The 144,179-nt window shown below is 35.4% G+C and overlaps 2 protein-coding genes across 9 annotated transcripts; one reads left to right on the top strand and one right to left on the bottom strand.

The window, feature by feature from the left end:
• Nucleotides 1-24,600: 24,600 nt before the first annotated feature.
• LOC142336148 (uncharacterized) lies at nucleotides 24,601-79,969 on the bottom strand. Of its 8 annotated transcripts, none has more exons than XM_075384740.1 (18): nucleotides 79,761-79,969; nucleotides 76,511-76,851; nucleotides 75,095-75,272; nucleotides 70,587-70,674; nucleotides 70,068-70,174; nucleotides 69,421-69,671; nucleotides 68,831-69,103; nucleotides 68,092-68,145; nucleotides 67,126-67,464; nucleotides 57,617-57,661; nucleotides 56,651-56,744; nucleotides 56,112-56,240; nucleotides 50,354-50,457; nucleotides 49,679-49,819; nucleotides 26,810-27,029; nucleotides 26,092-26,301; nucleotides 25,222-25,650; nucleotides 24,601-24,942 (listed from the first exon to the last, which is right to left on the bottom strand). In XM_075384740.1, the coding sequence occupies exons 2-18, from the start codon at nucleotides 76,615-76,617 to the stop codon at nucleotides 24,829-24,831; spliced, it is 2,883 nt and encodes a 960-aa protein (XP_075240855.1). In that variant the 5' UTR covers nucleotides 76,618-76,851; nucleotides 79,761-79,969; the 3' UTR covers nucleotides 24,601-24,828. The 8 variants fall into 8 exon arrangements, with proteins under 8 accessions (XP_075240855.1, XP_075240854.1, XP_075240857.1 ...); XM_075384739.1 differs by lacking the exon at nucleotides 79,761-79,969 and adding an exon at nucleotides 79,532-79,740; XM_075384742.1 differs by lacking the exon at nucleotides 79,761-79,969 and adding an exon at nucleotides 79,532-79,739 and having other exon boundaries at nucleotides 67,222-67,464.
• A 62,584-nt stretch (nucleotides 79,970-142,553) lies between these two features.
• LOC142336994 (uncharacterized) lies at nucleotides 142,554-143,526 on the top strand. Its single transcript, XM_075386002.1, has one exon. The coding sequence runs from the start codon at nucleotides 142,607-142,609 to the stop codon at nucleotides 143,246-143,248; it is 642 nt and encodes a 213-aa protein (XP_075242117.1). The 5' UTR covers nucleotides 142,554-142,606; the 3' UTR covers nucleotides 143,249-143,526.
• The last annotated feature ends 653 nt before the right edge of the window (nucleotides 143,527-144,179 follow it).

Here is a 144,179-nt window from a genome sequence, read left to right on the forward strand (position 1 = left end):
ATATATACATCTTGGCAAAATTGTACCAAAAAATTAGGTTAATAAACAGAATCTCAACAATCACAATTGCCATATATTTTTACTTGAGGTCTGAAATCTCTAAACATTCCTTGCGATTAATTCGAGTGCACATACTAAAGTTGCATATCACTGATATTGCTTTAGTTCAAATATTGTTGTTCCGATCCCACTTGTGGGGGGAGGAACTATATACTCAAATGGGTTTTTTTTGTTCAGACAATTTTGGCCGGTCGATATATTCATCGTAGAGAAATGTGAGTGGTATCATTAAAAAGCACGTCGAACGTAGAATTCTAAACTAAAAAGAGTTTTTTTTATTTCGTTTTTTTGAGCAGTTATCGAGGATTGAAGTTTTGTGTGAACACGGGATATTTGGCATGTTTTGTTCACTTTTAGTGTAATTTTTCTTCAAATTCAGATCTTTTTATAAAAAATATTATTTCAAAATTACATTTCACGCCACCAAAATTTAACATTTTTGAGTAACTAATAGAGAAAAGGCGATAAAAAAGACTAGTTCTGGTCTCATAGGGAATTTTAATATCAAAAAAATTCGAATTCTATTTGGGAGCTCTTTTTTTAGAAAACTTTTTATTTTTTCTTTTCTTAAGTTACCTAGAGACTAGCCAATTTTCTAATCCAGGTTCTATTAATGACAAACGTGATATACAGTCAAAAGAAACACAATGTGCGAAAAAGTTGTTCTCAAGGAATCGCTCGTGTTTTTTTTGCGTCGAGCCTGATTTCTCGTAATTTTAAATGAAATTTTCATTTTCTTTCAAAGGTTCTACTAAATTAACGGAGTCCTATGGATGAAATTGTTGACTAAAATTGCAATAGGTTTCGTAATGAGCATAAAGTGAACCTATCTAGTGCTTTGAGTGGACAGCTAATGGCTGTTAAGACTTTAGTAATGATTTTTCGAAAAAAATTAACATTAACAGATCATATTTTTTTAAAGAATTTTGAGTCAGTCTCAGTAATGACAGGACCCCTCCATTTCTACTGCAACCAAAATTATTCCGTTAAGTGGTTTTATCTTCTAAATATTGGTTATTTGACTTTAATGACACAAGATTTCAAACTTTTTTTAAGTATTATCGGTTCATCTTGAAATCTTATCGCATCATCCTGATATTGATAGCTCCCATTGGTTTAGAGAAGACGTTCAATGGATCTTAGATAGACTTTTCAGAGGACCACTTATGGTTTAAATGGCTTCGAAAAATTATTCGCGCACTTTTCTAGTGAATTTTTGATTTTTGCCTGTGTTTGCTCTTGTTTCTCTAGACATAGGACTCATTTTGATATCTTATTGATTGCATAAGCTTGCAAAATGTCCATGTCCTCACATTGGGGCATAATTCAGCTTTTTTAATTCCATTGAAATTTATTGAAGTTCATGGCTTTTAAGTCTTTAAAAATAATTTTTCGAACTAATTTTTGAAAATCAACCCATCTTAAACCTATTTTCGTAAAATGCAATTCAGTAATTACATGACCCCTCTTTTCTAATTCAACCAATTTCAATCTCGTTAGCAGATTTATTTTCTGACTATTAGTTTTTTTGACTTCGATGCAGTTTGCATATTTTATCTTAATTTATTGGATATTTCTTTACCTGATTTTGGTTCGGTTTGATATCTTTACACATTATCCTAAAAATGATAATTCCCATTGACCTATAGAAGACATTTTTTGGATCATAGATGAAGTTTGTGGTGAAAAGTTTATGGTTTAAACGGCTTCGACAGTTTCTTCTTGCACTTTTATACTGAGTTTTCGGACTTTGCTTGAATTTGTGGTTTTCATAGCCAGTGATTTATTGTAATGACTTGTGATGACTTGTGAAGGTCAAACATTGATGACTTATGAAGGTCAAACATTCTTGACGTTTGTCTAATCTAGGCTAATCTAGGCGTAATCTAGGTATTTATTAGTTTCGTGTTGGACAAAAAGCGTTTTCAAAAACAGATTTGTGAGTGGAATTTTTTTGTTTCTTTTTCTATCCCTTTAGCACTTTTGCGTAATTACAGATCCCAATGATTGTCAAAATTGAAATTATTAATTGTTTCAGTATAGTTTAACCTGATTTATTGTAAATAGATATTGAAATAAAAATACATAATATTTATATAACAGCTAAGGATTTAAAATCATTAGCTATTATCTGAAAATTATGTATTTTTATTTCAATTTCTATTAACTAATTCTGCTGAAACTATCCTGAAAGAATAAATAGGTTCAATTGGACCACATTTGAAAGTCTTTGGGATCTTTTATTATCTGTTGCTAAAGGAAGAGAAAAAGAAACAGTAATATACCACTCTCAAATTTTTTCATGAAAACGCATATTGTCCAACAAACAAAACGTCAGTTTTCGCAATGTTGGTAATTTCTTGTTCGTAATATTTTTGAGTTTTTCTGCATCTTTAGTTCGTTCCTTTGTCTTAACCTAGCCAAAGACATGTCCTATTGGTTTCATAATAACTTTATATTAAATATATCAAGAATCATTCCGTTAAAAGCTAATGATTTTTGAAATCATTTTGAGTTTTTTTATTCCGTTAAAAGCTAAGACTTTTGAAATTATTTGGTTTAAAAAATGTTGATTGATTTTTGAATTTTGCTTTGTTATTTCTTCTTTTTGTCGATTTGTTACCCTGTCTCATTAAGGAAAAATATCATCTGCTGTGTAGTTAGGAAAAAGTAAAATTTGTGTGGTTAGGGTTTTGTCTGATTGTAATTTGACGTTGTTACTAGGTGCTTGTAAATTTAGATTTTAAGTTTTTGCCGTAAACTTTTTGTTTTTGTATTTTGTTGTTGTTTTTCTCGTATTTTTTCTTGTTAGTGGCAGATCTCGCTGTAATGAGACATGGCATCAGGTAATTCAATTATTAGTTTTATTTTGTAACGATTTCTTTAGTTTTATTTTGTAACGATTTCTTTAAACTCAAACATCTGTTTTTGATTATCTCTTCATTTGGTTGACAGTTAAGTCAAAAATGTAGATGAGCGCGTGTCGGAACATCATGTGCGAACGCACATTAACGAGCCCCCTGGTTTGCTTTTCATTTTGTAGTGTTTAAAGGTTCATGGTTTGGAAAACAATAAAGTGTCTAAGGATACGGGAGAGCTGAAGAAAATTTTTGGTTTCTCTTTTTTTATCGCCCGCTTTCTCGCTATGGTTCGTTTTTTTCACAAAGAAAATTAATCAAATATCTCAGCAATCTGATAAAATGGACTCACTATTTTTTCGAATTGTTATCTTATCCAATTCCTGCAAAATCTCCCAAGACCATAAGAGAAGTCGTACGGCAACCACTCATTATGTGTTATAAATTATGTTCTAGTTTGTTTGGTTTCCTCCTTTGGTTGCTATAGTTGCGACTTCTTGGCAATTCTTTTTTAACCCATCGTTTTGTTGGGTTTTTTTCATCATCATCATGATTTCCTCTCTTAAATTCCCAAGGTTTTTTCCAAGGTTGTAAGTCATTCAAACATGCAAATTGTCCAAACACGTGGGAGCATTATCGGCATATGACGAGAGGGCTGTTTCCATCAAATTTTGTTCCTTATGTCAAGATGACTAATTTTTGCAAGATAGCCATCCGGTCTTGCCCGGAGGATTCTTGGAGAGTGGTATACTTATGAGTTTGAGTTTAAATTTCTGCTGCATATATATTCAACCTTTATGCAAAATATTTCAATTCCCGTGATACTAATCGGTCCACCAAAACTTGATGTCGTGTTTTGAAGATTTTTACTACGAATTTTCTTGTTAAAATTTTTCAGGACAATATACCTGACAATGTATCCATTTTGTTGAGTGCTATCAAAACATGTGTCACCTTAAAAAACACAGCCATCTTTAGCTTTTAAAAATTTCATGAGACTTTTTTTCCCGAAAATTATGGGTAACACGTATACGAGCGTAATGTAGAAAACGTAATAATCACCAATCTTTCTTGTTTTTCAACCCTCAATAAAATGTTGATCTGCACTGTTCATTTTTAATATATCGAGTTACCTGGCTATCTTTTTTGCACAGCCAATTTTAAATAAATTGAAATACATAAATGGTTTCAAACTTCATATAGTGCAATACTTCATAGTTATATTTATATTCCTACCTTTTTGAGTCATTGCTGATGTCAATGTGTTGTCCAATCTTTTCCGTTTGTGCGAACCTCCCTCCCCCCAATCCCCATTTTAACGTTATACTGTATAGTGCTTCATGATATAGTGCTTCATTCTCCATAATGTACTAAGGCTGTGGGGGGGGGGGGTGGAGGGGGTGGGGTTGGGGTTGCACAAATGGAAAAAGGAAAAGATCCTTGTTTTCACTGTACAATTATTCTTACATCAACGGGACTGTCATGCTAGTATTTCGTAAATTGTAGAATTGGGAAAGACCATCTTCATTGTAACTTCCAACCACTTTTCGCGGTTTCAAAACCTGTGTTCAATTTTAGAATCCTTATAGAAGTAAAACTCTATCTCTGTTTTTGTTGACAGATTTTCTCCATTCAACGATATTGCCACAGGACGTAGAATTTCAACATACCCTGTGGGGCTGGTGGAGCTAAAGAGTTCAATTTTATGCGCATTGCACTGCCAGTCAACACCTACGTGCAAATCGTACAATTTCTGCAATGGACGAACATGTCAATTAAACAAAATTGATGTTCTTCAAACCGAATGGCCTCAAAGCCTAATTGCAGTTAAATCATGCAAATATGTGGGCATGAAAAGGACATCTAGACCACGATGTTTTGTGGGAGCTGTTAAGAAAAACATAAATGATGACAGCGATCCGGGAACCTGTAGCATAAACGAGAAACGAACCGACGAGAAGTGGAAAGCTGTTCAACTCGATATATACGTGGGGGGCATCGAAACATTCAATTGCGTTGGAAACAATTCAGCACACGGGGGTTCAGTTTTATTGCAAATAGGGAAAATTAGAATGCCTGCAATAGAGGTACCGTATTTCTCGCCAGAGCCCCAAAACTATCCACGAGCTTCTCAAATCTGCCAAGGGTTTCCCGGTGGTAAGATTTTCGATGACGTTCAACAGAGAAAATTTGCACTGAAAGACATTTGGCGTGGTTTAATACCTTGCATGGCGAAACATCAGAGTGCTAAATTTTTGATGGGTATTACTGATGAGGATAAGGACGGCAAATGGATCGATTGCATTGGTAAAAATGTCACTTCATTTCTGGAGTGGCACACAAAATGGACTGAAGCGGGGGCAATGGCCTTAGGAGTTACCGGTGAAGTTGCAGCATGTGATTGCAGTACAGGCGACAAATGTCTTTTCCATAAAATAGAACCCGCGCAGTTGGAATGTTTCGCATGCTGGTATGAAACTGAATTAATCACAGAATACGCACATTTGCGCACCATTGCCCAATTTGCAAGTAACATTCTAAATTAATTCAAAATTAATTCAAAAATCTATTCAAAATTATAGATGATGAGAAACACTCTATCGCAATCTTTATTCAAGATATTCAAGATATAAGCAGCGAAACATCGTTTTCAAAGGCAAAAAGCACAGCAAAAAGACTCAGTAAATCTATCTGTATTTGTTAGCAGGTCTCAGTCTGGGTCACTAATCTAAACCAATCCGTTCAAAAAACCGAATTTGTTAGGCTAAGCGAACTCTTTTGAGGCATTTTGGGAGTTACTCTTAAAGGGAATTCGGCTTTGGTTTTTCTGAAAACAATACGTTTAGTTCATTTAGAACGGAAAATCTAAGCGAAAGTTTTGGCGTAATACGCAAAAAAATTCTCTATCTAATGATATAATTTAATATTTTCAATTTACTTGGTGACATCCTCCGGCCCGGAAGCTACTGGGAGGACTGGTAAAAGCTTAACGAGCGGTTGGACGAGCGATCCGGACAACGTGCGTACGACGGCAAAGATAGGGACGCTGTCGGAGCCGTATCGGAGTTCTCCAATCCGAGCAGCTCGATAGTAACCCTTAGGGTTGCTCTCTTCAACGATCTAAACTAAATCACCGACCTTGAGGTGCTGCTCGGCAAGCGTCTGCCACTTAGATCTACGGCTCAGAGCGGGTACGTACTCCTTGAGCCAACGTGCCCAAATTGCATTGGCGTAAGACTGCGCACGAGCGTACCGCTTACAATGATTGAACTCGTCAACGCCAACGATGGACGGAAATCCGGTTGGTTGCTTACCAAGTAGAAAATAATTGGGTGTTATTGAGCCTAGGTCGGACGGGTCGGCGCTTACGGGCGTTGAGGGACGTGAGTTTAGTGCGTATTCAACCAGACAAAAAGTAGTTTTCAACACCTCATCTGTGAGGCGACGTGTGCAGAGGATGTTGTACAGTACACTCTAAAAACAACGGACCAACCTCTCCCAGACGCCACCTTAGTGTGGCGCACTTGGCGGATTGAACCTCCACTTAATGCCCTTGCGTGCAAGTTCCACAGGGATGTTGAGCGTGTTCCACTTTTCAATAGATTCACGGAGCTCTTTCTCTTTCTCCGCTCCAATAAAGTTTGTACCATTATCCGACCAAATCATAGCAGGCGTACCCCCGACGGGAGACGAACCGACCGCTCCACTCCCATTACACAGCAACTACTGTCCATAGACGGAACGACTTTAACATGGACAGCACGAGTAGTCAGACAAGTGAAGAGAAATCCCCACCACTTCTCGGTAGTCTGACGACCGGTGACGTAGAATGGGCCGAACTAATCAACCCCGGTGTTGGTAAAGGGAGGAAACTGGTATGCGAGTCTCTCCTTTGGGAGGTCTGCCATGATCGGTTGAATGGTTGCGGCACGGAACTTTCTACAAAAGACGCAGTTTGATTTGATGGAATGCATTGTGAAACTTAGTTTAATGATGGCATAGCGTTCCCATACCTTTGACCGTAAGTAATCGAAGCCCTGATGATGGTTCTCCAAATGAGTACGCTGCAGGAACAATTTAACAAAAGTATGTCGCGCGTCCAAAACGATAGGATGCATTGTGTTAGAGTCAACTTCCACCAGCCGTCGTAGTTGACCAGAAGAACAGATGAGACAATGAGGCCCAATAAACGGAGTAAACTGTGCAATGCGGCTGCTCCTCTTAACAAATTTGTTGTCAAGAAGATCCTTTCTTTCGGTAATAAAGGACTCTACTTGAACCAAGTACTGGAGATCAAGCTCGGCTTCGTCAAGCTCAACAAGGTCCACTATGCTGCCGTCTACGGTACGGTAGCTTTCATGAGATGGTAACAGACGGAGCATATATGCCGTGACACGAAGTAGTTTTTGATAAGAACCGAACTGATCAAACGGGATTAGATTAATGCTTGTTCCTTAAGTGGCTTGGTTACGGATGCGGCTAAAGATGAGATGGAGTCATCATTTTGTTCCTTGGTTACAGCGCCGAGCTTGATGTTATCAACGACGTCAGTATTTGGTAAAAAAGGGAATTAATTAGTTTTCAAGAAGTCAGGACCCCTCACCCAGCTACTTGATTGCAAAACTTCAGCGGACATACCACGCGTGCCAGCATCTGCCGGATTATCACAATTGGCGACGTGGTTCCATTGGTCATTGCTGGTGTTCTCTAGGATTTCGCAAACACATTTCGCAATGAATGATAGGGTGTTTAATTGTTCAGTTTATCCACTGCAAGACAATGGTACTATCTGACCACATAAATACTTTATACACGTTAAACGTTAATGCTCTACGGATTTCCTTTTTTAAAGGGCAGCGAGGAGAACGGCCTGTAATTCCAACTTAGGAACTGTCATTACCTTCATAAGTGCAATACGGGCCCTGCCAAGGAGAAACGCCAGCTCTGTTGTAATCTCACCAAAAATTTAATTGAGCCCGAACAAAACCTACTGCACGAAATACGTCTTGCGAGCTAACTGCACGAAATACGTTTTTTAGGTAACTCGTCATCCCAAATTTGTCCAATGACACGCCAAATGTCTTTCAAGATTAACCGAGCACCAACAGTAAACGGTGCGACAAGACCAATCGGGTCGTAGACCTTTGACATAAGACCAAGCGCTAAGTTAAACTTTTCGTAATGGTGCTGTTAGTACCCCCTGCTCATAACCAGAGTACCGTTGTTGTGACCCCAAGCACGTGCATTGATTCCTCTGTGTATGAAACGATGACTTTCCGTTTGGTGGCTTGAGCAGACCCATCAATTCCGTCAGCCAGATCTGGTACATTGTTTACAAATTTAGTAAGCTTGAACACACCTATATGGAAAAGATGTACCCATTCCTTCGACCTAATGAGGGCTCTCTCGGGGGATTCTACTGAGTCTAAGTAATCGTCCATGTAGAATTTCTTAAGGACGGCGTTGGCGGCTTCCGGATACTCCTTAGTGCATCCGCGATGGATCGTGCCTTTACTTGCTTAAGTGCGCCGTACGATTCCATGCCGTACCAAGATTTTAACTGACAAGCTACTTCAAAATCCTGCTCCATATTTCCTTTACAAAAAGTCGAGACTAAACTTGAAGACGACGGTAGAGGGCCCCTTAGAGCCCAACCTATGGGCAAGCGAACAGCGAAGGGCGAGCACTTCTCTTCGACAGTGACTTACTCTAACGAGCGGATGGCCTGATACACATCCTGTCCAAGTATCATCTCGATGCTTCCATAGCAGTATGTAACCGGTTCTAGAACTGCTAGGTACGGGTAGGTCTCTTGTAGTGCTTTAATGTTGATCACATCTATACCGTTAGATCTCGTCAACAGTAGTTCAGTCACCTAAAGGAGGCCTTCCACATTACTCACCGATGACAAAGTAGTGGTCTTACTTGATGATTGGACACTAGAAGGCTTACTTTGACTTACGCCTGCATTAGAATTACTATTGTTGTTGGATGGAGAAGATATTGATGGATAAACACTCTCAGCTCCATGAAGAAGTAGACTGTGGGAGCTGTTGCAACGGTCCTTCCTTCATTTCCTAGGATTTGGGCATTGCCTGAACACATGCTTTTCTCTCGAACATGAGAAGCACAGTTTTGTTTCCGCCACTACCTTTGCCTGCTGAGCGGAAGACTTTTCTTTAAATACCCGACGCTCCCAGATGCGGTAGTTACTTTTACATACAATGCAGCGAGGGGTCGGAGACGTTGCCGATGTTGAGGATGGTCTCAGAGTGCCCATAGCTTGCGTTTTAGCAGCAAAGTCTTGAGGAAATTTTGGGCTGGACTACTGAGTTGGTGTTATCCACAGTTTTTGATTTTCATGATGTTTGTTTCATAAAATCATGCGCCTCGATTTTTTTTTGCGTCAACCAGTCATTGAAGTCAGGGAGTGCAGGCTTTACTCAATGTTTTTGGACCGTGAAAAGTGACCAATACTCTTTCATATTGGGCGGCGATTTTTACACTAACCTATTAAGACGCGAGGTGAGCTTCAGGTCCGAGTCATATGAAATTGATTTAAAGACCCCAACGAGACTTGAAATTGTTGCAGACTAGTTTATGATTTTATCACAAGTGTGCATCTTTAGTCGTAGAAAAGAGCTGATTTTGTCTAAGTGAGCCTGACAACAGCCTGGGGTTGGCCAAATATACGTTCAAGTGTCTTAAGTGCATCCTTATACATTACACCACAGTATGCGAACTCAGCGATGGCGGTTTTAGCTTTTCCAGTTACAAGATTTTTCAAGGACTGTGGGTCTATGGCGCTTTTAAATTTTCCGAACCATTCATGCCACTGCATGGGATCAGCATTGTTTTGTGACAACTTCCACTGGGGCAACGGATCGTTGTTCTTACAATTGATTGCGTTCTCTAACTGCTTTATCAAATCCGCAGAGCCTAAAATAGGAGCCAAGTGTGTGGGAAGCGGTTGGCCACCCCACTCTAACGACTTCGGAATGGTAGCTCCATGCGTTGGCGGAATGATAGGAGTGACAAAGGTGGGGGCGGTACCTGTAGAAGAACTAAATGGATTCGCTTGCATGAAGTCTGATGTTAATTAATTTTGGGACCCTGCTGCTGCTGGGACCCTGCTGAGCGGAGCGATGGATAGGAACCTGAGGGTTGGTTAAGGGGGCGGGCTGTACGGTGTTTATGTTAACAGATGTACCTACGAGTGGTACTGCATTAGACGGGACTGCTGCCGCAAAACGCCAGACGTTTGTATCTGGAGGCGCTGGAGCTGCGTGGGTTATGGGGACAAATTTTTGGGGCTGGCACCTCTTTGGGGGGGGGGGGGGCGGTGGATGAATTAACTGTGGTACAAAAAGGTTTGCGGAAATGAATTGTGCAGACGCAGAAAGGGGTAATGGATTGACATTATCCGCCAGGGGGTTATTGGTGTGTAGTTAGTGGGAGTACTTGTGGCGGCGAATGAGCAAAACGGAATGCTCGTGGAATTAACGGGAAAAGCGGTGGTACGGGTTTTAAAACGGGGGATGGGAGGGCAGATACATTTATGTGTACTTGCAATAACGAGTGCATTTAATGATGGTGACGCGGAGGGCTGACTAAATTCATCTGTCCCGGCATGCTTGACCCGTGAGGGAATTGATTATCTAACTGTAAACCATCGAACTGCATTGTTGCTTGAGACAGTTGTCGGGCTGTTTTGGGGGCGCCTAATTGAGTTGGCATGTCAAAAATTATTCGTGGTAATGAAAGCCTATATTGAGGCTCTTGCTGCTCTCTCATAATGTTGTTTGGAATATGTGCATTATTGGTTACATTGGTTCTTCTTCTCGGTTTTTGTGGCTCATGGACAGGGAGGTTGATGTTAGCCTCAACTTGACTATGTAAATTGATATCATAGTGTGAGTTTAGAGGTTGAGTTGAAGAAGGATGTGGGACAATTGCTTGGTTGGATTGGGCCATGGAACCAAAAAAGTGCACACTCGGTTCATTTGCAACATCTGCCATGTTCCCGGCCGTTGACGAATAGATCAAATCTGGAACTTCTCTCAGTAAAGAGCTCGCTCGTTTTGCCTGTACTAAGACAGTCTGATGATGATTTTGTCATCAACTTAATTTCCTCAAGGGCTGCAGCAGCTATCTGCTTGCGATGTTCTTCCTCAAGCTGCTGTTTTTCTAATTTTCGCAATTGCGTCAGTGTTTCAATTTCAAGACGCTGTCTAGCAATTCGCAGCTCTGCCTCATGTCCTCATGTTGTCTCTCACGTTCCTCGCTTTTAAGTCTTGATATTTCTAAGTCTCGTTGACGCTGAGTTGATCTTTTTGAGGAAGTCATATGTGAACCTGATCTTGTATGGTGAGAGGTATACTGCGCTGCTGTCTGTTTGTCTTTGACCGAATTGATGTGCCCTCGAGCAGCAGCAATGAACTCGTCAGTTTTCTTAGTTGCAGTATCTAACCATTTTTCAAGGTTCTTACAGGCAGCATCTGGATCTTCATTCTTTTGTGCCAGATCGAAGAGCTCTCCATTCTTATCAACTACTCTGGTAAAAGCATCCTCACACTTCGCAATCAGACGTTCGATCTTAACTTTCCTGTCTTGCTGATCCAAAGCATTGTTAATTTCATCATAGATGTTTTTAAGTTCAGCCTCTAATTCTGCCCTCGCACTATACTGTTGAATTTGTCCAGCAATGTTGTCATGATATTATCAAAACAGGAACAGAAAGTTCAATTCGGTACTATTACAAGGTTACACTCGCTTACATGCACAACAACACAACACGAATGGGTTAGAACGAACCCTAGTGTGACGGTTGGCCTAGCAAACCGCCAAAGAGCGAAGGTTTTTGTCGAGTACAGAAGTACCCGGCGAATGAAAAGGAACGGTGAGCGCTTAAAGCGCGACACCGAACAGAACGGTAGACAGGAAGAGACGCCGAAAGAGCAATGCACGACCCAACGGAAACATGACGGACGAACGGGAACGTCGGGTGAATAGGGCACAACTTAGCGGGAAAACAGTACGGGCGGGCCAGAAACGTCAGGCGGACGGCGCGTGACGAAGCGGGAAAATAATTCGAGCGGGATGGAAACGTCGGGCGGGTAGAGCGCAACGAAACGGAAAGCCGGGATAGCACGAGCGTGAGACGGTAAGACATGAGCGAGAAGGCGCAAAGAACAATGATAGGGGACCGCAGCAACAAACTCAACCAATCAAACTAGCCGTAACTCCAGAACAAACTTAAGTCACACCCTAGAAGGATGGAGAGAAGCTACTGCCAGGCAAACTAGCACAAGTCATTATGGTGCTTCATCTACCAATATCAAAACAATTTACGGCAACGAAGTAGTATAACCTAAAGTGGAAAAGGTCAGGAAAGTTAATAGCCGTAACTCCAGAACAAACTTAAGTCACACCCTAGCAAACTACCATACCCAGACAACAAAAGTTTATACTAACAAAATTAAGAAAGCTACAAAAATTTGCTATCAAACGAATGTGTTGAAAGTCTTGAAACAAACAAGCCGTAACTTCAGAGAGAACTTAAGTCACACCCTAGCGAGGAACGACACTAAACAACCGACCAGCATACTAGCAGAACAATATTAATAAAGCAAAAACTCAACATACTACATCATACAACAGATAAACGGGGAACAGAAAAAAAATACGGCGAAACGGAAGCAAAAAAAATCGAAATGGAAAAACGAAACCAGATAGCCTGCGGAAAACAGACGGTAGTGAATAACCCGAAAAATGGGGAGAGCGAAACGTTTAGTAAAGCGCTATTGGAGAGAAACAACCTTAAACTAACCCGTAACTCGCAAGTAAACTAAATCACACTGTCAGTCAGCGGGAAGACTCCCACAACAACGCAAGACTAAGAAACATTCAGGTTATCAAAGGCTTGAGTGAGTTCCGTCTCTTCGAACGCATGACGGGAAGGTGTTAAAGTCTTATTGGCTTATTGTTGTTGCTTCAATGACGTGAAAGCGAATTGTTCACTACATCATGCCATATAACTAGCCTATTTTTATCACGAAAGAAGTGGCACAATTGAAACTGCGCGGTTTTTTGGAATTTCAGAGCGTTTGGATTGAAACTCAGCCCCGGTAATGCATAAATCCCTTGTGGACTTGTCATAATGGTCTTGTAACGCTTGAGGCAAAGTTTTTATGGCGTGATGCAGTGAACTTGCGGCCAGCATGAAAACCGTAAGTTTCTCTACGACATTAATGGTGTAAGCTTGGCTCAAACTGCGAATCTTAATGAAATTCTGTCTGATTGTCCAGAGAAAAAAAATACAAACAAGATTGAGCTCTTATTTGCGAAAAAAATCAGTTACTTGATTATTTGATGAAGTTTGAAAAACTTGACCATACTTGTTTTTTACAACGTTTTAAGCTGTCTAACTACTATATAAATCGGAAATTTTTGCTAGATTGGTCGGATAGATTTTCTACCAAGTTTTCAATTTAGGTCAATTTTCTCAAACTTTTTTTTGCTTCGCGCAATTTAAGACTTTCATAGCTTTCTTAAACCAAATTCATTAAGATATAACGCAAAAATACAATTATAGCATTTTTTGCCGAAAATTTTCAAAATTGATGTTTTTAAACTCGAAAAAGAAAAACTATAAGGGATAGGTTATCGGTGACCATGGGAATTGAAAATACCGGATTAGAGGAAATGAAACCAAAAAATAGGGGGTTACTAGATTTGCCGGCTAAATAATAATATAGTTCGTCAAGAAAACAGTTCTAGATTTCTTTTCGGATGAGTCTTACAGTTTTTTCCGTCGAAAATTATCTCTTGTCCCCTGGTTTGCTCCTGTGACTCTTGAGTTCCGTTGCACTTGAGTAACTGATTCCTGCGTTTAGGTTTCTGTCCAAATCGCGGTTCGGGCAATGACTCAAGGACCGCCTTTTGTCACTATTTCTGTCAACTGACTGCAAAAAATACCAGTACTGGCCGGCCGTGTTTGGAATAACTGACGTCTGTGGGTGGTCGCGGAGTACCGTTTCAATGATACTATTCATTGTGCCAATCTTGATAAAGGTCTTAACTGCGTCAAGGTTTTTTCGTAAATTCTCATCAGACCACTTCAAGTCACATGACTGCGAATTCACCTTATTTGAACTTGAGTTGAAATTATGCGAGGAAAAAATTGGTCGATCGAATTTAGGAAAGCCCTAAAATGAGGTCAAATCAGAGCCTTGTAGTAATCTATTAACTCTTCACAATTGAATTCGTCTAAAGTTGTAATTGGGGGCTTTGTTAGTGTGTTATCTTTTGAGCTGTCCTCACTAGTTAAATAATCATAAGTCTGATTTGATATTGGTTTGTCGAGAAATTTGTTGTCATTTCGGCTGTTTTCAACAGTTGCATCGACTGAAATTTCTAGCGGTGCCAAAATATAGGTGATGAGAAACACTATCGCAATCTTTATTCATGATATTCAAGATATAAGAAACGTAACATCGTGCCGTTCAAAAGCAAAAAGCACATCATAAATGCTCGGCCAATCTATCTGTATTTGTTAGCATGTCTTAGTTTGGGTCACCAATCTAAACCAATCCGTTCAAAAAACCGAATTTGTTAGGCTAAGCAAACTCTTTTGAGCCATTTTGGCAGCTATTTTTTGTGGAAAATCGGCTTTGGTTTTTCTGAGAAATAATACGTTTAGTGAACTTAGAATGGAAAATCTAAGCAAAAGTTTTGGTGTAAAACGCACAAAAGTTCTCTATCTAATTATGTAATTTAAAATTTTCAATTTACTCGGTAACAAAAATTCTATTCAAAAATTAATTCAAAATTAATCCTAAATTAATTCAAAAGATGGATTTAAAAGGATAGAAAGTTTAAAACCCACGGATTAAATGAATATCAAGCTGACAAAGAGCCGATTAAAACACAGTATAAAGTTTTATTGTTTCTAGCGAAATAACGTTATCCACGGGGCATGGGTCTTACTTCCTTTCGGCCTTTTACGTTTGATTAGCTTTAGGCCGGAGTAAATGGCAGTTTTTTGGTTTGATTTCTCTGTAAATTGACGAAAACTGTTTTTTTTTGCTGTCGAGTTGAGTTGGAGAAAACAAGAAATCATTTCACAACTATTTGAAATGATCATTACATGGCCAATGTTGGACTTCTCAAATAATTTGTTGTACACTATTTTAATGCGTCCGTCTCTTGCGGATTTGTTAGCTGAATTTGTTTACAATGCGATTCGCGGAGCGAAATCCAAAGTTGATCTATATTAGTTTACTTGCGGCGCGAGATACAAAGAGAGAATTGTCAACTGAATTTGCATTAAGAAAGTGAACTTAAGAAACGCAAATGCTTTTAATCAACTGAATAAGGTGTGATCAGACATGTCTGATCACGAAGCGGGAAACCAAGAAAGGATGAAGATGAACAAATTAAGTCAAGGAATGAACAAACATAAAATGATAATCAAGGGAAAATGAAATTGAACTAAAATAAATGCATCGTATAAAATTTTACTGCATCAAATTAATAAATGAAAAATGATATTTTTGGGTATCACATACCCCTTTTTTCGACAAAAAAAATTGTGACAATACCATTTTTTCGTATTCATAAAATAACAACAATATTTACAAATTAATACTTGGTCCCCGGTTAAAAACATAATAGCAATATATGCACTGGTTATCATAGCTAAAATTAAAATATTACTAAATTAAAATTATTTAAATCTATGCAGTTTTGAACCACAATTTTACTCATCCAACGTTCCTTGATTTCTGGCTTCAAAAACCTTCATAGACCGTACCAACGTCAGGATGTCTTGTTCCAGAAGTCAAGGAGCATGCGGGGCGGGTTGCAAGACTGCTCCGATTATCGGGGACATGTTAATCTCATCCGGTTGTTGTTCGGCAATGTTTTGGACAGTTTAAACAACTGATGCATGCGGGGGTTGAAACTTCTCTACGTCTCCCGCTTGGCGTGGACGTATCGGTGGGGCAGCAATTGTCGAGTCCGATGACGAATTATCGAAGCCATTGTAAGAGGGGCTACGGCGGTTCCTGTCCGAAGAACTTTTCGCCTGTATAGTCGGATTTGCCATAGTGGAAAATGTAGGTTGAAGAAATGCTTTCGTCCTGCTGTTGATTGCGTAGAGCAAGAAAATTTGGAATTATTAGAATTCTTCCTTGCATCGCGTGTGAAGTGTTTGATTTTGTGGATGAAACTCCGCTGCCCGGTTCACGTTTACGATGTTTCATCTTTCCTTCGCCTTTGATTCTCCTTGTAAACTAATTAATGTGGCTTCGGATATTTTCTTCCAACAAACTTTTAACCATTTTTGGTCCTCGACGTTCTGCATATACTATCAGCGGAGTCTGTCTCTCTTGCAACCTTCCAAATTTTGCAATGTCGCCTTTTCGTACTATGAGAATTGGTTTTCCAGGCTTTTTGATAGTGGATGTAGTGGCGCTCACTTTCAAAATATTTGAGCCTGGGGCAAACACGTCATATAGTCCTTCCAAATTTTTCTTGGAACGCCGCTTGCCGTGTAGCATCCTGGCCAATTCACTTCAACAGCCCGTTCTTTGAGTGGAAGTGGTCGGCAGGCGGTCGTTTGAAGAAAGCGAGATTCGCCGTCCGTGCTCGCTCGTTCTCTGTTATGAGCCTCCTGTGCAACCCAAGTTTTTCCAGCTTCCACCTCAATGTCACTTCGATAACTATTTATTCACTTCTTGTCCGGTAGGATTTCTTCTGTCATTACTGTGTCTTCAAAATAGTGGTTTACAATGTTTTCATACGAGAAGTTCGATCATTTAGGCATAGTCGATATTACGCTTAGCGGGTTATTAGGCTTTCTGCTAAAATGTGATTCGGAAGGCGAGATCTTTGTTGTTTTCTGCTTACATCTCTGCAATTTGTGAATGACAATCTTTAATGCATGCTTTACGTGGAATGCGTTATTAGCCGATTTTACTTATTTGATACATGCAAGTCTACTCTAAATCGTTTGAGTGAGTCTTTCTACTAAACCAATAGCACGATGCTCGTTTACCGGGGCTTCGATAATTTCAATATTGTTTTTATTACAGAAATTCTTTACTTGATGACCCACCAAACATTTCGCTTGATCCAATCGAATAGATCGAAGATTTCCGTGATTTTCGATGTACATGTCCAAAAATTTTAAAACATTTGGTCCATTAGCTTTGTCATATATACATGCAGTAGGGTATTTAGAAAAACGATTAAAAGCAGCTAGGAAATATACCTCATTACCCTTTTCATCGAAAAAGAGACCTCCAAAATCAATTTGGTTTTCTTGATTTGATTCAACAAACGGTATATGGGTATATGAGGTCGAAATTGCTTAGCAGGAATTATAGGATTCAGATTCTTACCAATCGCTGTGCAAGGTTTGCACTCTGTCGCTTTTACGATATGCTCCCTGTTCATGCGTGGCCATGCAAATCAGACCCCAGGTAATTGGGTGGCTTGCGTGGAGATCATCTGTTAGCGCCTCGTGAAGTACGTTTGGAATTGCTACCTTTTTGTTGACACTTACACAGCCGGAATGTTTGTATAGATCTCTCGAATATGAGGGGATATACGCTTGAGGGCTTTTAAACAGCTTTCGTTGTTTGTAAGAATACCCTCCCGAACTTCTTTTAAGACTGCATCCTTGCGTGTTAGAGATGCAATGAGAGACTTACTAAAGATTTTATTCACAATACAATCAATTGTTAGGAGCTGTGGACTAGGCGTAAGTGGGGTACTGATGTTAGAAGAAAGGGCTCGGAATGTTGGTGTCGTTATATGGTTCGAACTTGCGGCGCGAGTTACTCGGAGAATTAGATCGTTGACTCGTGGAGCGAGATGTAGCTGGGGGAGTAGAGTGTTTATTCGCAGTGCGAGAGGCGTCATGGTAGCGAACTCTAGTGATACGCTTTCTAGAAAGCATGTTGTATTTATTTTTATCAATGAAATTAATTTCTAACTTGTTTTTGGTGTGAAAGTGATTATTTGAACAAGAAGTGAGCAGCTGTTTTTTAGGATGATTTAATGCAAAAAGCACTTGTTCTATTTTTTGGTGGCAACTTTTAGAGATATTTCTGGAATGTCTCCTAAATGGCGCGAATTTATATTGAGTGAATTGATTTTTTGCTCGTTGCGAGAGTTAATTCGTTCCGATTTTGTAATGATTGTTTACAATGAGTTGAATTTTGCATAGCGAGAGAAGTGGTAATTGGTATTTGAGACGCGGGATATGCATACATTAAATTGTCGAAATTAACACTTGTATTTGCAATGCAATTTCGCGGCGCGAGTGATAAGTGAGAATCATGCTTGTGTACGCAGTTTGGGTGTATGTGAATTAAATTTATCCTATTTTTTCTAGCCCTAAATTTGAATGTAAATTGATGGGCAAGGTCATGTGTTTGGATTATTTTGTTGAAAGGAACAGCAGATTCATTAGATTTTAAATTGAGGTAGTTAACTGATGCAGAGATAAGTTTTAACTTTGCTAAAATGAATTCTTCATCATAAGCAGAAACTTTTTTAGATTTTACTTTGGGTGCCGGGAGATGAGATGTAGTCTACTAGTCCCAATTTTGCACAAGGCAAGTGTTCAATATCGATTTGAAACGGGAGTAACCTATCAATCCAGCAAGTTAAACGACTATTGTATGATTTATTGGATCAATTTTCCTTTAATATGGAAAGAAGAGCTCTGTGATCCGTAATGACCGTAAATTATTTACCGTAGAGGTAATTCTTAAATATTCAATAAACCGAACTACCCCCAGAAGTTCGAGTTGATTCATGCTCTATAGCTCTTCACATGAATTTAGGAATCGGGATGTTCCTCAGTCCAGATAAATTTAGATGATTTTCTTAGAAAAGGTCGGAGTGGATGGCTAATTTGAGCTAAGTTGGGTATAAATTTACGGATATAATGGACTGAACCCAGAAAAAATGAGTTTTCAATGTCTTTGGGGCCTCAAGAGACAATATAGCTGAAATCTTACTCTCGATGGGCAAGATACCCAATTGTGAAATATGATACCCGAGCCAATCAATTTCTAGTTTTGAGAAATGACACTTTGGAAGGTTAATCCTAAAATTTTCATCATTTAAGCGTTTAAGACATTTCAAAACGTACTGTTTGTGTTCAGCTTCCGATCTTTTACTTACAATAAGAATATCGTCAATAAAACAGTAAGTATTTTTTTAAGCAAATGAGAGCATAGTCTATGGCTTTTTGAAATTCTGCCGGCTTGTCCGTTAAGCCATAAAATCACGTTTGAAATCTGTATGTGCCGGTCATGTCGCCACTTATTATATTAAATTTACAGTGATTTGCTGTGTTAGTTTCTAGATTTAATTGAGTGTACGCGTATTTCAAATTCAACGTAGAGTAATATGTTGTCTTGCGGTGCGGGAGCACTTATTTGTTGAGATATAGACTTGATGAGCGTATCGATATTAGGCATTTGATACTTGTTTTTAGGAATATCTTTACTTAATATATGGGAGTCCAGCGCCAATTTGATTGATTGGTCTTTGTTTACGGTAACCACAATGGGGGATATTAAATATTTGTCAGGACAACTAAAAAGTTTTATTATGTGTTTTTCATCTAACAATTTTTGAGTTCCGAGTTGACTTTATCTTGAATATTAATTGGTATGCGTCCCCCCTTTTGATGTCTAGGATGAAAGTCCTTATGAAAATCAGATTTAGCCACATGATTTTTTGATCTTCCGATACGCGAATTTAGGTTAGGAAATTTTTTAGCGATTTATTCCTTGAATTCTGATGACGAAGAAACTGTGTTGACCCGTTTACCTTGTAATGAAGAAGATTGTGTTACCGCTAGACCCAGATGATCAAACAGATCTCTGCCGATGAGAGATTTGAGACCATCTGCAACGACTGTCAAAGTTGCCAAATTCAATGTTCATCCGTTGCTTTTGATGGTAGTTTGTATCTTCGATATGAATCGGTTCGTTTGAAAATGTTATAAGTTGTGGGCTAATTTTATCATGAATCCCGACAGCGTGTGGACTACTTGTTACTACTTGCTTCGCGAGTGATCGATTAAGAATACTGCATGCGCTCCCAGAGTCCACGAGAAGGGTAGTTGAGATATTAAAAATTTTGATAGGCATATTGAGAGGCTCGATCTTTGTTATATCATTTTTGATTAATGCAACCGTATTATCTTCCCCAAGGCTGTAGTCAGACTCGTACAGTTTAGTTGATCAAAGGAAATTTACTGAAATTTCTGGGTGAGGTTCTTCATCTACTGTATTCACTGTTCTCTTCTTCGAATTTTTGGGTTTTGCATTCTTTTGTTTTCTACAAAATTTGGCGAAATGGTTCATTAGCCCGCAGTTGATGCAAAATTTTCCCTTCGCGATACTTTTATCGCGATGATTGGGAAGCCATTTCCCACCACAATTTGAACAATATAGAGGTGGTCTGCTATTTGGCTTCTGGAAATTATTTGAGTAGAACCAATTCGATGATCGAGAGTTACTCGGAAACTGAATTGCGTTCACGCTGCCGGGATCAGTGTTTTGTCATGCTGTTATATTTGATGCTGGTTTCGCATCCCGAGTTCCATATTGAGGGCCAACTCTAATGTTTTGCGGGGCTCCACTGTCTGTTTGAGGAGCTCTTTTTGAATCTCCGGATCAATCAAGTTAGTGATGAATACATCACGTATCAGGGTTTCCTCTTTATTCTCGAAATCACAATTCTCAGCTAGTTCTTTTAGCTTACCGTAGAAGTGTTCTTCTATTTCTCCTAGAAGGTGTTTTCTTATAAAAAAAACGTGTCTGTCGAAAATGATGTTTCGAGGACGAATGAATGCCGCTTCCACGATCTTCCAAAATTCGCAGTGGACAGTGTATCATGATGTGTGGGTTCTTACAGTTTAAAATTCGACGTCTTCCCCCCGATGCTCAAGTAGAGTAGAGACACTGTCTTTCGATCCGCAAGTGGCCATGACTTGTCTCCACACATTATGCCAATTTCGATTAGACTTTGGCACTTGTTTTGCCAATTCATCTTTTGATGAGCGTTGCGAGCTTTCCTTTCTCTTTATGGTTTCCTCATATATGGGCTCCAAAGGTAAGTCCACCATTTCAAGTTTTGGTCCAAGAAAAGTGTCTAAGTTTATATTCTACTTTGCTAGCAGTGCTAGATTATATTTCACTCTCCATTTTTCCCAGCGAAGAGGGGGGTCAGGTGTTGGTTTGTCCAAGAAAGCATCTATCCCGAGCGGTGTACGCTTGTTTGCTGACTGCGCCATGTCGTACACTCTTTAAATACGTCCGTCTCTTGCGGAGCGAGTCAGCTTAATTTGTTTAAAATGCGATTCGCGGAGCGAAATCCAAAGTTGATCTACTTTCGTTTACTTGTGGCGCGAGATACAAAGAGAGAATTGTCAACTGAATTTCAATTAAGAAAGTAAACTTATGAAACTCAAGTGCTTGTAATCAACTGAATAAGGTGTGATCAGACATGTCTGATCACGAAGCCGGAAACCAAGAAAGGATGAAGATGAACAACATAAGTCAAGGAATGAACTAACATAAAAATGATAATCAAGGGCAAATGAAATTGAACTAATTTAAATGCATCGTATAAAATTTTTCTGCGTCAAATAAATAAATGAAATATGATATCTTTGGGATCACATAAATGTACACGATTTTGTCTAATTGTCCTATTTTGTTTACTTTGGCTATGTCTCCTAACCAATGATTTAAGATTAGAGTTCTGAACTTGTGTGGAAACGAGTTACAGTAAGCGAATTTAGTTGAAGTTTGCTTCAAAAAAGGATATATCCGCAAATGAATTCCACTATGATTGTTTTTGGATATAGCGCAAAAAACAGCGACAATACTTTGTAACTAATTTCCACGCCTGAGTGACTAGTTTCCCACGCGTCACACTTGGAAGTATCGAATAAACGAGATATTGTCACTTGGAACGAAATTAAAGAATTGGTGATAAATTTAAAAATCCTTCCACTTGATACTAAATTTGCATTAAGAAGACGAGCAATTTCTCAATTACACATAGCACTGTTAAAAAGAACAACTAATTCTTTAAATGTGGTCTTAAATAATTATTAATGAAAGCCGGTCAATAAAATTTTAAGCTAACTACAGGCTCAAAATAGTGAAATTGAGTTATGTTTGTGCGTGAAGACTCGTTACTAAGCGTGAGCTTTTTTGTATGACATAAATAGTTTATTTCAATATTTTGATCAACTATATTCCATTGAGGAAAAAAATATTCAAAATTAAGAATGCTGACGAAATATGACACTAGTTTCCACAGAACGTAAATTTTACTGAAGTTTGCCTCTTCTGACAATGACCACGTAACAAACATATTGTTAACAAATATGATGTATTGTCTGTCCCTTAAAGTTGCATCGCATCATAACGTTTTAAAATCTCTCGACATGCAAATGAACATTGTAACGCTGACCCATTTTGATTCTGAACTTTGACCTTTGAGGCGTTGGATAGTGTTGCAACCTCAACTTTATGGGACTGACTATATACCTCACAAAAAGACTACTTCTATCAAAGACAATTGATGATGTTCCACTAAAACAACTGCTTTTAGCGATGAAAAAGGCTTCTACAGAGCGAGTTGATTGTATCAAAGAAGGAACGGCTTCTTACAAAAAAAGCTAAAACAAATATTACAATGGATATAGTTAGTGTGCATGTTCTATTGAAAACTGCAACTCACAACAAAATTTTCCTGAATGTCTGATCTCTTTGAGCTCACTCCACTGTAAGAGGTATAAAATCTTTGAAGCAGCCTATAAGGACAAAACACTGCCACAAAACTGGATAAATAAAAAATGTCACATTTTTCTTGTAGTTGTCTGTTCGTATAGCCCCATAACAAGCAAGTTACAAAAAATGCTATTCATATTACATGAAAAAGAAACTGGTAAATAGAAGTTTTTTTTCTAATCAAAGGCTATAAATGTCATCTTTTCGCTCTAAAGGATTACGCAAAAACTCAAAAAACGCTCGCAATTTCCATTCTGCAAGAAGTTTTCTGGAGCTTAATACCGATTCAATTGAGGAAATGCAAAATCAAAACAGAAGCAATTCAAATGAGACTTCTTTTGAGTTTTGACTTCGCAAAATTAAATTACAAATTAATTTAGATTGTGCTATGCGTCTGCCTCCAAAATTCAGTGCTACTTGATAAGTGAGATTTTTTCCAACACGGGATAAATAAAATTTCCGTTAACTGACACAAATTTGCTTCAATTTAAACTACATAAGTCAGACGTACAAGAAAGATTAAAAACTCAAAAGACTGAAACAATTATGAAGATTATGATTGCTAACTGCACAAACTCGGATATTGAGAATAAAAACATTTTCAGGTTGTTTTTTTAATTTTCGTTAATCTTTTGAACTTAAGTTTTTCTTGCTGCATTTTGTGATATTTTGATCTTTAAAAAATGTCTGTGTTAGTTCATTTCGACAGAACAGACCTTCCAATAAATAATATAAACCATTTTTCTATTTTTTAAGCAATCATTTAAAGTGTATGTTACTAATCAAAAACTGATACATTTTACGACGAAAAGGTCCAATACAATTGCCAAAATTAAGATGGCGAGTTTCGCTGTTTATGAAGAAGACGACAGTAGTCGGAAAAAAATACAACTTCTCACTGGGTTTTTTTTATTTACAAGAGCTTCAATGATCTTGCAAAAAAGGTAAATTGGAATAAATTTAAACTAACTAAATCAGACGTACAAAGAAGATTAAAAAACTCAAAAGACTGAAACAAATATGATTATTATGATTGCTAACTGCAAAAACTCGGATATTGAGAATACAAATATGTTCAGGTTGTTTTTCTAATTTGCGTTAGTTTGCGCGAATTTTTAGAGCACTGAAATTCTAGACTACTGTTTTTAAAATCTATTTCTGGTTTCGCGCTTTCAAACCAGAAAAACGTTTCTAAATTAAACTATTCTGTCTATTCTGTATAGAAAGGAAAGAAGGAAAACGAAGGAAATTTTTTTCGACGTTATCAAAACGTCAGCCAAAGATGATAAGTTGTCCTGAAAATGCGTTTATTTAAAATATCTTGATCAAATATGCTTTTTCAAGAGGAAGTTTCAAAATAATAAATTGGACAGAAAATAATTTTTGTTAAGATTAGCACGAGATCGCGTTTTTCTTTATTTTAAACTGTCTTGCGGCTTTTGAAGTTAAACGGGTGAATGAACAATTTTCAGGACATAAATCTGCGTCCATTTTTCTTTCTGACATTTTTGGAAAAGTTTAACAGATCTTTATGATAACTCATAAGTCGTTTTAATATCCAAATCGCCTATTTTAGCAGGAATTGCTGTTTTGTACAAACCCACTGGAAAAACTTGTGGAAAAATATGATTTGGAAGTCTTGGTAGACTATCATTATGATTAGAGATCATAGAATATCATAAATATTTTTGTACGGTCTTATACAAATCTCACAATATTCCATAATTCTTCATAAATCTTTTAAAACGAAGTCAGAGAGGGGGCAGTAATATTGCCTATTTTAGGGCACGCAAGAACTCAACTTTGATTAAGAACATTAAGACTGGTTCCAATTTGAGGAAAACAACTTTGGTGTTTTTTACGGCTAAATTCAGTTTAACTCTACGATAAACAAAGTGTTTACAGTTAAATACAATATCAGTCAGTTTTCAAACTATATGCTCGAGGGATATGTAACAATTGATAAATTATGGATAAGGAAAGTGAATGGGAAACAGAATAAAGCTCAGCTTAAACTTTGGCTTGTTTCTAGCAGATTATTAAGTTTTGCGTCATCGGAGGTCTGAGTTAATGTTTCACTTGACTTCGAGTATTTCAGGGTTTGACTCCATGATAAGTAGGAGAAGGCGGCTGAGGTAATTCTGAAGGTCGTCGTTTATTTGTTCCTGCTGCTTCAGCTCCATGCAGATCTAAGGCAACATTGATTTAAGTGTCTTTTTTTGTTATTTTAATTTAATATCATCAGCAATCGGATTACGAAAAGAAAAGATAGCGTGATCAGAGAAATTAATCTCTTAAACTGGTGAATCTTCATCATGTAAACACTTTTCGATCGCCAATTTTGGTCGAAGTCTTCTTAAAGCACAACGAGATCAAACAAAACGCCGACAAAAATTTTACGTCAGCTCGCACATGCTGTCCCAATTTCAAAAAATGCTCAATTGAAAACAGTAACACTGAAAACTTACATTTTCATAAGATTTGTTTTGCTCTAAGGCATCTTTCACGACTTCGCTCATGTCGAATTCCCTTGGCTTGTTTAGCACCTGAGCCAGTTCGGCTGCCAGAGATCTCGGCTTATCGCCCTCGTTACTCGTTGTCGGCTGACCGACAACCTGTTGACCTCCCGGATGATGAGGAGGGGGTGTTCTGTTGCATGTAGGCAGGGGTGAATTACTCGACTCGGGGTCCAGGGGTATCATATCGTCCAGGGAATCCAGAGATCCACCGGTAGTGTCTCGATGTCGGCTCTGGTCGCTGAGGATTCCAGTCCCGTTCTCGATTGAAACTCGACCAGAGAGTGGGAGACGACAGCTGTCACAGAGAGACTTGCGAGACTCCAGGTATCTGTAACTGGATTCCAGTTCGTGGATCTTCTCTATTAGCTTTGAGTTCTCCTGCAAATATAGATCACTTAATCGCAAATAGTCTCAGAAGGGAGTGATAGGTGCCAATAAGCTGTAGTGCTCATGAGTAGTCCGAAATGTGGAAATAATCACCAAAAGGGCTGCTGCTGAAGGCCGTTATTCTCATTATCCTTTTACACTACGATTATGCAGAAAACATGAAAATAAAATTAATACTTTTAATGATAAGAGGACAAAAGTTCGATAGGAATCAACTGAATGCCTGAATTTTAGAAGGATGGCTCAGTTTGATGTAGCTTTAAAAATTGCACATTTTTTTGACATTATTAAGCTTGGGCAAACTTCCCTATTCAGAGAAAGACATGATAGATTTCTAGTGTCACAATATACTACTCATTATCAAACTTTCCGTTCAGAACAAATGAAAGAACAAAATGAAATTTAAAATAAAAAACAATTGAAAACTTTTACATTTCTGAGTAAATTGCACTTGTGGATCATCTCAGCTAATTTTCCCGATGTCTCTCCTTCCTCCCCTTCCCCTTCGAGAACTCCCCCGTTTGAGATAATGTCTGCACCTCTCTTTGACCATGGCCCTGACGTTGAAGAGTAGTGTCCCTGTCTGCTGGGGGAGCGACTGAGCACTTTTGTTTCGTACTCATGCTGTAGCTGTTTGTGTTCCTGAATGGATTTTAAGTATTCAGTAGGTTTGTACACAATTTGACCGCGAAAAAACTAGAAAGGATCCGTTATATCCCGATATCAAAGAAAACCATGAATGATCTAGGAATTAATTTTTGGTAATGGTCTTGAAAACAGGTGCAGCTGTATTAAATATGAGCGCTATTTAACTATGATCAGAAGTTCACATTAAATCTATGCTGTTTTTGATTTGAGTTATCCTTATTCCACCTAGTCACTCCCCTAGATTCCGCAGTTATACGCGTTGAAGTTTTTGCCCATTTACACCACAAGAAATCTTTGGTTTTACGTTGCCAAAATCGATAAAAGAATTTTTTCATTGGTTTGAGCCTTTTTTGTTGTTTTTAAGCATGGGAAGATCAACTCCGGTTGGTTTCAATTTTAATCGTCAACTTTTTGCGTTTCCATGCCTAATAAGGCAAATTCTGGAACATTATCTGATTGCTCAAAAGTCGGGAAAATTTATACAAAAAGAGCTCTTACTTACCACTTGCAGGTTGTTCAGCTTCATCTGTAGGTTGTCCTCTACCCGCTCCTTTTCCTCCTCTAGCTTTGCCAATTTGACCTCTAGTTGGCTGATGGTGGCATCGCGTGTCTCCACTTTGTCCTCTAGACGCTGCTTGTCCTCTTTGAGCAACTCCAGCTGACCTGTCAGTCGAGGCACTTGAGACTTGAACTCGTGACTCGTCTGGTCCATTTCTCGCATTCTGAAAACAATGAGATTTTGTTTATTTTTACAGAAATCTATCAAGGAACAAATTCAAAACCGTAATTCTAACTCAGAGGAAAAAATGAAGAGAGACCAATTTTAATGCAAAGTTTTAGTATTTGAAAAATTTGTAGATTTTCGTCTATGATAAAAATTGATTGAGTTTTGTCGTCATTGATCAAAGTGTGACACTTTTGTAGGAATAAACGTATTAAAAAATACGTTTGTCAATATAAAAAATATGTAGTTTTTCATTGATGAAAATTGCAAACTACACGAAAAAAAATTTTACTCACGAGAAACTTGCAGATAAAATACAAGGAAACCAGCGGGCGGTTTTTGTAATTCAAAATTAGTTTATAAGTGATTCAAATTGTAGCAGCAACCCATTTGTGATCAAACATGTGAAAGTAGCGATCAAAATTTTCATCAGTATATTTGTTCCTTCACTATTGTGTTCTTCTTTCAGTACCATAAAAAAGCCACAGATCAAAGCTGAGAAGACCAAAAGCATCGTAAAATATCTGATTAAAATGCAATTTGTCAGCCCCGCAGCTGAGAGAGGGTAGATAAAATGCAAGGAACGGTTTTTATCATTATCTGATGGTTTCCTATCAAAGCACATGCATATTTTTGATTAAAATGAAAGCAATTTGATCGCGATGGATGTACACAAGGACGCTCGGTTATTTGCGCTTGCACAATGTTCTGACCCCATTCAACCACTATTTTCACTTAATTGACCACCCAATGAAGAAGAGATACAAAATTTTCATTAATTCGTATTTTGTTCGAATAAAATTGGTGTACCGAACTTAAAAAACTGCTTTAGGCTCCAACCACTAAACATTTTTATAAGAAAATGCCTCATGAGAAGGCTGATGGTGCCTGTCAATAAGGAGACGAGGAAACAAGAAAAACAACAAATAAAATAAAAACAAGCATTAATTATGACCAAAACTCAACGACTACCTTCATAAAAAACTTAAAGAAAAAGTCAAAGTAGCATCAGATTAAAACTTAACTCAACAAGTTGTTTTTAATTTTACTAGAAAAAATATGAGACCTGTCTTTATTGAGAACACTTAACAAGTAGAACAAAAACATAATGGGCAAAGTTGAGAAAAAACATTTATACGTTTTGAAAACAATTAAATTTGTAACGGCTGCTCTCCTATCAAAGTCAAGGAAAACTTTACACTGCCCAGTTCGTTTCAGCGGTTTCAAATCTGTCCGGATATTGTGTTTTTGCAGTTGACTTTTGTGATCTGTATATCCGCTATACTGTAGAAAACCGTTGCATTACTTGTTGTTCTAATAGGCTTGATAACTAATTGCACAGCTTTGCTGTTATAACAAACTTGTTTCTCTCAGAATAACGAAATAATTCAAATTGAAACAACCAAATTTCGCTTGAGTTTTGGTTAATAACTCATGTTATCAACCGAATATAGGAATTCCCGCTCCTACAAATTGTAGCCCTATAACTTGGCTATAACTATGCGAAGTCTCAACCTGCTGCAGTTAGCAGTTGTAAAACGGGCTGTCCTACCAGTTGCAAATCTGATAATAAAAATATTTTTCAAAATTCAAAGTTAGCAACACAAAGTTAGCTTTGCACAAAGTTTCTCTTACTTAGGAACTTCGTTCGTCAGAAAGAAAATTTTGAGAATATCAAAGTTAATTCTCTTTTCACAAGTCAAAGTAAAGTTAACACTGTACAATCACTAATATAATCTACAGAAACAAGACACGATAACAATTATTTTACAGCTCAGGAAAGAGTGCTTCAATACGCACTGTATGTCAGATTAAAATAACCAAAATTGCAGATTTCAACTGATTTTTGGCAGTTTTTCAAGCTCCTTTTATGCTGCTAGTCACGTGGATTTACATGTCAAATTCAACTGTTGATGGTTGTAGATAAAAATGTTGACAGAATGTGAACACTTTTCCATAACTTCACTTTTTCACTGTAAATTTGATGTCATGGGAAATTTGTTAACCATGTAGAAGTTTTGTCGAATATTCTGTATCAATAACAGGTTGATTCGAAATCCAATCGCAAAGAATCTGATGCAATATTGTTAAGTCGTAGTATTGTTTGCAGGTGGTTAAGGTAGTTCGAGTTTGAGTTTCACTTCATGTATGACAATTGTGTACTAATAATAGTTGTTAAATATAAATGTTGAACTAAGTGAACAAATCTGTAGGGCTTCGGTAGAATGTAGCATTAAATTTTGCTTGTCACGCTATTCTAGCTTTAATGCTCGAAATGACATTGAAACGCTATTCAAATTGGTCATTGAGTTAGTGAGCTCAGCCGCCACAAAATTCAAAGTCATGAAAAGTTTAACTATAAACTGAAAAAAAAACAAATGACTCAATTTATGCCTCCATACAACTCCAGTACGATTTGTCATTCTCAAGAATGTCACAAGACAAAAAAGAAAATAACAGACAGAAATCAAAAATTCGATTAACTTTTGCGAACAAAAGCCTTCGAATCCTATAAAGTCAAAATTTTTCGCTAAAATCATTTGCGTCTTCATTGAACACCATTAATGTGATGCAAGACTTGCAATTAATGTGTCATTAATTTTAGGAATCCCACTAAATAGCACAAAGAACACCAAAAATTGGAAAATGTCCAAGAAAAAAATCAAAACTTGTAGTATGAACGCCAGTAAACATTAATTTAATTGGTAAAACAGAGCTGAAGACTGCATTTGAATTCACTTGAAAGAAAATGTGGCCTTCCTCTTTGCTGCAGCTACGCTAAAGATTGTAGAGATAAGAGCAAGGGAGGCAATACTAAAAAAACATTTAATTTCTTTTGCAAACACTTTTCAAAGACATACTTAACAAGATCCAATGTCTCTTTTAAAAACATTAAATAGGTTTGTTTTTTGCTCAGAAATTCAATTGGCCTGTGTTCAATGTGACTGCGTCAAAGAGACTACCAAATAACAACGAAAAGATGCAGAACAAATTTAGGCAAGAGTGTACAAGCCAAAAAAGTGAAAGCTTTTCGTAGAAATCATCAACTAGTTTGTTACCTTCAGTTGCACGTGCGTTTCATCTGTTATGATGAGATTCTTTGATATCATTTTGGTCTGTAAAAAACGTACAAAATCACAACATTAAAAATGTCATGAAAATGACAGCGCTTCATTACAATCCGAATATTTTTCATCTTCAAAACTCCAAAATTACACTCAGGCTGGTGATGATATTGCTCCTTGTCCTTCATTAAAACAAAGAATTGATATAAATGTTACCCAAATAGCTAGTTTGCCAAAAAAGTTGAATGCATCATAAATAAATGATGAATTGTGAACACTTGTTGAGAACTGCTAGCGTATAGTTCATTAGTTATTAACTGAAAGCATTTGATAGTTTCTTTCACAGCCCACTATATAGCTAAATACAGCTTTAATTATTTAGATTCAGTCATAAAATTGCCGAAAGGACCTGAAATTCTGACAAAACTCAGGAAGTCGTTGAAAATTTACGAAACTGTTTTGTCGGAACGATAAAAACCGTGATTTTTACTCAAAATCTTAACCATTTTTACAGAGCCTTATATTAGTACAATAATAAATTAAAACTAATTGTTGTTTTTTTGTAAATATCGATCTAATTTAACGGAAAGCCGCTAATATTTTAGTTTCAGAACTTTTTCTGAAGAACCGGAGATATTAGCCATTAACCGGTCTGAAATTGGTTAATGACAGAGGCGTTAGATAAAAATACTCAGAGACATTCTTCATTCTCAGAGACGTTCTTAATTATCTTGATGAGTCAGGTTTATAGATTAAAACTTTCTTGTTTGATTGAAATCCAGTCAGTGTTCCCTTAGTAGCCACATTTGGGCAGTCATCAAAAGCTTCCGGTTAAAATTGAGACTGCATTTTATTTGTAAGATTTGATCTGATTTTAGCTTACAACTGCATAAAAGCGTTTTTGAACGATTAATTGTTAATTCAACGTCTGGGATATGGCCTACTTCTCATTGTTATCTCGAATACTATCGTACTTGCAGAAGGATCAGAAAATTTGTTGCACAAGTACTTTTGAACATAGGTTTTATTCTAAATATCTTTTTTGTTCTACTTTATCTGTATACCCGGGCTGACCATCATAAACCCATCTTAGATACCATATCAAAGTCATTTATGATGCGTATGGTATCTTAGATACCATATCAAAGACCATACAAAAACAAAAACAAGGTCTAAAATGACGTATTTTGGATCGAATATGAAGCACAAAATGTGCATAATTTCATTTTCTTTTGAATATAGCAAGAATTCTTTATGATATCTCATATACCATATCCAAAAGTATAAAATATTCGAACTTTGAGGAAGTTATCAAAAAAGTACTCCTCTGCAGAAACTACCTTTTATATGTAAAACCTTTCAACAAACGGAGATCATACATAGCTTCTTAGAAACCATAACAAGATTAGACAAGAAATTTTGCCTTGCCTTAGAGGGAACCATATATGGTCTTCGATATGTATCTAAAAAGAGTCAACCCGTGTAGGTTTAGGTGAAGTGCTCTTTTCTTCATCATGGTTGCAGTTATAATTATGCACAGAAGTTTCTAGTATTAAATGTTTAAATTTGAAGTTTCTAGTATCAAATGGTTAAATTTGATGTTTCTAGTATCAAAAGTTTAAATTTGAAGATAAATAGTAACCCAATCTATAGTACTATTACTTATTTAAATGCTTTTAGCTGACAGCGTCCGTTATGTCTTCTAACATTGCCAGCAGAAAAAAAATCTACAGGAAATGCGGTTTTGAAATGCGGCGTAAGATTTCAAGCGAAAACTCGATTAGGCAAACAAAATTTTTGTAGCCATTAGGCAAAAATTTTGAGCAAAAATTTTGTCGACATTAGGCGAATAACAATTAAAACTTTTGAAGAAGGTACTCCAAATTTCACTTGGCTCTTGAGTACTCAATTGCCCCTAACAATTGTCTTCTCCTATAAATGATTCCTCTGATCTCCTGCATGCCTTCCAATGCTTATTCCACTGCGCCAACTGTCACTTACTTGTTTGTTAATTCTTGTGAATTTAAATCAGATTGAGTAAACTTTGGAAACCATATGCGGTGAATTTTTGTAAGAAATGCGGTGAAATGTGGTGAATTTTTTTTTCTCACCGCATCTAGCGGTGAGAAAAAAAAATTCACCGCTTGAGAGAAAGCGGTGAATTATTTTTTTTCACCGCATTCACCGCATTCACCGCATTTCTTACATTATTTTGCCATAATAGTCTATGCGGTTAATTTTTGTAAGAAATGCGGTGAATTTGGTGGTGAATTTTTGTAAGAAATGCGGTAAAAAGCGGTGAATTATTATTTTTCACCGCATTCACCGCAATCAACGCATTTTTTACGAAAATTCACCGCATTCACCGCATTTCTTACGAAAATTTACCCAAAAACCTCGACTCGGGTTATGATAAAAATTGATTGAGTTTTGTCGTCATTGATCAAAGTGTGACACTTTTGTAGGAATAAACGTATTAAAAAATACGTTTGTCAATATAAAAAATATGTAGTTTTTCATTGATGAAAATTGCAAACTACACGAAAAAAAATTTTACTCACGAGAAACTTGCAGATAAAATACAAGGAAACCAGCGGGCGGTTTTTGTAATTCAAAATTAGTTTATAAGTGATTCAAATTGTAGCAGCAACCCATTTGTGATCAAACATGTGAAAGTAGCGATCAAAATTTTCATCAGTATATTTGTTCCTTCACTATTGTGTTCTTCTTTCAGTACCATAAAAAAGCCACAGATCAAAGCTGAGAAGACCAAAAGCATCGTAAAATATCTGATTAAAATGCAATTTGTCAGCCCCGCAGCTGAGAGAGGGTAGATAAAATGCAAGGAAAGGTTTTTATCATTATCTGATGGTTTCCTATCAAAGCGCATGCATATTTTTGATTTAAATGAAAGCAATTTGATCGCGATGGATGTACACAAGGACGCTCGGTTATTTGCGCTTGCACAATGTTCTGACCCCATTCAACCACTATTTTCACTTAATTGACCACCCAATGAAGAAGAGATACAAAATTTTCATTAATTCGTATTTTGTTCGAATAAAATTGGTGTACCGAACTTAAAAAACTGCTTTAGGCTCCAACCACTAAACATTTTTATAAGAAAATGCCTCATGAGAAGGCTGATGGTGCCTGTCAATAAGGAGACGAGGAAACAAGACAAACAACAAATAAAATAAAAACAAGCATTAATTATGACCAAAACTCAACGACTACCTTCATAAAAAACTTAAAGAAAAAGTCAAAGTAGCATCAGATTAAAACTTAACTCAACAAGTTGTTTTTAATTTTACTAGAAAAAATATGAGACCTGTCTTTATTGAGAACACTTAACAAGTAGAACAAAAACATAATGGGCAAAGTTGAGAAAAAACATTTATACGTTTTGAAAACAATTAAATTTGTAACGGCTGCTCTCCTATCAAAGTCAAGGAAAACTTTACACTGCCCAGTTCGTTTCAGCGGTTTCAAATCTGTCCGGATATTGTGTTTTTGCAGTTGACTTTTGTGATCTGTATATCCGCTATACTGTAGAAAACCGTTGCATTACTTGTTGTTCTAATAGGCTTGATAACTAATTGCACAGCTTTGCTGTTATAACAAACTTGTTTCTCTCAGAATAACAAAATAATTTAAATTGAAACAACCAAATTTCGCTTGAGTTTTGGTTAATAACTCATGTTATCAACCGAATATAGGAATTCCCGCTCCTACAAATTGTAGCCCTATAACTTGGCTATAACTATGCGAAGTCTCAACCTGCTGCAGTTAGCAGTTGTAAAACGGGCTGTCCTACCAGTTGCAAATCTGATAATAAAAATATTTTTCAAAATTCAAAGTTAGCAACACAAAGTTAGCTTTGCACAAAGTTTCTCTTACTTAGGAACTTCGTTCGTCAGAAAGAAAATTTTGAGAATATCAAAGTTAATTCTCTTTTCACAAGTCAAAGTAAAGTTAACACTGTACAATCACTAATATAATCTACAGAAACAAGACACGATAACAATTATTTTACAGCTCAAGAAAGAGTGCTTCAATACGCACTGTATGTCAGATTAAAATAACCAAAATTGCAGATTTCAACTGATTTTTGGCAGTTTTTCAAGCTCCTTTTATGCTGCTAGTCACGTGGATTTACATGTCAAATTCAACTGTTGATGGTTGTAGATAAAAATGTTGACAGAATGTGAACACTTTTCCATAACTTCACTTTTTCACTGTAAATTTGATGTCATGGGAAATTTGTTAACCATGTAGAAGTTTTGTCGAATATTCTGTATCAATAACAGGTTGATTCGAAATCCAATCGCAAAGAATCTGATGCAATATTGTTAAGTCGTAGTATTGTTTGCAGGTGGTTAAGGTAGTTCGAGTTTGAGTTTCACTTCATGTATGACAATTGTGTACTAATAATAGTTGTTAAATATAAATGTTGAACTAAGTGAACAAATCTGTAGGGCTTCGGTAGAATGTAGCATTAAATTTTGCTTGTCACGCTATTCTAGCTTTAATGCTCGAAATGACATTGAAACGCTATTCAAATTGGTCATTGAGTTAGTGAGCTCAGCCGCCACAAAATTCAAAGTCATGAAAAGTTTAACTATAAACTGAAAAAAAAACAAATGACTCAATTTATGCCTCCATACAACTCCAGTACGATTTGTCATTCTCAAGAATGTCACAAGACAAAAAAGAAAATAACAGACAGAAATCAAAAATTCGATTAACTTTTGCGAACAAAAGCCTTCGAATCCTATAAAGTCAAAATTTTTCGCTAAAATCATTTGCGTCTTCATTGAACACCATTAATGTGATGCAAGACTTGCAATTAATGTGTCATTAATTTTAGGAATCCCACTAAATAGCACAAAGAACACCAAAAATTGGAAAATGTCCAAGAAAAAAATCAAAACTTGTAGTATGAACGCCAGTAAACATTAATTTAATTGGTAAAACAGAGCTGAAGACTGCATTTGAATTCACTTGAAAGAAAATGTGGCCTTCCTCTTTGCTGCAGCTACGCTAAAGATTGTAGAGATAAGAGCAAGGGAGGCAATACTAAAAAAACATTTAATTTCTTTTGCAAACACTTTTCAAAGACATACTTAACAAGATCCAATGTCTCTTTTAAAAACATTAAATAGGTTTGCTTTTTGCTCAGAAATTCAATTGGCCTGTGTTCAATGTGACTGCGTCAAAGAGACTACCAAATAACAACGAAAAGATGCAGAACAAATTTAGGCAAGAGTGTACAAGCCAAAAAAATGAAAGCTTTTCGTAGAAATCATCAACTAGTTTGTTACCTTCAGTTGCACGTGCGTTTCATCTGTTATGATGAGATTCTTTGATATCATTTTGGTCTGTAAAAAACGTACAAAATCACAACATTAAAAATGTCATGAAAATGACAGCGCTTCATTACAATCCGAATATTTTTCGTCTTCAAAGCTCCAAAATTACACTCAGGCTGGTCATGATATTGCTCCTTGTCCTTCATTAAAACAAAGAATTGATATAAATGTTACCCAAATAGCTAGTTTGCCAAAAAAGTTGAATGCATCATAAATAAATGATGAGTTGTGAACACTTGTTGAGAACTGCTAGCGTATAGTTCATTAGTTATTAAATGAAAGCATTTGATAGTTTCTTTCACAGCCCACTATATAGCTAAATACAGCTTTAATTATTTAGATTCAGTCATAAAATTGCCGAAAGGACCTGAAATTCTGACAAAACTCAGGAAGTCGTTGAAAATTTACGAAACTGTTTTGTCGGAACGATAAAAACCGTGATTTTTACTCAAAATCTTAACCATTTTTACAGAGCCTTATATTAGTACAATAATAAATTAAAACTAATTGTTGTTTTTTTGTAAATATCGATCTAATTTAACGGAAAGCCGCTAATATTTTAGTTTCAGAACTTTTTCTGAAGAACCGGAGATATTAGCCATTAACCGGTCTGAAATTGGTTAATGACAGAGGCGTTAGATAAAAATACTCAGAGACATTCTTCATTCTCAGAGACGTTCTTAATTATCTCGATGAGTCAGGTTTATAGATTAAAACTTTCTTGTTTGATTGAAATCCAGTCAGTGTTCCCTTAGTAGCCACATTTGGGCAGTCATCAAAAGCTTCCGGTTAAAATTGAGACTGCATTTTATTTGTAAGATTTGATCTGATTTTAGCTTACAACTGCATAAAAGCGTTTTTGAACGATTAATTGTTAATTCAACGTCTGGGATATGGCCTACTTCTCATTGTTATCTCGAATACTATCGTACTTGCAGAAGGATCAGAAAATTTGTTGCACAAGTACTTTTGAACATAGGTTTTATTCTAAATATCTTTTTTGTTCTACTTTATCTGTATACCCGGGCTGACCATCATAAACCCATCTTAGATACCATATCAAAGTCATTTATGGTGCGTATGGTATCTTAGATACCATATCAAAGACCATACAAAAACAACAACAAGGTCTAAAATGACGTATTTTGGATCGAATATGAAGCACAAAATGTGCATAATTTCATTTTCTTTTGAATATAGCAAGAATTCTTTATGATGTCTCATATACCATATCCAAAAGTATAAAATATTCGAACTTTGAGGAAGTTATCAAAAAAGTACTCCTCTGCAGAAACTACCTTTTATATGTAAAACCTTTCAACAAACGGAGATCATACATAGCTTCTTAGAAACCATAACAAGATTAGACAAGAAATTTTGCCTTGCCTTAGAGGGAACCATATATGGTCTTCGATATGTATCTAAAAAGAGTCAACCCGTATAGGTTTAGGTGAAGTGCTCTTTTCTTCATCATGGTTGCAGTTATAATTATGCACAGAAGTTTCTAGTATTAAATGTTTAAATTTGAAGTTTCTAGTATCAAATGGTTAAATTTGATGTTTCTAGTATCAAAAGTTTAAATTTGAAGATAAATAGTAACCCAATCTATAGTACTATTACTTATTTAAATGCTTTTAGCTGACAGCGTCCGTTATGTCTTCTAACATTGCCAGCAGAAAAAAAATCTACAGGAAATGCGGTTTTGAAATGCGGCGTAAGATTTCAAGCGAAAACTCGATTAGGCAAACAAAATTTTTGTAGCCATTAGGCAAAAATTTTGAGCAAAAATTTTGTCGACATTAGGCGAATAACAATTAAAACTTTTGAAGAAGGTACTCCAAATTTCACTTGGCTCTTGAGTACTCAATTGCCCCTAACAATTGTCTTCTCCTATAAATGATTCCTCTGATCTCCTGCATGCCTTCCAATGCTTATTCCACTGCGCCAACTGTCACTTACTTGTTTGTTAATTCTTGTGAATTTAAATCAGATTGAGTAAACTTTGGAAACCATATGCGGTGAATTTTTGTAAGAAATGCGGTGAAATGTGGTGAATTTTTTTTTCTCACCGCATCTAGCGGTGAGAAAAAAAATTCACCGCTTGAGAGAAAGCGGTGAATTATTTTTTTTCACCGCATTCACCGCATTCACCGCATTTCTTACATTATTTTGCCATAATAGTCTATGCGGTTAATTTTTGTAAGAAATGCGGTGAATTTGGTGGTGAATTTTTGTAAGAAATGCGGTAAAAAGCGGTGAATTATTATTTTTCACCGCATTCACCGCAATCAACGCATTTTTTACGAAAATTCACCGCATTCACCGCATTTCTTACGAAAATTTACCCAAAAACCTCGACTCGGGTTATGATAAAAATTGATTGAGTTTTGTCGTCATTGATCAAAGTGTGACACTTTTGTAGGAATAAACGTATTAAAAAATACGTTTGTCAATATAAAAAATATGTAGTTTTTCATTGATGAAAATTGCAAACTACACGAAAAAAAATTTTACTCACGAGAAACTTGCAGATAAAATACAAGGAAACCAGCGGGCGGTTCTTGTAATTCAAAATTAGTTTATAAGTGATTCAAATTGTAGCAGCAACCCATTTGTGATCAAACATGTGAAAGTAGCGATCAAAATTTTCATCAGTATATTTGTTCCTTCACTATTGTGTTCTTCTTTCAGTACCATAAAAAAGCCACAGATCAAAGCTGAGAAGACCAAAAGCATCGTAAAATATCTGATTAAAATGCAATTTGTCAGCCCCGCAGCTGAGAGAGGGTAGATAAAATGCAAGGAAAGGTTTTTATCATTATCTGATGGTTTCCTATCAAAGCGCATGCATATTTTTGATTTAAATGAAAGCAATTTGATCGCGATGGATGTACACAAGGACGCTCGGTTATTTGCGCTTGCACAATGTTCTGACCCCATTCAACCACTATTTTCACTTAATTGACCACCCAATGAAGAAGAGATACAAAATTTTCATTAATTCGTATTTTGTTCGAATAAAATTGGTGTACCGAACTTAAAAAACTGCTTTAGGCTCCAACCACTAAACATTTTTATAAGAAAATGCCTCATGAGAAGGCTGATGGTGCCTGTCAATAAGGAGACGAGGAAACAAGACAAACAACAAATAAAATAAAAACAAGCATTAATTATGACCAAAACTCAACGACTACCTTCATAAAAAACTTAAAGAAAAAGTCAAAGTAGCATCAGATTAAAACTTAACTCAACAAGTTGTTTTTAATTTTACTAGAAAAAATATGAGACCTGTCTTTATTGAGAACACTTAACAAGTAGAACAAAAACATAATGGGCAAAGTTGAGAAAAAACATTTATACGTTTTGAAAACAATTAAATTTGTAACGGCTGCTCTCCTATCAAAGTCAAGGAAAACTTTACACTGCCCAGTTCGTTTCAGCGGTTTCAAATCTGTCCGGATATTGTGTTTTTGCAGTTAACTTTTGTGATTTGTATATCCGCTATACTGTAGAAAACCGTTGCATTACTTGTTGCTCTAATAGGCTTGATAACTAATTGCACAGCTTTGCTGTTATAACAAACTTGTTTCTCTCAGAATAACAAAATAATTCAAATTGAAACAACCAAATTTCGCTTGAGTTTTGGTTAATAACTCATGTTATCAACCGAATATAGCAATTCCCGCTCCTACAAATTGTAGCCCTATAAATGGGCTATAACTATGCGAAGTCTCAACCTGCTGCAGTTAGCAGTTGTAAAACGGGCTGTCCTACCAGTTGCAAATCTGATAATAAAAATATTTTTCAAAATTCAAAGTTAGCAAGTCTCTCTATTGGTTTCAATAACACCAATGTTGAACTAGAGTAGGCTTCGTTAAAGCCAGTAAGAGAAACTGACTTTATGCTTTGCACAAAGTTTCTCTTACTTAGGAACTTCGTTCGTCAGAAAGAAAATTTTGAGAATATCAAAGTTAATTCTCTTTTCACAAGTCAAAGTAAAGTTAACACTGTACAATCACTAATATAATCTACAGAAACAAGACACGATAACAATTATTTTACAGCTCAAGAAAGAGTGCTTCAATACGCACTGTATGTCAGATTAAAATAACCAAAATTGCAGATTTCAACTGATTTTTGGCAGTTTTTCAAGCTCCTTTTATGCTGCTAGTCACGTGGATTTACATGTCAAATTCAACTGTTGATGGTTGTAGATAAAAATGTTGACAGAATGTGAACACTTTTCCATAACTTCACTTTTTCAGTGTAAATTTGATGTCATGGGAAATTTGTTAACCATGTAGAAGTTTTGTCGAATATTCTGTATCAATAACAGGTTGATTCGAAATCCAATCGCAAAGAATCTGATGCAATATTGTTAAGTCGTAGTATTGTTTGCAGGTGGTTAAGGTAGTTCGAGTTTGAGTTTCACTTCATGTATGACAATTGTGTACTAATAATAGTTGTTAAATATAAATGTTGAACTAAGTGAACAAATCTGTAGGGCTTCGGTAGAATGTAGCATTAAAATTTGCTTGTCACGCTATTCTAGCTTTAATGCTCGAAATGACATTGAAACGCTATTCAAATTGGTCATTGAGTTAGTAAGCTCAGCCGCCACAAAATTCAAAGTCATGAAAAGTTTAACTATAAACTGAAAAAAAAACAAATGACTCAATTTATGCCTCCATACAACTCCAGTACGATTTGTCATTCTCAAGAATGTCACAAGACAAAAAAGAAAATAACAGACAGAAATCAAAAATTCGATTAACTTTTGCGAACAAAAGCGTTCGAATCCTATAAAGTCAAAATTTTTCACTAAAATCATTTGCGTCTTCATTGAACACCATTAATGTGATGCAAGACTTGCAATTAATGTGTCATTAATTTTAGGAATCCCACTAAATAGCACAAAGAACACCAAAAATTGGAAAATGTCCAAGAAAAAAAATCAAAACTTGTAGTATGAACGCCAGTAAACATTAATTTAATTGGTAAAACAGAGCTGAAGACTGCATTTGAATTCACTTGAAAGAAAATGTGGCCTTCCTCTTTGCTGCAGCTACGCTAAAGATTGTAGAGATAAGAGCAAGGGAGGCAATACTAAAAAAACATTTAATTTCTTTTGCAAACACTTTTCAAAGACATACTTAACAAGATCCAATGTCTCTTTTAAAAACATTAAATAGGTTTGCTTTTTGCTCAGAAATTCAATTGGCCTGTGTTCAATGTGACTGCGTCAAAGAGACTACCAAATAACAACGAAAAGATGCAGAACAAATTTAGGCAAGAGTGTACAAGCCAAAAAGGTGAAAGCTTTTCGTAGAAATCATCAACTAGTTTGTTACCTTCAGTTGCACGTGCGTTTCATCTGTTATGATATGAGATTCTTTGATATCATTTTGGTCTGTAAATAACGTCAAAATCACAACATTAAAAATGTCATGAAAATGACAGCGCTTCATTACAATCCGAATATTTTTCGTCTTCAAAGCTCCAAAATTACACTCAGGCTGGTCATGATATTGCTCCTTGTCCTTCATTAAAACAAAGAATTGATATAAATGTTACCCAAATAGCTAGTTTGCCAAAAAAGTTGAATGCATCATAAATAAATGATGAGTTGTGAACACTTGTTGAGAACTGCTAGCGTATAGTTCATTAGTTATTAAATGAAAGCATTTGATAGTTTCTTTCACAGCCCACTATATAGCTAAATACAGCTTTAATTATTTAGATTCAGTCATAAAATTACCGAAAGGACCTGAAATTCTGACAAAACTCAGGAAGTCGTTGAAAATTCACGAAACTGTTTTGTCGGAACGATAAAAACCGTGAGCTTTACTCAAAATCTTAACCATTTTTACAGAGCCTTATATTAGTACAATAATAAATTAAAACTAATTGTTGTTTTTTTTGTAAATATCGATCTAATTTAACGGAAAGCCGCTAATATTTTAGTTTCAGAACTTTTTCTGAAGAACCGGAGATATTAGCCATTAACCGGTCTGAAATTGGTTAATGACAGAGGCGTTAGATAAAAATACTCAGAGACATTCTTCATTCTCAGAGACGTTCTTAATTATCTTGATGAGTCAGGTTTATAGATTAAAACTTTCTTGTTTGATTGAAATCCAGTCAGTGTTCCCTTAGTAGCCACATTTGGGCAGTCATCAAAAGCTTCCGGTTAAAATTGAGACTGCATTTTATTTGTAAGATTTGATCTGATTTTAGCTTACAACTGCATAAAAGCGTTTTTGAACGATTAATTGTTAATTCAACGTCTGGGATATGGCCTACTTCTCATTGTTATCTCGAATACTATCGTACTTGCAGAAGGATCAGAAAATTTGTTGCACAAGTACTTTTGAACATAGGTTTTATTCTAAATATCTTTTTTGTTCTACTTTATCTGTATACCCGGGCTGACCATCATAAACCCATCTTAGATACCATATCAAAGTCATTTATGATGCGTATGGTATCTTAGATACCATATCAAAGACCATACAAAAACAAAAACAAGGTCTAAAATGACGTATTTTGGATCGAATATGAAGCACAAAATGTGCATAATTTCATTTTCTTTTGAATATAGCAAGAATTCTTTATGATATCTCATATACCATATCCAAAAGTATAAAATATTCGAACTTTGAGGAAGTTATCAAAAAAGTACTCCCTCTGAAGAAACTACCTTTTATATGTAAAATCTTGCAACAAACCGAGATCATACATGGCTTCTTAGAAACCATAACAAGATTAGACAAGAAGTTTTGCCTTGCCTTAGAGGGAACCATATATGGTCTTCGATATGTATCTAAAAAGAGTCAACCCGTGTAGGTTTAGGTGAAGTGCTCTTTTCGTCATCATGGTTGCAGTTATAATTATGCACAGAAGTTTCTAGTATTAAATGTTTAAATTTGAAGTTTCTAGTATCAAATGTTTAGATTTGATGTTTCTAGTATCAAAAGTTTAAATTCGAAGATAAATAGTAACCCAATCTATAGTACTATTACTTATTTAAATGCTTTTAGCTGACAGCGTCCGGTATGTCTTCTAACATTGCCAGCAGAAAAAAATCTACAGGAAGTGCGGTTTTGAAATGCGGCATAAGATTTTAAGCGAAAACTCGATTAGGCAAACAAAATTTTTGTAGCCATTACGCAAAAATTTGGAGCAAAAATTTTGTCGACATTAGGCGAATAACAATTAAAACTTTTGAAGAAGGTACTCCAATTTTCACTTGACGCTTGAGTACTCAATTGCCCCTAACAATTGTCTTCTCCTATAAATGATTTAAAAAATCCTACAGCTCCAGTAAAATTCACTACTTCGAAATATTACATCATTTACAGGCGTTAGTAACTTTCTGGCAAAATACAAAAAAATACGGGGAAAAAAGTAGAGAACATTAAGAAATCGATGCTTTTTTTCTAAATACTTAAGAACTACAAAAACATTGAGAAAAATTCTGCTATAATTGCCGGATGTGCCTATACTGAAAGGATGCAAAGCTCAATTTACGCTTTTTTACGTGTAGCTATGTTTTTGTGAGCTATTATCATCGAGAGACAATGTTCTATTACACTTGAGTACTTAGCGTCAATTGGATTTTGGGGTACCGTCTTCAAGTGTTTTAATTGGTATTCGACTAATGTCCACAAAATTTAGTTGAAAATTTTCGCCTAATGTCTACAAAAATTTAGTTCACCAAATCAAATTTTCGCCCATATCCCATTCCCCTCCGAAATACACCAGTTGATATGTTCAATAAAACAGCCTCAAAAGCGGTTATTTACTAGCTATTTAAAAGGACTGAAAAATTAACCACTTTCTGAAAACTATCCTCAAAAATGATAACATTCTGGGAGGAGTACTGCTCAAAAACGTTCATAAAATCAAGTTTGAAAGAAGGCTCATAAATGCTTTTGGCTTTAAAACCATCATACCCTGATATATTTTCGTTCTGTGCAAATGCGAATATTAATAGAATTTGTGTAAAAGGTGTAAAACCACTCTTTCGGAAGTCAATTCATTTCGGTATATAAGCAACAACGTGTTATTAGAACAAAGCAACGTATAAGCATTGTAATATCAAGACGTACAAACATACAACGTAAGCATTAACGATCAATGCAACAAGTGAAAACTTAGACGGCAAGGTTTTTTCGTCTGATGTCATTGACGTCAAAATCCGTTCGTATTCAATCGGCAATTGTCTAGAAAACCTAAGTTATTAAGCCGAAAACCAGCTTATTCGATACATATAGTGGTTAATTTTACTTAAAATTAGGTTAAATGAACTTTTTCGGAATTTTCTACGTATATTAGAACGTATTTAAATCTTATTTTAAAGTTTAGAAATACTCAATTCTGATTGGCTAAAATTCGTTCATTTACTACGTAACATCCTCCGGCCCGGAAGAAGATGTTGGGAAAACTGGTACAAGTTTTACAAGCGGACGGACGAGTGAACTGGTCGACGTACGTAAAACGGCGGAGCGCGCGACGCTATCGGAGCCGTAACGGAGTTCCACAATCCGAGCGGTTGGGTAGTAACCCCTAGGGTTGGTTTCCTCAACTATCCAAACCAAGTCACCGGTCTTAAGCTGTTGCTCGGCAGGCGTCTGCCACTTAGAGCGTCGGTTCAGCGTCGGTACGTACTCTTTGATCCAACGGGACCAGATCACATTAGCGTAAGACTGCGCACGGGCGTAACGTTTACGATGGTCGAAATCATTATTGCCGACAACAGACGGAATACCGGTAGAGTGTTCTCCTAAAAGAAAGTGGTTGGGCGTTAAAGCGTTCAAATTGCACGGATCAGCGCTTACGGGTGTTAAAAGACGCGAATTGAGGGCATTCTCCACGAGACAAAAGGTAGTATGAAGTACCTCATCCGTGAGGCGACGCGTGCCAAGAATAGTATTCAACACGCGCTTGAAACTGCGTACCAACCTCTCCCAGATGCCATCTTGATGTGGTGCGCTGGGTGGATGGAACCTCCACTTTATACCTTTGTGAGCAAGCTCAGCTGCAATGTTGACAACGTTCCACTTTTCAATACTTTCTTGGAATTCTTTCTCCGCTCCAATAAAGTTAGTGCCATTGTCTGACCAAATCATGGCAAGTGTACCCCTACGTGACACAAACCGCTCAACTCCCATAACACAAAAACTGGTGTCCATGGATGTAACTATCTCGACATGGACAGCGCGAATAGTGAGACAGGTGAAGAGGAAGCCCCACCTTTTCTCAGTAGTACGGCGGACAGTAACATAGAATGGCCCAAAATAGTCAACGCCTGTGTTCGTGAAGGGAGGAGATTGGTAAGCAAGTCTCTCCTTAGGTAAGTCATACTTGATTGGTTGCATAGTTACAGCTTGGAATTCGCGGCATCTCAGGCAGTGTGCTTTGATGGAACGCAAGGATGATCTTAGTTTCAGTACTGTATAGTGTTCCTGCACAATTGATCTTAGGTATTCAACGCCCTGATGATAATGATTTACGTGCATGTGTTCAAGGAACAGTTTTACAAACGGATGACGTGCGTCTAAATGATTGGATACTTTACGTTAAACCCAATTTAAATTAACCGCTTGATGCGGCCCGAGGAACGGATTAGCCCATTTGGACTAATAAACGGTGAATGTGGAGCAATTCGGCTACTCCGTTTAACGAATTTTTTGTCAAGAAGATCTTTTCTTTCGGCTTCAAAAGACTCATCTTGCACCAAGTACTGTAGATGACGCTCGGCTTCGTCAAGCTCAGTAGGGTCGGTAATGCTACCATCGGGGTTACGGTAGCCGGCATGTTTCGGCAAAAGCCGGAGAACGTATGCGGCAATGCGCAAGTACTTTTGATAAGAACTAAACTTATCAAATGGGAATAACGACGGAACGGGGGTTATCTGTTTTTTAACAGATGTAGCGAGAGAAACAGTGTCTTCTATGATGACTGCTTGGTTGATGCCAAGTTTGATGTTATTAATGACGCCTTTGTTCGGCACGAAAGGGAACCTTGAGTTAGTTAAGAAATGTGGAACATTGACCCAACTGCTTAGTTGCAAAACCTCAGCGGACATTCAACGCGTGCCAGCGTCAGCTGGATTATCCTTAGTTGCGACGTGGTTCCATTGGTCAACGCTGGTATACTCCAAAATTTCACAAACGCGGTTTGCAACAAAGACTGGTTGCTTTTCATTAGAGTTTATCCACTGAAGAACGGTCGTGCTGTCTGTCCACATGAATACTTGGTTAACAGTTACAGTAAGTGCCTGAATAATTTCGTTCTTCAGCCGAGCGGCAAGTAGAGCTGCCTGCAATTCCAGTTTAGGGACAGTCATTACTTTCATTGGCGCCACGCGCGCTTTCCCCAAAACAAACGCAAGCTCTGTTTTTTTCTTGCCCGTAGGAGTTGTTACTCGGGCTCGAAGAAATGCGACGGCACTAAAAATATCCTGGGAACTGTCACCGAACATATGCAGCTCTGTATTATCAAAGGGTCCACTAAAGTAACTTCGAGGAATTTTGATGTTTTCAAGCTTTGGTAAGTCCGCACTCCAGACCAAAAATCTTTGAATCATGTCCTGTGGGAGCTCGTCATCCCATTGCTGTCCTGTGACACGCCAGATGTCTTTTAAGAGCAGTCGCGCACCGACGGTAAACGGTGCGACAAGACCAATGGGGTCAAAGACTTTCGAGACAAGACTTAGGACCAAGCGTTGCGTGAGGGACTTGGTGATAGCGCAGCTTGTACCCCCGACTCACAACTAAAGTGTCATTAGTGTGATCCCACTTTAACCCTAGCACATGCGATGAATCCTCCTGACATGAAACAATAACCTTGGGCTCAGTAGATTGAGAGGAACCATCAATTCGGTCAGCCAGATTTGGTACATTGCTTACGAACTTTGTAAGCTTGAACCCACCGAGATGGAGAAGATGTACCAATTCCTTCGATCTATTGATGGCTTTCTCTGGGGACTCCACTGAGTCAAGATAATCGTCGATGTAGAAGTTTTCAAGGACGGCTTTTGCAGCTTCGGGGTAAAACTTGGCATTGTCTCTCGCTGTGCATTGTAATGCATAGTTGGAGCATGTGGGCGAATCTTTAGCCCCGAATATGTGGCGCGTATATTGATACACTACAACGTTAGTAGTGGGGTCCTCCCGCCACAGAAAGCGAAGTGATGGTTGATCTGATGGTAATACGCCAACCTGTAGAAACATTCCCTCGATGTCGGCAGAGATGGCATATGAATGCTGTCGGAAGCGAAGAAGTACGTAAATAAGGTTTTGGAGCAGATCAGGGCCAGTGAGCAAAGATTTATTCAGTGAGGCGCCATGGAATTTTGCTGCTCCATTGAGCACCCTACGCACCATACCCGGTTTGTTCGGGTTTAAAACCGGATGGTGGGGTAGGTACCACTCTTTATCGGACCGGCTCTCAACCTTGTGAGCGTCCGGAACCTCAATTACATACCCCTTATTTAGGTCTTCCTTGATAGTACTAGTATACTTCTCTCTGAGGTCTTCATCCTTGGCCAAACGTTTTTCGAGAGATTTTAGTTGCACAAGGGATGAGAAGTAATTATTCGGGAGCTTGGTGTTATTTGCTGCCCACAGCATTCCGACATCGTATCTCAGGCCATTGTGTATGGTGGTACTCTCAAGGATTTCGTGAGCCCTTGCGTCTGCTGCAGATCTGGAGTCGACTTGCTTGTTTGCCCCGAATGATTCAATGTCGTACCATGACTTTTTTTTGACTTGCTAACTCATTGTCTTGTTCGATATTCACTTTAAAGCACGTTGAGGTTAAACACGAACTTGATGGTAACGGACCGCTTAAGACCCAACCTATGGGCAAGCGTACGGCAACGGGTGAACGCTTGTCATCGGCAGAGAAGTATTCTAACGGGCGGATGGCATGATAGACATCTTGTCCGAGTATCATCTCAATGTCTTTATAGGAATATGTCACAGGATCAAGGACTGCTAAGTGTGGGTAAGTCTCTTGCAGGGCCTGTACATTAATTATATCAGAGCCGACGTTCAGACTCTCTTTAACGAAAGGATTGATAGTAAATGGTTCGAAATCTTGATGTTCGCTTGGTTTCACAGTAACTTCGACAATCCTAGTGTCAACTACTTCTTCGGTATTAATACCCTTGACAGTTAGCTTTAGTGCTTTACCGTGCAAACCGAGTCTATCTGCGAGACTACCGGCCACCCAAGAGTTACTGCAGGCGGTATCACACAAAACTAAAGCCTTGGTATCTAAACCGGACGAATTGACCAACTGCAATTCCTTCACCTGAAGGAGCCCCTTAACATCAGTAACAGATGACATTGTTGTGGTCTTATTAGACGGCTGTTGACTCGTAGTTGCTTTACTTTGACCTATGTTGACAGAAGACTGGATGGTATTTGGATTTGTTGACTTTTTTGTTGGGAAAACCCTGTCTGCTCCATGCAATAGTGTGTTATGCGAACTATTGCACCCTTCTGCTCGGCACTTTCTTGGTTGATGGCACTGGCGGAATGTGTGCTTGTCCCGTAAGCACGAAAAGCAAAGTTTGTTATCCGCCACCAACTTAGCTCTCTGGGCTGGAGTCTTTTCCTTGAAAACTCGACACTCCAATAGCCGGTGGTTACCTTTGCATACAATGCATCGAAAGTAAGTATTTGTGGAAGCAGATGGCATTTGCTTCTTTGTTTCCCTTTGTTGCGAATTTGATGCAAACACTTTTGAGGCTGTTTTGGTCTTGGTTAATGAAGTGATGTTCTCTTCAGGTTTGGCCTTGGTTGCGCTTTGTTTCATAAGATCATGGGCCTCAGCCTTTTCTTTAAGCCAATCGTTAAAATCAAGGAGGGTAGGCTTGACCCAGTGCTTCTTAACCGTAAAGAGTGACCATGACTCTTTCATGTTTGGTGGTAACTTCTGTACCGCTTGGTTAAGTAGGGAAGCGTTCTTCAAGTCAGCATCATATGATAATGACTTGAAAACCCCAACGAGACTGGATATTGCAGCAGAATAGTTTATGATGTTATCACTGTTGTGCATTTTAAGAGGTGGAAAACTGCTTAGTTTATCCAAGTGTGCACTTACGACTGCCTGTGGCTGGCCAAATTTACGTTCCAAAGTCCTTAGTGCATCCTTGTACATTAAACCACAGTAAGCAAACTCGGCAATTGCAATCTTTGCTTTACCGGTGACGAGTGTTTTAAGGTACGTCAATTTAACGTCATCAGTGAGCGGCTGCGAGTCGATCGCGCTTTTGAATTGACCATACCACTCATGCCACTTTAATGGGTCGCCATTAAACTCTGCAAGTTTCCACTCGGGCAAAGGGTCGTTTCTCTTGCTTGTTATTGCATCAGCTTATTCCCTAATCAATGACGCATTGTCCGGTATCGGAGGGGCAGGTGCAGACACCTGCGGACCGCTCCAACTCAACGGAGTGGGCCCAACATAGGGGTATGTTGGCTGAAAAACCGGAGTTGGCTGAAAGACCAGGTACAACATTAGTAGTCGCGATCAGGTTTTCCTGCTGCGCGCCTAACGGTGATTGCATATCAATCAAAGGGGGCAAATTGTGATAAATTCGTGGTGGAACATAAGTGCTTGATGGTGCGATATGCGTGTGTACATTTGGAGGCAGACTATTCACGGTGGTTGTGTCTTGGTTGACTATTGACGGTCTGTGCTGTGGAAACCGCCAATGACTCAAATTTGGCACAAAGTTCTGGCCAAGAGAGATATTGGGCATATTTAGGAAAGGAGGAGCAACAGAACGTATGACTTTGCTTACTCGGTTATTATTATTTTGAAAAGTGTTGTAGACGGGAGGTTGATTGATCATTGGGGCGTGTAGAATGGGAGCAGTGACGTTAGGTGCAAATACTGGGTCCGGGATGGGAAGGGAATTATGATGAGCGGGTTCGGCAAAAGGACTGAAAAATTAACCACTTTCTGAAAACTATCCTCAAAAATGATAAAATTCTGGGAGGAGTACTGCTCAAAAACGTTCATAAAATCAAGTTTGAAAGAAGGCTCATAAATGCTTTTGGCTTTAAAACCATCATACCCTGATATATTTTCGTTCTGTGCAAATGCTAATATTAATAGAATTTGTATTTGTCATTTAAAAAGAATCCTGGGTTAGATTATTCAAAGAATAATAATAATGGAAGTGTGCTAACTGATCTCTGATCTGTTCCACTTTCTCCCTGCAATCCCTCTCCAGCTGTTGTCTGTCCTCGCTGTGAGTCTGTCTCAGCAGTCTCACCTCATCCTCGTGACTCCTCTTCACCTCAGACAACTGCTCCTCCAACATCAGGGCTCTACACATACTACAACTGTCACTACAATGTGCATTATAATACGGGATAGGTGTTAATACATTTCGTCTACTTGAAATTAGTATTGGAATTTTGCTATCATTTAATCTATAGAATAGCAAGTTAGACCTGTCCAATGAAATATTGAACGCTTACATAAACGTTCACGTTTTTGTTTGTTTTTTCAAAATCTGAAATTAGACGGCTTCGTTAAATGTATTTGTTTATGATGCGAAATTCTATCTCTTGTTCGTTTTTTATTTTTGCGTAAGATATAACCCAATGGAACACTGAATGGTCAAAAGAGATAACAAGAGTTAAATCTGGCTAATAACCTTCTTGATCAGCAGATGATCTCAGTTATTTGGATCATCGCATCAGTATACGTAAATGTCACTTAACCAACTCGGATACATACATAAATGTCATATGCTTAAGAATTTTCATGAAAGTATTCTTTTTGTTTTTTTTTTAGTTTTCATTTCAATCTTCCAGCATATCCAAAACCAACCAAACTAACTTGCTATTCTTCATAACCTGTTTTGAAAGTTGTTTTTGTCCTCTCTGAGTTTTAGCTGGACAGCTTCTCTCTCTGCGCGTCCCGAGACATAATTCTCCAGTTGCTGCTGCAGAGATCGGATCTGTGAAGAAAACAATCTCACTTTACAATATAACTGATCACACGAGTCATCTTGACACGACTCGTGAAACAACTCGTCCAAAACCGAGCCATACGAGCTCCCGAATCGAGTACGAGAGTCGGACTCGGCGCGGTTTCTAGGGTAGCTGAATTCGTCATCAGATAGACCCGGAGAGAAGTATTCACATGATGAAACACGGGATAGTTCTGACCAATTCAATTAGATGAGTGAACAAAGTTTACCCGGGTAAGACCAAACTTAAAAAATGTCCTAATTAAGCAACTAAAGTGACATAAACTGCTGAATTATCAGCGCATTGCAGTTTTTTTTTTCAATAAACCCTTAACCAAAATTATAACATAAATATAAAACTAAATTATTAACTAGTTGGTTCCTTAGTTTGATCTGATATTGATCGTGCAGTATAAGCATTCCCCGATCTCGAATAAATTAATCAGATCAAATCAGATAAAAACATTTCACATTAGATTTTTCTGATTTAAAAAATGACAAAAGCTCATCAAAAATGAGCTTTAATTGATATTCCGCTTTTAACTAAAACAAATATAATCACTTTTTAAAATTTCCTCATAACGAGCTTATTTTTATTGGTACTTCTAAAATGCTGCAGATTTTCAAATCAAAATCCAGCTCTATATGTAAGCCGGTTAAAATCTTTTGCACAAAAAAAATTACATGACAACTTCTGATTTAACTTGTGGTAAACTTTTGCTCATCACTTTTCTTGGAGGGCCATGGCTCGTGGATATAAGACTGGGCACTTCGCCTCAACCTCCGTGCAGTTTCGTATTCCGATTTGCGATAAATGGGAGCATTGCGCCTTTTAATCACAGGCAGTGCTACCTCGTTATCGGAATAAGTGTTATTGTTGTAATTGGATGATGAGTTATAACCAGATGAGTTATAACTAAATGAAGGTGGCAAGAAAGGTGATAAGTTGAATGATGAGTTATCTGAGCTTTCCTCATTTGATGAGGAGTTGAATTGTAATGAGTTATCTCTAGTCATAACTACACAAATTAATAATATTATTTAACAAGTTTTTTCGTATTGAGGTTGCATAGATAACTATAATCTTCAAAATTTTGTTTAGAGGGTAAATTTTAGGCAAAAGCTGAAAATACGATAAAAATAAACTTATTTTGAACAGAATGTGTTCGAAGAACTATTCTGGAATTGAAAGAAGCCAGTGTTTAAACATTGGTTATGTTTAAACAAAGAGGCTGAAATTGTTGCAATTTTGGAAAGAAACATCATTTTGTAAATGTAATTTGAGCTTTCATCATTGTAAACATTGTTATTTGTCTAAACAGTTTTCAGTTGACCCCTTTCACAACTATGATGAAATGAACCGATCATAAATATTGGGTTGTGAAAACATATTAGATACGAAAGTTGACTAATTTTGAAGCAAAATAGGAATTTCTTTCAAAATGGAAGAACGAAAAGAACAAAAAAATTACGTAAATTGCCTTTTCCAGGCGGGGTGAACTGTTGGGAAAATTGAAGCAATTATTCCATTTTAATCAATATGACAATATGACTTTTGAAGCTAATGTAAAATGACGCAAAATACCTTTTTGTTCCAAAGCTACAAATTAAAGTTTACTTTATTAACTTTAAGTATAAAAAGTTTCAGTCTCGTTTTCAGTCTCGTTTTGACAATACCGTAATTTCAATTGCCATATTTGAAAACGTGAATTTGAAGTACAGACTATTGCGAATAATTTATTATTGCTCATGACGCAAAAGGGGTGTTCAATTCAGTGCGTTCATTGGAAAAATTATCTTCAAGTTTGAGGTTACTCGTTCAGAACGGAAATGTGCGCAAAAATAGAAGCTAACGCATCGCTCTATGTTTCAGAAAAATAAGGGGTACAAAATGCACAGGAAATATACATATAAATATACCTCTCAAACAGCACATATACGAGTCATACATACACATTTTAACCCATTACCATAAATTACATGTATTGCCTATGTTGCACTTTTACCCTTCCTCTTGTACACTTTAGTCATATTTTAAGTTAGTTTTTTTATGTAAATAAATTAACATAAGGAATATCAAGCAGTATGTTATTGCCTGTGAAGGAACATATGTTTGACGCAGTAACGGTGCTAGCGGTTATATAGTTTTCTTGGGATCATAAATCAGATGTTAAAGTTCAGCAGAGGTTGGAAAAAAATTCCTGGTAATAAATAAATGGATTCCCAACATTAGACCTACATGGGACATTTTTGATAACTTCCAGGGGAGAAGACGAAAAATTTCTTACATTTTGGAAAACGCAAAAACTTTTTTGGGGGGAGGGGTGGAGGGGCGTGGGTGCATTAAAAAATAAGCATAATTGCATGTTTGCAAAAACTGATGTTTGAAAACTAATTGACCAGAGTTTGCTCATTGTTGGGTTATGGACTTTCGCAAGCGGAATAAAAAGCGTTTTTAACTAAGTAAAAGAATTAATTTCTCAAAAATGAGAGAATAACAAAATGATATTTTACAGTAGAATTTAGAGATTTACAGGAGAGATCTGATTATTAGATCACGATGGTGATTTGAATTTGGGGATGAAAAAGGACTCAAAAATCAGCTGTATATATACCCATTATCAGTGTGAAAAAGTCAAGATACAAAACTAATCTTAGCACCGTGATTTATAGTGGGGGTCGCAAAGGTTACCCAATATGGTTTGCTTCTGCAAATCAGTCGCAAAGGGAACCATAAATGGAATGCATTTGCACTTTTCTGAGAATTCATTCACACTTCCGGAGATATCATCATCATTTAATACATGCTGGGAAGATTTTACATCAATTAATCTAACTCTAATAATAGTTATCTAGATTCACCAATTTGAACCGAATATTGATTCTCAGCACCATTTCTTGACGATTCATTTATATAATTTCTTTGATCAAAATCAAATTGCTTGTCTTTCTAATCTGGTAAGTCAAACTTTCTTTCTAATTCTCACTAAGTTTAAGACTATAGTTTGATCGAAATTCTAACACTCATCAAATCAAAGACACAAGCAACCAAAGCAAAAAGGAACTGTGTTATTTGTAATATGGACCAAATGGAAAATAGGGCCAATTTCAACTATAAGAAAACCGACTGAAAAAATGTTTATAAATATTACTGAAACAACATTTGTAGAAAAATTGTCACCCAATAATAGGCAAACACGTAACCCTAAAGGCAACGGAAAGAATTGCTCAGATGAAAATCGAGAATGAACAATACTGAAGAGAAAATAAAGATTTACACAAATATCTGAAAGAGAGAGCAAAAAAAAATTAAAATGAAATTTCTCTAACTTTTTGCCAACTGCCTGAAGATCTCAAAGACCAGACTAAATTTCCACTGAGAGTATTTTTTTACAAACTCAATCTGTTATTTTATCTTAACTTTTGCACAGGATACTGATTAAACAATTAGCAAACGAATCAAGTCGTGCCAACAAAATGTTGAAAGCTATTCCCAAGTACCCAAAATTTGGACATAAAATCAAAGACAAAAAGTTAAAAAATTGTCAATATAGTAGTTTGATTTAGATATAAAAATTACCTTAAATGTTCATATGAAAAACTTTTAATTAAAAAAAACAAAATAGCCCAGCAAAATTTCCCAATAATGACATCCAAAGATTTAAGAGATACCCAACAAATAATATCAAAATAGTTCAAACGTACTATTAAAAAGTACTTATTTAAACTTTTTCGTTTACTGAAAACGTTTATACTATAACGAAATCACATAATGCCCTAATCAATTTTTGGTTTGATTGAACTAATGGTTCAACATTTTACTACAAAGGCAATAAAATTTCAATTAAAATTCCCTGAATTGACAAATAAAACATTACGTTACAAAAACGTTCACTTTTTTACATTAGGGGTTTTTTTTGAGGTTTTCTGGGTAAATGTAACTGAATCTTCTCTGCTAGCGCCTCAGCCCCGCTTAGTTTTGTGTCCCCATTTTGTTAAAGCTAAGTAAGTATATAAAAATATATAATAACAACAAGGATTTATAAAGAGCTACATTAGCTATGGTTTGAAATTATTCCGTATTTCAACAAAAAAATGGTGTATATAACGTAGACATCGATAAAAGTTCTGTATTTTATCATCTTTGATGTTATCGGCTACAATAAAGGCTCGATTTTTATTTTTTTTTGGGAAACGTTTCTAAAATCGCTTTCAATCTAGCTAGACACTCTTGTTTCAATGAAATGCAAATATCAATCCATCAATCCCAAACAAAAACTTGTGGTATTTAACGTAGACATCGATGAAAATTTCTGTATTATATCATTTTTGGTGTTATTAGTTATAATAGGGGTTCAATTTTTCAGATTTTTTGGAAAATCTATTCTAAAAGTGCATTCAATCTACCTGCACATTCTGAATTCACTGGAGTTCAAATATGGTTCTTTCAATTCGCGAAAACTTAGAGTTTGGAGGAAGCTATAATAACGGCTACATAGGGCTGGGCACACTATCAGAAAAGATCCCTGTGTCTATAAATTTTATCCAAGATCTTATCATCTGTGTTTTCACAGATCTGCAGCTATTTGACCAAGTTGTTAACAAACTGTGGAAACTAAATACTTCGTTCTAGGAAATAAAACTGAAGAAGACAGTCTTCACGACTTGCGTGGATAGAAGAAACAATATATTACGCTTTTTTTAGACTAGGCCTTAATTTGAAATAGTTTTTATAACTGTCACTGTTGTCCACACACGAATAATACCCTTCTTTTAATCTTGAAACATGGGTCGTAAGAAATTGAAATTTTCTATTAGATGTTATCACGAAAAGTGTACTTTTTGACGGGTAATGATGATTCACCTCGAATAAAAGCTGTTTCGAATGAAATTTTCGAGCTGTTTGAATCGATGTGGTAGCAAACAATGATTAATTACGACCGCTAAGTTATTCGACACAACCAAATGTTTGAAAAAAAACAGAAATACTGAGAACAATTATTATCCAGCAGATAATATCAGCTATAGCAGATGTGTAGAAAATAGACTTTTTTAACCGAAAAAACGCCAATTTTTCTGTAAATTGATCAATAATTTGATCAAGATTACAATAAATTTAAAAGATCGTCCTCTTTTCATGTTTTTTCTGTATAACAATCCAACAAATTTTTCTACAAACCAGCTTGGCAAAAAAGAAACTCAACCAAAATCATCCTTCCAAAATGGGATTCGGTCACATTTTTGGAATTTCTGGGGAAAGTTTCAAAGAAAAAGAGATATTGATTAAGCTTTTGGCAAGTTGGTATCACACTTAAAAAATAATTTTCTGAAGATCTTTTACGGTATTATTTCATGTATGTCATTTTCGTGGTGTAAGAATATTCCTGAGAACAGCAGGAACAATTTGGCTTGCAGAGGTTAGCTATTGTCCCAATGACAAAGTCCCCTGATTATTAACATTTTAACAAATTTGTACCAACTCTGTCAGCTGCATTCAGTTTTGATTGTTTGTGACAGCGGTTAAAATGACAACATTTCATGGATGAAAAAATTATTGCAGATTCATTTGGAATCCTCCTAATTTGTTTCTTCCTGGTATCACTTTGACATGATGTGGTTCTATTGTTGATATGATTTCCTACCTGATTTTCAAATCCGCTCATTTCCCTATCGAGGGATAGTGCTGGGGAATTGTATCCCGTATTGAGTCGCTGTTTCCTCTCAGTAATAGGGGATGAAATGTCAATCTTCTCAAGGTCAATACCCGGGAACTGCATTATCACGTAAAAATGTCAGTTAGAAAGGAATTGAAGTTTTCTTAAGTGTCATTAATGATATGTAACAAATTTTAGAGATCTTAGTGTGAGTTAGAGTTGGTATAATTTTAAGAGTTTTTTCACTGGGCTGTGTAATAAATCCACCCTTCCAGTAAGTTTTATTGAAAATCGGTATTAGAAATTTGAGCCAAGAATATGTAACCAGAAGATTTTTCAATCACAATCAATATACATATAGTTAGTTGTCGGAAAACGCTTCGCCACCCTCGGTAAATTTTTTAGAAATGCAGCAATTATGCGGATAAACATCAACATAGCTAACAGCTTTTCGTATATGCAGCTCAACAAACTGACGCGCATAAGGTAAATTTTTGAAATGTGTAGAAATAGTTGGCCCAACTCACTTTATGGTCGAGCATGTATGCGTCTGATTCTGAGAGGTGTGAACAAGCATCGTCAACTGCCGAGTTTGCCCCAGGGCTCCGAGGACGGGGTGATCTGGAACAAAAAGGACATATGAATCGCTTTGGATTGTTTTATAGGGCTAGTTTTGTAAAAACAAAATGACGACCTTTTTAATACAGTAAAGCCGCAAAAGGAGCATGTACCCAAATTGTTTCGAGCGTGAACAACAATTTGGGTACAATTAATTTTGTGGTGATGTTTTCTAAGGCTTGGCAAACAAACAAACAACTGTATGTTTTTTCGTTAATACCAGTTGTTATTGCCGAGTGAAAATGATTATATATACCGACAGGGGAGGAAACAGTTTCAGCATTTATGATAGGTGACCTTCCTAAACCTGTTTCTGATATTAAAAAAGTATGCAAACATCAAATAAAACTTGTCCGTAACAAAACATATTACCCATTACCATTTGTGAACTTTTCAACTTTTTTTGGCACAGATATCAGAAAATTGAATTCAAATGAACTAAAAGTTGGAAGAAATGAACTTTTAGTCCTTCAAATGAACTAAAAGTTGGAAGAAATACAATGTGTCTTGAGCAAAAGTGTGCAGAACAAGAAATGCCAGAACAAGTAAGAATAAGAAATTTGCTATCGAAAATGTCAAATCAATTGAACTTGATGCTTTCAACGCACAAAAAACTGGAAAAGTTTTTCGCTTGAAAAAGATGACAACCTTACGACTGCGATTATCAGGCTAAGAGCTTGCCTAGCTGAAACTACTTCAATAACATTTTTAAATTGATTTTTTTTCAAAAAAAAACGACAACAGTTTTTATGTCAAAATTTTTGACAATGCGCAAAATTGAATGACTGACGTGAAAAGATTGCAGACAAAAAAATCAGTTTCATATCATCTTAGAAAAAAATACGTTTTTCATATTTGCGTTAAAAGACACTGACCTTGATATATTTGACATGTTTGAGTTGGCGCGTCTGTGTCCATATCTAAACAACAAATATCTACCCTATAAAATTGCGTCCAATCGGTTACTAAAATGCAACTGTTCTTCTGCACTCAATAGGCGGGACAATAATTGGCAGGACTAGAACAAATCAAGCTAGACAGATTTGGGAATCACTTAATATGGTTGCGGCATGCAAAACTGTGTGTACAGCATAATGTCTCACTTGATTTTATTTTTAAAATGAACTTTTTGAGCAAAATTAATCTTACCTTAATTGAGAGCCACTTTTTAATGAGAGCCACTTCTAGGATCTGATTTATTGAGCTTCGAAAAATGGAAGGTATACATTATTTCACTACGTTAAAGCTCAAAATACCCATTCTGATTTTGAAAACTATAAAAATCGGGAGCTATCGATAAAAAAGGCGATTGAAGCTTCTTCTTTGTTGACTGCTTTGAAATATTCGGTTGCTTAACATCATTTGCTGATCGAAATAATAAGCTCAACAAATTTGAATTCGTATCAACAATGAGGTTTGGTAACACAGTAAAGTAGCTTTTATTCCATTTAATTTCAATTTTTTTTTTCAAGTTATGCCTCTAACATGGAAAACAGTCGTTTTAGGGAATGGGGAAAAGATTTGAAAAAAATTTTGCGTGAACAAAAAATTACACTAAAACCAAATAACCGATCAAATAAACAGAGAAAATTTAAGCGTCTAAACTTTCAGTTGTTCTTCTCTTTCACTAATAAATTTAGATTGATTAAATATTCAGGACATATATAACCCATGTGAAGCGTTTGCGGAAAAACAACTCACAAATCAACTAAATGTAAAGTCAAAATTGCGAAATTGAAACTTTTAAGAGGAGTTAAACTAACAATATGCAACGCTAAATAAAATTTTATTGAAAAACTAATCAATAAAATGTTTTTGAAAGAAAACTTAGGTAAAATTATGAAATTTGAAAATTTAGCAATGGAATTGCGTTCTAACTTTTCCACCCTAACACACAAGTATATCTTTTTGGTCGATCAAAAATGATTGACGACAAAAATTGCTGAGAACTTGTTCCCCATAAAAAACTGCCAGACTCCATTGATGTTTCAGATATTCTACTATATTTATAACTCGCTCTCCGTCAAATGTGTAATTACGGAGTCTGATCGACAGAATTGTGGAAATAAAATTATCAAAAGCAATTGATATGCAAAAAGAATACAAAGCCAGAAACATACAACAATGTTTATAGGTTGTATGAAGATAAGTGACATTTTTCTCTCGTTTAAAAAGTGAAAGTTTTTCATAATAGTCTTTAGTTTGTTTTGAACTTCCGTGTTAAATGTTCTGTTATTTTTTGTTTAATCGAGCCTAAATCACATGGCATAGCAGTAAAAACAGAAAAAAGCAGATTGAGCTGATAGGTTTTTCTGCTAAAGTTTTGTAATTTGTAAAAGTAATTTACTACTAAGCAGAGCCTTCAAGCATTCCGTGCAAATTTAAAATAAGGCTCAGACAAGTTGTGCAAAAAGCAAGAAAAATTGAATGGTTTGGTAAGGATAATATGGGGTATAATAAGTATAGAAGATATAATGAGCAGTATATGGGCAACAGAATATCAATGTACTCTTAATACAATTAACATAATTTGCACCAAGTTTTTCTGGTATTTGATTTATGCTTGAACTCGATTTTGGGTTAGAGATGAGCAAACAATTAAAATGCATTTAGGGCAGTTTTAGAGGAATCTTCAATTCATCCACTGGCCTTCAGCGTAATATAACCTATTTTTAAACCAGAAAATTAAAAAAAAAACGAACTTACCGTTTTTCATAACCGCAAAATTTTGCAATGATTCACAAAGTCCATAACTATTTATAACTAGCAAAGGTAACGCAAGCGCAGTGTTAGACGAGCAAAAGTTACAGCACAATAACGAAAAGCTATTACATTACTGTAAGAGAAGCGATTTTAGTTGACAATTTAATTAATTTTAGTGTACTGTAACACTAGAGCAAAAGCTCTGTTAGTTGAACCATACCAATAAGTCAGATTAAGCTGATTTTCGTTATATGATTTATGCTCATAATTTATTGTATACACAGTGAAAAGAAAGTTGATACATCTTCCGAAGACATGCGTGATCTTGAATTTTGTGATAAAACTTGAAATGTTGTAGTAATTACTACAACATTTCAAGTTTTATCAAGTGGGTTTGTTCCGTGGGGTCTATTTCCTTGGGGTTTCATTTCCGTGAGCAAAGATAACATATTTGTTAGAGCAAGATAGCAACATCAGCATTCGGTGTGGATATAAAAACTCTAAAGGGATAGAAGGAACATTTGATATAATTGATGCTAGGAAAACCTCAATTATGCACAAACTTGAAATTTCTGGAAGTTGGGAAATTATCTAAGGGACTATGATCTTTTGAGGAAAACAGCTTATCAGGACTTTAAAGCTTATCAGGACTAAGATCTTTTGGAGAAAACAGCTTAACAGGACTTTAAAGTCCTGATAAGCTGTTTTCTTCAAAAGATCATACTCCCTTAGATAATTTCCCAACTTCCAGAAATTTCAAGTTTGTGCATAATTGAGGTTTTCCTAGCATCAATTATATCAAATGTTTCATCTATCCTTTTAGAGTTTTTATATCCACACCGAATGCTGATGTTGCTATCTTGCTCTTACAAATATGTTATCTTTGCTCACGGAAATGAAACCCCAAGGAAATAGAACCCCATGGAAAAAACCCACTTGACTATTAAAGAGATGCGCATTTAAGGCATTTGGCCATGCCTCGTGGTTCTCGATATGAAACTATTACAAACAAAACAAACAAAAAATTTACCACAATCCGAATTCAAACTTAAAATGGGGGTCTAATTCTGTGGCGGTTTATTTCCAATGGGGGTCTGTTTTGATATTTTCTCCGTTGGGGTTTATTTTAATAGACCCATTAAAAGTAATGCAAGACTCTGATAAAATCTCACAAGATGCATTGACGCAGTTTTTGTGACAAAATTATCTGACTGACAATTTCCAAAGAAATTTTCTGACAAAAGATTAATATCTTTATGTTGTAGTAGTAGTGTCTTGAAACATAGCCATTCACGTGATTTGGTCAATAAAATGGTTTTTTGTGATTGACATTTTTTTATTCTGAAAAGGTTTTAATTGAACTAATTTTTGGGAAAATAATTACCTAAAAAGGGTAACGATTCAAAATAAAGTGAAGTTAATAAAAACAAATAGCAAACATCTTTCAATTTCTATTAACTTTTTTCATTTGAGAACATAATCTATGGGATTTTATAATTCAATTGTCTCCAAACTGTTACCTGTTATCTTTATAAAATTTTATCACTAATAAAAGTAATAATAAGACTAATAATAAAAAAATACTTAAAATATTAAAAAATAATAATAACAAAAATATTAATAGTAATATTAATAATAATAATAATAATAATAATAATAATAATAACAACAGTAATAATAATAATAATAATAATAATAATAATAATAATAATAATAATAATAATAACAATAATAATATTAACAGCAATCATAAAAAGAGTAATTCTAATAATAATAATATTAATAATAATAATAATAATAATAATAATAAAAATATTATTAATAATAATAATAATAATAATAATAATAATAATAATGATAATGACAATAGTCTTCATTTTGGGTTAATTTTTGTGCTGAAAACTAGGGAAGGAAGAGGTTTAAAATATATCCAAGGAAACAAATTGATAAGCAGAGCCGGAAGACTCTGGAATTGTGTAAAATTGAACATAAGCACCAGCCAAGCGCTACCTAATCTAATTTAAAAAATTAATTCATTATACCATTTGAAACAGCAAACAAAGTCAGCATCTTCTTGGAAATTGATCAGTAATTGAGACCGCAAAAATCATTGTTCATATCAGATGTTCTGATATATTTATTTTAAGTTTGTCATATGATAGGAAAAACGACCAACGATATATCAAGAAAACAGAAAAATTTAGCAAAGAAAAAGAATTAAAGAACAAAGACTAAAAATCTGTTATTGTTAATCACATTCTCTAAAAAGTTTCTGAAGTCTCAAAAAGTGTTCTCAAAACCCATTAAGAAACGGTTATCTCTAAAAACATTGAACCTGACACCCCTAATTAGTGAAAATCGCGAGCAAAATGAGCAAAAACTAAAACAATTTTAGATGTTCTGATATATTTAGTTTACGTTTGCCAACTGACTATCATCGTATGATAGGAAAAACAACAAACGATACATCAAGAAAAAAGAAAACTTAGCGAAGGAAAAGAATTAAAGAACAAAGCCTCACACACTGTTTTGTAAAGTCTAAAAAATTATTCTCAATTCTCATTAAGAAACAATTTTATGTATAATCAATGAGCATGACAAGCCAATCAGTGAAAAACATTTCAAAAGTAAGCAAAAAATTTAAACCAAAATAAAGAGCAGAATTTATTCGATTATTTTAAGATAGTCTGGCCTATTAAACCTTCCTTCCTTTTTTCCTTTAATAACAACATAGTATCATAGGAAATGCGTAAATAAAAATTGAACATGAGAAACTGTTCTGAAAAACAGAAAAAATGGGCAGAAAACTCAGTAATATTAAAATAAGTTTAATAAATGGAAAGAACTTGACCACTTTTCTGTGAATAAAGCAGATTTAAATCGAAAAAATTATAATCAAAAGTTCAGCAAACAATACAGAAACGAAAATCATCCAAAAATAATTTCGGCAGACAGCAATAAAGAATACAAAGAAAACAACGAAATAGCGAAAAAGGCCAAGATTGCATAAAAAAAGTCTTATACATGTTTGGGATTGTCAAAAATACTACCATTTGTATAATTGCTTGTTATTATGGTTGAAAAAATAACACTTCGAGCAAAAAAGTAAAATTAAATTAAAGATTACTGCTTTGAAAAAACCGCGCATTTTCAAAAACATTTTGTCTGCTCAGCAAAAACTTTACATTTTTTTTCTATTCTATCTCAAGTGCAGAATGGTCGGAAAAACAGTGGTATTAGGCGAATACTCGATAAGGCAAACACCTTTTTGCAGCCATTAAGCAAAAATATAGAACTCATTTTTTGTGAACATAAGGGAAATAACATTTGAAACACTTAATAGCGGTACTTCACAATCTGCTTGACGCGATGAAGTACTCAACAGCACCCAAAAAAAGTCTTTTCGTGATAATTTCTTAAAAAAAATGTCACAATTAAAAAACATTGAGTACTTCCAACATTTCATTTTGCGTCTATCCAGCATTTAGGGCTACCTTTGTCTTGAATTTTCCAACACCCGGTAACTGTAAATTAATCAGGATGAAGCAATGAATTTTTATCATGTTCTCCACATTTGTTCCTATAATTTTTAATAAATTTATTTGCCCTAATTTTACCGAGGTGCAAAAATAGCATGCAAAATGATACATTTTCCATGTGCTTTGTTTACTCAGTTTGGTGTAAGGACAATTGTTTGGGACTTCTGAGTACTTTTTAGCGTCAAGTGCATTTTGATATACCGCTTTTAAGTTATTTAATTTGTATTCGCCTATTGTCTACAAAACTTTTGTTCATATTTTTTCCTAATGGCAACAAAAATTCTTCCCGCTCAATCGCGTTTTTGCCTAGAATATCCTATGCCTCAAAAAAATCTCTTTCTCTCTCTCTCTCTCTCTCTCTCTCTCTTTTCCTTAGACACTTAGTTTTTCACGTGCGGTATTGATTTTTACATCCGGTTTCTAATAAACTAAAAAAAACTTATTGATAAATGGATGCTGCACCAATTCTCCGAGTCGTAATAAATGTACACAAATCAATTTGTACAACAAAAAATGTTTCACTAACCAGGCACTCCTCATACTGACAATTTAGTCTCGTGCAGCATAAAGAATAAAGCTAATAACAGAGGACAAACAAGGGAAAATCTAAAAGAAACTGGTTCACCATCACCATTACCAAATAGAAAGGAACAAACAACAACTCCTCATATATCACCGCTGTTTTCCAAATCAGTTTAATGGAATTGGTCTCGTAAACTATCGAACCGTTGTCTTTCCAAAATTGATTTTAGAAAAGTAACCAAAATTCAATTATTATTGAGAAAAAATCATCTGAATTAGATTGGGTCCAGAAATTAGGCAATGTCGCTAATTAACGTAATGAGTGAATGATTTAATTCATTGTAGTCATAAAAAATAAACACATGATTTCAACGATATAAGTTGCTTTGTTGAACAAAGAAGCGTGAAGGACGCCAAATTGTCGAGTTATGCTGATAAACTGAGGAGGAGTTGTTTATACAGTACAGCATTGCAAGGAACAACACGGAAGCAAGCAGATACTTAAAAATGCATACCCGCAGTTTTGTGCAAAAAAATCTCCATCAAATTTTTCCCTTTCGACATCCGTAAATCAATTCATCAATAAAACGAATGAGTTTTATTGAGCTCAAGTCAATCCCATTTGTTGGAAATTTTTTAAGCAATTACAGGATCAGGCACAGTGCTGGTTCAAAGTATGTTCAATTATTTGATTAACCTAGACATATGAAAAATACTTTATTGTTCCGACCCACTTTAGTGGGGGAGGAACTATATACTCAAATGGGTTTTCCCTTTTTTTGTTCAGTCAAATTTGACCGATCCAATATATTCATCGTAAAGAGCTGTGAGTGGTATAATAAGAAAGCCCGTCCACTGTAGAATACAGAATTAAAAAGATTTTTTTTTAATTTTGCTTGCTAAACGTAGTTATCGAGGTTTCAGTTTTACTAGCGTTACAAAATTTAAAACGTTAAGACTTTAAAAACAGCTGGTTTTAGCGCTAAAAGTGTAGAAGTATTGCTGAACTGTCTGATTAAACTTTGTAGCTGAAACTTTGGCTTAGTTTTGATTTATAAATTCAGCCCTTCTTTCATCAAAAATGGAACCAAACATACCTCTTTAGCTGAAATAGTATAAACTTGCCGTAAATACAGACAAAAATGCTGTCACAATCTGTGAATCTGTGGCAACTCCAAAAAAAAAAAACATTTTTACGCAAGCCTCCTGTGAGAGTGTTCTGAAGAAAAATTTAGCCGGTTTTTCAAAATAAAAATTGAATTTTTGAACTTTTCCACTTTTAAATCTTATTTTAATCAATCAACTTGTAGCGTAATCGCAGCAAGTCCCAGACCTATGGTTTCTATTGAAACAAAATTTAATCACAATTGCAGTTTTATGTTTCTGTTATGCTTTTTGGCTTTGATGCTACGAGCTTTTGGCTTTGATGCTTAATGGTTTTATCGTCGTCGAATTTTCTCGATAAATTTATATGAATATTGAACTTATCTTTTTGTTGTTGTTTTTGTAAAGGTATAACATTTTCTGCATAATGACAATCCCTAATGGCTTCCTATGGACGCATAAGTTAAACTATTTTAATATCTCAGTTGACAGCTAACGGTTTTCATGGCTTTGAAGTAAGTTGATGTCAAAAATATAAACATATTTTTTATCTCTGCTCTTCTGTTCTTTTTCTTCTTTTTAATGTTTTAAACTGCAGTTCAGAAATCACATTTTTGATTCCATGCACTTGAAATTGGTCATTTTGAAAAGTTTTTGTTGAAAACTTATGACTTTTACTGCTTCAACACTGTTTTCTTGCAAAACCTAATTAAATTTAATTCTATAATCATGTTCTCTTTGTTGTACTATGACATTTTTTGGATCATGACCATTCCCAATCGCTTCCTGTGAAGATATACAATTAATTGTTTTTTTGAAAAAAATTAATCGTTTTTTCTTCATTTCTTATCCAGTCTTATTAATGATGGCCCAGATATTAGATTTCTGTTGTTAATAGGGTGCTATATTGAAGCTATTTGATTTTTTTTTGCTGAACAAATTATGTTTTTATCTACTTCGACACCGTTTTCCTACAAAAGTTAATTTTGTCTTTGATTTTTTTCTCTTTTGTTTGTGCCTTTGTAGACTTATGACATTGATAAAAACGTTTCTCAATGGCAATTGTTTTTAACGGAGGTAAACAGGAAATTATTCCATGATGTTAGTTGATAGCTCAACTTTTTTCAGGACTTTTAAATCAATGGTTTTGTTTCAATTTTTTTCTGAATTCCCACTTCTTGTTCCTTTTTGCTACATTGTTACATAGTTTCATTTTTGACAATTCACCTATGACATTTTTTTGTTTTTGGCTGCAGAAGATTGCAATTGAAAATTTAATATATTTTTTGAATAATTCATTATTTTAACGGCATCGACACTGTTTTCGCGCAGAATTATTTTTGGTTTGGTCTTTATTTGTTGATCTTTTTTTGTCTCAAGGCCAATTCTGGATATTGGCAAGTCTTTGTTCATAAGCGTAAATGAAGTAGCTAATGATTTCAGTTATTAACTTATGTTTTGATGACTTCAAAGTTAACTGTTTTCAAAATAATAATTGTATTTTCCAACTTTGCCCCCTTTTTTACCTATTCTTAATAATGAAGAATCAGGAACCACATTATTGGTGTAGAAGAGAGGAGCAATTTAAGGTATATAATGTTTAAGTGAATCCATTACGGTTTTAACGGCTTGGACTACATTTTCTTGCGACATTCATTTCTTTTCGCAACATTAAGTTTCTTTCGGCATTTGTGTAGTCGTTTAGTTTTTTCTGGACAATTACCAGGTTTAGTTGCTCCGTAAAATTTTTCTTTTCAGTCTTTAGTTAATCGTGTTCATGACTTTGAAAAGTTATTTTCAAAAGATTTAGGCCTTTTATTTTTTTCTACTTGTTACCTGGTATTAATTAAGGACAGGTCTCATATCTTTTTTAATGAAGTTCAAGTTTATTAGGTTTGTTTATGTTTTATCTGATGTTTTTTGGACTTTGTCAATAAATATTTTTTTGAAGCAGACATCGAACTTTGGTCGTTATTAATGCTTGTCGTTTACATTTGATTTTGCTGTTTGCCTTGTCTCGCAGCCTTATTAGTGGCAGATTTTAGTGGCCCTCTACTATGGTGTTATGTAACTTATTTAGTGATTTGAGTTTTTACATTTTTTTAAATTTTATTACATCAATTTTTTTTTTTACAAAATGTGAAGTTTTAAACATTATTTTTCCTCGTTTGGTAGGCAATTAAGACAGAAATGTGGTGGAGCGGGGTCAGAAAATCATGTGCGAACGCACATTACGGAGCCTCCTTGTTAATTATATTGCAGTCTATCACTGCACTTCTAGTCTTGTGAACACTGTCTATAATTTTGTTGTAAACAAATGTACATATTTGTCACTATCGGTTATTCAAATTTGTTTTTGGATTTTAGCCATGCAACTAAAACGCATGGAATTTATTTTCGCGATGCTTGCGCATCGATAATTTTGTATCAAACCTATTCACATGCTTAAATCAGCACTGTTACGCAATAAGTTGACAAACAGTTCTAGGCAAACTTCACTATTGAAAAACACAAACGAGCTGTGATTGGATGAGGGAGGAATGTCCATCACACGCATTGCACTAGAGGAAACCCCAGAGGGGGTGGGTCTCAAAACGGCAAAAGGAACCGACGTTCTCCGAGTGGCGAGAGATGCTGCCGACTCCTGAGGATAGCCCCAAGGTAGCCTAGCGGGGGTTGTGATTTCACGCTTTCGTCTGTCAGCTTCACTCATGCTTCTAGATGACATGAGGTTAGAGGGACCTGGAGCGTCAAGGTCAGACAGGTCATCGTAATGGCCTTGATTGACCGTATGACCGTTTAACCTCATGGGGTTAAAAGAGGTCAATTCTTGTTCGATTTCTATTCCGCGACTGCTGTTCGAAACCAGAAAGTTAAATGAAAATAGCGCGGACTCAGAAAGAAAGCGACATTAAAATATGGTTAAACTCACCTGCTTCTTAAAATAGGGATTCAATAATTAATTAATTATTAACAAAATTTAATTTGCTCGAACATTTTTGTGAGCTCAAATGAAACTTTTATTAGCCCATAAGGGCGACCGGGCTTTTTCGTCCATTTGACTTTATTATTTCCTTAGGAAAAACCAAACGCATGAAAACAGATTGATTTGTTCAACTCAATTAAAGAGATGAAACTTCACGTAGTCGAGATACAAACAAGCTAGATCTTGGAGCCAGTTCTCGTTCATTCAAATAAACATACCGAAATTAAATTACTGGAGGCCTATCATAAATATGAATCACTCGGAAGAAAATCAAAAATGAGATTTAAGAACAATTCTTTAGCGTGAAAGGAAGAATTTAGAAACAACATAGAAAGCAAAATTTACAACACATTCTTCTTTCAATTGGAAAATTTAGTGAACTCTGTGGAAAACCACGCACGATTGTGAGATAACATCAAACCGACGAAGCAAAACATTTCAACCAATCAAAATTGAGATAGGATAGGGCAGTGGGTTTTGGGCTGACAAAACGTACCCTCTGGTTATCCGTGGAATGGTTAAGGAATCCATTCCATGACCCAGTTCATCACTACGATAAACAATTTGTTTACACGTCAAGTTAAACTAAATGTACAACATGCGGCACCAAAAATTTTACATAAAAGTACTAATGTTGATCATTTGACGTCTATTGATTGGGCATGTTGGAGTTGAAGATATGACTTTGACATGATTATAGGTGACTTCGGTTGCAGTTATTTATTAACAAGGGTACGTGATTTTGGCATCCATTAAAACAGCTACACATTCAAAAACGCCAAACCCTCGAGAAAATTCTCGTAGTAAACCGGTACTGAATCGTGTTACCCTGCTCCGGCAAAAAAACAGACGCATATTTTGGTTCTGTGAAAAATTATGGCCTCTTAAATTCCTATTTTTACTTTTCACAGGACAGTCTTATTTTACATTCTTTCTGTCGATTAACTGGCTTTTCAATATTGAAGACAAAACCCGGGTCGAGAAAAAGTGAATTTTCAGCGCCTTTTCAAAATTTCAGCGCATTTCAGCGTATTCAGTGCATTTCTTACATCATTTCAGCGCATTCAGCGCATTTCTAATAATGCTCTGAAACGGCGCTGACATCTCGACCCGGGAAGGATAGAAAATTTAAAATTAGTCACATATGTATACAAATTACGCACAGTAAACACCCTTTTCTCCACTCGTTATTAATTGTACCAAGAAGGCATCATCAATCATTTAGTTTGACTAACCGGTAGTTATTAGAGTAGGAAGGTGGGTTCTGGGCACTGCTTACAGAGAGAGCGTCGTCATTGTTGTCATTGTAGTCCGAGTAAGTAGAGTAGACATCCTCTTCGCCATCAAACAGACCAGCTGTGCCTCCTCCTGGTGCCCCGGCTCCCACTCCTACCCCATTCAGTCCTTGGGGCGCATGACTCAAGGTATTGGAACGCAGACCTCCTGGAGTCATGGAGCGCATGTGATGATGATGATGATGACTTTGCTGAGAGGCGATCACGTCTTGGCTTAACAGGAAATTTCGATTTAGGAATTACTGTCACAGTGCATTAGAATTTTCGGATCTTTTCCGTTTGTGCCCCCCCCCCCCCACCTTAGTGAGTGCAAATTATTTGCACCCCCCAGACGCACGTGCAATGTTTTTACATAATAATTTACCATGTAGTGACACGTGCTCTGTAACTGGGCGCACAGGAACTTCTCGGTTTAAATTAGTGGGTGATAGCCGGTAAGACAAACATTACGGCTGTTGCAGGATTTTTTTTTTAAAAAAAACCCAGAATGACCAGGGCATTATGTTAACTTTAAATACTTTGAAACTCACCTTTTGAATCTATCGTTGATAGACTGACTTCTTCTTGGCACTAGACTCCGCTTGTTCAGCCCTGAAGTGGGCGACCCTCCGGTACTCCTGTTCTTGTGGCTGTTCATGTTGGCACTTCTGTTTGATAGATGTGAATTGTTTCTGTTCAGTCCTGCCGCCACTGCCCCTGAGGCGGTCAGAGTACCGTCGAAATCTATGTTGAGATCTTCAGGAGAATCTGCATCGCCATTTGTGGACCAATTTGTGGCTGCCTAGAATGAACAAATATAATAGACTTGGTTTGACTACCATAGAAAATAATTAACATAATATTCCATGTGGTTTTTAAGGAAATTTTCCTTAATGATGAGCGGATTCAAATCTTGCCAGATTTTTGCAAGATGGTTAATATCTAACAAGATTCTGTTTTTTTAACTCGGGATTAATAGATTTTGAAAAATAATTACCGAAAGTACATTTAAATGCAATCAGTAAGTTGGTCAACTTTGTTTCGAAGCATATCTCTATGGTCAATTTTTGTTTTGTTGAGAGTAGTGGCAGGAGTTTTTAGGGTTAGGGTTATGCTGATTGCATGGTTAACCCTGAGAGTTTTCTAACATCGACCCAAGCAATGGGAAAACTTTTGGAGAATGTAATGTTTTTTTTACATTTGACATCTCATCGCTGTTTGCAGAGGCCACAGTCCACTCGCTCACAAGGTGCTCGTACCCTGCCTCGTCCTCGAGTGACATAGGATCACCATCCCCTGTCTCCTCTATCAATGAAAACAAATAATTCAACAACAATCAAACTCAATACTCCAGATTGACGTATTTCTGGTTCTCAGCAATACTACTTTACTCATGCTTCTAGATGACATGAGGTTAGAGGGAACTGGAGCGTCAAGGTCAGACAGGTCATCGTAACGATTGACCGTATGACCATTTAGCCTCATGGGGGTTAAAAAGAGGTCAATTCTTGTTCGATTTCTATTCCGTGACTGCTGATCGAAACCAGAAAGCGTAAGATTGGTCGATATTAACTTGCCATATTAACATCTAACACACCAGATTCTTAAAATTGACTAATTATATTATTTTTCATTACATGCAGTTTAATCGCTAACTAATTGAGCAGCCTTTTATTTTAGTCGAGACGAGTAGTTCGCTCCTGTGGTGACAACTCACCCAATCTGAACATGAGAACTCCAGTAACGAAGTTTTCATAAGTGACAATGCCCTCGTCATCTGGATCCAGTGTTTTGTGCAGCTTCGTCTGTAAATATAACAGGCACTCAATATACAGATGACTCCAATATCAAGTATGGAGTGATAACCTAAAGTTAAGGTGTCCCAGTGCGAAGTCCTCGTTCAAAGTTGCCTATGATTAGACCCTCAAAAACGTTAAAAAAAAAGAGGTTTAAGGTGCGTTAAAAAATACGGATGAAAACAGGCTCTCAGAGCGATCCAAAGTGTGGCCTTAACTGATTTTGAACTGGCCAGAGTCTGGTACCAGATTATTCACTGTTTAAAAAAGCAATTCAAGATGAGCCGGCATAATGCAGTTTATATATTTTTGGTGGTTTCAGTAAAAAAACAACGAAAAAGCCCATTTAATTTTAGACAGGAAATAGACTCAAACGGAAATAAACCCCCAATTGACTGTTAAAGAGATGCGCATTTAACGCGTCAGCTCTTGCCTCGCGGGCCATGGCCATGCGTTAAGGGCCCTTGGAATTGATATGAAATTATCACAATCAAACAAATCACTTTGGCACTGATTGAAAAAAAATACAAACATTTAGGAAACTGAATGACATGCTCTTTTATGCAATTTTTATTATTTTTGTTTTTTTATACCTGACAAGAATTTTTCGACACAGCAAAATGTTTTTTTTTCACTCGTTTTTGAAAAGGAAAATAAGTAGTTAGAAATTCTAGTTTCTTGAAGTTTCAGAATAACGAAGTGCTCTTTCCAGACCTTAAAAATTTAAGTGTTTTTGTATATTACAAGCCAAATAAAAAATAATATAAAATACAATACACACCAAAAACAAGCCTGACAAAGTCTGACAACATATGAACGTGAAGAGATTCATGAACGCAACAATAAATTTGGACGAGTCAAATCATAGCTAAAATACTTTGGTCAAGGATGTTTCAAAACAGATGTGTCATCAACAGATCAATAGACTGACAATATTGGCTACAATGGTGTTTTAAAAAATGACAAACAAAAGCTTTTCTTGCAGAATATTTGGCTTAGTGCCCAAAAAACTTTTAATGAAAAATGAAGTGGACAAAATTTATAAAATCGATACATGTTATTGCATATGTCACCTGTTTTTGTGCCAATTAAACAGAAAGCAAACATGCGTTGATGGTAATCAATTTTTTTTGGAAGCGTCGGAAATTATGGTAACTCTTTGACCGCTAGAGCAGCTGCTAAAAAATGACCAAATTCTACAAAAACAGAAATGTAAACAATCAACTCAACGAAATCATAGTGGTACATTGTGTGACGTGAAACTTTCTCTAATGTTTGAATTTTTCATGCTTTCGAAGGAAAACTTGAATGGGTTGGATATTCATGGCTGAATATTAGTGCCATTAAACTAAGCATCAAAATGCATTCATAAAACAAAATAATAGGGTTTTTTGCTCTTTTTGGTGTTATTAATTTTGAGAAACTTTCAAAAATGTGAGAAAAAGATATCGTCTAAAATACGAGCTAATTTTCAAATACACCGTCTTATTTTTTGCTCTTTCATATTTTGTTTCCCTTGTAATCGGTAAATTGTTTTAATATGATAAATAGCGACAATTTTTTTGTTGGCTAATATCTATTCACCAGTTTTGCAATATACCGGATGGGTTGATTTCTAACTATCGTTTAAAAATTCATTTTGTTTATTTTTCCTATGAGACACCTGAGGACCGCTCTATAACCCAATTGTGGTCGAGATGTAGTCTTTGACGTATATTGTGTGAAGTGCTGCTTACTTGCAAATTTTCATGATTACCAACAAAATTAATTTTTTTTATTGAAAAACAGGAACTTTGCCTCAAAATATTGTCAAATTCATGGGATTAACAAACACTACTTGAGCATGGTTCGAAAAAAATTTGAAGTAAATGATCTATCTAGGTTTGATTTACTCGGATTTCAGTCTCAATAAAAAATATTGACAAAAAAGCAGTCCTCTCTCTCTCTCACACACTCTATCAGAGAAGCAACAAGAAAATTTAACCAGTGGTAAAAATTTAAAAACTAACACAAAAGATGCAATAATATGACATACGCGGATGCTATTTCAGAAAAATTCTGGCAATTTAAATTTAAAAACTTTTTTTTCTTCACCAGAAAATGAAATTTAATTGAGTTCAAGGTGAGTTAAAACAGATTTCTATTTGTTATAACTTTGGAAAAAATTATAAGTATAGAAATCTGCTTAAAATCATCTTTAGCTAAATTCAAGTTTGTTTTTGGTGTAAAAAGAAGGTTTTTTTAAACAAATTAAACTCGGTTTTTTGAATAAAAGAGCTTTTTATGTTTTCCATGAAGTTTCTGCCTTTAGTATTACTGTGTTTCCTCAAAAAAAAATGTTGCACCATGCATTCCATAAGTTATATAAACTTTTTAAATTCTGCTCAAAAAGGGTAAGTATTTCTAATAGATTCACTCTAATAATGTTTTAAGTGCATACAAATGCCGAAACATTCAAGGTCGCTACAAAGTATTAAATTTAAACGTTTTTCAGTTATTTTTTAAATTTGATTAACAGTCTGTAAATCATTTCTCAACATGAAGCCACCATTAGCACAAAAAATTAAAATGGTGAATGAGACTGCCAAATAAATTTTAATTTTTATTTTGACAATTCGCAATAATGGAGACTAACTTTAAAAAATATTTTATTCTTAACAATGCAATTCAAGATACGCTTTGTCATTTTCTCCTCAGTTTTCAGCTGAAAATTAATTTTGTCAAACCTTTATTTGATTTAATAGAAATTTAATTGTTTTCATTTGGCTTTGATAGAAAAAATTTTCTTGGTTTATCATTTTGGGGCAAACTTGTTGCTCCGAAATTGGAACATTTGAGCAGTGTAAATAGTTTTTAGTTAATATAAGACACCTTAAAAATGTTGACAAAAAAATTACATTCGTTTTCAATTTCTTCAAGTTCATTTCATGAAATAATGGTAAACAGAAAAATTTTCATTTTATCTTAACCGCTGAAAATAATTTCGCACAAAGTATACTTTCCTGAAAAAAAAATGTGGCTACTGAGTGTCTTTCCCCAAAAAACCAATTTCATTCAATCTTCAAAACAGCAACAATTTTCCTCAAGTAATGGAATAGATGGCTTTAAACAAGTTTAGACTTCTGTTTGGCACAATCTCCGCCTCGAACCCACACCCTTCGTCTACCAGGTTGTACCATTTAAGCTACCGATGCGTTAGTTTTCCGCGTATCAGGAGGTTTCAAAGGCAAAAAAATGTTTTATTATATTTAAAGATTTGCTTAATTTACAATAAATTTATTGGCGAACATGAAAATATTCAAACAGCTGATTTTGTTTTCTGAATTTGCATGTATTGAATCCGAAAAAGAGAGGAGAATTGTGAAAGGTAGGCTGTCTTCACTTTCTTTAACGCAAAATTTTATCTGTTACAATCCATTTGCTGCAAATTTTGCCGTGAATTGGCCGATGTTTTTGACATTTTTCCCGCCATTTCAGAATCAGCCTTTTTTCTATCATTAAAATATGTCACGACTGCCGTCCGAAACGAATAAAATAAAACGTGATGTTTTTGGAAAAGCTATGTTTGTTTCTCATTTAAGCGTGGAATTTCCTAGGTTTAGAGGTACCGGTCAAACTTGCTAATAGACAATTGATATAGTGTGATAATTCGCAAGGGCACAATTTAGTGTATTTGTACCAAATACGCACTTGTGTGACAAAAATAGAAGATGTTTGCAAAATTTGCATATAGTTGTAAAATTCAGCTGTCAACAGCCTTGCGCTCGAGAACTTGATAATTTTTTCCCAAAAATTGTGTCGCTGTGGCCATAACAATTTTTGTATCCTAATGTGACTGAATTTTGCTCACCTTTAGGCATCAAAAGCAATTTCATAATGCAGTTTCATTTTTCAGTGGTTCTTAAACCAATCAGAGGGCGTTGATTGGGCTGAAATGAAGGCAGAATTGGTAAACGGGGATTACCTAATTTCACAATATAATTAGACGGAAAATAGCGCGGAATGGAGAGAGTCTCCAGCAAATCATAACTCCAATTTTTCTTCTCTCAAAACCTTGCACCCCAAAAAAATGTAAGGACCCCTCCTTGAAGGTTGAGAAAGAACAAACTAATGTAAATTGTGCATAAGATAAGCCTGAGATTGCTTGATAAGAAAAGCTACTTGTTCAACATTTATATACTTGGCTAGAGAGATGAAGTCTTGAGGAACAAGAAAGAACGAGAGAATGTGTTTCAAGGTATGCCCAAGTTCGAGAGCTTAAGACGACTTGGGGTAATGGGTACCACACTAAGCTGGCAAGTGAGACATAATGGTTCGAGTACTTTTCCATTTTTATAGTAGTTGTTCCTTCTATAGACACCTCTAGTATCCTCAAAAACGCTTTCTCATCTACATGTTAAATTATGACTCTCAACAATGTATAGCGTACCTTTTTTTCAGCGCTAGTGGGTGTGTTTGAGTATCTATCCATTTCTTCAAAGAACTTTTCAACGGTGATGTATCCATGACCTTCGCTATCAATGGCATCAAAGATAGGGCGTAGAAGGTCATTCTCATTTCCCCTCCCTCCCCCGCCTCCATTCAACACTCCAGCCATTTCGTCTTCGCTAAAAGTTGAAGAAGAAAAATAAATCATTTTTACTAAGAGCAATTCGCAAAATGCCCCTTCCCAACTGATTAGTGGAAGTATTTCATATGTAATGTCAATCGAGTAGCATAAAGAACTATAATGCGAAAAATATAAATAATTGAACTGACTGTCTTGAGTTGATTGTAACCTAAAAAAAACAGATCCAAATGAATTCTAGATACTGCTCTTATTTGTCAAAAAAAGCTTGGAAAACGGTTCCTAAATGATGTATGCGAGCAGGAGCATCAGGCCAGGCCAGTAGGCTTTTTAGTCTATTTCGTAATCACACCACTAGTTATAATAAATGTTTCTAGCATATACACCTTGATGTTAGGAAAAAATTGCGTCTCATCAAAGGGGGACACAAACATTAAGGTTCAGATTATCCTGCAACTTCACTGTGGAATAATCAAGGTTCCTATAAATAAGTAAGTGTGCGTGGTATTGAGTACCGTCTTTGGCTGTGTTCTTGTTAAGTTGCACGTGCTCCAGATAACTTTGCATCCATTTATACTTAGTTCTGATAGCTTAGTTGCTAAAATTGACACTGACATATTTGACACCAAAAGACTGGAACAGTGTAAACCGCATTGAAGCAGTTACAAAAATAGATTGCTACACATTTCGCCATATTGTTTCTATTTCTGTTGTGACGTTTTAAAAGGGCACTATATTATTACTTTTACAAAATTTTTGATTGTTAAAAAAAGTTACAGAGAAGGGTAAATACTACTGAGAATTAGAGACGATATTGAAATAGAATTCAGTAGTGTCAAACTACAGACATTTATTCCTTAAAATTTCCATTCGTGAAATTTCACTAGAATTCTGTTCACTTCCCGCGTTGACATCTGAAGTCAAAAATGACTTAAGTTACCTCAAAAAGTACTTCAACAGTGTGTAAAATGTTGTAATTGAACTTCAAGCTATAAGAGAAAGTTCTTCATTGAGAGACAAGAAGTAGAATTGGATAACTGTGAAATTTTTTCAAAATATGAAAAATTCGGATCTATTCTATTTTGCCCCCCCCCCCCCCCAGCTTAGTGAGCATAAATTTTTTATGACCCCCAGGTGCACGTGCTATTTTCTTACATAGTAACGTGTTATATAACAACATATAATTAGTAACTGGGGGTCATAAAAAACACTGGGAGGGGGGGGGGACAGAATAGATCCAAAAATTCAATGAATTTATAAATATTGTAAATTACTTGCCTTCTTAATGATATTAAGTCGTCCTGGGCATATGGCCTGTGAAATAAGTCTGTCTCAGTTATAACTGGTCTCTGAGACGAATCCAACCCGCCTCCCGGCACAACCATGTCCCTTTTCCAAAGTCCACTCGAAATATTCCTATATCCAGAGATACCTTCACTCAACAGAGCTCCACTGGAAAATTTTTGTTCAGTTGATAAATTGATGCCAGAGGAGGCGTGAGATGCAGAGATGCCAGAGGTTCCTTTTCCAGAGAATTTTGAACGTTGACAGCTAAATGGTTTGCTTGTTTTGTTCCAAACTGTAAATGATTGAAGATTTTCGTCTTCTAATGCAGATTGCTAAAAAACAAACAAAATTTTTGGGGATTGAATATTAACAATACATTCAGTACTTCAAGTTGTAATTATTGTCATTAACTTTAAAAAGAATATACAATTGATTCAATAATTGTTCTTCTAATTGTTCAGGAGTAAAAAAATAAACGCGTTTTACCAATATTGATGAATAAATGCCACAGTGACGTCAGTTACTTAACTTGACTTCAAAATTTGCTACGCCAATTGCCAATCGCATTTGGGCTGGTTTTAATAAACAGTAATTGCTACTTAATCAAAAGAGAAAATATCAAACAAATCTAAAAGCGGAAAATTGAATAGATTTTCAGGGGACGCCGGTAGAGCCGAAAGGAAGCAGAGTAGAACGCCATAAAATGAGATTGGAAGCGGAACAGCTCCTACCTTTGGAAACAGCTTTTTTTGTGAAAAAATACGTACAAAATAGCCTAACTAAGGTTTGTCCATGCTCGCAACCTCCCTCCCATTTCCCCGTCAGGGGCGGGGGCGTATTTTCGGCCACGGAGAGGCCGAGTCGAGCGTGACGACCGCACACCAGAGATAATCAAGCAATAAACAACTAATTAATTCGCCACTTCTTGCATTCGTTTTATTTTAATTTGAATCAGATTAATTGGCATATCAAATTTAAGCATTCGGCTCAGAATCTCATTTTTTTCTCAGTCCGCTCTGCGCACGACCGGCTCTAATTCCTAGCTCCAGATTTTCAGTGTCTGTGCGATATCCGACGCCTCGAAAAAAGACAAAACTGAGTAAAGTTTTAGCTCAGGATTAACACCTTTTTCATTGACTAAATAATGTCTTTTTTAAAGTGAAAATTAACATACATTTCATCCTAAAAAATATCGTCTCTAGCTTTAATAAGAGCTCAGGAACTTAAAGCAAACAATTTCATTTTGAAAACTGTAAATTTCCAGTTAGCAGTACAAAACTGTAACTTATTAGAACAAAAAGAAACTAAACATTTAAATACAGGAAAAAATTTTTCGTTGATTATAAAATCATCGAAAAAATATCTGAAATACCTTTGAATATCGTAACAAATTTAATTCTTCGTAAATTGTTTTTAAATCGAGTAAAAGTGACCTAAGCTGTGTAAAAGGATGTTTTCTAGATTCAGCAGAATTTTTTTAAGAAAATGCTTCCAAAAAGTATAATTTATGAGCTTGCTGGTAACTATTTATTAAAATTCAAGGAAAATGGCGTTGAAGTTAGACAGTTTTCTCCATTTTTCACAAAATTAGTGAAATTTAAGGATGCATAACCTGCCAGTTTAGCGGTAGATTTAAAAAACTATAGTTTATTGAAAATCTGAAACGTCCTTTTGTCAATTTTTTGTCATTAGAAATCATTTCGCGCTGCGATTTCAACCATTAATCTTTGAAAAGAAAAATAACATAGTAAACCGATTCTCAATCAGTTTTTTAAAAAGCAAATTAAACAAAAATGCCAACCACCGGAAAAAACTGCTTGTTAAAATAATCACTTCTTTGTTGGAAGATTCTTCTTTTGATATAAAAGTTGAATCACTTTTTCGTCTTTCATATTACATATCTTATAATGAAATTTACATAGGAGAAATATTTTTTGATTTCATTTAAATTCAAAAAAAAATTGCTCAGTTTTTCGAATGTTAAAAAAACCGTTCAAAACAATCGCAAGTTACTATAAAAGCTATATTTTGGCAATTAGATTTTCGCTCAATCTTTATTATTACTCATAAGAAAACGCTTTTGAACTCGCTTATTCCAATTGTGTTGAAAAAAGTTCACTTAGGTTGATAATTTGTCTTTCAAGAATTGAGTAAACATTCCAAAGGGAATAATTCTGTTTAAAAAAGTTCATTCAGCGTTGTCAAAGAACAAAAAAAGTTATTGAAAAAGTATATCTAAAAAATGCCGATGCGAAATGTAGGATTTTTAATAAAAATGAAATACTGTGTACCCTCTGATATCAAAAACGTTATTGAAAGCTAAATCAGATAAGATTATTTGCTTCAGAAACCTGAAAAACTTCTTGACTGCGCTATATGATTTACCAATACTTACTCTCAATACGTGGTAAATATCAGATTTTTCGAGTAAATTTTGTCAATATCTTTACGGCTGTATTATATATATATATATATATATATATATATATATATATATATTTATATATGTATTTATATATAAATATATATATATATATATATATATATATATATATATCTACATTTATATATTTATATATATATATATATATATATATATATATATATATATATATATATATAAGAGATACAAACTAAGCTTGCGGTAAAGCTATAAGCAAGTATGAAGGATGCTTGAAAGTTGGATATACACGTTATTAGTTTCTCCAATGAGTTTTTTGATATATTGACCTAGAAAAAATTTTAAAACATTATAACTAAGTTGTATAGTGTTGGATTTTTACTAAATTTGATAAACTGACAACTTCAAAACTTTCTCGAAGCCACTGTTTTTTCGGTGATCTCAATTGTAGATTGGAAAACTATTTCCCGAAATAATCGAAAAAAAAACGAATTTCCTGCTAACTGACGCACTGGTTCGAAAATAAAGTTAAAAGCTAACGCCTGAACTTCTGTCGTACATAAAAAAGAACAAAAAATTTTGAACCTAGATAATAGGTTGTTAACCCTTACCTGTACGTAGAAAATGTACGCAATATCGTTTGACGCGAAAGGCCAGTTATATACGAATTTAACCCTATAGTCCAAAGCGTTCAATTAATAATATTCTAACAACCAATTTTGAAATATCAACGTTATATTAGCTAACTTTATTTTGACAAGATCAATAAGGAAAAACTTGTCGGTAAATAAAGGAGGCAAACTTGTAAACTAATGAAAATAAAATTAGCTAATCACTGACCTGGTTTAATGGCTAACAATATTATTTGGCCAAGCAAACGGTTCTAATGTGAGCTTTCGGGAGCAAATAAGCGGTCTGAAACGTGTTCAAACCATTTTGCATTGTACTGTAATGGCTCTAGCTAAAGCGTATATAATAATATTGGTATACTATATACAAGAATTGAAACGTTTGTGTACACATTTATATTGTTATATGGCACGCTCAAATGAACATGCTATTCTTGTCTAAAAAGACTATGAAAAAAATGAAAAATATAAGGATGGGAGAATGAAAAACGCTTTAGATTTTTCAAGCTTCATATACGTACGTGGTTTAGTTTTCTCCTGCTCATGTTTAAGCTCGCTTTTCCCTCCGCTTTTTCCTGATTTTTTTTCTGCTTAAGTAGCGCTGTAAGCTTAATGGTAAGCGCGTCAAAGAACCAATACAAAAAGCAAACGAGGTTTTCAGTATCGTTTTTAGTTTCATTTTGGTTTCAATGTATAACACATTTGGTAGCATCCCCTTATAGATTGTGAAACGTACAATTGGTATGATTTCATTCATCCGCAAGCGCGAAATAAAAGCAAATGGAAAACCAGTTTAAGATAATTTTTGTGTAGTTGCACTTAATATCACTGCTCAAAAACTGGATAACGCATCCGGCTTTTGTTTCTCATTCATTATGCAGGATTTCGTAAAATGGTATCTTTTGTTACCATACCTCACTTCACACGAACTACGCGTTTAAAGCTGACAGCTAATCTACTGCTTTATGCTACAGATGCAACGCAAAACCTACCCCCCCCCCCCCCCCCCCCCACTCCAACTATTCAAGAAACAAAAAGATTTCTCTAACTTTCACCTTTTTTGGGCGGAATATTTTTTTGTCACGGATCCATATTCTTTAATTTTTCGTCTTTTGTTTTTAGAATTCTAACTTGTAATTTGATATATCCAATTATATCTAATTAGCTAGTTTCCGCGTTATTTCAAATAATTTCATACTTTTTAGTACATAAAATAAAATATTTCTGTCTTCTATTTGAAAAAACATGCTCACTAACCACAAGAAAAAAAACATTAAAACAAAATTTTTCATCTCAACGAAACAATTGATTGATGAGATTTATCAGACTGTAAATATCACCCTTATTAAGAGGATGGAAACAAATAACTCAATTCAAAAATGAACTAAACTTCTTTCAATTAAACTAAACTTTGAAGGCTGGGATGATGAAACTGAGAAAAGAGTAACAGACGTAAGAAACTAGGAATCAATTTTGAGGAATAAATGCTAACAATGGTTTTTTGTTCCGAACCGCACTTTAGTGGGGAGGGAGGAACTATATACTCAAATGGGTTTTTTTTTGTTCAGTCAATTTTGGCCGATCGATATATTCATCGTAGAGAGTTGTGAGTGGTATCATTAAAGCGCTTGTACACCCTAGAATATGGAATTTTAAAAAAATTTTGGGAATTTCGTTTTTTTACAGGGAGTTATTGAGGTTTAAAGTTTTGTGAATATTCGACAGTTTTATTCACATTTTCAGTCATTTTGGCTCAAATGGTTTTTTTTTGTTCAGTCAACTTTGGCCGATCGATATATTCATCGTAGAGAGTTGTGAGTGGTATCATTAAAGCGCTTGTACACCCTAGAATATGGAATTTAAAATTTTTTTGGGAATTTCGTTTTTTTACAGGGAGTTATTGAGGTTTAAAGTTTTGTGAATATTCGACAGTTTTATTCACATTTTCAGTCATTTTGGCTAAAATTTGGAACAATTTTGCTAACATTATTTAAAATGCGTTGAATTTCTTAACAATAGATTTTTAATATTACTGTAACAGATCGAAGAGCGTTGATGAATTGTTCGCTTTGAGTTTCATTGGCTAAAAACTTTGATAAAATTTTCAAAATTCAGATATTTTTCATCAAAAACTGGACAAAATATGCTTTTTCGTCCAATTTGTTTAAGTTTGCCGAAAGTGGAGACCTAAAAACTGCTGACATAATCCCTCTAAACAACAAAAGAGAGCCTGTTGAAACGCGGAGCACTGGAAATAAAGCTTTGCCGTTTTTTACAAATTTAACTCTATAATTAAACTGAAATCATCAATTTTTTTTAATATTTGAAGTATTTCACTCAACAATTAGTCTAATTCGGAAACCATTGGTACAGTTGGGATGTTCTTTGGGTGCGCGGCAAAATCAGGCATAGTTCTGATGTTATAATGGATTCTTACAATCAGAAATTTTTTAATTTTAATTTTGGTGCCGCCTTTTTTTTCAAAAAAAATGCTTTTTAATGGTAATTATTGACAAAAATTTTTATTCCGGGCTCCATTAATAACAACTCACAGTTACGTCTGAATGGAGCCGAATGTAGATATAGTTTGTTTTCATTGAAACTCCTGGTTTTTATGGCTTTGAAGAAGAGTTAGTAAACTTTAACTGAATTATTGTGTTTTTTCTTCAATTGTTATTCTCTTGCACTCTGATTACTAAAAGTCTAACCATTCGAAAGTTCGAATTGCTTCTGCAAGAGGAGTAGAAGAACTGGCACCATGCATTACGTTGTTACATAAAGTCTCTTATGTCATTGAATATCTTTGTTTTAAAAAAAATGTATGATTTTTTGAACTTGTCAATTTTTTTATTAAAATTTCTGTCAATTTGTAAATTATTTTCGGCGAATACAGGTCAAACTTTCTTTCCTATAGAAGGTAAACTAATATTCTTGCTTGCTGATTCTTTTAAAAGAACGGTATCTTGGCTTTGGTACTACGAGTTTTCTTACAAAGTTTTGTGATTTTCCTGCACAATTGCCCATTTTTGATGTTATTTTTGTTTCTTTGGCAAATTGTCACATTACTCAACAATCTATCTGAACAAAAAATGTAATTAAACCTATTTAATGTTTTCTTAACCAATAGTTTTAAGGGCTGCGACACCGTTCTCTTGCAGAATTTGGTAGAGTTTTTTAGTTTTTTTGCCATGTATTTGTAGTTTATTTTTGTTGTCGTATGCTAAATATTGGGTAATTAGAGTTCTGAACGGCCAACTATATATACAAAAATTAACTTAATAACTAATTTCGATACATATCGAATGGTTTTACTGACTTCCACGTTATATGTTTTCCAAGAAATGTAAAACATTTCTTCAACTTAGCACTTTTTGTTCTGGTTTGCACTTTTTTTTGTATTTTACAATGTTGTATCTTTTTCGTAACTTAGCCTCGATTTTGACAAGTCCCTTCAATGTTTTGTCGAACAAAACAATATTTTTTTCGTTGCTTAAACGTCTTGAATTATGTCGGAGACAATTTGTTTCGGAATAATTTAGATACATTTCAATTTTTGTTGTTTTTTTCTTTTTGAAATAGCCTTTTCACAAAATGACGCTACGATGTTCAAAAGAAACGCAAAAAACGATTTGATTTTTTGCAGTAAATAATTTATAATTTTAATGGATTTAACACTGTGGTTTCGTAGAGTTGTTTGTGAAAATTTTTATTTCCGCATGCATTTAATTTTATTTTATTATCTAATGACTTAGTCTCACTAAAAACAGGCCCCATTGATTTTCGAAAAAAATGCAGATTAAATTTCCTTGTTTTTTAGTTGAAAACTTATGTTGGCTCTCAATTTGAAAAAATTCGTTTTTTAAGAAAAGACTATGGGTTTCTGAGATTTGCCAATCTAATTTCTGTTAATTTGTAGCTTCGCATCCCTTTAGACAAGCCACATCCCTTATCTAATAAACTACAATTTGCAATTTGTTCTTTGACATGGTTTTATTTTGAATGGTCTTTGTTCTTGGTACAACCAGTTTTCGTACAATGTTCCTGATTTTTGCATATTCGAACAATTTTGTAATTTTTTATTTTCTTTTCACAGTATCACTGTAATGGGCGCTCTTCTGGTCATTTGACAAGAAAGCAATCAAATAATTTTTTAGTGAACAACTCAATGTTTAATTGGCCGGGACATAGTTAGTTCTTGTGCAAATTTTTTCGTGCAAATTTTTTCATGCAATTTTTTTCGTGTATTTTTTTTTAACTTTTATCTGTATCTGTCGTTCTTTTTGTAGTCGTATAAATTATCCTGGATAAAAAGGTTCCAATCACTCTCTGTGGAGGTCTAAAAGACTCTTTCAATGAATTTAAGTGATGCATAATGTTTCTAATCAAACTGACTTTAATTTATTTCAAAAAAGAACGTTTTTTTAAACTTTGCCCTTTTGTTCATTTCTTGTGGATTTGTTACCAAGTAGCAATGAGGAAAAGTTCCATATTTTTCTCGAAGGAAATAGAAGATAATTGTTTTTAGTATAAGTTTTATCTGAAAAAATTTTGATTTGGTTATGAATCGTTTTTAAAAAATGGACAACGAGTTTGGGTAGTAATTAAATTTGTAATTATTTGATTATTATCACAGTCTTTTCCGGTAGTCATATTATGGTAGTCACAGGTCTGATCGGCCCCGTGTAGTAGATTGTTTTGCTCGTTTAGTAGTTTATTGAACGATATTTTGATGTTATTTTTTATCTCTTCCGCATTTGATAGACAATTAATTGAAAAATGTAGATGAGCGGGGTCGGAACTTTATGTGCAAACGCACATCACCGAGCCTCCTTGTTAAATTTAATGATACTTTGAACTGGATCCCACAAAAACCCAAAGTTACAATGCAATAGTTCCCAAAAATTGAGCAACGGCGTGGACAGCAAAAGAAAAACGACAAAAAATGCATAGTTTACAAAACAAATTTTGAAAAATAAAAAACATTTGATAAAAAAAATTGGGCTGAAAATGGAAACGAAAATTGGGCCAAAAATGGAAACGTTTCCATAGGTCCAATCAACCTGAATAGAAACTATCCACTAACAATCAAGATGATCAGACGAGAAAGGAATTCAGGAACATTAAACAGGTTTGGAAGGAAAGATAATTATTTTTCTCTTTTGATCTCAATGGAAGCAGACTTTGCTTATTTTATTATGTCATTTTTTCACTATTTTTTAATCTTCTACAAACTAAGCGCCACGGATACCTGAAGAAATTGAACAAAACAAAGATGTGCATCTCCATTAGTCTTTCGAATCTTCGTTGAGCAAATTCTCAGTCATACTCGACTCCTCACTTCTTTTTTGCTCATTTTACTCTATTAGTAGAACACACGGTTCTAGTAATGTAAATTCAGTAAGATAATGTTAACTTCAGTCTCTTTTATCGGAGAGTTACTGTTTTACACGTGTTATTTGGACGTAGTCAAGTTCCCACTTTTTTTGGCGGGAAGAGTTTCAACTTTTCTAATATTGGCTTTGGCTATCTTGAATTGATGCATCGTCAACAGGCTCCGGGGAGAGGAAACCCATAAATTAAACCAAAGAACGGTTTAATGACGTAACCAAGAGACCAGAGGGTAGCTCGCGTTGCCTATTTATACTTTCCGAGAAAAAAAGGGAGCAAAAAACGGCTAATCAGCCAAAAAAGGTGCGAGACCTGCAACCAGGCGGACGTACGTACCGTAAGCCGTTTTTACCTTGACAACGCATACAGATCCATCTTTTCCAGGAGACGTTTCCACAATTCGTTCCAGAGGCCATATTCCACGCGGAGTGAGGTCTTTGAGGATCCACACCAGGTCATTGACTTTCAACGAATCATCCTTTTCGGACCATTTGCTCCGCTTCGTTAAAGTGGTAAGGTACTCTTTAACTAGGTGTCTCCAGACGTGGTTCATAAGCTGCTGCACGTTTTTCCACGACCTGAAGGATGCTGGCATGGTTGATGAAAAGTCTCCTGGTGGCATTGAATTGTAAGGTCTCTGCAGCAGAAAACGATTTGTGGTGATGGGTTCTTCATTGTTTGGTACGTCAGCCACATGGGTAAGTAGTCGAGAATTCAGCATGCTTTCGGTCTCAACCATGATGGTGTGGAAGACATCTAATGTAAGCCTCTTGCTCCCTAGAATGATCAAAATAACCCGTTTAGCAATTTGGATCAACCGTTCCCACGCACCACCACAATGTGCTCCGTACGGTGGGTTGAATTTGCAAACTGAGTTCTTTATAAGAAGTTCAGAGGCAATGCGTTGATTGTCGAGACTACGGACCCATCGCTTCAATTCTTCCTTTGCCCCGACAAATGTTTTGCCGTTGTCACTTCGAATAAGTTTTGGTTGACACATTCGTGATGCAAAACGTCGGAGGGCGTTGAGAAAAGTGTCCGTGTTTAAATCAGGGCATGACGCAAAATGGGCGGCACGTCTGACCATGCATGTGAAAATGAGGCCGTAGTACTTGGTGAGCTTGTCCTTGGTGTCTTCAATGTGAAAGGTCCGAAAAAATCAATTCCTGTATTAGCAAAAGGGAATTGCGAGAGAGTATCAGTAAACCTGCACACTGGTAGTGGAGCCATTAACGGCTGGATATTTTGGGCATTAAAAAGGCGGCACAAACAAAATCGAAATCGGATGCTTAACAATGTTTTCGACGTATCGCTCTTGAACAAAAGCTTTGACGGCTTCGGTACCTTGGTGTATACAAATTCGATGCGCATGCTCAAGATACAGGCGTGTTATAGAGTCTTTTTAGTTATGAAGAATTATTGGTAATTTAGCTAATTGTAACTCATCAGGAGCAAATTGTAGTCGGCCTTGTGATCTAAGTATTCCGTTTTTGTCTAAGTACGGGTTTAGGGATCAAATCTTGCATTTAGAGTCTAGTTTATGTCCTCTTCTTAGCGAGTGAATAGCTGAATGGAGCACTTTTTCCTGTTAAATTCAAATTTAGTGACTGTGTGCTTGGTTGATGTCGTCTGCAGTGTACTGCTCTTTGTTATTTTGTTTTTTTTTAATTCTGAAGAAAAGGTTGTAAATAGTTGCCAGTGTTAACAGCAGTTTTGTCCAAGATCGAAAACGGGTTGGGTCAATGACAGGTTAATTCGGTTTTGATGTAATTGTTGTGTAAACAGAAACTATTTTGTGTGCGTAGTTCCAGTCGGAGTAATGTTTCTTTAGGAAATCATGAGCCTGTAACCATTTAGAACATAATTCTTCTGGTTCTAGGCCACGTGTTCCATGGTCTGCAGGATTTTGATTTGTTGGTATAAATGCCATTGATTGGATTTCGAAGATTTGTGTATCTCTCGGATTCTGTTGGAGACAAACAGTTTCTGTTTCTTCTTAGAAACAATCCAATCAAGAACAACTCGACTGTCTGTCCAAAAACGTGTATCGAGTATCTTGAGTGTTGTCTATTTTTGAACTGTTTTGAGTAGTCGTACCCCGATTATTGCGGCCTCAAGCTCAAGTTTTGGAACTCTCAACAATTTTAAAGGAGTTACTTTGCATTTTATGATTATGAAGCTGGTTTCTGTTTGTTTGGTGTTATTGTCATAACTCCGTAGATAAATCATTGCTACAATAGCACAAGTAGACGCATCAACAAAAACGTGCAATTGATGTTCAGTTTCCTGTGAACTTGCAAGAAAATTGAGTTCTCGCGAGTGTTCAATGGGGGGATTCGAAATAGCTGTTTATTATTTTTTGCAGTGGTTTATGTAATTTCTCAGGTAGTGGTGTGTCCCATTATACCCGGTCGCCAAATTTGTTGCATTACAACCTTGAAAGGTATAGTCACCGGTGACGCAATACCGATGGGGTCGAAAATCGACACAACAAGACTGAAAATTTTTCTTTGGGTATACATTGCTGCATTCTTTGGAAATTCTTCCAATGGTTTTATGAAAAATTTATCATCAACGAAATTCCATTTTTGTCCTAATACGCGAGTGAAATCTTTTGACTCGTCTAAGTCTTCACATGGAATTCGTTCCACCACTTCAGGACAATAAGAGAAAAACTTGTTCAAGTTGAAACCCTCTCGTTGGAGGCACTCTTTGACTTGCATCACAGTGTCTTTCGCTTCAGTGATAGTGGGCAGCGAATGAACGTAGTCTTCCATGTAAAATTGTTTCGTTATTGCTGCAAAAGCTGTGGGAAAATTTTCTGCATTGTCTTTAGCACATTGATTTAGGACAAAGATGGCCATTGAAGGCGAACAAGTTGCCCCAAAAATCAAGCGAGTGAACTGATATTGCATTATAAAATTGTTTTTTGACCAGAGAAAGCGAAGTGCTGATTGATTTTCCTGTTTGACAGCTATTTTCATGAAAATACTTTCAATATCTGCAAGGGTTGCAACTGGATGCTCACGAAAACGTAGCAGTATGCCAAGTAAGCTGTTCAAGAGATCTGGTTCTGTTAGGAAGTTGCTGTTCAATGACTGTCCTCGATACTTTGAAGCGCCATTTACCACCCATCGAATTTTTTTCCGGTTTGTTTGGATTTTGAACAGGATGATAAGGCAGGTACCATCTTTTTTCAGCTTCAGGTTTCTCATTTCGACTGGTTTTGTGTAATTTTTGATTAAGTTTGTTGAAAGGGTTTGTTCGTATTTTTCTTTCAGCGTTGGATTATTACCTAGTCTTTTCTTCAAGCACCGCAGCTGATTAAGAGCACAGTGATAATTGTTCTCCAAAAGGCAAGGCGTTTTCCTGGGAAAACCAATTTCATATCTCTCAGAGTTATGTCGGATAGTTTTCCGAAAAACCTTTAAGGCATCATTGTCTTGATCTGAAAGAACTGAACTGTTTTCTTGGGTTCCTTCACTTTCAATTTTTCAGAATTGCTCAACTAATTCGCTTAAATGTGGTTCTTCCGTCTGCTATCTTGAAACATGATAAATAAATGGTTTGGTTGTTGTTAAATGATGTCTAAATGTAGATTCGGAAGGATTGAGAGAAGTTTCATACTCCCCAGCTAATTTCCATCCGATTTTTGTTTTCACACCAAACGGTTGATTTATGTTTCCGGGTATTACTTCGATTGGATGAGTGTAACCAATAGTGTTTACACCTAAAAAGGCTCCAATTTTGTTACCAGCAACTTGAGGGAAATGGATGTGGTGGAGATTTTTAAACGTGTCACATATTTGATTCAACTCAAATTTGTTGGCTGGTGTGACGTTCATTGGTGGTGTGCTGTATGCAACTTCTCTGAGTATTTGACTCTTTCGTTTTACTAAAAGATTGTCCATAGCAACAGTTTAGTTGTTTGTTTTGGCATGGTGACATTTCATTTGATGAATGCTGTGTAGGACCAAATGGAGCAGATCTAGTGGTGAATGCTGCTGGCGGTCGTTTCACTTGTTTTGAAGGGTCTTGTAAAGTAGGATGATGTCGGCCGTTGCAGGACTGGCAGTTGTTTTGTGAAGGACAATTTTGTCTGAGGTGATTATTGCTCAAACAATTCTTGCACAATTTGTTTTTGATAACGATTTTATCTCGATCTTGTTGTGATTGCTTTTGGTAGTCCGGACAAGTTGCCAAAAATGGTTATTATTGCAATGGGGGCAATGTCGGTTGGTTTGCTGTTTTCCGTTAGTTTTCGTGTTCTTTGAGACAGTTACGTAGGATGACCACTCCTTATTAGAAGTGGTTATGTGTGGTTTAATTGCAGGCTGCGAAACAACGTTTGAATTGTCTTTGCCAAATAAGTATTAGTTATTTATTTGTGATGGCGTTTTATAGTGATCCATCGGAACACTAAAGTCTTTGACGTAGTCTATGTTGTTTTGTTGTTGTCTAAATGACGTAAAGGTTTTCTCGCGATTGATGGTATCGTAAATTTGAGCATGAAGTTCTAAAAATTGTTGAAAAGAACGAAGTGACGCTGGTTCAGCTGTTGTTGTGAGACTATGTTCAGTCCAATTCAACAAAATTTTGTAGGGAACTTTTTCTTTCGCTTTTTTGAGCAATGTGGAACTCTGAAGGTCTGCCTGGAAGCCAAGGTATTTTAATGTTTGATCAAAGCGCTTTAGAAAATTTGAGAATGCGACAAATGATTTCGTATTATTTGAATCAGTGGTGTACCAAGACTCGAGTTGATTTATAAAGGCGATCACTACAACACATCTCCAAAATGGTTCATAAGTTCATTTAGAGCTGTTTCATAATACGCTGGGCTACAGGAGTACAACTCAATGATTTGTTCTTTTTTTCCAGAGACTGAGTTTTGGAGATTCGTGATCCGACGTGTGTGTCAGTTATACCAGAATTATTATGAACCATAGAAACAATTGTTAATACTTTCATTGTATCGCAGAGGGTTGCCATTGAAGTGTGGCAGTGACAGTGGTGGTAGTTTTACGGCTTGCTTGTTACTTACAACGTTGTTGGCAATGTAGTGTTTGCCTAGGTTTTCTGGAACTGTTTGTGGCAAACATTGCAGTAATTGAGGAAAAGGAGAAGGATTTGGGTTACTGTTATCATTAAACATTGGAACTGTTGGACCAGGCAATTGGAAAAATTCATTTTGGTAGTTGTTGCTGTTGTTATAAATCGCTGTGGCAGGAGGTCTGTGGTTCAATTGTAATTGATCTGTGTACTTTTTGTCTGAATTTGGTAGATCTTGCAACTGGTTCACCGATGCAGAATGACAATCATTAATTGTTTTTGTCCTGTATTGTTGTATAGAAAGGTGTGGCTCGATGTTATTCGCAATCTCGTGACGAACTAAGTGGTAGCCGAGGAGCTGTTGCTGGTGAAAATTTTGCCATGACTGTGAACTTCCAGCTAACTTATTCTGTATTGTGCGCATTATTTCACGTTGCGACTGAGTTCACGATGTCAAAAGGATGGTTTAACGGCTCTCCATTTGCCTCATATATATTATTCCTCTTTTCGTTTGACGTCATTGTGTTTTGCCAAGTACCAAGATTTATCTGAGTATTCATTTGAAAATTGGACACCGGTACTGTGGGATAACTGTTCATTACTTGTGAAGAAATCGTAGTTTCTGCCATAGTACCAGGAGGAAACTGAATATTGTGAATCTTTTCTGTAATCATTGCGGTTTGCTGTACATTCTGAGTTTGAATTTGACACACTTGCTCTTTGAGACTTTGTACATTAATGTCAAATTCTCCAGATTCAACTCTCTGTTCATGAATTTTCGTTTTTGGTCTGACAACTGCTGGCATCCTTTGTTTGCCACATATATTATATCTTGTAGCGGAAAAAACTTGAGATTTCGATTGGTTCTGTGTAGTAGAACTTTCTAAACTGATCTGTATTTCGCGGTTTTTCAAAAGTACTTGATCAGTTTGTTGAGCTTGAATTTCTAAAAAAGGGTCCTGGGGTTGTTCATTTGGCCGTTTTACCTGTTGAATGGCACTATGGGAGGTAGTTGTAAAAGTTGACATGTTGTCAATATTGTTAGGTATGGGAAACTGATTGTAAGGTTTGTTCTGAATACTAATTTCATTACCGAATTGATACGTCTCCAGGTAATTATCCTCAGCGGCTGTTTTCTGATTTTAGTTATGTTGGGCTCAACGCTATTTTTACTACATCCTGAAATAATTTCAGCATTTTGTTTATTATTTTGAATGTTGGTGTTATGTTGTTTGGTGTCAAAGGTTGTGCTTGTGGCTGTTGACAGTTGAATTTTTTGGCAAATCAAAAAAGTTTTTGCTGGAGGTTACTTTAACAAAACGTCTAACTTTAACCTCGAACAAAACGTCTATTGGTTGCTTTGTTGAAAGTAATGTGATTTCTCCTGATGCGTTGGGATTCAGTTCGTCAGTTTGAATTGTGTCAAAGGCAAATGGATATGTGGATGTATCCAGTTGTTGGTTCGCTTTTGTTCTTTTTTGCTGAGAAGCATAGACTAGTTATCAGAAATTTTGATAACAGTGGTTGTGTATTGCTGTTTGTTGGCAAAAAGAGGGAACGTTTTGTCCTGGGTAGTATTTGTGGAGGTTGAAGTAGAGCTTTAATTTCATTATTGTTGTTCTGAACCACCTGTGTTGACTTCTCGGTTCTTGTTGGCGATGATCTGTTTGATTCAAGAAGGCGTGAGCTGCACTTCGAGCTGACGCTAATAGCATCCCGTAATTGTGTGGACGACTGGCTAAGTTGTCCGTTGTCGTCCAGGCTATTGACTTCATGTTCGAAGATCTGCAATTTCGAGAGAAGATTTGACTGTCTTTCTGTTATTGATGAAACTATGCTTGGATGAGGGTTTTCGAGGAAAACTTTTTCAGCGGCTTTTCTCAGTTCTTCCTTTGTTTCTCTGATGTTGTTGATTAGAAGAGTCAGCGTTCTAAAACTTTTTCTCGGCAAAATTACGGTTTGCAGAAGATCGAGCTGATTCTTGAATTTCAATTCTGACATCTTGAAAATGTTCAGCGCGATTTGGCAGCTCTGAGTGTTTTTCTTTGTCATCTTGTTATTTTGATCGCTTTGTCTTTTCCGAGTTCTTTCCAAATTAGAGATAGGTAAAAACAGCTAAAACATTTTTTTCGCGGCGCAACTTTTATGAAGTAAGGGGGTTGAGATTCCCAACACCAATTCAACAATTAGACCTAATAATGTGTTTTTGGTTTGATAATTTTACCCAAAGGAAATCCCTCCAAAAACAGTTATACTATAATTGAAGCTAAATCTAGCTTTATGATTTTTCGTTTGAGAAAAACGGAAAGCTCTCGAATGTGTGAACGTAGACCGTTTTTTTCTCAACAGATTCAAATAATTGCTAGTTTTGTTTATGAACTTTTGACCAACAAACTTAGGTTGACTAAACAATTGTTACATTAGACCAAGGACTTTTGCTTTTGCTAGTTGCTCGCAATTAAATTCCAGATGTTTTTTTCCTTCAAGTGAATTATACCCTAAGCAATTGTGTCTGAGGCAAGGAATAGAAAAAAAGCTTCACTTTATTTGTAATTAGGAAAAAGGCGATGCGTTCAGGCAACACGAGCTACTGAACAAAAATTAGGTAGCTTGCAGAGAAACTTTAATGTAGTGAGATCTTTTCTGTTGAACAATTTCTTTTATTTTCGCTGTTTTGAACACTAAACTGAAGAATCTTTTATGTGGAGGTAACATATGAAAATAGCCTTTAATCATCAATCTTCATCATCTTTTAAGGTGACGTCTGAAACCAGTTTTTCTACTGTGACAGTTGGTGACCTTTGGAAAAAAAACTTCCTTCATCTACTTGGTAACGTCTGTAACCAGGGAAAAAGAGACTTCAACTGTAACTGCTGAGACAGAGGACAATTTAAAAGAAAAATCTGAGCTTTGTAGAAGCTATGTTGCCATAAGTATTGATCAAGATTTTGCTATCTGAGTTGGAAAATTGCATGAAGCGTACAAAATAATCTTGCAATCAGCTAGCTTTTTGATCAATTGTTTTTAAAAATTCTGGCTCATGTAGCTTTCACTTTTCAATGACTTAGCAAAAGCAGCAAAAAAATTTTGTTTTGCTTAATGAATTTTTTGCCGCTGTTTCAAACTAGCAAAGGGCTTTTCTTTCCAACAAAAGTGCAGCCTTTCATCTAGAAAGAAAAATCGAAAAAATGAAAAAGATTCCAACAAACTTTAAGATCTGATTCTGAAAAGGTAAAACTTTTCAATCAAAACCTTTTCGCAGTTTTTTTTATTAGCAAGCGTGTCCTTTTCTAACAGGATAAAACGACACTCTATTTTTGTTTTAATGCGCCTGAGTTTTAACTTTTATCAGCTCTTTTTTTAATCGAAAAGTTGCAAAAGAATCACTAATGTTTTTTGTCCAAAAGTTTGAAATGTTGCCAGAACTTTCAGAAAACTAACAGTTGCTTCTTTGCTCAAGCTATGGTAAGAAAAAATCGGGTTTTGAATCAATGTTTTTTTAAAGGGGGAACGGGACTTCTTAGGTAACGTCTGAGACCGAGGGCGATCATCTCTGGTAACGTCTGAAACCGAAAACAAATGTCATGGCCTTCTCTAGGTGACTACTGAAACCTATATTTTCTAAAAAACAGTCACAGTTCAGATTTTGATTTTTTTTTGGTATAGTAAAAAAAATGTCGTCAAAGAACACCCGTTGTCATAGAATACCCATTGTCATAGAATACCCATTGTCGTAGAATACCCATTGCCGTACAACACCAACAAGACAGAATTCCGCCAACAAACAAATCTTTTAGAATTCCATTACTTGTGTAAATTAGAATTCCACCACCAAACTGTCATCAATAAACTCAAATTATATTCAATAGAGCGGGCGGAAAAAAAGGGGGTGCTTCTGAGCAAGAAAAATATGTTTATCAGAAGGATTGCAAAATTCGCACAGAAATTCACCAAAAAACTAAGTACTCTATGAGTAGAAAACACGTTTCTAGTAATGTAAATTCAGTAAGATAATGTTAAGTTCAGTCACTTTTATCGGAGAGTTACTGTTTTACACGTGTTATTTGGACGTAGTCAAGTTCCCACTTTTTTGGCGGGATGAGTTTTAACTTTTCTAATATTGGGTTTGGCTATCTTGAATTAATGCATCATCAACACTCATCGATATCTCATTGATATTCATGTTCAACTGCTATTTCAGGATTTTGATTTGCCATTCAGTTCAGATTGTTGAAAACACAGGATGAAAAAATTCCGCGCTGGGGCAGTTCTTTTTCTAATCAACGCTTTTAGGTTAATAACTCCTAAGAGCACTCCAGATTTTTGGCACATCGCACTAGCTCAGGTCCTTAGAACTATAGAGAAAATTATTATGAATGGTGTTTCTCTGGTGTTTTACGCCTAGATCTGAAGCTACTATGCCAAAAACAACATTCGTATACGGGAATATTGAGAATTTAAACAGGCCCATTTTAAACTGAGGAATAGTTTGAAAAAAAGAGCTGGCAGTCACCCTATTCATTGATGCATGAAAGTGTTTTCAAATGTTGCAACAGAAGCTTTGCAATAAGGGAGGTAATAAACTTGTCCTCTCTATCCTGACTTGTCTTTTGCAATTCATAAGGTGACCGGCCAAATTTAGACAATAACAAGGAGGCTCGGTAATGTACGTTCGCACATAAAGTTCCAACGCCGCCCATCCACATTTTTGGCATAAAGGTCTACCAAATGAGGAACAGATAGACAGCCCCATAAAATCAAGCATTTTAAAAAAAAATTGTGTGTAAGCATAAACAACGCCTCCAACGCAAATAACTCTCAACCATTATTAGGAAAGCAGGTCAAGGCGAACAACAAAACCAAACAACAATAACAACAAACATTAATTATATCCAAAATTAACAATCATTTAAAAAAACCAACAAACAAGATCAAAATAGCGTCACATAACAGTGAAACCAAACAAAATAACTTGTGCCTCACTATAAAAGAGGTGACCACTCTAGAGAAAAAAACAGCAAAGTTTAAAAAAAGCTTATATTTTCAAAAACAATTAATTGCAAAGTAATAGAAAACAGGAGATAGCAATTGAAAACATCCGTATGTTTATGATTGCATAAACCTCTAAAATAGGTCTTAAAGACCTGTCAGTATTCAATTTCTTATGCGGTTACAAAAAGAACAATAAATAGAGACAACAAACAAGAATTCAATTAAAACTTGCGAGAAAAATTTGTCGAAGTCGTATAGCCATATTTTGCCGCCGAAAATATTTTCAATTGAGCATTCCTGGAACTCCATTAATGTAATATAGGACTTCTCATTATTGCGAATAGGTAAAAAGTAGACAAAAAAGAATAAAATTTTTTCAAAGTCATGAAACCCATTGGCTATCTACTCAAATCAAAATATAGGCTCATTTATTTTTTCATAAATAGCAAAAGACACCTACCATTATACAGGAATTTTTTTCGACTAAAAAGACAAAGTAAAAACGACAATGTTGAGAAAGGTGTGTGGAGGCAGTTGAAACCAAAATCTATGACTTTCAAGACATTTATATTTTCATTGTGCTTTATTTTGAACGCCAATAAAATAACATGTGAACTGTCATTAACGTGATAATGTGACAAAATGAGAAAAAAACGTGAAATTTATTCAAAAAAATATTGTGAAATCTAGTAGTATCAAAGACAGAAAAACCATAATTTAACTCGTAAAACCACAAAAAAGGTTAAAATTTATTTCAGTAGGAAGAAGAGGATGACGAAGCAAACATTAAGCTAAGAGTTGACCAAATTAAGAGAAAAAAATTGTCATAATTCAAGAAGCCATTGTTTATTTTAAAAAGAAATATTTTAAAAAGCCAAAACGACCATAATATATCGAGTAAAGACACCAGATACATAATTTTGGAACTGCTTAGAGAGCCATTTGGCCCTATCATCAGTGAGCTTTCATTTGAATTGTCCTGTTCTTTAATTAACAAAAAGATCGATTTGTTAAAAAAACCGACTGATAACAATCCGAATTTTTTGTGGATTGTAACAATCAAAGATTGCGCCAAAACCAGACCTGCTATTGCTGTTTGTCCATTCAGAATACGCATTTGTGGCGAATGTTACAGATTTTTTATAAAGATTTTTTAATTGTTTTTAATTCTGTACTTCCGGCAAATTAAATTAAAGTGGATTACAGAAGCTTATTTCGATCAATTTTTGTTGAAAAAGGCTGAGTTTTAAAAATTTTAGACAAACTTTTAGTCGAAAAAATTTAATCAAAACAATCCACATTTTTTTTCTTTAGAAATAAAATGAACAGTACTGTTTTTTATCAATTTTAAACTTATTTTAATCAAAATTGACGAAGTTTTAGGCAAAAAGTCCAGAAAATGTGAAAAAATAACGCAAGTCGGTCTTATATTCACAAAAATTTAAACCACGATAACTCGCTCTAGAAAACGAAATTAAAAAAAATCTTATTAATTCCTTATTCTACGTCGCACGGGCTTTTCAATGATACCACTCACAACTCTCTGCGATGAATATATCGATCGGCCGAAATTGTCGGGAAAAAATCCAATTGAGTATATAGTTCCTCAGCCCCTCAAGAGCGGTCGGAACAATAAGAAGGGCATCTATCTCTAGAGGATACAATGCAGAATATTTCAGTTGCATTTTCAATGGATGCCAATGCTATGACTCCTTTTTCATTGAACTTTTTGATGAAAAACAGTCTACTCTCATAAGGGTCCAAGAAAATCTTTTGAGCTACTGCAATAAGAGAAGACCACTTCTACCAGCCATGATCCTAGGAAATGCCAAATTTTAGCAGGAGAACTTCGTTTTGAAGGAGCAAATCATTATTAAATGTCAATAATTAGTAGATATAGAATTCGGAATTGGATCAGCTTGGAACGTAGTTGGATCTACTGGTGCTCATGTAAACAATCAGAAAACACCCTGAAAGATTACAATTCCTTTATTGAAAACAAATTGACATCGCTCCAAACTTTTGTCATTAAGGTATAAAAATTTGATCAAAGAAAAGCAAAGAATCTGTTCTCAGAAAAAGAAAACAATTGTATAAGCCAAGATGTGCAAGAGATTTTGTTTTTTGTTCCGACCCCACTTGTGGGGGAGGAAATATATACTCAAATGGGTTTTGTTTGTTCAGACAATTTTTGCCTATCGATATATTCATCGTAGTGAAATGTGAGTGGTATCATTAAAAAGCTCATCCAGCGCAGAATTCGAAACTAAAAAGATTTTAAAGTTTAAAGTTTCATGTGAACGCGGTAAAATTGCCTCACTTTTGTTCAATTTTACCTTTACTTTTGTTTGAATTAACAATTTTTCTATAAAAATTTTAATTCAAAATTTCAATTCACGCCAAAAAATAAATCAGTTTTGTATTCCTAATAGACGAAAAGCGATAAAAAGACTAGTTCTGGTCTCATAGGGAACTTTACTATTAAAAATTCGAATTCTATTTGAGAGCTCTTTTTTTAGAAAATTTTGCACACTTTCTTTGTTTTTCAAGTGACCCAGAGAATAGTCAATTTTCATATAGAAGTTCCGTTGATAACAAAGCTCATTTACAATCAAAAGAATCCCAATGAACAAAGAAATCGTTTTCAAGGAATCGCTCATGTTTTTTTTGGATTCGACTCTCAGTTTTCGTAATTTTAAATGAAATTTTGATTTTCTTTTTGAGGTTTTACTGAATTTTTGGAATCCTATGGCATAAAATTGCTGACTAAAAGTTCAATGGGTTTCGTAATAGGCATTAGCTGAACCTATCTAGTGCTTTAAGTGCACAGCTAATGGTTGTTAGGACTTTGAAAATAAATTTTCCAATTTTTTTTAATATTAACCAATCATAAACTTATTTTCGTGAACTGTATGTCATTCTCAGTAATGACCGGACCCAATTCCTTCCTACTGCAACCTCGTTTGCGGTTCTCTCTTCAAATAATTGGTTACATGACTTCATTGCTACAAGATTTCAATTTTTTTAAAAAAACATTTTGGACATTTCGTATTATTAGTTCCTTTTGATGTCTTACAACGTCATCCGAAAATTGATGGCTCTCATTGTTTTCAAAACAAAACGTTCAATGGATCATAGATATAGTTTTCACAGAAAAACTTATGGTTTAAATGGCTTCAACAATTTCTTCTCTCACTTTTCTACAGAACTTTTGGTTTTTGACTGTATTTGTTGTTTTTATATTCATAAGACTTTTTGCGATGTCCTATTGATTACCAATCCGTGACAAACATCTTTTTCCCGAGATCGAGGCATAACTAATAGTTTTTTATATTAAAAGCCATCGAATTTAATGGCTTTTAAGACTTTAAAATACTTTTTAGAAAATATTTTTTAACATAAATCAATCTTAAAATTTCTTTCGTGAACTATAAGTAAGCTTCAGCAACGACAGAACCCCTGTTTTTTACTTCAACGAAAATTTTTCTAAATGGTGATTTTATCTTCTTCAATTGATTATGTGACTTCAATGCCACAAGAATTCTAAAACTTTTTTGACTTTTTGGACATTTCGTATTATTGGTTCCATTTGATGTCTTATCACGTTATCCTAAATCTAATGGCTCCCACTTGTTTGGAAGAGACAATCAATGGATCATAGATAAATTTTTCGGAGAAAAACTTATGGTCTAAAGGTCTTCCACACTTTCTTCTGGCATTTTTCTCAAGATCATTTGGTTTTTGCCTGTATTTGTTGTTGTTTTCATAGTGATAAGACTTATTGTAAAATCTTATTGATTACCTATGCTAGGCACACATCCTTGAAATTGCATCGAGGCAAAATTAATTGTTTTCAATGACTTCAGTTGAAAGCTATTGAAATTAATATCTGTTAAGCCCTTGAAAATAATTTTAAAAAATTGTTTTTTTTTAACACTGACCAATCTTAAACTTTTTTTCGTGAACTGTAAGTTGTCAGTAATTACAGACCTCGGTTCCTGTCAATTGAAACAAAAATTTGTCTAGTTATTGGTTTTTTCTTCTAACAATTGGTTATATGATTTCAATGCCACACGGTTTTTAATTTTTTTTAAAAATTTTTTTGACATTTTGTATTGTTGGTTGCTTTTGAAGTCTCATCACGTTAACGAAAAATTGAGAGCTCTTATTGGCTTTAAAAATGGTCAGTGGAGCATAGATATAGTTTTAAGAGAAAAATTTATGCTTTAAATGGCTTCCATTCTTTCATCTCGCACTTTTCCACAGAACTGTTCGTTTTTGCCTGTATTTATGTTTGTTTTCTCTTTAATAAGACTTATTGTAAAGTCTTATTATTCACCTGTGCATGACAAAACATCCTTGTACTTGCATTGAGGCATAATTAATTGTATTCACTGACCTAATTTAAAAGCTATTGAATTTAGTATCTATTAAGATAATAAAAATATTTAAAAAAATTTATTTTGAACATTGACCAGTCTTAAACTTATTTTTGTAAATTTTAAGTTGGTCTCAGTAATAACAGAAATTTTTTTTCTACTTCTAGGACAATTTATCTAGTTATCAGTTTTATCTTCTTACAATTGATTATGTGACTTCAATACCACACGGTTTTTCATTTTTTAAAAAAAAAAATTGAAATTTTGTATTGTTGGTTGCTTTTGAAGTCTCATCACGTTATCGTTATATTGATAGCTCTCATTGGCCTTAAAAAACGGTCATTGGATCATAGATATAATTTTAAGAGAAAAACTTATGGTTTAAATGGCTTCCATTCTTTCTTCTCGCACATTTCCACAGAACTTTTGGTTTTTGCCTGCGTTTGTGGTTGTTTTCGTTGTAATAAGACTTATTGTAATGTCTTATTGATTACCTATGCATGACAAAACATCCTTGTACTCGCATTAAGGCATAATTAATCCTATTCACTGACTTGTTTTGAAAGCTATTGAATCTATTTATTTTATGTCGTTGATACTACGGGATTTCTCAAAAGCTTCCTGGTTTTAATGTATTTGTTCATATTTTTTGTTTGTCAAATACCTTTGTAACAAAAAAACAATGTTTAAAAATTACTGCTGTTTAAAAATAAATGAAAATAGAACAATTTTGATTGAAAAATTCATTCTCCAAAAAATTCTCGCTTATTTATTTTTGAATTTGCTGTTTTTGCCTTTTTTTTATTCTTTAGGTAGCCGTAAATTTCTGATCGGTCTCATAAGCTTGTCATTGGAGATCAAGTGATTGATGTTACCCGAAGCAGTCAGTTTATAGCGAATAGTGCGAAAACTTATGATATGATACGTTTTCAAATATTTTTTCAAACTTTTCAGTTTTTGTTGTTCTTTTCGTCAATTTGTAACTTATTCTCATCATTGAGAGATCCCAACCAATCCCTTGTATTTCAAAAACTAACATGAATACTGATATTATGTCCTAACTAATGTTTTGATTGTTGTATAATATGGATTTTCATATATTACAATGTGGCACAAATATACTTATTTATTTCTATATGTTTACAATAAAAATACATAATATTCACATAATAGCTAATGATTTTATTGACTTCAATAATTTTTATTTCCAAAATTTTTTGTAATTTTTTGAGATTTTCTGCATCTTTAGTGCTTTCCTTCGGCTTAGCCTAACCAAAGACAGGTCCCATCGGTTTCATAATGACTTTGTAGTAAATTTATCAAGAGTAATTTCGTTAAATGCTGAAGATTTTTTTGACTTCTTAAATTATTTGGTTTAAAAAATATTAAGTGATTCTTGAATTTAACCTCTCATTTTCTTGTCTTTGTCGACTTGATACCCAGTCTCGCTAAGAAAAACATCTGTCTGCTGTATAGTTAGGAAAAACTAAATTTGTGTAGTTAAGGTTTTATCTTATTGCTTTTTGACGGTGTTACTATGTGCTTTTAAAATTAGATAGTAAGTTTTTGTCGTGAAAGTTTTCTTTTTGCTTATTTTGTTGTCTGTTTTTTTTCTCGTAGTCTTTTTAATAGCAGATCATGTGAGCGCTGCAATGAGGCTTGGCATTATGTAATTCAATTAGTAGTTAGGTTTTGTAACGATTTTTTTAAACTCAAACATTTTTTTTGTTATCTTTTTATTTGGTTGAAAATTAAGTCAAAAATTCAGATGAGCTCGGGTCGGAACATCATGTGCAAACGCACATTAACGAGCCTCCTTGTTTTTTTGATAAATTAGCAACATAGTGTCGTTGATTTTATTTTTGAAGACGAACAAGCACTGTTGATTGTTTTGATTTAATTTTTTTGGTCAAAAAATCTGGATAAACATTTCAAAATTTAGAAAGAGGCACGTTGTTCGTCAAAAACAGCACGAAATAAGCTACTTTAGTCCACTTTGATTAAATTTGCCGACAGTACACCCCCAAACAACACTCATACAATCTTTGTAGACTCCTCAGAGGGGGGCTATTTCTACTTCAGAGTCCGCTGAGAGTGCACTGTAGTTAAAAGTTTGCCGTTTTTTGCTAACTTTACTCGTTGATTATCAAAAATGCAGAATTTGTTTTGAGTTTTCAACTAACAAATTATCTATATCTACAACATTCGAAAAATCAATTGTTCCTAACGGACAATAAGCATTAGCAGGACTAGTTTTGGGACATTCTTGGACTGTTAAAATCCAAAAAAAAATCGGGTTGTAATCAGTCGGTCTTTTTTTAAAAAAAAAGGACTTTTTTTAATAATAAAGAACAGAACATATCAAATCAAAGCTCAAGAGTGATAGGTCCAACCAACTCGCTTGCTAAGCAGCTACAAGCTAATGCATTTAGTTTTTTAATTGAAAGTTTATGGTCGTTTCTTTTTTTAAAAAAATTTGACTTTTCAATAACTTCCAGACTTTTCAAAAACTTCCAGCTTAGTGTCAGCAAAGAGAGACTGCTTCTTCTTTCTACTGATTTAAAATTTATTCTTGGTTACAGTTTTAAGCCTGAAGTTATTGTTTTCTGGCTTTGATTTTACAAGATTTCAGATTTTTTTTGTTTTGATATTTGCCAGTTTTTCACGTTTTCTAATTTTGTCACATTATCACATTATTGACCGTTCTCATGTCACCTTATTAGCATTCAGAATAAAGCACAATTTAACATATTAAAATCCTGAAAGATATACATCATCGTTTTAACGGCCTCAACGCCTCTTTCTTGAAGAAATTAATTGATTTTTTTAATTTTGTATCTAACTGTCAATTATACTTTGTCGTTTCGGTCGTATGAAATTTCCTGTATAGTGATAGCTTTCATTATTGGCTTTTCATGGAAAAATAGAAGAACCGATATTTTGATATTAGTAGATAGCTGATGCCTTTCATGACTTTGAAAACAATCGTTTTCCAAAATTTAAAAAAAAACTTTTTAACTTCGCAATTTTGTTCTTTTTATGTTTCTTTTTGTTACCTAATCTCGTTAGTTAATTACAGGTCAAATATGACATTATGGGTGTCAAGGGAATAAAAGGGATTGGTGTCCCAAAATCTTTTTTTTTAAAGAATTTGTTATGACCTCAATGGCTTCGACACCGGTTTTTCACAAAAAAATAGTAAATTAATTTGATTTTCTCATCTTTGACGTTCTTTTTGTAGATGCAAGAAATATTCCGGATAATTACAGGTCTCGAGAGCTTCTTTTTCATGAATGAACGACCCTATTTAAATAGCTTTTTTTGTGAGTAATGCCTTTCATGAAATTGAATGTAATTTTGTTTCGAAAAAAAAATAAAAGTATTACATACTTTAGCACTTCGCTTTTTTGTCTACTTGTTACCTAGTCTTACTAATGAATGGCCACGTACTACATTATACCTGTTTGAAGAAGGCGCAATCAAATATATTTTGAGTGCCAAAATTTGGCTTGACGGTTTTGACAGCTTTTTCTGGCAAGTTTCAATTGAAATTTTGTTTATTTTTGTTGTTCTTTTCAGCCGCTTTAAAAAATGAATAAGGACAGGTCCTAATGCCCTTCTATAGAAGCAGTGGTAATCATAAATTTGTGGTAATATTAATTGATTCCTAATGCTATTTATTACTTTGAAGTTAACTGTTTCAAAAAAATAAGTTAATTTTTTTTACTTTACTGTTTTTATTCTTTTTTGTATAATTGTTACCAAACGTTTTTATGGACTGGTCGCATATGTTTTCTGGTGATTTATAGTTATTTTTGTTTAGTTGTAGGTTTATCTGACGGTATGTTGACTTTGTTATTAAATTTAGTTTTTAAGAGGGACATAAATTTTTTGATGTAATTAATGTTTGTTGTTGTTGTTTGATTTTGCTGTTCGTCTTGACTCGCTTTCTTAATATTGACATATTACAGCAATCTAATGCATCAATTTTTACTCCACTGAGTTATTTGCTTTGGAGGCTATCTTATCGTTCATACAGAATTTTTTGAAAAAGACTTGGGCTTTTTTGGGATTCGCAAAAAATAATTTTTGGGTTTTTCTAACTGTTCCTCATTTGGTAGACAATTATGCCAAAATTGTGGATGGGCGGAATCGGAACCTTATGTGCCATCGCACATTACCGAGCCGCCTTGTTTAACATTTATGCGGCCTTTCCAGAATCTAGGAAGAATCCATCTGTTTTTGAAGACTTGAGTTATCTCAGAACAGCTTTGGGCTTCTTAGAAAATCGTACTCTAAACCCTAGGCTCTAGGATGTTTTACAGCATTCCATTATAGCTGATTCTTTGTTAGGGACTGGTGTAGAATAAATTAGGTTTTAATTTAAATCATATACATGGGCCTTTTAGAAAACGTTTCTAATTTTTTACTTCTAATTTGTCCACGTAGTTTGGTCATCAGTAATCCCGTAAGGATTTACTGTTATACGAATTCCTTTTTCCTTGATTGCTAACAAGATTAAACAATCATGCTTTTCAAAATACAACGAAAGAGGTGGAGGAGGTCAGAACGTCTATTCTTGCTGACCTGCATTAAAAAAAAAAACAGAATCCCTTGAGTTGATGTTAGCTTAACACTTTCAAACTTTCAACTATACGCTTCGTTTGCACATCAACCATGGGAACAGCGTATGAACACAGGTACTACATAACCAACAGAGCAATGTCATTTCTTAACTGGGTGCTTTTAATTTTTTGTTGCGTTTGAGCAGGACAAGGGTTTAGTTGTTTCAGAAATTGTTATTCAAAGAGAGTAAACAGAAAAGATCGCATCATTTATGCAGACACTGAATACTCTAATGTAAATTTTCAAGCAATTCAAATTGATTATCATCATCAATAAATCGGTTGCGTTTATCCGGCATCCTTGTACTGAAGACTTAAATATCTGATGACTCGATGATTCAAATTTTAGTTGATCAACGATCTGGGACATTACATTTAATGTGTTCGATTGGAGAAGCTTTAGTATAAAAACTCTTCTCTCTAAGAGAATCCGACTTGCTTCAACAAACTTTTGACGATCGTTATGTTTGAAGAGGTAAAAAAAGTGACGTGTAATTTGGGCGCCAGCTGTGAGGCGCAAAGAGCTGATTTGAAGGCAGCGGGAGCCGGATTCAGTTGTTTCATCGGATCAGGACGTACAAACTCGATGCTGCTAAAAAGTACGAGAGAATCAGAGAGACTCAAAAAAGAGAATGACCAAATGCGATCAGAACTGTGACTTTTGAAAACTACAATAAGTTTTTGGTGAACGAATTTAGAAGTTTTTCGGAGCTTTTTTGGTCGGCTAGCTTTTTCTATAAAAGATTTTACCGGTGAAGAGTTTTCCGTCCAAATATCAAAATTGACTTTTTTGATAAATAATGATGCCGGTGGTAACAAGGAAATTTTTGAAGACAATCGAAAGTGCATGCCAAATCCTGGCTCATGATGCAGCACAAAATCATTACACTTTTGAGCTGGATGAGGTTTAGAAAGTAATAGGCGAGGAAAAATCAAACTGAAACTATTAATTTTTGACCACAATGAGAGAGTGGTACATTGTTTTAGGGTTCAACAGCTAGAGTGTCACTCATACAAAAAAACTTAAAAAAACATTGGGCCGCAAATTCCAAGGTATAGATCAATTTTTAATCATTAAAACTTTTTTTGTTGATATGAAGTTGAAAAATAAAAAAACTTTAAAACAGACATTTGATTAAATCAGGCTCGGGCTTCGATTAATTTATACAAAACTGAAGTATCAGTTGGGCTAAGGTAAGTTACCACATTGACGAAAACTATATTGGTAGGGCTTAAACTATTTATGACCTTAATTTCTTTCATGAAGTATATATAGGTACGATGCGCAATCAATGCAGGGCTTAAAATACATCAATTATTTGAAAAATCAATTGTTTCATTGGATCAGGATGCGCAATCAATGCAGGGAGTAAAATAAATCACTTATAAAAAAAATATTTCAATTGTTTCATTGGATCAGGACGTACAATTTTTCAAACTTGATGCTGCTAAAAAGTACGAGTCATCAGAGAGACTCAAAAAAATGAATGACCAAACGCGATCAGAACTGTAACTATTGTAAAACTACAATAAGTTTTGGGTGAAGGAATTTAGAAGTTTTTTTTGGAGTTTTTTTAGTCGGCTAGATTTTTCGCCGCTGAAGAGTTTTGCGTCCAAAGATAAAATTGACTTTTTGATAAAAATGATGCCAGTGGTAGCCAGCAATTTTTTTAAGACCATCGAAAGTGCATGTCAAATCCTGGCTCATGATGCAGCACAGAATCATTGTACTTTTGGGCTGCATGAGGTTGAGAATGTAATAGGCGAGAAAAAATCAAACTGAAACTTTTAACTTTTGAACACAATGATTGAGTGGTACGTATTTTTAGGGTTCGACAGCTAGAGTATCACGGATACAAAAAAAACTATAAAAAATTTGGGCCGCAATTTCCAAGTTAGTGATCAATTTTAAATTCATTAAAAGCTTTGTTGCTGATATGAAGTTGAAAAAAAATAAAAAAAACTTCAAAACAGACATTTGATTAAATCAGGCTCGGGCTTCGATTAATTTATACAAAAATGAAGTATCAGTTTGGCTAAGGTAAGTTACCACATTGACGAAAACTATATTGGTACGGACCTATCTGCTTAAACTATTTATTACCTTAATTTTTTTCATTAATTGTTCTTAGGTACGATGCGCAATTAATGCAAGGCGTAAAATAAATCATTTATAAAAAAGTACTCAATGGTTTCATTGAATCAGGATGCGCAATCAATGCAGGGCGTAAAAAACTCATTTATAAAAAAATAATTCAATTGTTTCCTTGGATCAGGACGTACAAATCTTCAAACTCGAAGTTGCTAAAAAGTACGAGTTATCAGAGAGACTCAAAAAGAGAGTGACAAAAAGCGATCAGAACTGTAACTATTGTAAAACTATAATAAGTTTTTGGTGAACGAATTTAGAAGTTTTTTGGATCTTTTTTAGTCGGCTAGATTTTTCTATAGAAGTTTTTGCTGGTGAAGAGTTTTGCGTCCAAAGATCAAAATTGACTTTTTTGATAAATAATGTTACCGGTGGTAACAAGCAATTTTTTTAAGACCATCGAAAGTGCATGTCAATTTTTGGTTCATGATGCAGCTCAGAATCATTATACTTTTGGGCTGGATGAGGTTGAGAAAGTAATAGGCGAGGAAAAATCAAACTGAAACTTTTAATTTTTGAACAAAATGATTGAGTGGTACATTTTTTTAGGGTTAAACAGCTAGAAAGTCACGCATACAAAAAAAATTAAAAAACTTAGGGCCGCAAATACCAAGGTAGTGATCAATTTTTAATTCATTAAAAGCTTTTTTGCTGACATGAAGCTGAAAAAAAAATAAAAACTTCAAAACAGACATTTGATTAAACCAAGCTCGGGCTTCGATTAATTTATTCAAAACTGAAGTATCAGTTTGGCTAAGGTAAGTTACCACATTGACGAAAACTATATTGGTACGGACCTATCTGCTTAAACTATTTATTACTTTAATTTTTTTCATTAATTGTTCTTAGGTACGATGCGCAATTAATGCAAGGCGTAAAATAAATCATTTATAAAAAATAATCAATGGTTTCAATGAATCAGGATGCACAATCAATGCAGGGCGTAAAAAACTCATTTATAAAAAAATAATTCAATTGTTTCCTTGGATCAGGACGTACAAATCTTCAATCTCGAAGTTGCTAAAAAGTACGAGTTATCAGAGGGACTCAAAAAAAAGAGTGACAAAATGCGATCAGAACTGTAACTATTGTAAAACTACAATAAGTTTTTGGTGAACGAATTTAGAAGTTTTTCGGAGCTTTTTTAGTCGGCTAGATTTTTCTATAAAAGTTTTTGCTGGTGAAGAGTTTTGCGTCCAAAGATCAAAATTGACTTTTTTGATAAATAATGTTACCGGTGGTAACAAGCAATTTTTTTAAGACCATCGAAAGTGCATGTCAATTTTTGGTTCATGATGCAGCTCAGAATCATTATACTTTTGGGCTGGATGAGGTTGAGAAAGTAATAGGCGAGGAAAAATCAAACTGAAACTTTTAATTTTTGAACAAAATGATTGAGTGGTACATTTTTTTAGGGTTAAACAGCTAGAATGTCACGCATACAAAAAAAATTAAAAAACTTAGGGCCGCAAATACCAAGGTAGTGATCAATTTTTAATTCATTAAAAGCTTTTTTGCTGACATGAAGCTGAAAAAAAATAAAAACTTCAAAACAGACATTTGATTAAACCAAGCTCGGGCTTCGATTAATTTATACAAAACTGAAGTATCAGTTTGGCTGCGGTAAGTAACCACATTGACAAAAACTATATTGGTACGGACCTATCTGCTTAAACTAATTATTACTTTAATTTTTTTCATTAATTTTTTTTTAGGTACGAACGCAATTAATGCAAGGCGTAAAATAAATCATTTATAAAAAAATAATCAGTGGTTTCATTAAATCAGGATGCGCAATCAATGCAGGGCGTAAAAAACTCATTTATAAAAAAAATAATTCAATTGTTTCCTTGGATCAGGACGTACAATTCTTCAAACTCGATGGTGATAAAAAGTACGAGTTATCAGAGAGACTCAAAAAAGAGAATGACCAAATGCGATCAGAACTGTAACTATTGTAAAACTACAATAAGTTTTTGGTGAACGAATTTAGAAGTTTTTCGGAGCTTTTTTAGTCGGCTAGATTTTTCTATAAATGATTTCGCTGGTGAAAAATTTTGCGTCCAAAGATCAAAAATGACTTCTTGATAAAAAATGATGCCGGTGGTAACAAGCCATTTTTTTAAGACCATCAAAAGTGCATGTCAACTTTTGGCTCATGATGCAGCTCAAAATCAGTATACTTTTGGGCTGGATGAGGTTGAGAGAGTAATAGGCGAAGAAAAACCAAATTGAAACTTTTAATTTTTGAACAAAATGATTGAGTGGTACATTTTTTTAGGGTTAAACAGCTAGAATGTCACGCATACAAAAAAAATTAAAATTTTTTTGGGCCGCAAATTCCAAGGTAGTGATCAATTTTTATTTCATTAGAAGCTTTGTTGCTGATATAAGTTGAAAAAAATAAACACTTCAAAACATTTGATTAAATCAATCTCGGGCTTCGATTAATTTATACAAAACTGAAGTATCAGTTTGGCTAAGGTAAGTTACCACATTGACGAAAACTATATTGGTACGGACCTATCTGCTTAAACTATTTATTACCTTAATTTTTTTCATTAATTGTTCTTAGGTACGATGCGCAATTAATGCAAGGCGTAAAATAAATCATTTATAAAAAAATAATCAGTGGTTTCATTGAATCAGGATGCGCAATCAATGCAGGGCGTAAAAAACTCATTTATAAAAAAAATAATTCAATTGTTTCCTTGGATCAGGACGTACAATTCTTCAAACTCGATGTTGCTAAAAAGTACGAGTTATCAGAGAGACTCAAAAAAGAGAGTGACCAAATGCGATCAGAACTGTAACTATTGTAAAACTTCAATAAGTTTTTGGTGAACGAATTTAGAAGTTTTTCGGAGCTTTTTTAGTCGGCTAGATTTTTCTATAAAAGATTTTGCTGGTGACAAAATTTACTTTTTGATAAATAATAATGCCGGTGGTAACAACAATTTTTTTAAGACAAACGAAAGTGCATGTCAACTCTTGGCTCATGATGCAGCACAGAATCATTATACTTTTGGGATGGATGAGGTTGAGAAAGTAACAGCCGAGAAAAAATCAAACTGAAGCTTTTAACTTTTGAACACAATGATTGAGTGGTACGTAATTTTAGGGTTCGACAGCTAGAGTGTCACGCACACAAAAAAAAACTATAAAAAATTTGGGCCGCAAATTCCAAGGTAGTGATCAATTTTTAATTTCTTAAAAGCTTTGTTGCTGGTATTCAGTTAAAAATATAAAAACCACAAAACAGACATTTGATTGAATCAGGCTCGGGCTTCGATTAATTTATACAAAACTGAAGTATCAGTTTGGCTAAGGTAAGTTACCACATTGACGAAAACTATATTGGTACGGACCTATCTGCTTAAACTATTTATTACTTTAATTTTTTTCATTAATTGTTCTTAGGTACGATGCGCAATTAATGAAGGCGTAAATTAAATCATTTATAAAAAAATAATCAATGGTTTCAACTAATCAGGATGCGCAATCAATGCAGGGCGTAAAAAACTCATTTATAAAAAAATAATTCAATTGTTTCCTTGGATCAGGACGTACAAATCTTCAAACTCGATGCTGCTAAAAAGTACGAGTTATCAGAGGGACTCAAAAAAAAAGAGTGACAAAATGCGATCAGAACTGTAACTATTGTAAAACTACAATAAGTTTTTGGTGAACGAATTTAGAAGTTTTTCGGAGCTTTTTTAGTCGGCTAGATTTTTCTATAAATGATTTTGCTGGTGAAAAATTTTGCGTCCAAAGATCAAAAATGACTTCTTGATAAAAATAAGATGCCCGTGGTAACAAGCCATTTTTTAAGACCATCAAAAGTGCATGTCAACTTTTGTCTCATGATGCAGCTCAAAACCATTATACTTTTGGGCTGGATGAGGTTGAGAGAGTGATAGGCGAAGAAAAATTAAATTGAAATTTTTAATTTTTGAACACAATGGTTGAGTGGTACATTTTTTTAGGGTTCAACAGCTAGAGTGTCACGCATACAAAATAAATTTAAAAAAACTTTGGGCCGCAAATTCCAAGGTAATGATCAATTTTTGTTTCATTAAAAGCTTTGTTGCTGATATGAAGTTGAAAAAAAACGAAAACTTCAAAACAGACATTTGATTAAATCAATCTCGGGCTTCGATTAATTTATTCAAAACTGAAGTATCAGTTTGGCTAAGGTAAGTTACCACATTGACAAAAACTGTATTGTACGGACCTATCTGCTTAAACTATTGATTACTTAAATTTTTTTCATTAATTGTTTTTAGGTACGATGCGCAATTAGTGCAAGGCGTAAATTAAATCATTTATAAAAAAAATAATTAATGGTCTTATTGAATCAGGATGCGAAATCAATGCAGGGCGTAAAAAACTCGTTTATAAAAAAAAATAATTCAATTGTTTCCATGGATCAGGACGTACAATTCTTCAAACTCGATGCTGCTTAAAAGTACGAGTTATCAGGGAGACTCAAAAAAGAGAATGACCAAATGCGATCAGAATTGTAACTATTGTAAAACTACAATAAGTTTTTGGTGAACGAATTTAGAAGTTTTTGGAGCTTTTTTAGTCGGCTAGATTTTTCTATAAAAGATTTTGCTGGTGACAAAATTTACTTTTTTGATAAATAATAAAGCCGGTGGTAACAACAATTTTTTTAAGACAATCGAAAGTGCATGTCAACTCTTGGCTCATGATGCAGCACAGAATCATTATACTTTTGGGCTGGATGAGGTTGAGAAAGTAATAGGCGAGGAAAAAGCAAACTGAAACTTTTAATTTTTGAACAAAATGATTGAGTGGTACTTTTTTTAGGGTTAAACAGCTAGAGTGTCACGCATACAAAAAAAATTAAGAAAAACTTTGGGCCGCAAATTCCAAGGTAGTGATCAGTTTTTAATTCATTAAAAGCTTTGTTGCTGATATGAAGTTGAAAAAAAACTTCAAAACAGACAATTGATTAAATCAATCTCGGGCTTCGATTAATTTATACAAAACTGAAATATCAGTTTGGCTAAGGTAAGTTACCACATTGACAAAAACTGTATTGTACGGACCTATCTGCTTAAAATATTTATTACCTTAATTTTTTTCATTAATTGTTTTTAGGTACGATGCGCAATCAATGCAAGGCATAAAATAAATTATTTATAAAAATAATCAATTGTTTCCTTGAATCAGGATGCGCATTCAATGCAGGGCGTAAAAAAGTCATTTATAAAAAAAATTCAGTTGTTTCATTGGATCAGGACGTACAATTCTTCAAACTCGATGCTGCTTAAAAGTACGAGTTATCAGGGAGACTCAAAAAAGAGAATGACCAAATTCGATCAGAACTATAACTATTGTAAAACTACAATAAGTTTTTGGTGAACGACAAAAACTGTATTGTACGGACCTATCTGCTTAAAATATTTATTACCTTAATTTTTTTCATTAATTGTTTTTAGGTACGATGCGCAATCAATGCAAGGCATAAAATAAATTGTTTATAAAAATAATCAATTGTTTCCTTGAATCAGGATGCGCATTCAATGCAGGGCGTAAAAAAGTCATTTATAAAAAAAATTCAGTTGTTTCATTGGATCAGGACGTACAATTCTTCAAACTCGATGCTGCTTAAAAGTACGAGTTATCAGGGAGACTCAAAAAAGAGAATGACCAAATTCGATCAGAACTATAACTATTGTAAAACTACAATAAGTTTTTGGTGAACGATTTCAGAAGTTTTTTAGAGCTTTTTTAGTCGGCTAGATTTTTCTATGAAAGATTTTGCTGGTGAAGAGTTTTGCGTCCAATGATCAAAATTTACTTTTTTGATAAATAATAATGCCGGTGGTAACAACAATTTTTTTAAGACAATCGAAAGTGCATGTCAATTCTTGGCTCCTGATGCAGCACAGAATCATTATACTTTTGGGCTGGATGAGGTTGAGAAAGTAATAGGCGAGGAAAAATCGAACTGAAATCTTTAATTTTTGAACACAATGATTTAGTGGTACATTTTTTTAGGGTTTGACAGCTAGTGTGTCACGCATACAAAAAAAATAAAAAAAAACCTTGGGCCGCAAATTCCAAGGTAGAGATCAACTTTGAATCCATTAAAAGCTTTGTTACTGATGTGAAGTTGAAAAGTATAAAAACCTTTAAACAGACATTTGATTAAATCAGGCTCGGGCTTCGATTAATTTATACAAATCTGAAGTATCAGTTTTGCTAAGGTAAGTTACCACATTGACGAAAAACTATATTGGTACGGATCTATCTGCTTGAACTATTTATTACCTTAATTTCTTTCATTAATCATTTTTAGGTACGATGCGCAATCAATGCAGGGCGTAAAAAATCATTTATAAAAAAATAGTCAATTATTATATTGGATCAGGATGCGCAATCAATGCAGGGCGTAAAAAAATCATTTATAAAAAAAATTCAATAGTTTCATAGGATCAGGACGTACAATTTTTTAAACTCGATACTGCTAAAAAGTACGCGTTATCAGAGAGACTCAAAAAAGAGAATGGCCAAATACGATCAGAACTGTGACTATTGTAAAACTATAAAAATTGTTTGGTAAACGATTTAGGAAGTTTTTCGGATCTTTTTTAGTCGGCTAGATTTTTCTATAAAAGTTTTTGCTGGTGAAGAGTTTTGCGTCCAAAGATCAAAATTGACTTTTTTTGATAAATAATGTTACCGGTGGTAACAAGCAATTTTTTTAAGACAATCGAAAGTGCATGTCAATTCTTGGCTCATGATGCAGCACAGAATCATTATACTTTTGGGCTGGCTGAGCTTGAGAAAGTAACAGGCGACGAAAAATCAAACTGAAGCTTTAAATTTTTGAACATTATTAGTTAGTGCCACATTTTCGTAGGGTTCAACAGCTAGAGTGTCACGCAAACAAAAAAAAACTGAAAAAACTTTTGGCCGCAAATTCCAAAGTATAGATCAATTTTTAATTCATTTAAAGCTTTGTTGCTGATATGTAGTTGAAAAATATAAAAACTTTAAAACAGACATTTGATTAAATCAGGCGCGGGCTACGATTAATTTATACAATACTGAAGTATCGCTTTGGCTAAGGTATGTTACCACATTGACGAAGACTATATTGGTACGGACACATCTGCTTAATCTATTTATTACCTTAATTTCTATCATTAACTATTTTTAGGTACGATGCGCAATTACTGCAGGGCGTAAAAAAAATCTTTTATAAAAACTAATCAACTGTTTCATTGGATCAGGATGCGCAATCAATGCAGGGCGTAAAAAATCATTTACAAAAAAAAAATTTAATTGTTTCATTGGATCAGGACGCACAATTCTTCAAATTCGATGCTGATAAAAAGTACGAGTTAGCAGAGAGACTCAAAAAAGGGAATGACCAAATGCGATCAGAACTGTTACTATTGTAAAACTACAATAAGTTTTTGGTGAACGATTTCAGAAGTTTTTCGGAGCTTTTTTAGTCGGCTAGGTTTTTCTATAAAAGATTTTGCTGGTGAAGAGTTTTGCGTCCAAAGATCAAAATTGATTTTGTTGATAAATAATGATGCCGGTTGTAGCAAGCAATTGTTTGAAGACAATCGAAAGTGCATGTCAAATCCTGGCTCATGATCAGCACAGAATCATTATACTTTTGGGCTGGATGAGGTTGAGAAATTAATAGGTGATGAAAAATCAAAATGAAACCTTTAGTTTTTGAACACAATGATTGAGTGGTACATTTTTTTAGGGTTTGACAGCGAGTGTCACGCATACAAAAAAAACTAAAAAAACTTTGGGCCGCAAATTCCAAGGTAGTGATCAATTTTAAATTCATTAAAAGCTTTGTTGCTGATATGAAGTTGAAAAAAAAATAAAAACTTCAAAACAGACATTTGATTAAATGAAGCTCGAGCTTCGATTAATTTATACAAAACTGAAGTATCAGTTTGGCTGAGATAAGTTACCACATTGACAAAAACTACATTGGTACGGACCTATCTGCTTAAACTATTTATTATCTTAATTTTTTTCATTAATTGTTTTTAGGTACGACGCGCAATCAATGCAAGGCGTAAAATAAATCATTTATGAAAAAATAATCAATTGTTTCATTGAATCAGGATGCGCATTCAATGCAGGGCGTAAAAAATCAGTTTTATAAAATATAATTAAATTGTTTCATTGGATCAGGACGCACAATTCTTCAAATTCGATGCTGATAAAAAGTACTAGTTAGCAGAGAGACTCAAAAAGGAGAATGACCAAATGCTATCAGAACTGTAACTATTGTAAAACTACAATAAGTTTTTGGTGAACGATTTCAGAAGTTTTTCGGAGCTTTTTTAGTCGGCTAGATTTTTCTATAAAAGATTTTGTTGGTGAAGACTTTTGCGTCAAAAGATCAAAATTGACTTTTTTGATACATAATGATACCGGTGGTAACAAGCAATTTTTTAAAGACAATCGAAAGTGCATGTAAACTCTTGACTCATGATGCAGCACAGAATCATTATACTTTTGGGCTGGATGAGTTTGAGAAAGTAATAGGCGAGGAAAACTCAAACTGAAAATTTTAATTTTTGAACACAATGATTGAGTGGTACATTTTTTTAGGGTTTGATAGCTAGAGTGTCACGCATACAAAAAAAATTAAAAAAAACTTAGGGCCGCAAATTCCAAGGTAGTGATCAATTTTTAATTCATTAAAAGCTTTGTTGCTAACATGAAGTTGAAAAAAAAAAATAAAAATTTCAAAACAGACATTTGATTAAGTCAAGCTCGGGCTTCGATTAATTTATACAAAACTGAAGTATCAGTTTGGCTGCGGTAAGTAACCACATTGACAAAAACTATATTGGTACGGACATATCTGCTTAAATTATTTATTACCTTAATTTCTTTCATTAATTGGTACGATGCGCAATCAATGCAAGACGTCAAATAAATCATTTATAAAAAAATAATCAATTGTTTTTTTGAATCAGGATGCGCATTCAATGCAGGGCGTAAAAAATCATTTATAAAAAAATAATTCAATTGTTTCATTGGATCAGGACGCACAATTCTTCAAACACGATGCTGATAAAAAAGTACGAGTTAACAGAGAGACTCAAAAAAGAGGATGACCAAATGCGATCAGAACTGTAACTATTTTAAAACTACAATAAGTTTTTGGTGAACAATTTCAGAAGTTTATCGGAGCTTTTTCAGTCGGCTAGATTTTTCTATAAAAGATTTTGCTGCTGAAGGGTTTTGCGTCCAAAGCTCAAAATTGACTTTTTTGATAAATAAGGATGCCGGTGGTAACAAGCAATTTTTTAAAGACCATCGAAAGTGCATGTCAAGTCCTGGCTCATGATGCAGCTCAGAATCATTATACTTTTGGGCTGGATGAGGTTGAGAAAGTAATAGGCGAGGAAAGCTCAAACTGAAAATTTTAATTTTTGAACACAATGATTGAGTGGTACATTTTTTTAGGGTTTGACAGCTAGAGTGTCACGCATACAAAAAAAACTTTAAAAAAACTTAGGGCCGCAAATTCCAAGGTAGTGATCAATTTTTAATTCATTAAAATCTTTGTTGCTGATATGAAGTTGAAAAGCATAAAAACTTCAAAACAGACATTTGATTAAATCACGCTCGGAATTCGATTAATTCATACAAAACTGAAGTATCAGTTTGGCTAAGGTAAGTTACCACCTTGACGAAAACTAAATTAGGAAGGACCTATCTGCTTAAACTATTTATTACCTTAATTTCTTTCATTAATTGTTTTTAGTAACGATGCTCAATCAATGCAGGGCGTAAAAAAATCATCTTTAAAAAAAATAATCAATTGTTTCATTGAATCAGGATGAGCAATCAATGCAGGGCTTTAAAAAAGCATTTATAAAAAATACTTTAATTGTTTCATTGGTTCAGGACGTACAATTCTTCAAACTCGATGCTGCTAAAAAGTACTCAAAAAAGAGAATGACCAAATGCGATCAGAACTGTTACTATTGTAAAACTACAATAAATTTTTGGTGAACGATTTCAGAAGTTTTTCGGAGCTTTTTTAGTCGGCTAGATTTTTCTATAAAAGATTTTGCTGGTGAAGAGTTTTGCGTCCAAAGATCAAAATTGATTTTGTTGATAAATAATGATGCCGGTTGTAACAAGCAATTTTTTGAAGACCATCGAAAGTGCCTGTCAAGTCCTGGCTCATGATGCAGCTCAGAATCATTATACTTTTGGGCTGGATGAGGTTGAGAAAGTAATAGGTGAGGAAAAATCAAAATGAAACCTTTAATTTTTGAACACAATGATTGAGTGGTACATTTTTTTAGGGTTTGACAGCTAGTGTCACGCATACAAAAAAAAACTAAAAAAACTTAGGGCCGCAAATTCCAAGGTAGTGATCAATTTTTAATTCATTAAAATCTTTGTTGCTGATATGAAGTTGAAAAGTATAAAAACTTCAAAACAGACATTTGATTAAATCACGCTCGGAATTCGATTAATTCATACAAAACTGAAGTATCAGTTTGGCTAAGGTAAGTTACCACCTTGACGAAAACTAAATTAGGAAGGACCTATCTGCTTAAACTATTTATTACCTTAATTTCTTTCATTAATTGTTTTTAGTAACGATGCTCAATCAATGCAGGGCGTAAAAAAATCATCTTTAAAAAAAATAATCAATTGTTTCATTGAATCAGGATGAGCAATCAATGCAGGGCTTTAAAAAAGCATTTATAAAAAATACTTTAATTGTTTCATTGGTTCAGGACGTACAATTCTTCAAACTCGATGCTGCTAAAAAGTACTCAAAAAAGAGAATGACCAAATGCGATCAGAACTGTTACTATTGTAAAACTACAATAATTTTTTGGTGAACGATTTCAGAAGTTTTTCGGAGCTTTTTTAGTCGGCTAGATTTTTCTATAAAAGATTTTGCTGGTGAAGAGTTTTGCGTCCAAAGATCAAAATTGATTTTGTTGATAAACAATGATGCCGGTTGTAACAAGCAATTTTTTGAAGACCATCGAAAGTGCCTGTCAAGTCCTGGCTCATGATGCAGCTCAGAATCATTATACTTTTGGGCTGGATGAGGTTGAGAAAGTAATAGGTGAGGAAAAATCAAAATGAAACCTTTAATTTTTGAACACAATGATTGAGTGGTACATTTTTTTAGGGTTTGACAGCTAGTGTCACGCATACAAAAAAAACTAAAAAACTTTGGGCCGCAAATTCCAAGGTAGTGATCAATTTTAAATTCATTAAAAGCTTTGTTGCTGATATGAAGTTGAAAAAAAAATAAAAACTTCAAAACAGACATTTGATTAAATGAAGCTCAAGCTTCGATTAATTTATACAAAACTGAAGTATCAGTTTGGCTGAGATAAGTTACCACATTAACAAAAACTACATTGGTACGGACCTATCTGCTTAAACTATTTATTATCTTAATTTTTTTCATTAATTGTTTTTAGGTACGACGCGCAATCAATGCAAGGCGTAAAATAAATCAATTATGAAAAAATAATCAATTGTTTCATTGAATCAGGATGCGCATTCAATGCAGGGCGTAAAAAATCACTTTTATAAAATATAATTAAATTGTTTCATTGGATCAGGACGCACAATTCTTCAAACTCGATGCTGATAAAAAGTACGAGTTAGCAGAGAGACACAAAAAAGAGAATGGCCAAATGCGATCAGAACTGTAACTATTGTAAAACTACAATAAGTTTTTGGTGAACGATTTCAGAAGTTTTTCGGAGCTTTTTTAGTCGGCTAGATTTTTCTATAAAAGATTTTGCTGGTGAAGAGTTTTGCGTCAAAAGATCAAAATTGACTTTTTTGATACATAATGATACCGGTGGTAACAAGCAATTTTTTAAAGACAATCGAAAGTGCATGTAAACTCTTGACTCATGATGCAGCACAGAATCATTATACTTTTGGGCTGGATGAGGTTGAGAAAGTAATAGGCGAGGAAAACTCAAACTGAAAATTTTAATTTTTGAACACAATGATTGAGTGGTACATTTTTTTAGGGTTTGATAGCTAGAGTGTCACGCATACAAAAAAAAATTTAAAAAAACTTAGGGCCGCAAATTCCAAGGTAGTGATCAATTTTTAATTCATTAAAAGCTTTGTTGCTGACATGAAGTTGAAAAAAAATAAAAACTTCAAAACAGACATTTGATTAAGTCAAGCTCGAGCTTCGATTAATTTATACAAAACTGAAGTATCAGTTTGGCTGCGGTAAGTAACCACATTGACAAAAACTATATTGGTACGGACATATCTGCGTAAATTATTTATTACCTTAATTTCTTTCAATAATTGTTTTTAGGTACGATGCGCAATCAATGCAAGACGTCAAATAAATCATTTATAAAAAAATAATCAATTGTTTTTTTGAATCAGGATGCGCATTCAATGCAGGGCGTAAAAAATCATTTTTAAAAAAATAATTCAATTGTTTCATTGGATCAAGACGCACAATTCTTCAAACTCGATGCTGATAAAAAAGTACGAGTTCGCAGAGAGACTCAAAAAAGAGGATGACCAAATGCGATCAGAACTGTACCTATTTTAAAACTACAATAAGTTTTTGGTGAACAATTTCAGAAATTTATCGGAGCTTTTTTAGTCGGCTAGATTTTTCTATAAAAGATTTTGCTGCTGAAGAGTTTTGCGTCCAAAGCTCAAAATTGACTTTTTTGATACATAATGATACCGGTGGTAACAAGCAATTTTTTAAAGACAATCGAAAGTGCATGTAAACTCTTGACTCATGATGCAGCACAGAATCATTATACTTTTGGGCTGGATGAGGTTGAGAAAGTAATAGGCGAGGAAAACTCAAACTGAAAATTTTAATTTTTGAACACAATGATTGAGTGGTACATTTTTTTAGGGTTTGACAGCTAGAGTGTCACGCATACAAAAAAAACTTTAAAAAAACTTAGGGCCGCAAATTCCAAGGTAGTGATCAATTTTTAATTCATTAAAATCTTTGTTGCTGATATGAAGTTGAAAAGTATAAAAACTTCAAAACAGACATTTGATTAAATCACGCTCGGAATTCGATTAATTCATACAAAACTGAAGTATCAGTTTGGCTAAGGTAAGTTACCACCTTGACGAAAACTAAATTAGGAAGGACCTATCTGCTTAAACTATTTATCACCTTAATTTCTTTCATTAATTGTTTTTAGTAACGATGCGCAATCAATGCAGGGCGTAAAAAAATCATTTTTGAAAAAAAATAATCAATTGTTTCATTGAATCAGGGTGAGCAATCAATGCAGGGCTTTAAAAAAGCATTTATAAAAAATACTTTAATTGTTTCATTATCTCAGGACGTACAATTCTTCAAACTCGATGCTGCTAAAAAGTACGAGTTATCAGAGAGACACAAAAAAGAGAATGGCCAAATACGATCAGAACTGTGACTATTGTAAAACTATAATAAGTTTTTGGTAAACGATTTTAGAAGTTTTTCAGATCTTTTTTAATCGGCTAGTTTTTTCTATAAAAGATTTTGCTGGTGAGGAGGTTTGCATCCAAAGATCAAAATTGCCTTTTTTGTAAAATAATGAAGACGGTGGTAACAAGCAATTTTTTGAACACAATTGAAAGTGCATGTCAAATCCTGGCTCATGATGCAGCACAGAATCATTATACTTTTGGGCTGGATGAGGTTGAGAAAGTAATAGGCGAGGAAAAGTCAAACTGAATCTTTTATTTTTTGAACACAATGAGAGAGTGGTAGATTTTTTAGGGTTCGACAGCTAGAGTGTCACGCATACAAAAAAAATTTAAAAAAATCCTTGGGCCGCAAATTCCAAGGTAGAGATCAATTTTTAATTCATTAAAAGCTTTGTTGCTGATGTGAAGTTGAAAAGTATAAAAACTTTTAAACAGACATTTGATTAAAGCCGGCTCGGGCTTCGATTAATTTATACAAATCTGAATTATCAGTTTGGCTAAGGTAATTTACCACACTGACAAAAAACTATATTGGTACGGACCTATCTGCTTGAACTATTTATTACCTTAATTTCTTTCATTAATCATTTTTAGGTACGATGCGCAATCAATGCAGGGTGTAAAAAATCAATTATAGCAAAATAGTCAATTATTATATTGGATCAGGATGCGCAATCAATGCAGGGCGTAAAAAAACATTTAAAATGAAAATTCAAATGTTTCATAGGATCAGGACGTACAATTTTTCAAACTCGATGCTGCTAAAATGTACGCGTTATCAGAGAGACTCAAAAAAGAGAATGGCCAAATACGATCAGAACTGTGACTATTGTAAAACTATAATAAAATTTTGGTAAACGATTTAGGATGTTTTTCGGATCTTTTTTAGTCAGCTAGCTTTTTCTATAAAAAATTTTGCTTGTGAAGAGTTTTGCGTCCAAAGATCAAAATTGATTTTGTTGATAGATAATGATGCCAGTTGTAACAAGCAATTTTTTGAAGACAATCGAAAGTGCATGTCAAATCCTGGCTCATGATCAGCACAGAATCATTATACTTTTGGGCTGGATGAGGTTGAGAAAGTAGTAGGCGAGGAAAAACCAAACTGAAGTTTTAAATTATTGAACATTATTAGTGAGTGCCACATTTTCTTAGGGTTCAACAGCTAGAGTGTCACGCATACAAAAAAAAACTGAAAAAAACTTTGGGCCGCAAATTCAAAAGTATAGATCAGTTTTTAATTCATTAAAAGCTTTGTTGCTGATGTGAAGGTGAAAACTATAAAAACTTTTGAACAGACATTTGATTAAATCAAGCTCGGGCTTCGATTAATCTATAGAAATCCGAATTATCAGTTTGGCTAAGGTAAGTTACCACATTGAGGAAAAACTATATTGATACGGACCTATCTGCTTGAACTATTTTTTACCTTAATTTCTTTCATTAATCATTTTTAGGTACAATGCGCAATCAATGCAGGGCGTAAAAAATCATTTATAAAAAAATAGTCAATTATTATATTGGATCAGGATGCGCAATCAATGCAGGGCGTAAAAAAATCATTTATAAAAAAAATTCAATTGTTTCATAGGATCAGGACGTACAATTTTTCAAACTCGATGCTGCTAAAAAGTACGCGTTATCAGAGAGACTCAAAAAAGAGAATGGCCAAATACGATCAGAACTGTGACTATTGCAAAACTATAATAAACTTTTGGTAAACGATTAAGGATGTTTTTCGGATCTTTATTAGTCAGCTAGCTTTTTCTATAAAAGATTTTGCTGGTGAAGAGTTTTGCGTCCAAAGTTCAAAATTGATTCTGTTGATAGATAATAATGCCGGTTGTAACAAGCAATTTTTTGAAGACAGTCGAAAGTGCATGTCAAATCCTGGCTCATGATCAGCACAGAATCATTATACTTTTGGGCTGGATGAGGTTGAGAAAGTAGTAGGCGAGGCAAAACCAAACTGAAGCTTTAAATTTTTGAACAATATTAGTGAGTGCCACATTTTCTTAGGGTTCAACAGCTAGAGTGTCACGCATACAAAAAAACTGAAAAAAAAACTTTGGGCCGCAAATTCCAAAGTATAGATCAATTTTTAATACATTAAAAGATTTGTTGCTGATATGTGGTTGAAAAACGTAGAAACTTTAAAACAGACATTTGATTAAATCAGGCGCGGGCTACGATTAATTTATACAATACTGAAGTATCAGTTTGGCTAAGGTATGTTACCACATTGACGAAGACTATATTGGTACGGACATATCTGCTTAATCTATTTATTACCTTAATTTCTATCATTAATTATTTTCAGGTACGATGCGCAATTACTGCAGGGCGTAAAATAAATCTTTTATAAAAAATAATCAACTGTTTCATTGGATCAGGATGCGCAATCAATGCAGGGCGTAAAAACTCATTTACAAAAAAATAATTCAATTGTTTCCTTGGATCAGGACGTACAATTATTCAAACTCGATGCTGCTAAAAAGTACGAGTTATCACAGAGACTCAAAAAAAATGACCAAACGCGATCAGAACTGTGACTATTTTAAAACTACAATAAGTTTTGGTGAAAGAATTTAGAAATTTTTCGAAGCTTTTTTAGTCGGCTAGTTTTTTCTATAAAAGATATTGCTGGTGAAGAATTTTGCGTCCAAATATCAAAATTGACTTTTTTGATAGAAAATGACGCCGGTGGTAACAAGCAATTTTTTAACACAATTGAAAGTGCATGTCATATCCTGGCTCCTGATCAGCACAGAATCATTATACTTTTAGGCTGGATGATGTTGAGAAAGTAATAGGCGAGGAAAAATCAAACTGAAACTTTAAATTTTTTAACACAATTAGTGAGTGCTACATTTTTTTAGGGTTCAACAGCTAGAGTGTAACGCATACAAAAAAACTAGTAAAAACTTTGGGCCGCAAATTCCAAAGTATAGATCAACTTTGAATTCATTAAAAGTTTTGTTGCTGATATGAAGTTGAAAAATATAAAAAGTTTAAAACAGACATTTGATTAAACCAGGCGCGGGCTTCGATTAATTTATACAAAACTGAAGTATCAGATTGGCTAAGGTATGTTACCACATTGACGATGACTATATTGGTACGGACATATCTGTTTAATCTATTTATTACCTTAATTTCTATCATTAATTATTTTTAGGCACGATGCGCAATTAATGCAGGGCGTAAAATAAATTATTTATAAAAAAATAGTTCAATTGTTTCATTGGATCAAGACGTATAATTTTTCCAACTCGATGCTGCTAAAAAGTACGAGTTATCACAGAGACTCAAAAAAGAAAATGACCAAATGCGATCAGAACTGTGACTATTGTAAAACTACAATAAGTTTTGGTGAAAGAATTTAGAAATTTGTCGGATCTTTTTTAGTCGGCTAGTTTTTTCTATAAAAGATATTGCTGGTGAAGAGTTTTGCGTCCAAAGATCAAAATTGACTTTTTTGATAAAAAATGACGCCGGTGGTAACAAGCAATTTTTTAACACAATTGAAAGTGCATGTCATATCCTGGCTCATGATGCAGCACCAAATCATTATGCGTTTGGGCTGGATGAGGTTGAGAATGTAATAGGCGAGGAAAAATCAAACTGAAACTTTAAATTTTTGAACACAGTGATTGAGTGGTACGTTTTTTAGGGTTCGACAGCTAGAGTGTAACGCATACAAAAAAACTAGTAAAAACTTTGGGTCGCAAATTCCAAGGTAGTGATCAGTTTTTAATTCATTAAAAGTTTTGTTGCTGATATGTAGTTGAAAAATATAGAAACTTTAAAACAGACATTTGATTAAATCAGGCGCGGGCTACGATTAATTTATACAAAACTGAAGTATCAGTTTGGCTAAGGTAAGTTACCACATTGACGAAAACTTTATTGGTACGGACCTATCTGATTAAACTATTTATTACCTTAATTTCTTTCATTAATTATTTTAAGGTACGACGCTCAATCAATGCAGGGCGTAAAATAAATCATTTTTAAAAAAAATAATCACTGAAAAAAATTTAGAAATATTAAGTAAATCTAGTACTACTCGAAGTGCTGCTTGCTTTCGATTACGTTAAACAACTTCTAATATCCGATGAGTATCAACTGAAAAAAACGGTGACTCCGTTAAGCCAGAATTGATATTGAATAAATTTTTACAGAATTGGTAGAACCTCAATCAAAGCGCCTCGATAAGAGGATTTTCCGAATGGGGCACTTTAAAATATATTCTTTGGTCATAGAATCAACAAGGAGAATCGGTAATGTGCGATGGCACATAAAGTTGCGACCCCGTTTATCCACAATTATGGCATAATTGTCTACCAAATGGGGAACAGATAGAAAGACCCAAAAGTTGTTTTTTGGGAAGTATTTTCCAAAAAAATTATGCAAGAACAGTAAGACAGCCTCCAAAGCAAATAACTCAGTGGATTAAAAATTGATGCATTAGATTGCCGCGATATGCCAATATTAAGAAAGCGAGTCAAGACGAACAGCAAAATCAAACTACAACAACAACAAACATTAATTACATCAAAAGTTTTATGTCCGTTTTAAAAAACAAAATTTAATAACAAAGTCAACAAAACCTTAGATAAATCTAAAACTAAACAAAAAAACTTGATTCACAAGAAAAGATATGGGACCAGTCCATAAAAAGTTTTGGTAACAATTAGACAAAAAGAACAGAAAGTTGAAAAACTCGCTCATTTTTTGTTAAACAATTGACTTCAAAGTAATGAAAACCATTAGAAATTAAGTAAAATATCCCAAAAATTTACGATTAACAATGATTCTATAGAAGGGCATTAGTACTTGTCCTTATTCAATTTTTCAGCGGCTAAAAAGAACAACAAAAAACAACACACAAAATTTCAATTGCCGGAAAACGCGCTCTGTGAAGGTTCAAAACACTCTCCGTAGCTTTAATTTCGACTTCAAAAAATAAAGCAACACATAAGACATTAGTAATGTGCAATCCCACAACGTATAAGCATTATTAACGTATTAAGCTTACGGCGATCATAACACCAAGTTTTTTTTTTTTGGACGGCAATTTTTGATGGTCTTTTGGCCGGTATTTTGTCTGATAACAAATCAGTTCAATGCCAGTCACCATTTTGTACCAATGAACACGAAAACCCAAAAAATTTTGAGCCGAGTCATGTCTTATTTGATAGGTCTTATGATTAGATTTATTTGAACTTATTTTATCTGCACTTTTTCCGAGCTTTGTACGTAATTTGGAACGATTTCTATGCGTATTTAAATACTCGATTCTGATTGGCTAAGAAGAATGACGCATTTTGGTATATTTCTCGCTTAGGTTTATTTAATTACTAACATCCTCCGGCCCGGAAGAATATGCTGGGAGAATGAGTACTAATTTTACAAGCGGGCGAACGAGCGATCCGGAGGACGTGCGCAATACTGCGGAGCGTGCGACGCTGTCGGAACCGTAACGGAGTTCAGTGATCCGAGCAGTAGGGTAGTAACTCCTTGGGTTGGTCTCTTCAACTACCCAAACCAAATCACCGGTCTTAAGGTGATGCTCGGCAGGCGTCTGCCACTTGGAACGTCGGTTCAGCGCCGGCACGTATTCTTTGATCCAACGAGACCAAATAGCGTTAGCGTAAGACTGCGCGCGGGCGTAACGTTAACGGTGATCAAACTCATCTACGCCAATGAAAGACGGGAGACTACGTGCTTGGTAACCGAGGAGAAATTAATTAGGTGTTAATGCGCCTAGGTTGGACGGGTCGGCGCTAACGGGCGTTAACGGACATAAATTAAGTGCCTGTTCAACCAGACAAAAAGTAGTGTTCAAAACTTCGTCCGTGAGACGACGAGTACCAAGGATGGTGTAAAGTATTCGCTTAAAACAACGTACCAGCCTCTCCCAGATGCCACTTTGGTGTGGCGCACTGGTGGGATTGAACCTCCACTTAATGCCTTTGTGGGCGAGTTCGACGGCAATGTTGATGAAGTTCCACTTCTCGATATTCTCGCGTAGTTCTTTTTCCGCACCAACAAAGTTGGTACCATTATCAGACCAAATAATGGCTGGTGTACCCCGACGGGAGACAAACCGCTCCACTCCCATTAAACACGAACTGGCGTCCGTGGATGGAACGATTTCAACGTGAACGGCACGAGTAGTAAGGTACTTGAAGAGGAAACCCCAGCTCTTCTCGGTAGTCCTGTGTACAGTAACGTAAAATGGGCCAAAGTAGTCGACCCCGGTGTTCGTGAAGGGAGGAGACTGGTATGCGAGTCTTTCTTTTGGGAGGTCAGCCATGATTGGTTGGATAGTGGCAGCTCGGAACTTTCTGCACGTGACGCAGTTGGATTTAATGGAACACAGTGAGGATCGTAATTTGAGGATGGTATAGGGTTCTTGTACTTTAGCCCGCAGGTAGTCAATACCATGATGATGATGTTTAACGTGGTTGTGCCTAAGGAACAACTTTACAAATGCATGGAGTGCGTCGAGAACGATAGGATGTTTTACATCAAAGTCAAATTCGACCAACCGTTTGATGCAGCCGGCCGATCGGATTAGACGATTTGGCCCAAAAAAGGGAGAAAACGGAGCAATGCGGCTACTCCGTTTAACGGGCTTGTTTTCGAGGAAATTTTTTTCTCTCTGCATTGAATGACTCTCCTTGGAGAAGATACTGGAGATGACGCTCGGCTTCGTCAATCTCCGTGGGGTGTATGATGCTACCATCAGCATTACGGTAACATTCGTGAGAAGGTAGCAGGCGGAGTGCGTAAGCTGTTATCCGGAGCAACTTTTGATAAAAACTATATTTGTCGAGGAGAATTAGTTGCGGGGGCAGCTCCTTGGTTCACTTGGTTACGGATGCGGCTAATGATGTATTAGTTTCCTCATTTTCTTTAGTTACTATGCCAAGTTTGATGTTTTTAACTACTTCAGTGCTTGGTTTGAAAGGGAATTTCTTGGTTCTTAAGAAATCTGGACCCCTCACCCAGCCACTTGATTGCAAAACCTCAGCGGACATACCACGAGTACCAGCATCTGCTGGATTATCGCTTGAGGCAACGTTAGTGTGTTCTGAAATCCCGCATACACGGTTTGCAATAAATATTGGGTGCTTGCTTGTGGAGTTAAGCCACTGCAAGACAATAGTGCTATCGGTCCACGTAAAATCTTGGTTAACATGCACAGTAAGGGCTCGACAGATGTCTCGTTTCAACCGAGCGGTCAGTAGGGCAGCTTGCAACTCTAGCTTTGGAACTGTCATCACCTTCATAGGTGCTACGCGAGCTTTACCCAGGACGAATGCAAGCTCTGTTTTTGGCCCACTAGAAGTGTTTACTTGAGCTCGGAGAAATGCAACAGCGCTGAAGGCCTCTTGAGAACTATCGCCAAACATGTGTAGTTCCAGGTTTTCGAAGTTTCCGGAAAAGTAGCTCCTTGTTATAGTGATTTCGGCAAGCTTGGGTAGTTCTACAAGCCATTCGAGGAACCTTTCAACGGTGTGTTTTGGTAATTCTTCATCCCAGTGCTGCCCGCTGACACGCCAGATGTGCTTTAGTAACAATCGGGCACCAACAGTAAATGGTGCCACTAGGCCGATGGGATCGAATACCTTAGACACTAGGCTCAAGACCAAGCGTTGTGTTAAAGACTTAGTTACTTTACTGGAGGAGCCCCGACTCACAACTAGAGTATCATTGTTTTGATCCCATTTCAACCCAAGCACGTGCGATGAATCCTCCTTAGATGAATCAATTACTTTTGGTTCGGTAGACTGAGGTGAACCATCAATTCGATCAGCCAGATTTGGTACATTGCTTACAAACTTAGTAAGCTTGAACCCACCTAGATGGAGAAGTTGCACCAACTCCTTCGATCTTTTCAGAGCCCTCTCAGGTGACTCCACCGAATCCAAGTAATCGTCCATGTAGAAGTTTTCTAGGACGGCTTATGTTGCTTCCGGGTACTGATTAACATTGTCTCGGGCCGTTTGTTGCACTGCATAGTTGGCGCATGGGGGCAAGTCTTTAGCCCCGAATATATGGCGCGTGTATTGATACACTACAACATTTGTTGTGGGGTCCTCTCGCCACAAAAAACGCAGTAATGGCTGGTCACTCAGGGACACCCACTTGGAGGAAAATACCTTCGATATCTGCGGACAAGGCAAATTGATGTTGACGGAACCTATGTAATACATAGATTAGTTCTTGGAGCAGGTCGGGGCCAGTGAGCAAAGATTTATTCAAAGAAGTACCACTTTCCCCAGTTTGTTGGGGTTGGTTACGGGATGATGTGGTAGGTACCACTCTTTATCCGACCGCTGCTCAACCTTGTGAGCATCAGGGACTGTAATCAAGTAACGTTTTCCCAAGTCTTCACGGATGGTATTAGCATAATTTTCTTTCAATTATGTATCTCTCGAGAGCCGCTTTTCTAGAGACTTGAGCTATACCAGTGATGAAAAGTAGTTATCCGGGAGCTGGATGTTGTCTTCGGCCCATAACATACCGACATCGTATCTTTGGCCGTTATGGAAAGTTGTTGTTTCAAGTATTTCCTCCGCGCGAGCATCCGCCGCGGATCGTGGGTCAACTTGCTTGAAAGCGCCGTACGATTCCACATCATATCAAGATTAAACCTGACAAGCTAATTCAAATTCCTGTTCAATGTTGGCTTTGAAACACGTCGAGAATAAACTTGAACTTGACGGGAGTGGGCCACTTAAAACCCAAACTATGGGCAAGCGGACAGCGAATGGTGAGCACTTTTCGTCGGCTGAAAAATACTCTAACGGGCGGATGGCATGGTAGACACCCTGTCCAAGTATCATCTCAATTTCTTCATAGCTATATCTTACTGGATCTAGGACTGCCACATGTGGGTAAGTGTTTTGCATAGACTTGACGTCAATGATGTCGGAACCTACGTTTAATGTTTCCCTCACGTAGGGACGCACAGTGAATGCTTGGAAGTCTTGATCTTTATGAGGTGTCACTGTCAATTGAACCACCTTTGTGTCTATGAGTTCTTCCGTGTTTATACCCTTGAAGGTCAATTTTATTGCGGTACCCTGCAAACCGAGTCTAGCTGCTAGACTATCGGACACCCACGAGTTACTGCAAGCGGTATCGCATAAGACCAACGCCGTAGTACTAGTACCAGAAGAATTAGTAAGTTTCAGTTCCGTGACCTGAAGGAGGCCTTTGACATCCGTCACGGAAGACAAAGTGGTTGTTTTGATTGGTTGCTGTTGGCCAGTAGATGGCCTACTAGTACCTGCGTTCAACTTCGAAGTATCGATGTTATTGTTTGTTGAGGGTTTAGCTGGAAAAACCCTTTCAGCTTCATGAAGTAAGGTGTTATGGGAGCTGTTGCAACCATCTTTTCTACACTTACGGGGACTTGGGTATTGCCTAAATATGTGTTTATCACGCAAACAAGAGAAACAGAGCTTTGCGTCAGCCACGACATTGGCTCTCTGCGTGGGGGTCTTTTCCTTAAAGACATGGCATTCCCACAACCGGTGGCTGCCTTTGCATAGAATGCAACTAGAGATTGATGTTAACGGAGATCTCTGTTGCGGCTTAAGGTTACTCTTGTGTTGCGTATTTGCAGCGAATGCTTTCGAAGCAGCTTTTGATCTTGTTACTGGGTTGGTGGTATCCTCAGTCCTTGCTTTAGTTGCGGTATTCTTCATTAAATCGTGCGCTTTGGCCTTCTTTTTTTAACCAATCGTTGAAATCACGAAGAGTAGGTTTCACCCAAAGCTTTTTGACCGTGAAGAGTGACCATGACTCCTTCATATTGGGTGGCAGTTTCCGTACGGCGGTATTGAGAAGCGCAGCACTCTTTAAATCCGAATCGTATGACATCGATTTAAATACCCCGACAAGACTTGAAATGCACTCCGAGTAGTTAATAATGTTATCGCTATTGTGCATCTTCAAAGGTGGAAAGCTGTTGAGTTTATCCAAATGGGCACTTACGACCGCCTGTTGTTGGCCAAATTTACGTTCTAAGGTCCTCAGTGCGTCTTTGTACATTGTGCCGCAGTAGGCGAACTCAGCTATAGCTGTTTTAGCTTTACCTGTTACGAGGTTCTTAAGGTATGTCAATTTTACATCATCAGTTAAGGACTGAGCTTCAATTGCGCTTTTAAACTGACCATACCATTCGTGCCACTGTAGAGGATCCCCATTGTATTGGGACAACTTCGATTCGGGTAGCGGGTCACTCCTCTTGCCAGATAAGGCGTCAGTGAATGCCTTAATCAAACTTGCATTTTCAGATGCTGGTGCTGGAGGCGTGGGATGCGGTGGGCCACCCCACCACAATGGTATCGGAGCAGCATGCCCGTATGTTGGATGTATAACCAGCGTGACAAAAGTTGGCGCGATGTTAGTAGTTGTACTAAAGGGGTTAACAGGGATGCTACAAGTTGCTGCGTGGCTGCTATTTGGAATATGTTGTGCACTCATTTGCAAGATGGGATGGCTGATAGCGGGATTAGCTGTGCTTGGGGGTAGTTACAGTTGAACATTTTTGATGACGGTAGCATTATTTGTCGCCTGGTTTACGTTTGGGGGTTTATTCTGAAGAAAACTCCACAAGTTTTGATCAACGTTACAGTTCTGGGGAGGTTTTTGTGCTGAGGACACGGCACCAGGCGGTTTTGAGGTGAATGGACAATGTTTTGTTGTGGAATGTTGGGGACGGGTAAGTAAGTTGTTGCGCTCGCTGGAATGGGCGACGGAACTACGGGAGGCTGGGGATTATATATTTGTTGAGGTGAGAATACAGGAGGCGGGTTCACGAGTGGGTTTAGTGGTGGAGGGAAAATATGCGAGGAATGGGCAATAGGGACTTGTATTTGGTGTGGAATGTTACTTTGAGGTGGAATCTGCGGAACATGAGGCGTCGACATATGTAACTGACAAGGCACACTGGAGCTTTTTGGACCCAAGAATTGATTGATCTGTGGGTTTGTTGAAAAATCAGGTACAAAAATGGAGTTCGTTGGTGCCATAACAGGTGTCGGTGGCCGGGGAGGTTGCATAGGTGGTTGAGGTGATGGGAGTGCGATATTTTGTACGTCCACTGCTACTTGGTTCACTTGGTTTACCTTACCACTGCCTGAGGGACTATGTGCCCTTTGATCACTGAATGATTGCTGTAGTTGAGCATGGAGGTATTCTCGATACAACGCTTCTTGCTGAGCAACAGAAATTGCAACTCCTGGCCGTGTGTACTGAGAAAGCATTTCAAGATAATTCAAGTTACCGGTAATATTAATTCTGTTTTCTGGAGGATTACTAGGGGCAGTATCTTGAACAAGAGGGTCAGCGGTGGCTGAACCAGGACGAGAAAATTTTAACTCACTTGCAGCACTCAATGAATGACCTGCTGGACAGAATTTACCCAATTCTGAACAAGTCTCTGACTTCTATCTGATCCCCTATCTTTAATCAAATTCAGTTCACTTGAGTGGTGACAAAAACAAAGAATTGTTATCCATTAATTCAACCTCATCTAATTTAGCTGCGGCAACACTCTGGCGGTGGTCTTCCTCTAATTCTTGAAGTGCCATCTGCTCCATTTGTATTTCAAGCTCTTTTTTTCTCATGGCAATTTCGTGTTTTTGTTAAGCGAGGCGCATGGCAGCTTGTTCTTGTTTCTCGGACAATTCGCGTTTTAGTTTTTGCTATGAGAAAGTCATTTTTACGCTGGCTAAACATTGATGATGCTGTTCGACGTGAACTTTTCATTGTTATTAGTTACATCATCCAACCATTGCTCAAGGACAGGGCAAATTGAATCTGGGTTCTCCGCTTTACTGACCAATTCAATTAGTTCTTCATTCTTCTGTACCAGTTTACTGAAGACATCCTTCAACTGAGAAACCAAGCGTTCAACTTTAACCCTCCTGTCTTGACGATCTAAGGCATCTGTGATGTCCATATGGACGTTACAAAACTCAGATTCTAGATTAGATCTTGCATTAAAGAGCTTTTTCAATTTCTCTTGCTGTTCGGCCACGATATCGAAATGGCTAAATTATCAATGTAGAGTAACTTTCAACCGAACACGTGGAATGAGGGTTATACCGAAATGACAACGACTTGATAATCAAGACGTCGAAGAGCAGAAAAGAAGTTACCGATTAATGAAAGTGAAATACTCGGCGAAAGTGAGTAACAAAGTGGAGAGGGCGTCTAACGTGCTTGAAAGCGACGTGAGACTAAACAAGAATACAGGCCAACGGGGAAAAAGGACTGGGTGGACGTAGCACGACGAAACGGAAAACGAAGCGGACGGGGCGGGAAGTACGGGCGAACGGCGCGCAACGCAACAGGGAACGGAACAGAACTGGCGAAAACGCGGGTAGGAAACGGGCAACGCATCGGACGGGACGGAAACGCTGAACGAGCGACGCACGAAGAAACGGGAAACGAGATGGACAGAACGGAGGCGTTGAGCGAGTAGCGCGCAACGAAACGAAAAGGCGGGACGGAACGGGTGGGAGACGATTAAGCAGTGAGCGGTGAGGTCGGGAACCACTATGCTAGCAGATCACAGCAACAAACTCAACCAAACAAATTAGCCGTAACTCCAGAACAAACTTAAGTCACACCCTAGGAAAGAGTGGAGATGCTACTGCAAGAGACAAACTATCACAAGTCGTTACGGGGCTTAATATATACAAATAACGAACTAATTTACGGCAAAGCAGTAGTATACTAAATGGATGAAAAGAGCAAGAAAATTACTAGCCGTAACTCCAGAATAAACTTAAGTCACACCCTAGCAATATTCAAACCTAAACAACCGATCAGCATACCAACAATACTAAACAAACTACAGCAAAAGTTAAGTAATATGCAGCGCTTTTGTATGTAGTCTATGAAAGCTGGAAAAGTTAAGAAACAATCTAGCCGTAACTCCAGAATAAACCTAAGTCACCCCTAGAAGGCAAAACCCTAAACCAACTAACATTCATACAGTTAGACGCAAACATACAGCAGCAAAAATCAATATACTACAACAGGGGTGCTAGGAAATTAGTAAGTTGGAAAAGTCCAGGAACCAACTAGCCGTAACTCTAGAACAAATTTAAGTCACACCCTAGAAAGCAACAAGACCAAAGCAATTAACCAGCATACTAGCTTAATCAACATACTGCAACAAAAACACAACATACTTGATTGTATATTACATACTACATCGAAATCCGGAAAAGTAGACGGAGAAACAAAAAGCAAAAAGTTTTGAGAGAGCGACGTTATTGAAAAAAAAACGGAACGCGGACATTTGGCGAGTGAAAAGACAAAAAGGAAGCGTACCAAACATTACTTAAACGAGCGACGAAACAAATTTCTGGGATTTCGATATTTTTTTGTAGGCCGGAGGTTGTGAATATTTTCACAGATTTTCTGTGTGTATTGAGTTTCACTCAATTGACGAGCCTTCTAATTGAAAAACCAAAATTTTGACAAATTTGTCTAAATTTCATGCCTTTGTCCATTTTTTTCAATTTTTTGGTCTTTTTTGCAAATTCCTGATTACGGAACGATAATCCAGTAAACTGGACAGTTTTGAGCTTGAAAGTACGGTTTATCAATATTCGGTATTGATTTTCTAAAGTTTTTTGAATTAAATCAGAATTGACCGAAAATTTTCAAAATTGATGTTTTTTGTCTCAACGATTATGTTTGTGGTTGTTAATAATTGTGGGCACCTGTTAAAAACATTTTTTCCAAGCAATTGTTTGACATAAGTACCCCTTCAAAAATCAAAAAACGGGGGTTGGGTTTCTTGCCGTCTAAAATTTAACAATTTAACACAAATTCAAAGAAATTTTTTGTTCTGTCTCACAGTTTCTTTTTCTCGGAGCGTCGTTGCCGTTGGAGGATTTGCATGAAGAGAATGGCTGCAACACCACGGTTTTTTTTGAAATGGTACACAGGTGCAAATCCAATACCTCGCCTCTTGTTCACTTCAATGGAGATCTGGGGTAGTCGTCAAAAAAGTCGATAGTGTCACTGTTCGGATTCACACTCGGATCAATCGTCAGGTGTTTCATCTCCCCACTCAATTCAATCCTCGCGAACATTACAAAGTAATTTTGAAACAGATACAGAAAAGGGCTAATATACCATTCCACTCAGAAACAAACAGAGTAAACGCCTGCTGTTATTTTTTTTTAACAGTAAAGTAAACTCACTTTGAAAACCAAGCAGGTGCTGGCAGATCAGCCCAATAATATGACAGGTCAAATCAAAGATATTTTTACACTGGCCACAGAATTCAATACAGTTCTATTCAATAAGTTTGTCACAAGATTAGGGTAAGGACAGTGTTCGCAAACCGTTGCGGCACCAAATTGTAAAGGTGCAAAACACCCTTTCGTAGCTTCAATTTCGACTTCAAAAAATAAAGCAACATATAAGACATTATTAATGTACAATCCCACAACGTATAAGCATTATTAACGGATTAAGCTTACGGCGATCATAACAACAAGTGGCTTTTTAGACGGCGATTTTTGATGCTCTTTTGGCCGGTATTTTGTCTGATAACGAATCAGTTCAATGCCGGTCACCATTTTGTACCAATGAATCCAGAAAACCGAAAAATATTGAGCCAAATCATGTCATATTTGAAAGGTCTTATGATTAGATTTATTTGAAATTATGTTATTTGCATTTTTTTGAGCTTTGTACGTAAATTGGAACGATTTCTATGCGTGTTTAAATACTCGATTCTGATTGGCTGAGAAAAATGACGCATTTTGGTATATTTCTCGCTTAGATTTATTTAGTTACTAACACGCTCAAAACCGTCAAGATATATTTTGGCCCTCAAAATTCATTCAACTGCGCCCAATGGAAACACCGATAATGTATTATGTGGCCGTTTATTAGTGAGACTAGATAGTAAGTAGACAAAAAAGAGAAAAGGGCAAAAGTATGTAAATTTTTTGATTTTTTTTGAAACAAAATTACATCCAAAGTCATGAAAGAAATTAATTAGAAAATGAAATATTTAAATAGGGTCGTTTATCCAGCCAACAAAAGCCCTTCTTGAGACCCGAAGTTAACCAGAATATGTGTTGCGTCTACGAAAAGAACGTCAAATATGTCAAAATCAAATTAATTTACTTTTTTGTGAAAAACCGTTGTCGAAGCAAGTAGGGTCGTAACGAATTCTTTTAAAAATAGATTTTGGGACACCAATTTTTTGGATATTTTCCATTGCCACCCATAATGCCATCTATGACCTGTAATTAACGATATTAGGTAACAAAAAGAAAAATAAAAAGAACAAAATTGCGAAGTTAAACAGTTTTTTTTTAAATTTGGAAAACGATTGTTTTCAAAGTCATGGAAGCCATCAGCTCTCTACTAATATCAGAAAATTGGCTCATCTATTCTTCCACGAAAAGCCAATGAAACCAATCAATATACAGGAAATTTCATACAACCTAAACGACAAAGAAAAAATAACAGTTAAAGAGAAAATTGTAAAATTCAATTAATTTCTTCAAGAAAGAAGTGTCGAGGCCATTAAAATGAAAATCTGTATCTTTCAAGATTCTAATATGTTCAATTTTGTCTTATTTTCAACGCTAATAATGTGATATGGGAACTGTCGCCAATGTGACAATGTGACAAAACTAGAAAACTTGAAAAACTGGCAAACATATAAATAAAAATCTGAAATCTAGTAATGTCAAAGACAGAAAACAATAACTCCAGGCTTAAAACCATAATTGAAACTAAATTTGAAATCAGTGGAATGAAGAAGCATTCTTTCTTTTCTGACACTAGGCTAAAAAATTGTCGAATTAAGAAAAAAATAGAGGAAAAGTTCAATAAGCCACTATTTATTTAAAAATCTTTTATTTTTAAAAGTCGAATCGACCATAAATTTCTAAGTAAAAAACTAAATGCATTAGCTTGGAGCTGCTTAGGAAGCAAATGGGACCTATCGCTCCTCAGCTTTGATTTGATATTTTCTGTTCTTTATTAATAAAAAAAGGTCTTTTTTCCAAAAAAAGACCGACTGGTTACAATCTGAATTCTTTTTAGATTGTAACAGTCCAAGACTGGCCCAAAACTAGCCCTGATAATGCTTATTGTCCGTGAGGAACAATTGATTTTTTGAATGTTGTAGATATATATAATTTGTTAGTTGAAAACTCAAAAATATAATCTGCTTTTTGGTAGTTAACTAGTAAAGTTAGCAAAAAACGGCAAAGTTTTAAATACAGAGCACTCTAAGCGGAAGTTGAATTAAAAGTAGCCCGCTTCTGAGTCTGCAAAGATTATATTAGTGTTGTTTGGGGTATACTGCCGGCAAAATTAATCAAAACGGGCTAAAGTAGCTTATTTCTTGTTGTTTTTGATGAAAAAGAATGAAATTTGAAATATTTAGCCAGACTTTTTGACCAAAAAATTAATTCAAAATAATCAACAATGCTTGTTTGTCTTTCAAAATAAAATCAACTACACTATTCTTAAAATTTTTAACAAATCTTAGCAAAATTGACGAAAATTTAGGCAAAAATTTTGGAATATGTGAATAAAAACAACTTGAAATCACTCTAATTTTCTCAGAAGTTTAAACCTCGATAACTCCCTGTAGAAATCGAAAATTAAAAAAATCTTTTTAATTCCATATTCTACGCTTGACGAGCTTTCTAATGATACCAGTCTTATCTGTCTACGGTGAATATATCGATCAGCGAAAATTGACTGAACAAAATAACCCATTTGAGTATATAGTTCCTCGCCCCTCAAGTGGGGTCGGAACAATGAATGAAGAGATGTTGAAGACTGCTCTATGGAACGGAAATGAAATGCTTCGCAATGACAAAACATACTGCCTCGGAAACCTAGCAGTCGTTCAAAAACCATATTTCATTCTGCTTAATGGACAATATTAATTTACAAGGGACAGACATGCTGACAATTACGGGACTACGAATTAGAGAACTGTCGTATCTCAATATTTTAGTACATTTTTCCTGAAACTTCTTATCACAAATTCTGGACATTGTTTTTGTTTCTTATCATGACCATGTTTTTGACCAATTAATTTTTTCTCAAGTATTTACACTTCCAATACGACAGGAATAAAAAATCTATGCATTATATCTATGCATTATATCTATTTTGTATTAATTCTAGGCCACACAAAAAACGTTTAATAAATGAATTATAGTATTCTGTTAAGTGAACTGGCTTGTTTAAAAGTTGATAAAGAATGCCTGCTTGGCAGAACTAAAAAAGCGAAGACAAAAAATTACTTTTCATTTCTGCGAAGTGCATTGAGTGATGTGGCACAGATTTTTTTTACTGGGCCTACTATGTAATTGACTTGCCATGCGTCTTTATCGGCTACACTCACTGTATATTTTATAACGTAATATAAAATTAATTTTTCATTTGTTCAGCTAACATGATGGCATCTAAAATTGGCATCTTGGAAGTGGAATGATTGCAAACTTTATTAAAATAGTGTATGAATACTCTTGGCAATGCTAGAGTAGAATCTGAAAATGCTCTCGTTATAGCTAATGTCCAAACTGAAAAAGACTAAGGAATATCACATAGCTATGATCTGAAATTGATAAGTAAATTCAAAGAATGGTTGAAAAAGCATGCTGATAATTTTTTACCCTGAAAACTCCGATTAATTTGCGCACTTCTTAAATTGTCAACCTCAACGTGTAAAGTTTGATGGTAATTTATGGTTCGCAAGTTTAGACGCCTGCTATCAACCTATTGAGACAAACTGAAAATTTTCAATGAAGATGTTTTACATCAATTTTTGAAGCTAATGAAAGCTACAATGAGTTGTTAAGCAAACTTCCTCCTCTGCGCCAAAAAATTGAGCCGAACCATTTCTTCCTTGTATTCACTCAACTCATGTAGATTTGTTGGTTTTCATTTTCCGCACTAAAGTTTCTCTCTTTTAAATGAGATGAATTGTTTGAGAAGAGTAGAAAAGAAAAATATTAACTGCTGTTTACGACGTTTGGGCTTAATTGAGCAAAAAATTGATTGGAGTAATAGATGCCAGAAATTTTCAAAAGAGGTAATTTCATACGGGCAACAATCTGCGGTACATTTTTTTATATACACAAAAGCTGGTTAAAATTTAAATGTTTAACTGAAGACTGCGAATATTTTTGGTTCTTTCAAGAGTATTGGAAATCTGAAATGTTATGACTTTATGATCTGAAAGACTATCATTTGTTTCTGTATGGATAATTTAACTCTCTGATAAAGAAAAGTTAAGCAGTAAGTTTTCAAAGACTACAGACAATTTTGACAATATACTAATGAGACAAAAACTTTCAATATTTAGAAGCAGCCCAGTTTTGTGATTTGGTGTGACACATAAAGCTGTTCTAAAATTTGGCCAGTTGCAGTAATTTAAATTTTTATTCAAAAGATTTAAAACAACTGGCACCAAAGTGTGAAGATTTTCTAAACCGATAAAGAATTGAAATTTGTCAACGGCTACACAAACGTGGTTGCAGCTCAACAACAAATACTTCTCCGTTTTTTGTTGTTGTAATTCAGAAGTACTCCAAAAATATCGTCTCAGCTTTTCTCCGTTTGAAGTTCAGCTGTTGCATGTTTCTAAAACAAAATGCTCATTGAAAAATCCGGCTTTTCAGTATCTGCTGTACACGACCCAAATTTTTATGTATTTGTTATTTATTTTTCTAAACGATCATAGCATTCGATAGCAAGCTTGACTAATTCAAAGTCGAATATTTTTTTGAAAAAATATTTTGTCTTTCTCGACTGAGTTACATAGTTAGTTTTCAGAAAACTTCATTCTAAGCTCACTACATGAAAATTTGTTAGTGGTTGTTAAATTCAGCACGAACTTGCCCTATTTTTGAAGTTTTTGAGAAGTGTAGGAGAGTAGAACTCCGTGCTGTTTGGGCTGCATCGAGAAAAAAATCGGATGGTTTGATAGATGCCACAAAATGTCAAAATTGGTATTATCACACGGAAAGCAATATGCGGTAAACTTTATATGAAGACAATAGTTGATTAAAATTTAACGGATTAAAGGAAGACCGCAATAGCCACAACAACTTTTCGCTCTTTCAATAGTGTTGCAAAGCTGGAACGTCATATATTTATGATCTGAAAAAGTGTCAAATATTTCAATTAAAAAGCGATACAAGGTTCGACTAAAATAACTTCTTCATCTGTTGTGCGTTCTCCAACCAATGAACTGATTGAATCCATAATCGTTGACTACATATACATAATTGCTCTCAAACTGTTGACAACAAAAACAACTTTTCCAGTCATTGTCAGGCATACTGAATTTTCTTAAAAAATAAACAAGGAAAGAGCTAGTATTGTAATCTTTAGTTACCTTTTCCAAAAGTCAATGGTAGTTTTCGATACACTGCGCCAAAATCTCACAGGCTAACAAGTACTCAAATCGGGTTGTAGAAAACGTAAGTGTACGGTTAGTTAAGCTGTCAGTTGTACAAGAAAAATGAAACTCGATGAAAGGTATGTTGAAGCAATCCAAAAAATAAATTATAGCAATAATTTTCTAAATACCCCCGTGCTTGTCATAACAACAGAAATTGCCTGAGGCAAAGCCAATTTTAGCACCAAGCTTCTGGATTACGTATAGTGCTTAGGAACCAGGTTTAAGTCAAAAGAATTAGCGAATAGTAAAAGATTTGTAATCAGCTTTAATAGCTATTGTCCTGACGACGACCAGACTCAAAACTAAGTAGAAGGCAGTTTACAAATGCTAGCCATGGAGCAGCCTCCTTGAAAAGTAGTTTTTGCTATGGTACAATAGGTTAAAAATGTTTATATTTAAAAGAAGCAGAGAAGACAGAATTGTCAATTTATATTGATTTTAAAAAAACAACGTTTTCAAAAATTGCGTTCACCGTCAGATTTAACAATAAATTAAAACCATTTAGAAAGTATATAAACATGTCTTTGACTCTAATTCCAAGAAATGAGTTAAAGAGCAAAGAGTGTTTAAAATTATTTACAGTTAAAATTACATTTACAGCATTTTATATACACTTATTACATTAAAATTAATTCTTTATTCCGAAAATTTTTGAAAACACCAGTTGTAATATTTTCTATTTCTGAAAATGAATTTTCATCTTCATTTCTATCTCTTGTTAATTTTTGCTTTCTGTAGTTGACAAAAATATGACTAAACATGTACCAGAATAGTTTTTGAAATTTGAAACTCAATTTTTTTTTGTATTTGAACTAATACTTGAACGTCAATTCTCGCCCTCGGTACTCGTCGCGTGAATTTATTTGCTGTTTCAGCTTTTTGATATAGATTGCTTCTATTATCATTAACTTGTCAACCCCGCGACATGCATCTAGAATCTCTCATTCAATATTGTGAGCTAAATCACAACGTTCAAAGTGTTGCCCCACAGGAAAACCTTTCTTTTGATGCTCCAATATTCTGTGGTAACAAGTCGGCCATTTTGGCCAGCATAGATGGAACTGCATCCATTACATGTAACTTCATATACCACATGGGATTTCAGATTCTTATCAAAAGATGATTTCAGATTGGGGAAGCAAGTTCTTAGTTTTCTCGTTGTGAAAAATATTTGAATATCACACATTTTTTCAGTCTACTTGCAAAATTTTGACTGATATGTCCTCTGTATTTAACAAAAAACTTCGGTTTGAGCTCATTTTTGTTAAGAATTTTAATCTTTTTGGGATATTGTTTATTTTTTCGGGTTTTTTAACCTTTTACTGCGTGCCTATTTTACCCAACGTCTCCTTAAAAATACTGGATGACCAATCAATTGGATACTGATTTTCAGTCAAAATCGCTGGATTTTTCTTAAGAGCGGCATCAAAGGACTGCCAGTCACTGGCTGTATATAAAGTCCTATGCACAGTCCCTTGATCACAGACCCCTTTTTTTTGTTGTAACGGTGCACAGCTACGGAAACTTAGGATTATGCCGGTATCGGTCCATTTTTGATACCAATGAAAGCCAATTTTCCTATCTTCCTTTAGGTTTATAGTTCCGCTCAATCATCTCTCCGTCCAATAACTGATATGATTGTGTGTCGATATAAAATATTAAAGTTTCATATTTGTGAACGATGAATGCACGACAAGGCAAAATTAAAGTGCCACACGAGCAAAAAAGAGGTGAAACCTAATTACATGTCCCCATTACCTGTGAGAAATGCAATACATGGCATCATGGTGCGTGCATATAACATGGTGCGTGGAAGAAATTAGAATAAAACCTTCAGTCCAATGCCAATCTAAAAACTATATAAAAAAACCTGCAATTTCCAGATATCACTACTCCGGTAAAAAAAGGTTTGTTTCCAAAGTGGACCGAGCGATTGAGGAAAAAACTTTGGCAGAGGGTTTCCAAACCTTTTTTATTCAAACCTCTTTTTGTCTTTTCCATCTATAACCCTTTGGAAACGCTCTGCCAAAGTTTTTCCTGAATCGGTCGGTCCACTATGGGAAAAAACTTTTTTAAACCGGAGTAGTGATATCTCGCATTTATTTGCTCCTCGCAAAACATCTAGAGATAAATTGCAGATTGCTCTACTGCTCTACAGCTCTACTGAGGGCATCCTCGGGAATGATTTTCCTAGTTGTAAGGCATTGATAATCTGTCCTTATTGCAGACCCGTTTTCTCCACAGTTGCGTCCAATTATGAGATTTGCATTAACCATACCATTAAACGAGTTACCATTATCATGAACTCCGCTTATATTGAATTCAAATGTGTTGTTGTTTGAACTGCGAGAGGATATACCATCACTGACAACGTTATCGTTGGCAATAATTGCGTCTCTATAGCTTTGAACATTCTCAGTATTCTTGGTTTTGAAATTTCCTGGTAATCATATTGGACAGATTTGGCTTAATACACTTTGGAATGGTGGTGGCAAGTGTCCTGGTAATGAGGACTCGTTTTTATTAAACACCGAAAACAAGCTCTCTTCGGATTTGAACAAGCTGCTTTTGTCCAACCGTACATCACAAATCCGAACGCATGTTTTCGAAGCTCCCAAACATTAAACATCGGTCCGCGATAGTAGTACTAGTAGTTAAGGCTTTTGAGGTATCGCGTCAAGGGTATTGAGTCCCAATCGGAATATATGAATACAGCTCTGAATGTAGCTCATCGAGTTTTTATAGTTTTTAGATTGCCATTGGACTGAAGGTTTATTCTAATTTCTTCCACGCACCATGATGCCACGCATTGCATTTCACACAGCTAATGGGGGACATGTCATTGTTTGACCTGTTTTTTGCTCGTGCGCACTGTAATCTTGCCCTGTTGTGCATTTATCATTCACAAATATGAAACTTTAATATTTTATATCGACACAAAATCATATCAGTTATTGGACTGAAAGATGAGCGAGCAGTACTATAATATCTATATCAGTTTTTTATCTTAGTGATGTATGTTCTTTTTATATATTCTGCTGTTATAAATGTAGATGTTTGAAGTATACTTTGATTATTTGGCCTCCTGATAAAGCCTTTCTCTAGCTCTATTAACATTGTTTGCGCACGGGCGGCTGCTATAGCTCTCCTATTGTTGAAATAGCCCTTATTTGCTCTTCGAACAAGAAATAGTCTTTAGAAACGCTGAAATAGTTTTGCAGAATGCTATGAAAACGTCCAGAATTGTCAGAATCGTTTCTTCGGAAAGTGAAAAATAGTTATTGTAGGCGTTTTCTCAGCAAATTGATTTTTCGATAACCCAAATTGATTTCGCCGTTTGCTGTAATTACATTATCATTGGGTCTAGGATGAAGTTCTTTAATGGTTTATAGCCTAAATCCAATTGATGAAGTATTTGATGGTTTATTATCGAGAATAAATTTCGTAAAACTAATTGATTTTTTAGTGGTCACAATGACGAATGTCGGAAGTGGGAGTAACAGTTTTTTCGTGTTCTTGTATGGTACTTTGAAACGTGGTCAACCTAATCACGAGCATCTGATGAATCCAGAAAATGGATCATCTACTTTCGTATGTAAAGCGCGAACTTATGAAAAGATGCCACTGGTGATGGAGCGAACTATGAATATACCGTACTTACTGAAAAATTTTTCTCACGAATCCAACTTGCATGTTTTGGGAGAAATTTTTCTGGTTGACAGAAAAATGCGAGATTTTCTTGACTGGTTCGAAGACCACCCTGGCTGGTACACAAGAACACCAATAAAAGTTGTGCCTGAAGTTCATGTGAACGATTTGAAGAAAATTGACCGAACTGATTTGTTCAACAACCTCCATAAGGTACTGCTTCGTGACGTCAGTCTAGACGAAGAAGGCGAATGGCCAGCGTACACACCAATCGAGTGCGACGCTTATTTGATTTGTGACCCTTTGCCAGTTCTATTGGACGACAATGAGTATACGAAGTTGAACAATTACTCCAACTCCAAAACCAAAAAATATTCTGAGATGATAGACTCAAAGCCTAACCCTGATGAGTTTGCTGAAAAATATCTGCGAAACCTTATCAGGAATTGTAAATATGTCATCGAATGATATCGATTGACCATAGTTTTCTATCCTACTATATTGCCTTGGTGCTAGATATATCGGCATTTTTCAAGAGCTAATATGCATGAATTTGTATTTCTAATTGAGATATAATGAATAGATCTGTACAGATAGTTTGTCAAAACTACTGATTTTTTTTACCTGTTGCTTATTTATATTTTAGCGTTTCATATTTAGTGGCTCAGTCGAATCTTTCAATTAGTGCGCAGTCTATCTAATTTGTAGAATATTTTTATCTTCTGAATTCACTGTATTTTCCTTTCTCTTGGGTAGAGAAAGTATTTTTCCTCAAGGCACGAAAGGTTTATCGCTCCACGATCTAAAAATATTTGGTCGCTTTGTTGGACACAATGCAAGGTGACTACTATTTTCATAGGCTTCTTTTATTTGCTTGCATTGCGTTCAATGATTGCAACGTTAATCAAAGTAAACATTTTGGCATTATTTCATTTCGAGTGAGCTGAAATCTGCGATTCAGAAAGCTTATCGTGTGAACTCATTTTTAATCTAATTTTCCGATGGTAGACTTTGCACTTTGATTGTCAGGATAGTTCGCAAACTTGTGGGTCGGTTAAAAAAAAACATTCTATAAAGAACTTTGTGTCAACTTGTTAATGCTCTCGAACGAAGTTTGAGGCAACTGTAAACATGTCTTTGTTTGCAAAATTTTCGCTTGAACATTTTATCTGAAAAGTTTTTCGGTTTCACTTTTTAGTAACTTTTTCGGGCTTGAGTTCTTGATTTTTGCGTGACCGTAATTGCTCTTATTCTGAAATTAAGTCTATTGTTAAAACAAAGGTCATTGTAAGATAAGCAAAAACATTTGCGTGACAACCGAGTGGAAAATTGTTCTGCCTGGTACGCAGGAGGTCGGGGGTTCGAACCCCTCCTTGGAGGGAATTTTGTGTACCCCAAA

The sequence above is a fragment of the Convolutriloba macropyga genome, chromosome 3 (genome assembly GCF_964194025.1).
Source record: "Convolutriloba macropyga chromosome 3, txConMacr16.3, whole genome shotgun sequence".
NCBI lineage: Eukaryota > Metazoa > Xenacoelomorpha > Acoela > Convolutidae > Convolutriloba > Convolutriloba macropyga.

Coding starts and splice junctions, on each gene's coding strand:
- LOC142336148 (XM_075384740.1), bottom strand. CDS start 76,617: ATGGTTGTGCCGGGAGGCGGGTTGGATTCGTCTCAGAGACCAGTTATA. Junction 70,675..75,094: donor CCACTAGCGCTGAAAAAAAG/GTACGCTATACA, acceptor TTATATTTACAG/ACGAAGCTGCACAAAACACT. Junction 25,651..26,091: donor AGTGCAATTTACTCAGAAAT/GTAAAAGTTTTC, acceptor CTATATTTGCAG/GAGAACTCAAAGCTAATAGA.
- LOC142336994 (XM_075386002.1), top strand. CDS start 142,607: ATGACGAATGTCGGAAGTGGGAGTAACAGTTTTTTCGTGTTCTTGTAT.